This window comes from Dreissena polymorpha, chromosome 8 (genome assembly GCF_020536995.1).
Source record: "Dreissena polymorpha isolate Duluth1 chromosome 8, UMN_Dpol_1.0, whole genome shotgun sequence".
Lineage (NCBI taxonomy): Eukaryota > Metazoa > Mollusca > Bivalvia > Myida > Dreissenidae > Dreissena > Dreissena polymorpha.
This window is the reverse complement of record NC_068362.1, coordinates 19,385,674-19,510,178: the sequence shown is the minus strand read 5'-3', so window position 1 is coordinate 19,510,178 and position 124,505 is coordinate 19,385,674. Positions and strand designations below refer to the sequence as shown.

Sequence of the window (124,505 nt, the reverse complement as noted above, 5' to 3'; positions counted from 1 at the left end):
ATGGCTGCATCAGTACCAGGAGTTTTACTTTTTAATAAGTAAGGATTCAACCTCTGTCCAGAGAAAACAAAGAACGGCGGAACAGATGCTCCACTTGCACTTCCACAGCCTATAATAGTCAATGTCAGACCCTTGCCTGACGTTACTGCTTGTGGCTTACACTAGAGATGACCAGAGGAGGCTTGTGATCGATGGCTACACCTTTATCATCGGCATTGTAAATCAAGTGTGGTTTGTCCAGTATATCAAAATTTCGATGACACTGTTCAAGATTATCAAAATACACATTCACCGTGCTCTCCATTGCTATTTTTGCTCAAGGGCACAGGTCAGATTTAATTGTCGCAACCAATTGACGAGTGAGTTTAAATTAGATAGAATGCAATAGGATGCAAACCAATGTTTTATTGCGTCATACTCAGTCATGCAAAAAACGAGCTTCCCGGAGATTTCCTGAAAATCGCGCGAAAATGAAAGTGAATTTCTGTAAACAATTACCCCACGTTTGGATGGAACTAATCGTCAGGATTGCTTATTTCTTTTTACCTTTTACGTTTTCAATTGCATTATAGCAGACGTTTTTTTATAATTTATATTGTCTACAAATAACCATGATTTTAATACATGTATCGTAAAACTTGTGAAAGCAGTTAATGATTTAAAAGATGGATATCCCATACAAGCTATTGTCACACCTGTATTGTAGTCAAACGCAAACAGCCAAACACAAATCAATATGTTCTGTATTAATTTGTAAACAATGCAAAATGTATATAAGTCAGGTATTGATCACACTTCGTCATCTTTTAATTTTTGTTTATTGTCTTTGAGCCTAATCCTCTGCGCGGAGGCTGTATAATCTGCAATAACACTGTAAAACACAATACACACACTGGGTAATAAATTTGTTCACAATAAGCGCTTATAATTACTATACTACATAAACAAAGTCAACGCATTCGATACAGCTGTACTGCACACGCAATGTCAGGTGTCAGTTAAGTACACTGTCTAATCTACACCCCTTTGTGTCAAAACCGGATTTATCTTGATAACGAAACTGAAGTATGTATGCCTGGATACCGTTGGATTTTAATGTCTCATGCCTTCGGTAATTCAGTCTTAATTTTGTTCAAATATGAGACATAATTATTCGTTAGGATCTTATATTTGTTAAACGGTCGACTGACGAAATACACGAAAATTAATGCCTGACGATTAATAATGGTTTCACAGTATATACTTTAGCATTTGTTGATGTAAAGTTAGTATTCGAATTAGAATATATCGATTCTGTTTAAACAAGATTTAATATGCAAGCGCGAAGAAGAAAAATGAATATGTAACGTAATAAGAATTGTATGCATTATTTTTCTTAAAAACCCTGTATCAAACATGTAAAACTTGAATAAGGAATAAGGAACAGTTGCTTATACCTTCTTCGAAAAAGAAAAAGGAACTAGGAAAAAGGAACCAACTTACTCTCCATTGTAATCGTCCTTTATTTCGATCGCAAAACATAACTTATAACTTGATTTGAATATTATATATATTTCCGAAAACTATAATATCATTTACTGTTTTCACTTTTTCACTGTTGCGAGATGCGTTAACAAGTATCAAGACAAACACAATATTGATACGAACGAACGGACATTACATAAGATTTCACTTGCTTGTAGACCAATTCGTGCTGGTATTATTCTAACGGCAGATTATTTATTTCAGCTTTCAACACAGCTCTAATTGCAACAGGTGCGAGTCTTGGAAGCGTCGTCCTGATCTTAGCGATCGTCGTTATCGTGTTGTGCCGGTAAACCAATCTCATAATAAAAAAGCAACGTGTTCGCTCAATTCGCTTCTGTTACGGTTTGACCACATTGAATAAGGTGTTGCGTTCAGTTTACCTTTCCTTTAAATCGCTGGTGTCCGTAATCACCCAATCAAATATCTCGTTTTGTAAGTGTCGCCGGGTTGTGAAATGTGTGCCAGTCCGGGACTCGGACACGGGACACCTCGCTAACAGGGCGAATGTTCTACAAACTGAGCTAACCGGGCAGCCACACATCTTTCCGGCAACCTTGCTTAAGTTCGGTACCGTGACATTCTCCCCTGTCAAGCTGGAATTCGTCCTCGAATTCGAGACAGAGACAGTACATAACTGATCTCGTCGAACCCATGGGCAGGTTCTATGGAGAGCTGTTGGCCATTGTCGCCGGGTGGTGAAATGTGGGTTCTATCGTGGAAGAAAAACTCAAATAGGCGGAAATATATAATTATGTATTACTGATTTTATAAATCATTAATATATCAAAGATGTAGACTCTTTAAAAGTAAAGCATCAAATCAATTAACAATACTATTAATAATAGGCAAATACAAGTAAAGCATGACCAGACGGTGATCATTAAACTACAAGCAATACAAAATATAATTAAAACAACGAAACATAATAAAAATACTAAACACAGTTACCTGAAATTGATATGTATTAATGATATTATAAATCATTAATATAGCAAAGATGTAGACTCGTTGACAGTAAAACATCAAAAGACTATAGCAATCATTCGATGCACGAGATCGACCTTGAACCTATTAGTGCACGGAAAAAGGAGGAGTGATATGAGTATTAGTCAAATTATAAACTTGTAACTGTATGGGTTGGATGAACTGATCTTATTTTTACCTAGAGAAAAACGACCTTAACGACCTAGTTGAATAAACAACTGACTATACATTTGTACCCCCATAGACAAATTTTGATTTACATATTAAATTAACTAAATAAAAAGCAACTGGTTTAACAATAAAACAACACAACACAGTTAAGTTTAATATTGATTTAATAAACTTCATAAATTACTTTATAATAAAATGACCTATAACATTATAACAAAATGCGTTTGTTTTTCATCGTAGAAAAAAAATCATAGTATTTGAAGCTGACAGCATGGTTCAAATGCGTATGGAACGAATTAAATTACACAATTAACGTAAATATGGTATGCTTTTACCCGATTTCAATGTCATTTTAGGGTAAATATTGGTGAGTAAGTCAATGCTTGTTTGAAGTTTTAATAACAGAAATCGGTCTACTTGGCTGCGTGGAGTCGTATCAAAACAACATGGGCGCTTACTTTTCCCAATTGAAGAAACAAATCTTTCTACTTGTTTTAAAGAAACATAGAAAACGCTAGTACCGAACGCGGCAATATGAATTTGATTTTAGCTCGTAATTTGATAAGTACGGAGATGATTAAACTAAGTTCGATAAAGTAAAACCCGTCTTATGTGTAATTGATGTACAACATTTTTATTGTTTTCCCTTTGCTGCGCGGTATGAAGGCTTAGATATTGAAATGATAACACAGCTTTGATTCGCATAGGTATTTTCCTTTATATGTTTCCTGGATTTGGATTCAAATGTAAGCCTTTTTATTCATTCTAGGTTACGGAGTAAGGAGGCACAAGATACAGAGAGGGAGATAGAGACAGATCTCAGGAACGGTTCCGATTATTCAATTTTGGACAGAAACCACCCTCGCTCGGAATCGAAGCAGAATTCCTTTAACTTAAGGTATCATGCTTGATTGATTTTAAGTCCAACACATTTTAAAAGATTGTAATTATTAATTATTAAATTTTAAACTCCACAAAAGATTAAAATTAAATTTTCCATCAAAAAAATGAAGGAGGATTTAATAATCCAGTAATTTTATAATTTATTCAAATAACATACAAAAATTAACAACTTTTTCCTATCGGTCTAAACATATTTTCTTTTTGATTGTTTTGTGTTTTGTTTTGTTTATATATATTTTGGTAATGCTTCATAGTTTGGAAAAATACAAATGTTATTTTTGGAAACAAATGTCATATATTAAAAACATCTGCTTGGAATTAATTATTTCGAGCACATGGAAGTCAAACTTGATAATTAATGTTTTAATTGCTACTTTAATTATTTTAAATTATTCCAAAATATCATAGTCTAGTAACATCTTTGAACTAATTCCTTTGACAAAATATTTTGCGTTTAATTTGAATAACACGAATGAATCTCGTTTCTAAAATATGGATTGATTTCTCTAAGAAACGATAAACACTATATAAATAGTTCTATATTTTAGAGAGGCTGACCGTGACGATAGGAGAAATTCCTACTTTGGTGGCCAATTGTATCCAATAGAACCCAATTACACCAGCCTATTCAAACCGACTGATGGGCGTTTTCACGATCCGCTTTACACGTCTCTGAGAAGTTATATAGATTTATCACATAAAAAGTAACAGGCTAGTTTTTTTGTTTCGATTAAATTTGTTTTCCTGTTTTGCAAATTGTATAAAATATATATTTCACAGCGGTATGCTTTTTGTGTGCCCTTTTTAAGGGATGATAAATGTTTGCTGTTCATAAACCTTTTTTACCAGTCTTGCGTGATGCGAATGTATTAATTTTAATCTAGATATTCGCCCATTTACCCATGGTGGTCATCTAACGATGCATTCAAACATCTTTATAATTATATTCAGCAATACTTTTGAGTAACGAAAAAAATGTGTGTTGATTACCTGACAAAAATCCTTTTATAAACGAAAACAATATAAGCGTTTGATAAATCAATATACTGGAGCATTAAACAACGACCCAATTTATTCATTTTAACACATGAGTGGATATTACAATGACTAACTGGTCATTTTTACATTTTGTTGACATTTTGTTTCAATATTGTATACTTGAAACTGTGACATAAGTATTATTTTTATGATTCCTGTTGTGTGGGTAGTTTAATACATGTATACGTTTTGTGATTGTTGTATAGGTGTAATGTTTCGTTGGATTAAATCACATGCATAAGAACTGTAAAAAGCCACAAGCACAGGCTTGCGATTCATCAAAGTGGCTGAAACTGAATTTTAAGAAATTTCAATTTATTGGACTGAATCATTGTGCGTATTTACAAAATGCAATATATGGTTTTCATATACATTCTTTATAACGTTATGATTTCGCTTGATGATTATCCAAAACGAATCGATAGTATGATTATTTATGTGTGTGCTTCTTAAAGTATGATGCGCACACCCGTTTTGAAAAAATGACATGTCATATTGACAAACTCTCGACAATCCCATTCAATCGGATATTCGCATCATTAACACTATATATACCAATCGCAATTAGCATTATTGTTTTCTGAGCACGTGCAACACATATCTTTTATTCTTGTCATGCCAATGTGTGCATTAATGCTGTCCGCCGTTGCATATGACACAACCGTATCAATCTGTGTAACAATTGCAATTGTTCTATTTGAGTTGATAACACATAATTGTTTTCGGACCTTTTCTATTGATAAATGGCCAGTCATGATTTAAACGAATGCTGGACATTTAAAACATAATACACTAAGGCATTCGACTACTGTATAAGTGTGTGTATGTGTTTTTAGTGCCGTTCGCTTAATCGTGCTAATTATATTGTTATTGTTAAAATAGTTGCTTTTAACATTTCTTTCCGACGGTGGATATTGATCATCAGATATAACAGAAACTAACAAAATTTAAAGCAAGATTCGTTTGTAAACAACTATGCTCCCCCCCCCCTCCGACTTACTGCACTTTCGTGTGACTATGGCTTTGATCCATTGATTCGAAACAACAACAACAACATACGTTAAGGGTCATCGTTCTTCAAGACTTACCAGCTTACGGATACATATACACTATATAATACTCATTTTGCTGTTTACGATAAAAAAAAATTTCGATTTAATATTTAAGATTACTTTTGTGTATTTTGACATCACGTCCCATTAAAGGCAATCCACAGTACGATCCGTAACGTCGCTGTTACTTTCAGTGATATGAAAAGAACTAAGTATCTATTTTATATTACAGGCAAACATTGTCAACTTATATCTGTGGGTCTCAAATTATTTCCCATTTAATTGGTGTGTTGTGTTAAAAAGTATTTGGCAATCTTTTATGGTTTTGCCAAATTTAAGTTGTTTAAACAAATGTTATATATTAAAAGAACGTTAAATTACACTCACGACTAAGAATAATGTCAAAAATGTGTGTTTGATATATTTAATCATAGAGTGAAAATCGCTATAATCATAAATCGGATATGAAGCTTTTTACTGAGTTATACTAACGTAGAATTTAAAATACCCCTAACTAAGTCTGCAGTGTGCAGTGTTAGTCTGTTAGCTATTGCTGCTGAAGGTGCCGGCTTCGATCCCATGGAATTCCAACTTTAAAACCGTTATTAATGCTCTTCTAATTATTTAGACATATCCAAAATATCATAGTAAAATAACATCTGTGCACAAAGTCCCTTTAAAAAATATTGTGCTTTTAATTTGAATGACACGAAGGAATCTTGTTTCAAAAATATGCATTATTATCTCGTGCTGTAAGAAACGATTATCACTACATAAATATTTCTATATTTTAGAGAGACTGACCCTGACGATAGAAGAAATTCACTTTATGATGGTCCGTTGCAGCCAATAGAACCAAACTACACCAGCCTATCCAGACAGGCTGATCGGAGTTTTTCCGATCCGCTTTACACGTCCCTGAAAAAGGAAATAGATCCATCACCTTAAAAGTGACAGTTTCTTTTTTCGATTATTTTCGTGTTCCGATTTTGAAAATTGAACAGAATACCAATTATTAATGTAATGTGTTAATATGTCCTTCTAAGGGATTTGAATTTTATTCAGATTAGATCCATATTTACTGTTCATTAACCTTTTTATTAGGTTTCCGTGATGTTGATGTCATTATTTTGATCTACATTTTTCGCATTTAATCATGGTGGTCATCATGATAAGATTCATGCATACATCTATAAAACGGTATTATGTATTTCTTATTAGTACAAATAAAGTGTGTGTTGTTTACCGGGAAAAAAACTCCAATTATAAACGAACGCAATACAAGTGTTTGATACATTAATATATTGGAGCATACATTAAAAACAATTTACTCACAATCAACAATAGGCTTGTAATTCATCAAATTTGCTTAAACAGAATTTGCAATTAATGTTATATATCGGACTGAAACATTTTGCATATTAACAAAATGCATTCGATGATGATCAAATAATTATATGTACGAACGCATAGTACAAAAATGGAGATTTATGTGCAAGCATCATCAGTTATTGCATATTAACAATAAATGAAAAAATGATGTATACTAGTATTCAACATTAGAATGCAGTTCGAGGAGAGTGGGCGAGACAGATTCCACCAAGATGAAGTGTGCGAGATTTAATTTGAATTTTGGATTCAAGACTTTCCATTCAGTGATCTTTCCGTACAAATGCTGTAATTGCTTTTCGAACATATTTAGTCATTTCTCTAAAGCTCTGTCAAGTGTGTCGCCGCGTAACGGTAGAATAAAGTTTGGTACAAACAAGTCGTCATTAGACAAGATTGCATTTAACAATATTACAGTGAAAACTAGAACCATACGGTTGAACTTCGCGTTCAAGAGTTGAAACTGCTTGCCCAAGTCTTTAAATATTTATGTACATTATGGCTAATCCGTAAGAAGTAAATATCGTCAAGAAATTAATAACGGAGTCAGACATGTTTTGCTCTACACAGGTTGATTTCAACATCCCCATATCTGCAGATAAGCAAAACTGTTGATAAAGCGTATAAAAAGTAGGAAAATAAACAGATTCGATTTGCGCTTCCGTGCTGATGTTGGCTTGAACATTCGTCATCTAGAGAAGTACATACTATAAGGTAACAATCCATGAAGATTCGTGTTATACGCCATGAAGAAACAATAAAGACACATAGTGTGATACGAAACATAAACCGCATGGGACCGACTAAGAGGTGTGTGACGATGTTTATAAACATAAAGATACACAATCAGCAAAAGCAGACGGTTTGACGTAAAGGATAGGACATTATGGATGAACTTTATTAAATGCTTTACTTTTTGAGCATTCAGCTTAAAAAAGCGAAAAAAGCTGTTGTTTTTGGGCAACGTCGATTGTAAAATTTTTCCGAAAAAGAGAGAATAATAAATGAACGCATTTTGAAAACGATTATCTCATACACAGAATTGTATTATTGTAGATGACTCTATATGTTAGAGAGTTTGACAAATAGCAAGTAGTTTAGTTTTTTAATTAGAGAAAGCCAACTCACATACTCTAATAAACCGGATTTGAAATATGGCTTTGTACAATTGTGTTCCAGGCTGAAGAAGTACTTTGTATGAAAAGTATGTTATGTCGTGTGTGCACATGTCACATTTTGCGTTTGGCGTTTCTCCGACGCCGATGGCGATACAGAACTTGCATTCAGCACATTCCACAACGCAGTTCCAGTTGTAGGGTTGTAGGTCATGTTGCCCTTTCATGTTCATTCGGTCTCTTGGAACCAAGATATAGCTGACTAGATATTACTACGAAATAAAATGCATTTTGTAATAAGTTCATAACACAGCACAGTCTCTAATAAAATGAATAAAATTAAGCCATTTACAAAACAAATACTTTGAATTTAGAATTGGTAATTTTCAATGCATTATGTTATATTAACAATAAATCAAAGCATAGAAGTGTGTTATAATGTTTAGAAAACATGTGCTATATGGTATCACTCAAACAAAAATCCAACGAAAGTACTTTTCAAAAAGTAGAGGTTTTTTTCCGCGTCATTAAAGCTTGAATGAATAACAAAATCCAAGTAAAGTACTTGAACAATTTAATAGTTAGTTATGTCATTAAAACTTAAACGAATAATTAAATCCAATTAGATTCTAACGTTCTTGTGAATTTCAGATTTGTGTGTATGTCATTACAGCTTGAATACAAATATTCATTTAACAATTAAATGAACAACTACAAACAAAACATGTGTGCTTTTAAGGTCCAATCTTTTACCAATATAGCTAAATCTCTGCCTAAAACTTTTAATAAAACAATAATTCCTTAAGTTTTTCAGTCCTTTCATCATTTCTTAAAATGACCGGTAAAGACGGAATACAGAGATGAACTTCGTACGTTTCCATGCCCGGGTGAAAATTGCTTATGGAATTCAAAAATAAGGTGATGTTCAAGTTAAAAAACAACTGTCTTAGTTTCAATTATCACGAACAAATGTATATTCATTGTGCCGAAAAGAAAATTATTTTTTCGCAACGTTTTCCACCAGGTCAGTCGAGATAGAGATAATGTTGTTGCAAAATATTTGAACCCACTGTCCGAATACTTGACGGAGATTCGTTAATTTATTGATATACATGAAAACGAAATGAATCCTTTACTTTAAAATAAAAAAAAGACGAAATATACAGAAGTTATGAAATGAACACGAATACAAGAGATTGCTTAAAAGATATGTAATTGATTTATTTTCAACTGAAGCAATATTGATATTTTAAATATTTATAAAGAATTCTTGAAAAGCGTTCTTTTTCATATTCATATTAAGATTCAATCATATCTTACTTTATCATCGATTTTAATCGATCGCGACAGCGGGGCTGCATCGAAAGTTAGACTTGTCAGGCCGGAGACGCCGGTGTCAGACTTTCTGTTGGTTCCGTAACATAGTCGATGGCACTGTCTTACACTGCGGTTCATTACATGTATGTTGAGGCACGAACGACAACTCTGCTAGGAGAATGAGTCGATGGGACGACAATGCAAAAACAAATCCGATGATGTGGCAGTGCTAATTGATATTTTTATTCTGCTATATAACAATATAAAGAAGTGAAACTCCAGCTGCTGGAGCAGTATTGAATTCTCATTTAAAACAATTAGTTTGTCCTTTATTTAAGGCAAGTGACCGATTGCCCAAACAGTACAAAACAGCACAAGACAGCACAATACAAACCAACATAAACACAAAACATGAATAAAGCTGGGGTCACCGCATTGGAACGGTCAATGCAAAGCATTGGGGGTTTAAACCGGTTATAGAGCGCTCAACCTCACACTTGGCCAAGCAATATTAATAATACATTTAAGGGTAAATAAAATTTAACGTCATAGCATTGTAACTCAAATTAAACAATAATAAAAGGGAATTAAAACGCATTCAATTTAATTACAATTTAATTACTCAATGGTATTGAAGATACCAGAGCAACAGAGTTACAACTTTTTGACGAACGATAAAATGAAACTACAAACAAGTGTAAACTACATTCCTTCTTTATAGAAAAAGATGTAAGAATATAGCGTCATTAAGTTAATATTTCAGATAATCATCGCGCAAATACAGGAAGAAGCAGCAATAATGGGTGTAAAAATTCCATATGACATTGCTTGGTTGTTTATGTGACTGTTAAAAATTAAATTAATAATAATTAAATAAAAAAAGAAACGCCTAACAGAGAGAAAATATAAATAAAATTGAACGTTATAAACCCAATGACCTATGCATGTAGATTACAACTGGAAAGTTGATCGTATGACGTCAAAAAATCCATGTACCCAGGAACAGAGAAAGAGTTATGACGTAATTGACAAGCGAAGACACAATGACGTGAACAAAATCCAGGGGCAATACTGTAAAGTAATAATAAAACTGTTAATGGGGGGCTACTGCAAAATTGTACTACTAATAAAACAAGTTTAACAAGTCCAAAAATATTATAATTAATAAATATTCAGTAACTTTCGATATCCAAAAATATTAAAATCCAATAATTAAAAAAACGGCGGGGGGCAAGACTTACGGGCCTGCCCTGCGATTCACATTTGAAATGAATCCGATGTACCGTAATTACTTAGCATTCAGACGATCTAAGTTTTCGGACGCCCCCTTTTTAGCCAATTTTTTTTTTCGTGGCTCTTTATGCTCGGACATTCTGGTTTTCGTCCATAATTAATGACTCCAATTTTTCGGACAGTATTTTAACAACTGCTATTTTACTAGATTTCTGCCCTGTTTTCGCTTATCTGGGACCCTTCAATCATGTTTTACTACCGGATTAAGGTAATAAAACCTGGCATAGAATGCCCTAAGGGCAATGGATAATTACAATTGCGTTATTGGGAAGATTACCACGAATACCGGTAATAAACAATGGTTTCACCCAACAGAATTTGGAATGATATAGTTTTCAGGAAGCAGTATGGTTGTGTTTTTTTAACGTCTTTATATATCATTTGATGTAAGAAATTGCAAATCAATGAAGTGGTATTTTATTTACAGCAGATTAAGGACAGTACAACACAATAAAATTATTGCACATGTATTATTTGGTTTAATTTTCATATAATAATGGAATAACAAACATGTCTCTAAATTTTCGGACACTTGTACTTTTTTAATGATTTTCGTAACTTAATTTTCGGACACTATTGTTTTCAATTATTTTTAAGTGTCGGAAAACTTAGAGTAATTACGGTATATGCCAGCCGAATCTGCTCAATACAAAATCTGACTCTCTTTTTATACTAAATGGTTGCCTATGAATCTGGTTGCTACAACAAACAAGTTGATCATGGAAATGGCGTACAATATCGTAACATTTTATTATGAAATTGGTCAAATGTATTTGGTTTTTCGACTTCTTTGATTTTCTTTATTAGGTCTAGCAATCTGAACGCTGTTATGTATTATCTATGAGATTCCGACAATGGGGTTTAATTTCATTATGCAAAATTGTCTTAACATTTGAAGTCTGTTATTCAACAATGTTTTACATTTGAAATATTCGTCACAGATGGTGCCCCATATTAATCCATGTATTACGTTACATTTCCCTCTAACGCCAGCTTCCGGTTAGGGCAGTGGCTGAGGTGCAGAGCGTGTGCAACCTCAATGACGAAACCTGGTTATTGGATTTTGAATGGCGGATGAGAAAGCTTACTTGCATTTTGAATGGTGGCTGAGAGGGCTTGCTTGGATATTGTATGGCGAATGAGAAAGCTTGCTGCAGCATCGAGCAAAAATAGTTTCCGGTCAATAACTTGAGTTCGGGTGGAGATATTGTAATGACATTGTGTGTGTATTATGGTGTAGGCTTAGCTTTGGATTGCATTTGTTGCCAGTTTGATGATGGTCAAGATATTGTTAAAAAAATATGCTTCATTTAATTCATTTTGGCTGGAGATGTTAAAGTAAAAAAAAACATGTAGGAAGCTTACATGCAGACCAATGTTGGGGTTACATTTCGGGACATTTATGTCAATGTCACTTTAACAAAAAAAGAAAGAAAAAAAACGATTTATTATACATTACTTGATTTGGATCGAAGTGTTGAACTGAAGATTGTGTGTATGTTGCTTATGTGCAGACCTTGCATGAGCGTTCATTTTGTTTGATAATTTTTTCACTGTGTAGTGTGGACTGTATGTTAAATGTTTTGCAAATACATTATTGAGACTCATATTGACAGGTAAAATGATTAAACAATTACGAGGAAAGCTATCCCTTCAAAATACGCATTCGAATTATTCATGGTAGGTTCTTCACTTGAATTAATGGAACTTGTCTTCGTCTTTCTAATTATTTTTTTCTTCTTCTTATCCTGTTATTTCTAGTTCGTAGCCCATGTAAGTATAACACATTCAGCTCGGGACAGGAGATTATAGTCATCCAGCAATATATTTTGCTTCATGCGCGTCTTCATCGGGATTATCTTCTCTTTGTGGCCAATACTCTTGTGGTTGGTCCCATTCGTCAAAACGTTTTGTTAACTCGCCTTCACTGTGACCAACACTGTTGTGTGGCTAGTCCCACGGGGCTATAGGTTTAGTACACTCGCCATCATTATTAAAAACACCGTTTTGTTGCTGGCCCCAACGGAATTCAAGTTTTACGAACTTGTTTTCATTCCCATATCTTTCCAGGAGAGTCCTTGTCAATTGCAACCTATTTGTTGTAGGTTTCTTGGCGTTGTGCGCGGTTAGCAGGGCATCTGTAATACAGGCCACTTTTGGAAAGTTCTTTTGCGTCTTCGCAACAATTGTAATTGCCTGCAATATACCCTCCATTTTACGCAGTTCTTTTTCAGTTGGGCATTTACTATATTTGTTCCTGCACGTGTTTATATAGTTTATATGCCGGTAGGGCCACCTTGAACAGCACCTTTGCAAGCTTTTGGATATTCAAAATTTTGTTTCATGGTGTAATCTTAAATATGTTTTTGCTTGTATCAAGTTACGGGTATGTGACTTATGACTTCTTTCACGTCTTTGCGGGCATTGACATCATTGAACCTTTAATAATTCTCAGCTTGAATGCTAAGATTGTCAAGCACTTGTTGATTTGATTTTTTAGTTGCCATCTATGCTCAACTGCAGGGGACATACAGTCTATCATTCTGTTTTTCAAACGAAGTGCATTTTCACTTGTTTGTCATTAAATTTATATATATGTCAAGAATCTCATATTTTAATAAATTGTTCATAAATTATCCGATATTCTCATAGTATCGATCCTCCTCATAGTGTCGTGACTTAAACGAAAAACACCAAGAAGTGCTGGAATTTTGTTTTCAATTTTTAGAAGTTGAAATTGTAACGTAGTTCTATACTTAAACTTTATAAGTATGATATAACACAACTAAGTCAGATCACAATGCTAAGTTTATTTACTATAAAGTTCTTTTAATTTACAATCTCAAGTTATAAATATCAATAATTTAAAAACACTTATAAGATAACAAACAAAAGCCTATCCTACTTCCTTACACTAATGCTCTATCATGTCTTGGGGTAAGCATTATACAGACCGACAATAATGTTTCAACAATAATTTGGACAAATTTGCTTCACTCTCAATAGGGTTCTGGCACTTGATTATATAAAACATACGTTGAAGTTTCAAATTGATAGAACTTTTTATGTAAACAAACGAGAAATGTGTTTTTCCGAAACTATGTCCCCTTCTGCGCCGCTCTGATTTTTTTTTACCTTTGACCTTGACGGATGACCTTGACCTTGGCCTTTCACCACTCAAAATGTGCAGCTCCATGAGATACACATGCATGCCAAATATGAAGTTGCTATCTTCAATATTGCAAAAACTATGGCAAAATGTTAAAGATTTTTATTTTTTCTCAAATTCAAGGGGAGATAATTCTGGACTTATAACTCCGATATTGCTCATTTTCAATAGGGTTGGACTCATCATTCAGATAAAGACACTGTGCAAGTTGGGAAATGATTGGATGGAAACTGTGGACTTTATTGCGTAAACAAGCCTTATTTCACAATTTTCTCAAATTCAAGGGGAGATAATTCTGGACTTTTTACTCTGATGTAAATCATTTTCAATAGGGTTCGAGTCATCATTAATATAAAGACACTGAACAAGTTTGAAAAGAATCGGATGAAAACTGTGGACTTTATCGCGTAAACAAGAAAAAGTCTAACGCAAGCACGCACGCACGCACGGACGGACGACGGAAACCACGCCATGACATAAGCTTTTCAGGCCTTCGGCCAGTAGAGCTAAAATCGCTTAGGTTTGATAGGAAAACTTATACTGCATGGCCTGAACGATCAGGAGAAGAACAAACAAAAACAAAAAACATTTAAAAAAAATCCTTAATCCCCAAAACATGAAAAAATCATAATGAAATAAATACATAATATGTGAAGTGATCTACTAGTGTTCAAAGATAACAGTTATCCTTACAAAGTTCGCTTACACAATATGATAACTGACGTATACAGGATTTTTTTAAACACAATATACGATTATGCTGCATTTGAACAACCGGTAGATTACAACCAAATCCTATAGATAAGGATAAATCTTATAAACAATATTAAATTCTTGCAAAACACAACAACAACAAAAACACACACTGCATTCCGACTAGTAACGATAAAGTTCCGCAAACTATACTACAATCTTATTTTATAACAATGAAATCATAAAGTTCAGCAAACTTCACTACAATCTTATTTTATAACAATGAAATCGTAAAGTTCCGCTAACTTCACTACATTCTTATTTGATAACAATGAAATCGTAAATTTCTGCAAACTTTACTACAATCTTATTTTCTAACAATGAAATCGTCTAAACGGCAATATTGGATAACGGTAAAATCTAATACCCGAAAGAAATCTGATAGGCAACTCGAACATTTTGCAAATAACACTTCACTACGACTAACAACAACAAAACTCTACAAACTACACTGCAGTCTTACACTTCTATACGACTTATCAACAACAAAATTCTACAAACTACTCTGCAATCTTTGCTAATAACCACAAGTGGTTAGCGTGTGGCTATGATATTAATTAGTGAAAACATCATTTTGAATAATAATTAATCATATTATAACGAAAAATTAACTTTTCTGAAGAAGAAAAAAATCACTATCAAATACATATATATATAACAAGGTATCCAACTCGAAATCATCCGAAAACGGGATGCATCGTTTTGAACAGCCATTTCTTTATAAATTTTGCAGCGATATTCACGATCTCGGTCTCATTCAACGCAGAAATGAATTTCCTTTCTGGAAATGTAAATGTCTTGCAATATTTTTACAAATGCTGGGTCAACTTTTAAGAAACAACACGATACACAACTCGCATGTCCCAGTTGACACTGATCAGGCAGTATTTAAGAATGAAATCTTCACGGAGTAAAGGGCATTTTCCCTGCAAAGTTCACGAACCTCGATACCATAATTCAATAAAACGAATGAAAAAACATTATTACCGTGCGTGCCGTTACATTATGCATCAAAACTAACTGTCCAGCGCCGTCTGAAACCTTTGTTTACATACATTTCAACTAACTGACATTTTAAATACACGAGTGATTTCATGGGTCCAATGCGGAGGTGTGTCTTTACAACTGGAGATTTCATTCATATTAAATCAAAAGTTCGAATTGGTATCCTCCGGCTGTGTGGCCGCGACGTCTGGTGGGCGTTCACTGGGGTGCACTGGTGACGGAGCGTGCGGTTGAAGGCTGCTAATTCTAGTGGTGATTGCCGCTTGTGATAGTTGGATGGCCTGGGGAACCCCGGGGAATTCGTCTGCCTGAAAAAATGTTTTAAAGTACTGAATAATTACTGTGCTAATGTATAACGGAAGTATGCAATTTGTCACGGTTATCTGTCTTTATTTAATAGCCACTTCACCATCGTTCGAAATGCTGCGGAACGGCGATATATACAAGGAAAAAATATGCATCGAGAGTGTGCTATAAGATACAAATTAAAAAAAAAATGCATAAATCAATTAAGTCATTTATCAACATCGCATTCATGCAATAGCATATGAGATTTTACATCTGCTATATGTAAATTATCTGTGAAAATAAAAATAAAATTAACATAAGTAATATTTTAATTCTCTATTAAACTCTATCGACGATCTTTGTGAAATTCCTATCTGGCGCCAAATAGGTCAACAACTTGGATCTGCAATTAAGATATAGAAAACAAGTTAATCGTCGTCGCGTCGTCCCGCTGATGTCGTCTTCGTACGATCGTCAGCCACGAAGATATGCGTATAGGGACGACAGCGTTCGTGCCTGGTGTGGAGGTGCGGACGGCATTATTAAGACGTCCGATACGAGAGATTCGCACGCCGAGACGTGGGCCACGTCCACTGAACAAGGAGGATCAATCGCTCCTAATGCTGTATTGTCGTTAGCAGATCGATAATAAGTCGTTGTCGTACGAGTATTAAAACGGGTCTTGCGTTTCCATGTACAATAAAGGAGAAGTGTTGCGCCAGAACCCAAAGCGGTGATCGCACCTATCGCAATATATCCCCAAGTAGGAAAGGCATAAGGTTCAACATTTATGTCGTTCAATTGGTGTAATTGTTGTAGTTTGGATATAAGAACGTCCATGGGTATTTCCTTCATATGGGACAGTTCATGTGGGATTTGGATCTTAGAGAAGTTTTGTAGAGCATGATGGAATGGTTGCCAAATGTCTTTTCGTTTATAAGTGGGTAACCAAAGTTGCGCATTCGGAAGACGGGAATGGCTTGTGTTGACAAACCAGGTATCGAGTATGAAATGTTTATTATACGCACGGCAATTCAAAGGTATATTGACTCTGTCTGTAAGGGCAATCACACGAGCAGTTATGTTGTTTCGAGACTGATCTTGACAGATGGTAACAATGCGTAGATCTTGTTTAGATACGATCGCCCAATTCCCTGAACCTAAATATTTTGCCACAGGTAAGATGGTGAAGGGATGAATAATAACCTTTAAAATAGTCTTTGACGTGTTGTGCGTTGTTGATCATTATTGCGATGACACATAATTTAGACATGTCTACTTAATAGAACGGCGATTGGACATTACAGGTACGTTGTGATTTACATGTCTGTAACTCGCGGTCTGTCATTAGGCAGTAATGAGAACGCGTCTTATCAATGAGCAGGCCATTTGTTTCGGTTTCGTATCTAGCGGACATGTTGTAGTGCATTTTGTTATCATTAATGCTTTCATTGATAGGTGAATAAGGCATATCAAAGTTAAATATTTCGTAAACGTCAAAAGTACTGCCTATTTCGAGAAAAGGAATGTCGATCGTAACAACTATAGCGGATTGCGATATAAGGGTGGTCGTCGGAGATAATTGATAATAATACCATAAGTCGGTTTTGGGATCGGCTAGTAGTTGAAGGTTATTGGGAAATTTTGAAGACATGTCCATAAGTATGTCTTTAAGGTGGACGAGTAATATGAGGGAAGTAAAAAGTCTTCGATTGCTAAGCATATTTAACCGGTCCTTAAATGCCTCAAAATGGAGTGATGTATGTAAGATGCCCTGATTTAGTTCGTCTGTAATGAGTTTAAGATAGTTATAAGCAACGGCATAATCTTCAATAACGTGGGTCATAGCTTCTACTCGTGCGTATGTAGTGGTTATGCGTTCGTCAAGTTGTTTCATTGTGGAAATTACTGCATTTTTAGAGTTACGATTTTGTGTGATAGGTTGGCGGGTAATGTTCAAAATGGTTAGGCTGTTTGGCAGTACATGAATAACAGTTTTCTGGCTTTCTTGTAGTTGGTTAACGTGTACTTAAATATTGCGAATGTCTGAATTGTCAGCCGTACCAAAGAGAAATTTAAAGAAACCGCCCAATGGTAACAATGAACGGCGCTGGATATGGTTTATTGATTTGTAATCTAAATAGCTGTTAAGTACATCATCATGGTCAGAACGGATATTGGTTATTTCTGTACGAATCTGCTCTAAAGAGGGTACGAATGCGTCAGTCTGCATTAAATTATCATTTCTACGAAATTCAGCGGTCATGTATGTTGTAGTAATTGTGACATTTACAATTCTTTACTCTAATTGATCGAGATAAGTCGGTGGTGTCAAGTAGAGGGGCTATCTGCCAGTGAGATCTGGTGACCGACATTTCATTTAAATTTTGAAAAAATTACATTTTCATGAATCTCAATCCCCACGATCAAGCTAAACGATTATACAAAAATAAATGATGGTAACATCATCTGAACAATTAACAAAACAAAGAATGAATTAACAATAATAATAAACAGATAATCATCTATATACATAATGTTGAAGCCTCGTGCATGTGGTGTTAATCATCACCTGAAATATCAACAATATAACAACCATAATGTCATAATTAGTATATATAATATCAACTTGTTACATTCTTTTGAAGCCTCTTAAACGTGTTGACGTAAAACGTGCTAGGCAGGGCAATGCGTTACGTAACTATTTATAAGAGTCTAGCCATTGCCTCTAAGCATGTCATGATCGCTTTTTTCATCGAGTTATGAGATCGTTGAGATCTCTTTGTTAATCTGCATTTTCTGTGTTTTAAAGTCTTTGCGTCAATTTGCATTTGACTATCTGATGAATCTGATACAACTCTATGCGAATTATTGTTAACGGATCGCGTTGAATCTGATTCACTGGAACTTAATTAATCGGGTGTGAATTGTTTACTCCTAAAGTGTTTCTGTAATTCTGCGAACATCTGCGAGAGAAATATCTTCCTCATCGTCCGTATTATCCCGAATTTGGAGGGTTTGTCTAGTTATTTTTGGCAATTCGTGTATTGATTCGCTCGAGTTGCTATCTGAGGAGGAATCTTGAGCGTAGGCCAAAGTCGCGGTCCTTATATATGTATCCCGGAATAATTGATTTTTGGAGAAACCCACTAATCTGCTGGTACAAATAAAGCTGACCCATTTATAATCCTTTCAAAATCACACACCGTATAAACCGTTATGGTTTTAACTAAGCTATCATTGGTTGATATAACTGACCAGCGTTGTTTGTACCGGGATGGTTAGTGAGTTTTTCTAAACTCGTGCTTTTCCGGGATCAATCTATTGGGCGCCCTAGGGATGCATATACGTTAGGCCATTCAGTGATGTTGGCATGCCTAATTTGTTCCGCATGTACCTTTATTGTTGAATTGTCTTATTGATGTTTAATCACATATGTCAAAGGAGACTTTTGTTCAATAATTCTACAAGATAAGTATTGATGCAAAGCATCAAAGGGCGTCGGGAATTTCAGTGTAAAAAACACACAATGAAGTTACATGGAACGATTTTTTCTACTGTTAATATTAATATATTGGCCGATTATTTTTAACAAAATAGAAAAAGATACTGGTATAACCATTATCTATGATATTGTGTTATTATCTCCAAATAACCATTATCTATGATGTTGTGTTGTAACCCCCAAATAACCATTATCTATGATGTTGTGTTGTAACTCCCAAATATTTCATAGTTCATTTTTATTTATATTGCTTTCCTTTTTTTACTGGCATCCGTGTGCAGTTTTCATTAATGGAACATAACTGTGTAGGTTTTAAAAAATCTGCTTCATTTTGTAAGCGTAATTTCATATTTTCTCAACTTCAATGTGAGATGATTCTGAACTCATTCTTACGTTGCTCATTTACGATGGGGGTTCAGTACTCAATGATATGAAAACGCTGTAAAAGTTTGAAAAAAATGAATAAAAACTGAAAATTGCATAAAGAAGCTGCATTTCACAATACTTTCAAACTCAGTAAAAGATCATAATAGATTTATTGCTTCGATATTCATCATTTTCATTAGAGTTCGAGTAATACTGATATAAAAACATTGAACAAGTTTGGAAAGATACAGACGAAAGTTGTGTAATCTTTTAAACAAGTGGAAATTCTTTATTTTCTCAAATTTAATAGAAACAAGAAATATCTTTAAAAAAAGATACACGGCGTTGATTGTTGTCGATGTTTATGAACGATCAAAAGTTATCTCTATGAGATAAAAAGTAGCGGATGCCTTTTTTCTGCGCAGTTCTTAGCTACATCACAAGCAAATCAATTACGGGGTGTTTCGCCAGATTTCGTGGCTTATTTTGCTTTATGTGATATTATTACTCAGATATCTATATTTACAGAATAGAAAAACACAAGAAACATAAAAATAAACGAGTGCATATAGGTCAGCTGGCAATACTCGAATCTTATTTAATTGCATAATTATAGTATAGTGAATTATTGTGCTCATGCTTAATAAACTGGTCTAAATGGATAAATATTTCTTATTAATTTTATCGAAATTGGTCCGTATCATACAAATGTTGAAAACATATTAAAAATCGATGATTGACATACCACAATAATATCGCCGAATATCTTTATTTAGTATCTTTCTGATCAAAACAGACTTCAAGTGCACACAGTTTACGAGACGGCGTTTATATAAAGATTTCTGCAACTGACCGCAAACTGACCTTGATACCTTGCGGATTGGAATGCGATGCATTAAAGTTAGGTAACAATTCTGCTGCTGAAACGACGGCTTGTTTACGCCAACTGTACACGACCAAGGCAACAGCTGTGCCTAAAATATTGATATATCGACAAAACGACTAAACGAACTATTTACTCCATCAGACAGAAATAGCATAGATTCCAATTTTTTCCTTCAATGAAAAGATCGCAACCCCTTCTGCGAACTCCGGTGATGAACTGTATATAAACTCTGACTTTCACACACTGGCCGCGAATTGACCCGAAACCTCGCGGGTTGAAATACAATGCAAGTAAGTACTAAATATGAGAATATAGCCTTAAGTATAAACGCTTTTACGCTGGTAATTCTCTGAAAATAAAAGGTGAACGCACAAACTGTATTTATGTCGAAAATTGATTGTAAAACTGTTCTATCTATTGAGCCTTTTCATTAGAGATAAACGTGTTTTATGCAGTAAAACAGTGTTACAAAGACGCGGATATGTTTCCAATGATCTGGTGTTATACTCAAATCAGCCAATGGAATAAACGAAGTGTATTCATTCGTACCTAGCCGCGGGAAATTTTATTTGAATATTATTGGACACTTACAAAGGTCAAGTCAGGGTGAAAAGCTGGCTTAATACAGCTTACGCCGAAAAAATTGTGGACTTATTGTCCCGATGTTTCTCATTTTAAATGAGGTAAAAATGATCATTGATATGAATACACTGTAAGTTTGGAAATAATCTGATGAAAAATGTTGACATTATCACCTAACCAAGCAGTTTTTCACTTTTATTTTTAAATTCAAAGAGACATAATTCTGGACTTGTGGTCCGATATTGCTCATATATGGTTTGGGTTGGGTCCTCATTGAAAAAAAAAACCTGTGCAAGTTTGGGAAGAATCGGATGAAAATTTTGGACTTTGAACAAGGATTTCAAATTTTCTCAAATTCTTAGGAAGATATATAAGACGTAATGGTCGGATAATGCTAAAGGGTCCATACCACCTGGATAGTAATACGTGTCGCGGTTCGCGCTCTATATGTGGTTCTTAAAAAAGAAAACTCCGAGGAGTGCTTGAATCTAGGGACACGGGTTGCTGGGACACAGCTCCTCCTTGATAAGTGGCTGCTTCCTTTATCGCAACTCATTGTTACAATCAATAATACGTGTCGCGCTTCGCGCTCTATATGTGGTAGGGATAGTACTTAGGGCCTATGAAAGACAACCATAAAAATATATGGATAATAGATGTGTTGTTTGCATTTATTTGCTAATATAAAATCACATGTATTTTTATAAGATATATAAATGATGTAAGAAATTTTACTTAACGTTGTCACCACGCGACATCCATTAATTTTAATAAAAATGTCCAATTGTAGTAAAATGGATTTTAAAATGTCTACATCAAAACAAAAAGTTAACATAGAACTTGTAAAATTGGAGAAAATACGCGTTAGCCAAAACTCGCACAGCAAAAGTCTGCGCTATTGTTAGAAAAACCACATAATGAATATATTTTGATTATGTTTTGTTTTTATACAAAACCAGAAAGTTTCAATGGTTCGCGTATTTGCCCAGTCCCTGTGATCTTTTATTATTGCCCAGTCCCTGTGATCAATTATTAATTAAAAGAATTAGCTTAGCATTATTGGCAATAATTGTTGTAGTAAATGTAATATACACAAAAAATCACCACTATGCAAGATATTCTGACAACAAAAATATATACATTGCTCGTAAAATAACTTCTCCTCCCATAAGCAAAAAAAGCGCATTACATACTAGTCGCCGCACTTCAGTGCGACGCCAATAATTTGGCTTCCATTTGTTTTCCAATTTATTATTGCGATGGATTTTTTTTATAGTAAACTGGGTCGTTTATTTCAAATTAAATGTCTTAGGCGTTCTTATTGGCATATTGGGCTTGTTTACGTTAAGATTTTTGGATTTGTGCGCAAACCTTTTTGAATGATTTGTGTTGTTCTTCTAATATCATTTTGTGATAATCTTCACCGTGATATTCACGTCTAGGTTTTAATAAACTGCCATTTGGAAGAATAGGGTCCCTATTAAAAACTTAGAAAAAAGGCGTGTGTTCGGACGTTTCTGAAGAAGAGGATCGCATGGTCGCTAAAGACATATTTAAATGCAAGTCCCATTGTTGAACGTTTTCTTGAACTCGATTAGATAAGATGTTGTTAATAGTTGCATGTGATCGTTCATTCATACCATAAGCCGCGGGTGATATATAGTGTTTTTGACAAGGTCAATATTTATTGATTTGATCGTTTCCGTGAATGCCTTGCTAGTAAATTCTTTACCGTTATCTGTGATTATCCTAATTGGACAAGAATGTCGGCAATAGATTTCGTTCATTAACAGGTGTACAATGCTGTCGGACGATTTATCAGGCGAGGGGAATGCTTCTACATATCCTGAGTATTGATCTACGAAAAAGATTATGTATCTATTGCCGGACAGCGTTTTAGGATATGGGCCACAAACATCTATAGACTACTGAAAATGGAAACGGCGGTATTGATGTATCAGGCGAGGTTGGAGCCTCAATAGTTTTCAAATTTCTGCTCTGGCAGATAATGCATTTGGACAATCTTTGGCATCCAGCGTGTCCATTATCATCATGACATTGTGTGATAACCGCTTTCGTTAATTGTTGATGTACACAAAGCCTTAGGATAGGTTCGTCATCTGCATTTAAAACGTAGGACAATATCTCACCAACTATAAGAAATTTATGTTCTTCATGTTTATTTGGTTTGCCTGAGCGCAATCGTGACAAAATTTCGGAAGTTTGAGAGTATTTTTCTTGTTCTAGTTTCATGCTAAACCCATCAATGTTACTGTTTAATATTGTCCCATTTGTCTCATCATTAATGTTATTGTTTAATATCGTTTCATCGATTTGGGTTGCTTGCGGTGTTCTTTCGTTATCAAATATATGTTTGGGATTAATATGAGTAGAGTCAATCACATTTATTTCATAGGCCTGTTGTTGCGAATTGATTTCAGAGGTGATCATGTAATGTTTATCATTAATATCTAATTCTATTTCTTCTTGATCGCCTTGGATATTCTTGGTTTTAGTATTTGGGGGTCTGCGGAGAAAATCAGCAATAATGTTGCTATTTACCCAAATAATACTCAAGCTTACAGTTGTAACCTGCTATCCTTAGGGCCCATTGTTGAATTTTTTTATTTTGCATTGGAGCTTCTAGAAGGTATTTAAGTGGTTTGTGGTCTGTTATAATGACAAAATCAGCATTGTGTAAGTAATGGTGCAGTTTGTTTAAAACTGTAAAATATGCTGTAAGACTCTTTTTATTGTACTATATCGCCCCATTGGTGCAAAAAGGTACCATATGACATTTTGGTCAAAAATGACATTTTAGTATATTTCATTAGGATTTTGTATAATCTACATTTTGTAAAAATATCAAAGCTGTATCTTGTAAGGTTCCAAAGATATAGGATTATGTAAAAAGGTACCAAGTGAAAATTGCAACATTTGTTTGTGCAAAAAGGTACCATATGACACATGGTACCTTGTTGCACCAAAGGTGTGTGGACAATTTAAATAAATATCAGTGCAAAAAGGTACCCTATGACACATGGTACCTTGTTGCACCAAGGGTGTGTGGAAAATTTAAATAAATATCAGTGCAAAAAGGAACCATATGACGCATGGTATCTTTTTGCAGACATGAAATGAATGTGTCCACATTTTTTAAATTATATCAATATGTTAAGTTGGTACCTTTTAGCACAACTATGAATACACTATCCAGACCCAGGTAACAATCAATTGGTTTATGTTGTACCTTTTGCCTCAGCAATGAATACACTTTCCAGACACTGATAACACTATCAAACTATTATGTTACCCTAACTTGTCTTTAACTTGTTTTATAAGTAGTCCAATTTTGCAGTAGCCCCCCATTAATAGTTTTATTATTACTTTACAGTACCGCCCCTGGATTTTGTTCACGTCATTGTGTCTTCGCCTGTCAATTACGTCATAACTCTTTCTCTGTTCCTGGGTACATGTAAGCTACATGCATAGGTCATTGGGTTTATAACGTTCAATTTTATTTATATTTTCTCTCTGATAGGTGTTTCTTATTTTTTATTTAATTACTATTAATTTAATTTTTAGCAGTCACATAAACAACCAAGCAATGTTATATGGAATTTTTACACCCATTATTGCTGCTTCTTCCTGTATTTGCGCGATGATTATCTGAAATATTAACTAAATGACGCTATATTTTTAAATCTTTTTCTATAAAGAAGGAATGTAGTTGACACTTTTTTGTAGTTTCATTTTATCGTTCGTCAAAAAGTTATAACTCTGTTGCTCTGGTATCTTCAATACCATTGAGTAATTAAATTGTAATTAAATTGAATGCGTTTTAATTCCCTTTTATTATTGTTTGATTTGAGTTACAATGCTATGACGTTAAATTTTATTTACACTTAAATGAATTATAAATATTGTTGGGTCAAGTGTGAGGTTGAGCGCTCTATAACCGATTTAAACCCCCAATGCTTTGCATTGACCGTTCCAATGCGGTGACCCCAGCTTTATTCATATTTTGTGTTTATGTTGGTTTGTATTGTGCTGTTTTGTACTGTTTGGGCAATCGGTCACTTGCCTTAAATAAATGACCAACTAATTGTTTTTAATGAAAATTCAATACTGCTCCAGCAGCTGGAGTTTCACTTCTTTATATTGTAATTAGCAGATGATAATTACGAGGGTGAAGTGTTTGCACCTTCATTTGGTGATTATTAAAGTGAAGAGAGCAGACAAATACTGAGATTTTATACATATGACTTTGTACACGTTATTCATAGAAGGAGATGGAAAATAATAAATCTGTAAGTATATTTTTATTGCCAAATTAAATTCATATACCAGTTAGTTATGAAAACAATGAAAACATAATACTCAATATAATACTTGCATCCTTTTTAAAAGAGTTGATTTCTTTCCTATAAAACTATCATGGATGGTAGTAATTTATTTCTATGAGCAGTCACAAAAAGAACATACTTTATATGTACTAACGTTTCAAAGGGTAGCTTGTAATTTCACAGTTTTTACAGAAATAAGTTTTAATTTTATTTAAACAGTATAATCAATAGATTCACTTTATGTTGGTATTTGCTTAACAGATAGAAGACGAGGTTTGGTCCGATGAAGAAGTTTATCATACATTTACAAAAGAGGTACATTTTGGACCTGTGATAGCATCGCAAACAAAAGACAATGATTCCGACACTACAGATTCGGAAGATATTCCATTAGCTGATCTTGGTGGAAAAAAGAAACAACCAGTTAAAAGGAAGCGCCTCCAAAGTGATAGTGAATCAGATCATGATGATAGTGCTGATGATAAAAATTATGATCCTTACAAAGATGAGATCAATTCAACTGATTCAGAATTCAATGTTAAGAAGCTGACGATAAAAGAAAAGTGACGTGTGCTAATGAACAAGAAAAGAGAAACTGCATGGAAAAAGAAAACCAAGAAATTGAAAATTCGAAAGAAAAATAATAAAAGGAGAATAAGACAAAGTGTATTTGCCAAGAAATTGAGAGATAAAATAAATTGTTGCAAAACAGACGAAAGATAGCCAGTGTAGCGGTTAATAGAGCACATAAAATCAGTCAACATAATTGCACAATCCAGGCTATGATCAGAAAAGCCCATACAGGACGACCTGACACACTTCTTGCTTGTATTGAGCTGCGCAGGGTCAGTATTAAAGGGATCTTTTCACGGTTTGGTAAATTGACAAAATTGAAAAAAGTTGTTTCAGATTCGCAAATTTTCGTTTGAGTTATGATAATTGTGAGGAAACAGTATTACTGAACATTTACCATAGTCCTATATAGCCATTATATGTATCTTTTGACGATTTGCAAACCTAAAAATTATTTAGCGTTGCAACGCGAAACGATTGAATAATTTGGAGAGTTCTGTTGTTGTCGTTTAAATTTACAAAACTACGAAGATTGCTTACATAAGGTATAAAATACTTCACTTGTGCATGCCCGGCGGAATAGCCGAGAGGGCTAGTGCGTTTTTATTTCAGACTTACTCCAGGACTCAGGGGGTCACTGGTTCGAGCCCTGGTACCGGCTACTTATTTTCCTTTTTTATATTTTATTCTTGATTTTTTACTGGAGCTTTTAAGATCCAATGTATACATTAATCAATATAAAGCATTTAATGACAAACTTCAAAATATGCCAAAATCTGTGAAAAGGCCCCTTTAATGGAGATGGAAACTGTTTTTTCACGTCATTGAAAACAAGTGGAAAAATTGCTGAAAGTGCGTCTGAAATCAGATTAAATGCCTGTGACTTCAGGACAACAAACGCAGACAAATATATATCTTTCTGTACTAGAAAGGATATGTTTAGTAAGGTGGAAATTCTCAATGAACTTGAATTGTTGAAAACAAGAGGACAATGGAATTTATACATAGCAGACATTGTTCCTTTGGCCACAGCAAACTTTTACGGAAGTGTTGTTCGAATATATTCAAGTTCAATATCAACACCAGTGATTGACATAAAATCTGAACAAACAACAGAGAAATTAATCAATTTAGCTTACATAGCAGTTCGAGGACAGGAGCACTATGAAGCCATTGATATAATTTCAAATGACAGTGATGCTAAACGTGGCACAGATCCGGCCATCATTAAAAATTCTTTTGTTTGGCATAACCCGACCGACCCACTTAAATCGGCCCGACTGATTTTTTTTTGTTACTTTCCCAAAAAAAAATTTTTTGCTCGCCGAAACTTCTTTCTCTTTCCGCTTAATTTTTCCTTTCCACTTTTTATCCTTTCAGGTTATTTGCGTAATTTAATTGAATGCTTTTTCAATGATATCTAGAATAGCTATGAACAAAACGCGTACCGGTATTTATTTTAGTCGCCTATTTATTTGACATATACATATGAGATTAATTACACTTTAAATACAATTAAACCGCTCCTGTTTTTTCTCGTATCCCTTTAATTAATATTTTTATACGCTGCTTTCGTTCAGGATAGTTTGGGAGTAAAAAACAAATTAATTATCACCGTTCAATTCAATTCGGCAATCGGCAGAGATGTGTAATATTATCACCATATAACTTGTTTTGATAACTGCGTTAATGATTGATAAGCCAGGTTCATTATTGAAAAAAAAATGCTAACTCCTGTAAATTCATAATTTTGGTTAGGTTGAACACAGTTTCTTTTAGTTTTGCAAAAAGTCTATGCGCAGTTTGTGGTTTTAAAACAGTGTGCCTAGTTAATCTAGCAATTGTTGAGAGATGAACATCTTCTTCTAGTGGTACATAGCAATTATCAATTCTTAAACAACCTAAATAAAATATACAAATATATACAATATATAAACGGAAACCATTATCTTGTAAAAAGTCTCTTCCTAGGATAACATTCTTATTTGTGTTACTTACAACAACAAAAATCATGCTCCATATAAATGCTTCCAATTTTGAATTTTAATTTTACGCTACCGTGAACATGTTATGAATTGCCATTGACTGACTTTAGATTTGCTTTTTTAATTATCAATGCCGGTTTTTGTTTTAACATATCATATGCACGTTTGTTAATGATGCTGCATTCTGCTACCGAGTCAACGAGGCTCCTAAATTGAAATCCAACCGTTGAAATAACACAAGAATTTGGAGAACCACATAAATTTATGTTATACGTCAACACTTCTTTCTTATCGCGGGCTTCTTTGTGATAAAAATATCTTAGGTTTATTTTCATCATGGTTTGTCTACTTTGCGTATATTGTCTACTGAAATGTCAATATTTGCCACAATTCCAACAATCAATTTTATATTTCCAGTTTTTGTTATATTCCCCGTTATTTACCTTATCACGTTGTCCTACCGTAAAGGCATTTATTTCGCGTTTTCTGCGCCGACAATCTTGGATAACATGACCCATTTGCTTACAATGCGTGCAAATATTGGATGGCCTAAGGTGATCTATGTCCATAGGAATTTGTTCTAGATGGTTGGGATGATTAGAGGCTCGGGTTCCCTGCGATCTTAATTCAAATCTAGCTCTTATGTTTTGCTCATACATTGCACTGTTAACGGCTATCGTTAAAGTCGCGGATTTTCGCGCATTAATTAAGTCGTAAATAATATTGAGATAACCCGTCAATAAAATGCCCAACTGTCTTTCAATAATATCTAAATTTCCTTGAATATTTTCCTATGCTTCGTTTGCTAAAGAGAGAAGGCGTTCCGCGAAAAGTTGAACATTCCCATTAGGCTTTTGTTTAATTCATTTTAAGAGTGCTACAGCATAATGTGGATCCTGAATTTCCGCAAATCTAGATTTAAGTTCGGTTTTTAAATTTGCCCATGTCTCATCTGGATTTTCAGATAGATATCGTTGAATGTAATCGCTTACAAGTCTCTTACTTGATTGATATGCCACTAATTGTAATCTATCTACTGGTAAACTTGAAAGCGTTCCGAATTTCTCTTTGCTTTAATCCATTTTTAAATTCGTTCGGATGATTGAACTACTTGTGAAACACTCTGAGTACCTAGCGCGTTTGTATAATCCCTAATTTGATCACTTAAATTTTGGAGAAAAAAATCCGGCATTACTTCGATGTTGTTATATTTTCAGCGTTCAGAGGCTGGTGGCGGTATTGTGTTTTTATTATTTTTTAAGAAACCTTGTTTAAGACCTTTCTTATACTTAGATTCTTATACATTCTCTATACTTATAAAGTAAACGTGTATGTTCATCAATTGAGAGTTCTGCAGGTTATACTGAATTTTTACAGACCATTATCTGACAAGCTGCCTCTTACTCTTTTATGTATGTTGACTTGGCAATGTGTATTAATGTGATTATAAGATTGGTGGTTTCGCCAAATAAATAACCTAATTGTTTTTAATGAAAATTCAATACTGCTCCAGCAGCTGGAGTTTCACTTCTTTATATTGCATTGCACAACAGTTTGATGTGTGCTGCGTGGATGCAGTAGCGTGTATCCCCGTACATATCTTCGATGTTGTTATATTTTCAGCCTTCAGAGGCTGGTGGCGGTATTGTGTTTTTATTACTTTTTAAGAAACCTTGTTTAAGACCTTTCTTATACTTAGATTCTTATACATTCTCTGTACTTATAAAGTAAACGTGTATGTTCATCAATTGAGAGTTCTGCAGGTTATACTGAATTTTTACGGACCATTATCTGACAAGCTGCCTCTTACTCTTTTATGTATGTTGACTTGGCAATGTGTATTAATGTGATTATAAGATTGGTGGTTTCGCCAAATAAATAACCTAATTGTTTTTAATGAAAAATCAATACTGCTCCAGCAGCTGGAGTTTCACTTCTTTATATTGCATTGCACAACAGTTTGATGTGTGCTGCGTGGATGCAGTAGCGTGTATCCCCGTACATATCTTCGATGTCGTTATATTTTCAGCCTTCAGAGCCTGGTGGCGGTATTGTGTTTTTATTATTTTTTAAGAAACCTTGTTTAAGACCCTTCTTATACTTAGATTCTTATACATTCTCTGTACTTATAAAGTAAACGTGTATGTTCATCAATTGAGAGTTCTGCAGGTTATACTGAATTTTTACGGACGATTATCTGACAAGCTGCCTCTTACTCTTTTATGTATGTTGACTTGGCAATGTGTATTAATGTGATTATAAGATAGGTGGTTTCGCCAAATAAATAATCAAATTGTTTTTAATGAAAATTCAATACTGCTCCAGCAGCTGGAGTTTCACTTCTTTATATTGCATTGCAGAACAGTTTGATGTGTGCTGCGTGGATGCAGTAGCGTGTATCCCCGTACATATCTTCGATGTTGTTATATTTTCAGCCTTGAGAGGCTGGTGGCGGTATTGTGTTTTGATTATTTTTTAAGAAACCTTGTTTAAGACCTTTCTTATACTTAGATTCTTATACATTCTCTGTACTTATAAAGTAAACGTGTATGTTCATCAATTGAGAGTTCTGCAGGTTATACTGAATTTTTACAGACCATTATCTGACAAGCTGCCTCTTACTCTTTTATGTATGTTGACTTGGCAATGTGTATTAATGTGATTATAAGATTGGTGGTTTCGCCAAATAAATAACCTAATTGTTTTTAATGAAAATTCAATACTGCTCCAGCAGCTGGAGTTTCACTTCTTTATATTGCATTGCACAACAGTTTGATGTGTGCTGTGTGGATGCAGTAGCTTGTATTCCCGTACATATCTTCGATGTTGTTATATTTTCAGCCTTCATGGGCTTGTGGCGGTATTGTGTTTTTATTATTTTTTAAGAAACCTTGTTTAAGACTTTTCTTATACTTAGATTTTTATACATTCTCTGTACTTATAAAGTAAACGTGTATGTTCATCAATTGAGAGTTCTGCAGGTTATACTGAATTTTTACAGACCATTATTTGACAAGCTGCCTCTTACTCTTTTATGTATGTTGACTTGGCAATGTGTATTAATGTGATTATTAGATTGGTGGTTTCGCCAAATAAATAACCTAATTGTTTTTAATGAAAATTCAATACTGCTCCAGCAGCTGGAGTTTCACTTCTTTATATTGCATTGCACAGCAGTTTGATGTGTGCTGCGTGGATGCAGTAGCGTGTATCCCCGTACATATCTTCGATGTTGTTATATTTTCAGCCTTCAGAGGCTGGTGGCGGTATTGTGTTTTTATTATTTTTTAAGAAACCTTGTTTAAGACCTTTCTTATACTTAGATTCTTATACATTCTCTGTACTTATAAAGTAAACGTGTATGTTCATCAATTGAGAGTTCTGCAGGTTATACTGAATTTTTACAGACCATTTTCTGACAAGCTGCCTCTTACTCTTTTATGTATGTTGACTTGGCAATGTGTATTAATGTGATATAAGATTGGTGGTTTCGCCAAATAAATAACCTAATTGTTTTTAATGAAAATTCAATACTGCTCCAGCAGCTGGAGTTTCACTTCTTTATATTGCATTGCACAACAGTTTGATGTGTGCTGTGTGTATGCAGTAGCGTGTATCCCCGTACATATCTTCGATGTTGTTATATTTTCAGCCTTCAGAGGCTGGTGGCGGTATTGTGTTTTTATTATTTTTTAAGAAACCTTGTTTAAGACCTTTCTTATACTTAGATTCTTATACATTCTCTGTACTTATAAAGTAAACGTGTATGTTCATCAATTGAGAGTTCTGCAGGTTATACTGAATTTTTACAGACCATTATCTGACAAGCTGTTTCTTACTCTTTTATGTATGTTGACTTGGCAATGTGTAATAATGTGATTATAAGATTGGTGGTTTCGCAAAAAAAATAAATAACCTAATTGTTTTAAATGAAAATTCAATACTGCTCCAGCAGCTGGAGTTTCACTTCTTTATATTGCATTGCACAACAGTTTGATGTGTGCTGCGTGGATGCAGTAGCGTGTATCCCCGTACATATCTTCGATGTTGTTATATTTTCAGCCTTCAGAGGCTGGTGGCGGTATTGTGTTTTTATTATTTTTTAAGAAACCTTGTTTAAGACCTTTCTTATACTTAGATTCTTATACATGCTCTGTACTTATAAAGTAAACGTGTATGTTCATCAATTGAGAGTTCTGCAGGTTATACTGAATTTTTACAGACCATTATCTGACAAGCTGCCTCTTACTCTTTTATGTATGTTGACTTGGCAATGTGTATTAATGTTATTATAAGATTGGTGGTTTCGCCAAATAAATAACCTAATTGTTTTTAATGAAAATTCAATACTGCTCCAGCAGCTTGAGTTTCACTTCTTTATATTGCATTGCACAACAGTTTGATGTGTGCTGCGTGTATGCAGTAGCATGTATCCCCGTACATATCTTCGATGTTGTTATATTTTCAGCCTTCAGAGGCTGGTGGCGGTATTGTGTTTTTATTATTTTTTAAGAAACCTTGTTTAAGACCTTTCTTATACTTAGATTCTTATACATTCTCTGTACTTATAAAGTAAACGTGTATGTTCATCGATTGAGAGTTCTGCAGGTTATACTGAATTTTTACAGACCATTATCTGACAAGCTGCCTCTTACTCTTTTATGTATGTTGACTTGGCAATGTGTATTAATGTGATTATAAGATTGGTGGTTTCGCCAAATAAATAACCTAATTGTTTTTAATGAAAATTCAGTACTGCTCCAGCAGCTGGAGTTTCACTTCTTTATATTGCATTGCACAACAGTTTGATGTGTGCTGCGTGGATGCAGTAGCATGTATCCCCGTACATATCTTCGATGTTGTTATATTTTCAGCCTTCAGAGGCTGGTGGCGGTATTGTGTTTTTATTATTTTTTAAGAAACCTTGTTTTAGACCTTTCTTATACTTAGATTCTTATACATTCTCTGTACTTATAAAGTAAACGTGTATGTTCATCAATTGAGAGTTCTGCAGGTTATACTGAATTTTTACAGACCATTATCTGACAAGCTGCCTCTTACTCTTTTATGTATGTTGACTTGGCAATGTGTATTAATGTGATTATAAGATTGGTGGTTTCGCCAAATAAATAACCTAATTGTTTTTAATGAAAATTCAATACTGCTCCAGCAGCTGGAGTTTCACTTCTTTATATTGCATTGCACAACAGTTTGATGTGTGCTGCGTGGATGCAGTAGCGTGTATCCCCGTACATATCTTCGATGTTGTTATATTTTCAGCCTTCAGAGGCTGGTGGCGGTATTGTGTTTTTATTATTTTTTAAGAAACCTTGTTTAAGACCTTTCTTATACTTAGATTCTTATACATTCTCTGTACTTATAAAGTAAACGTGTATGTTCATCAATTGAGAGTTCTGCAGGTTATACTGAATTTTTACAGACCATTATCTGACAAGCTGCCTCTTACTCTTTTATGTATGTTGACTTGGCATTGTGTATTAATGTGATTATAAGATTGGTGGTTTCGCCAAATAAATAACCTAATTGTTTTTAATGAAAATGCAATACTGCTCCAGCAGCTGGAGTTTCACTTCTTTATATTGATCTTGATCTGCCATTATTTCGATACATAATTGTTAGGAAAAAGAAACATGTTACTTACCTGAGTTCGTTGATGGTCTTTGTTGTCGTCTGCGGTAGAATTTCGCGTTTGATCCTGGTCACGACACCAATTCGAACTGTGAAACGTAGTTCTATACTTTAACTTTATAAGTATGATAAAACATAACTTAGTCAGATCACAATGCTAAGTTTATTTACTATAAAGTTCTATTAATTTACAATCTCAAGTTATAATAATCAATAATTTCGAAAGACTTATAAGATAACAAACAAAAACCTATCCTACTTCCTTACACTAGTGCCCTATTATATCTTGGGGTAGGCATTATATAGGCCGAGATGCATGTACTGGACATCTGGCATCATACGGAAACATGTATCCTTTGATTAATTAATTGGGTATAATTATAAGATACACTGCCCTACCTATCTGATCTTTTAGGTCTTTCGTGTTCAATTATGATTCTCAGTATGCAGACACCGCTCCCAAACTATATTCGTCCGTATGTTACGTACGATTACAACTCGCGACGGGTTTTATCGTGCAGTTCCATCATGGCCTTCATATCTGAATGCCAATCTAAACAATAACCCGTTATTTGTGTATTGTCTTACGATCGGGTATCCTTCCATGCACCACATGCCAGATTTTATCTTTGTAAGTTCGATATTGGTTATAGAGAGAATTTGCAAACTGAGTTTCTTATTGTTTATATTTTCGATATTTATAGTATTTAGTCTATTAATATACATATATAATACACTATTTAACTAGCATTTATTATGATATTTATGATATTTAATTTAATAACTTGATAATCCATCTTCCTTTGCGACCGTAATTTATTTGATGGTTATCCATGACTATAACAAAAATAATTCTCATGATTTCCGGTGTAAATTGGAAAGTAGGTGATGTTTATTCCATGGTGATGCTATTATTTAAAAATTACGTAACACACAATTATTGAGTTTGTTTATGTATTAATAGTAGCTTTATTAAATGTTTAATATGCCGCTTATTTTTTAAATAATATGTAAACATATTTTTAGAACAACATGAGCAAGAGTTTCGTTATCCATCACGATACTATTTTTTAAAACAAGCAGTCTATATATGCTATAATATTTATAGCATATATATATATATATATATATATATATATATATATAATACTATGGGCTTCCCTCCTGTGTCCAAAATTCGTATGTATTCATTAAGATGGTCGATACTACGGATAGACATCTTGGGTGACCATGGACATACTTAGACAAATATGTAAACGGGACAAAATGCATGCTAGACTTAAAAAGAAAAATGAGCCCCACCCCCCCAGTCAAATCCCCACTTTAAGACCCTAAAGGCGATCATCCGACGAAAAAAACGTAACTCATACTGGTCGTACTTAGAGTCTGTTATCTTCTCAGGAGATTCCCAACCAGGTCAAAACAAAAAAATCAACAGCTTTGTAAAGCATAACAAATCTGAAAACTGGAGTAGCACCCCTTAAGTCTGAAGGTCAAACTTTTACAAATGCAAAGGACAAGGCAACATTCTCAACAAACAGTTTGAGTCTGTCTTCTCCCGACCACAATCATTGAGCCTAAAGCAAATGTGCAAAAGTGTACTTAACCCACCCTCTCACAGTATGCCTCCTATTACAATAACGGTTGACGGCGTTGACAAACTCCTGGCAGGCCTAAACCCCAATAAAGCTCAAGGTCCAGATCAAATTTCACCAAGGGCCCTCAAAGAACTCCACGGTGAAATAGCCCCCATCCTCACTCACATATTCAGGTTATCGTTAGAAACAGGTATTGTGCCCGATGATTGGAAGAACGCAACCATAGCTCCAGTATACAACAAGGGTCATAACTCTGACGCCAGCAACTACAGAACAATATCCCTCACTTGCATCTCTTCCAAACTTATGGAGCATATCATTGTCTCAAATATGATGACTTTCTTTGATAACCATGATATCCTCAGTCCCTTCCAACATGGTTTCCGGTCTAAACGTAGTTGCGAAACTCAGCTGCTGAGTTTTTCCCAAGAAGTCCTTGACAGCCTAGACAGTGGACAACAGACTGACGTCATTGTGATGGATTTTTCAAAGGCCTTCGACAAAGTCGACCATCACAAGTTAATACACAAGTTAAATAACATGGGGGTTGACTGCGATGTCTCCTCATGGATTAGGTCATTCCTGAGCAACCGTAGCCAAAGGGTTGCGGTTGAAGGTCAAATCTCTGACAATTTGCCCGTGTTATCCGGTGTCCCCCAGGGTTCTGTTGTCGGACCCTGTCTGTTTCTGGTATACATCAGAAACCGTCAAAAGTAAAACAAGGTAATTTGCGGATGACACAATAGTTTACCTAACAATTAAGGGACAGACAGACGCAAACCGACTACAAGATGACTTACTGAGACTTGAAGGCTGGGAGCGGGACTGGGCTATGGAGTTCAACCCAGATAAGTGTGAGGTACTAAGGATCACACGCAAAAAGAACCCCACTATCTTCAATTACACCCTACATGATATAATCCTAAAATCCGCCGATACTGCGAAGTACCTTGGAGTAACCATCTCAAAAGACCTAAACTGGACACATCACATAAAAAACACAACCTCCAAGGCAAAAAAAAATCCCTAAGATTTATTCAGAGAAACATCAAAACTCAAAATAAGAAAATCAAAACCACAGCCTACTTCACATATGTTAGACCCCAACTAGAATACTGCTCTGTAATTTGGCACCCTTGGCAAAAAAGTCTAACTTACAATATCGAAAGTGTCCAAAGAGCTGCGGCTAGATATGTTTGTAGCAACTATAGCTTCCAGAGTAGCGTTACTCATATGCTAAATGAGCTTGGGTGGCCCGCCCTAGAAAGCCGCAGTCTCCAAACTTCCCTCATCCTCCTCTATAAAATTCAGTACAACCTTGTTTACGTTGACCATGACCACCTCACCCCTACCCGTAACTTGAACTTCCTGATCCCCCACTCCCGTACACAGTACCACCTAAACTCCTTTTTCCCCGAGAACCATAAGACTTTGGAATAGTATCCCATACCAGGTCAAGTCCAGTCCCAGCCTAGATATCTTCAAAGATAGGTTGGTGACAGTTACAGTTTAGCCACCCTACTCTGTTTTTAATCTTGCACACTTTTATCTTTGAACTTTTATCTGTTAATCTGCACTAATATTTTATTCTTAACACAGTTTTCTTGACAGCGCCTCCCAATCATAGTCAGGATTGATTGTTCGGGAGTAACAAGTAGAAGTAGAAGACATGCATTATGGATTAAAATTAAAAGCGTTATTCTTGAATTTGTGTGAATATTTTATTTAGGCGCATGACGAAACCTGGCATTCAGCCTTTGCGCAGAGATTTGACTGGAACCAGCATAACTGGATCAAATGTTTGTGAGAGCATGGAACTGTAACTCTGCGTTGAGATTGATTCATTCTTACTCTCATTCGGTTGTCTGTAACCGTTGCCTACCAAAAAATAAATGTTTCATACATACCGCGCCACTTATTTTGCAATGATGGCGAATTCAAATTCTGCGCAAATATTTGGTACTAAAATATCTATAGATTCTTCTAGAATAAGGTAATTGCATAAACAATATCTTTATCCACTTATTTATTTGCTGTATTTGTATGACTTTTCGGTAATTGATTTATAATTTAAATTATCACGTGCTTACCCGAAACATTGTCAAGCTAGAGTCGATGCGGCTAATTCCGTACGCATTCGGACAAGAATCAATATGGATGGTTATCGGCTGTTTTCTACCGAGAAATGAAAACTGTAGTGGACGCGGGGACCATTAGGCTATATTTACTTGCTTTTTATATCGCGAGATTTGATTGGATACTTCAGAAAGTGTTGTCATGTACATTAACCTACACGAGTCTAATTTCGTACAGTGTGTGGGTAATTCCGTACACGCAAACGAAAGAATGCCAAGGTCTATCTCGACGGGTTTGTGATAGAAATATCGATAGGCCTTCCTTAATTGGGTATAATTACTAATTTAATTTTTAGACACACAATATGAAATGGAATTTCATTAAAATTAAAATATTTTCACGTTAAATCATGTTGAAATCATTTTTTGTAATTGAAATTTGATTCGGTTTTAGCTTTAATTCATAATGCACGCGTAAGCGACACATAAAGATTTTAACGAATTCATTTTTATATTTATAAGTTTTGTTTTATTTTTTGTTGTTGCTGTTTTAGTTAGTTTGTTTGTTGTGCTAGAGCGTGACACCGAAGACTCAATATCTGTTAATAACCGCAATGTTAATCAATGACAATGTATAAGATTGTAAAGAAACACTTAGTAAATTTAAGACACCTTGTATTACCATTAGTTAAATATGGTACAAATATGGTACAGTCTATACTGTTTGACACAAACATTGTATTGAACTAACCGTTATGTCAACAATTTTTGGAAATATACATAGATCTATTAAACTTGTTTCCAATGTCATACAATTGTTGTGTTTTTTTACACAATTTATTTTATTTTGTTTTGGTGTTCGCTTTTTTAGACGACCTAGCCAATTTGCGATTTTCTTTTTCTTGCTCGATCCTTTCTTTTTTTTCCTTGTCTTCTCGTTTCTTTTTAACTATTTCCTCGGAAGTTAAAATTCTATGGCTTGTCAACTTCCTGGAACTGGGTTTCTCCATACCGGTAGTTCTTTCAGATGTCGGCAGCGCGAATTCCTGGTCAACCACAACTGACCAATCATGCACGAAGGGTCTTCGCTCCACACTTTGCTGCATGGGCTGACCATTAAACAACTCGAGACTTATTTCCAGATTCCCTGATACGGGATCAACAGTACAGGGATACTGTCCTGATGTTGCGAATCCAATCAGTTCTGTTTCATTAAGGACAATTCCGTCGTGGGCAGTTTCCAACACTTCCGTGTGATGGTCCCGTGGATCTGGCTGCTGTGCAACAACATTATCGACACCGGATGGTGTTGTGATGTTAGTCGTGGTTAGTTGTACATCGAAGGGGACCGAGGGCGCAAGTGCTGTCTTTGGAATGGCATTTCGGTCCACAGGGTAGATACCGCATTTGCGAAACCCGCTGACGATGTTAGTGATGCTAAAAGATTTGTCATGAGCTTGCCTGAACAGCCGAGGCCACTCCCATTTGTTAACCATGTTGTTTGGGCTAAGTGCCATGAATTCGGTACAGAATCTTGAATACTCTCGAGAAAGTGGACCGAATACGGACTTGTCCAAAGGACACAACCACTGGGTTGTGTGTGGTGGAAACGCTAAAAGATGGACATCGTTAGCGATAGCTGCGTCTATGAGACCAAGTGTCTCGTGGGATGAGTGAGAGTCCAGAATTATAAGCTGGGGCCTTGCTGGACCACAGTGTTTAAGAAAATGGCCCCGAAACCAGATCTCGCCCAACGTATCCTCCATCCAAGCTCGTTCCTGGAATGTGTAAACGCTGCCGGGAACACCGGCCTCAGTATTGTAAGATAGCAAACTTTTGTAAGTTTTGCCCTTAACAATAACCAGAGGGGGGATCTCGCCACCAGCAGCGTTTACACAGGCCAGGACAGAAACATTTTCCCGGTTATTCCCAACCCTTCCTGGAATATTTTTCGCACCGGAAGGCCCAAGCACCCTAGCCGGCTTGTGCAGCAGTGGAACGCTGGTTTCATCTATGTTCCAGATGCGAACAGGCTTGTCCTGTAAACAAAGAGATTCGAGCAGCCTAGCAAGATCGTTAAAATAATTGTTTGTGACAGTTTCATTTAACATCCTTGCTCTGCACGTTGATAAACGCCTGTGGTGTCCTTAGGCTTACGTCTGGGTGCCTCTTCAAAAATCCCGCAATCCAATCCTTGCCAGGCACGCCATTTCTAAATGGGGACTTAATTCCTAGCTTGCGGACGATTCTGCCGATCTTCACTAGCAACATTCGTCTGGTTATTCCAAATCCCTGCAACAATAATAATATATGATGTATATGATGAATATCACAGCATTATATCAATAAATCGATCGTTTAATTTGTTAATTCATGTGGGTGCTTTTTGCTACTGTAATAGGCACAGTGCTTTAATGTCCGCTTCTAGGAATCGAGACCACATTTTGCGTTGCGTATGTTTGGTTTTAACAACGGCCAATAAGCGCAACAGGACGTTGGAAATGTTAATTTTAAAAGTCTTCATTATTATTTAAACTTACCAACATTTTAAAAACATAATGTGTATTGAACATAACGCATGAATGACAGAAACAGTTTCAAAAAGCTAGTGTACATAGAAACAGCTACACACCATGTTCGCTGCCCGTTTAATTTTTTCAACTAGCTCCACCTCAACTTCGGCTGGTATAACTGTTGGTCGCCCAGCGTGTGCCAATTCGTCGACCTTGCCGCTGATCCGGTTTTGGATGGTCATGACTGGGACACCGAATTTGCTACAAGCTTTCCGGTACGACATCCCTTATCTTACCGCACCCACAGCATCGAGGATATCCTTTTGAGAATACCTTTTGGGCATTGTGGACTGTAAATGACAAAAACATACAAAACTCATAATTGGAAATTTATTGATCATTTTACAGAAAATACGGAAGCTCTATTAAAGAGTGTTGGCTCTAATCTCGTCCACTTGGTCAAGCAAGTCACAGTCCTGCAAAACATTTTAAACACCTTTTTTCTTTCAAAAATTTTTAATAGATATATCGACCTTTTTATCAAGATAGTTTTCGTATAAAGGCGTACGAAATTACCCGCACATAACTTTTACTGGTAAAAATTAATGCGGGTAATCTCGTACACTTTTATTTTACATATTACTCAAACAATAATACGATTTTAACATATATATTGTGCTTAACAAGAAAGAACAAATATTTCATTAAATTATTTTTAACACACAACTTCGCACACAATTCATAACAAAAAAGATAATCTTATTACCGTTGGAGTTGTCGTTTCTGAGCGCTTGCTGATGATGCGGGAGAAAGCGGGAATTTTAAAATTTCGCGCCAAATACGTATGCAGCCAATCGGATTTAGACACTTACGTCATCGGCAATCTATTTCACGAAGCGCACATTTAAACAAGCGAAAATAGGACTATAATCGATATGGTGTAATTCAGTGTTGTGTAACCAAACTAAACAGATATAAACAATACATTCATAGTGTACGAAATTAGACGCCCGTACGGAATTAGCCGCATCGACTCTATTTAGTATTTTTCGTCACGGTTACGTCGGTATAGGTTAGATAGCAGTCAGTGTATTCCACATGCTTTTTTTCAGACGCCCTGGGGCCGTGAGGAGTGGGTTAGTTAGGGCAGCCCCCTCCACATGTTAAAGCTATTTACCGATAACAAAAGAGGCATTTTTTGCGCTGTTTTCAATGGATTTTTTTGCGGCAGCTTCTTGAGAACACTGGTTATTTGGTGAAGTATAAATTATTCAAGAAAGAACAACCTGGCAATATAGTCATTTATATCAACATTTTTATACGCCTGTTTTTCAAAGGGTGGGTGGTCGGCGTCCACAGCAATTTCCGCTCTCTATTTCAAACAGTTTTTATCCTATGTTAGCGTTACATGCGCCGAAATCGCCATTGGCTGGCAATTAAAAATAAGATTTTCATATAATTGGCAATTGAAAAAAATAGACCCTATGCTTTACAAATGCACACTCTAAGTGCATGATTTCAGGCCGTATCAATCGGTATTCATATACACAGATAACACCCTTACCAGAAAAGCCCCAGGGGATAATGGCGACCGCCTAGGTCGATAATCCACATGGCTAATGTCTTAATTGACAGACGTTGTTTTTACTAAGAAAGTGACGCTGATATTCGGCGTCTTCCCTTACCAGAATTTTTTCCCTAAAAATACCATTTCCCTTCCAAAAATATAATTTTTCACCAAAATATAATATTTTACCCTCAAACAAATGGTTTTTTTTGGTAAGTCTACACTTATCCAACTTGTACCATGTACAACGATCTTGCTCTCTCTCTCTCTCTCGACAAACACTCAAATCTGGGAATCCCAGTGATTCTATATATAGCTCTTTAATTACGTCTTGGAAACCGGGCAACTAATCGTATTAATCATGTGACTATTTTACTGGATTCCGGTCTTGCGCGACAAAGGTGTTTGTCAATTAATTAACGGAAACCAGTCAAATTTTCATCCAGGTTATGTGAAAGCCAAGATATAAACGTTAAAACAGAAAAAAGTCTCACAATTGGCGTTCATACACGAACAAAATAAAACATTCGGACTCGGAAAATATTAATTGCGTTGACGCATTTTTTAAGAATGAATCATCAACAGGGATTTTAATAGACACAGAATCCTGCGTTTTGACGCGAGCAAATTAAAAATGACTTGTTGTGACGCAACCCTTTTTTCTGCCGTGCGTCATTTTGACGCATCGGAAATTTGACCCGTGGGTCAGTCAGTTAACATCTCGAGTTCCATGGTAATAAATCCCACTGTGCTCCTAATTGAAATTAATGTTTCATTATTTGAAACTCGGTCTATAATCGAGGGAATACCCCAGGCGTTGTTTATCTGATCTCATCTCCTCCAATACACATGTCACCTTCTAAATAGTGCGTGCGCACTTACTTGGTAATTAGCAGCAGCGATTACGTGATAATTGATTGACCATCCGATAATTGCAGTTTTTTTTGCAAACTTGCAGACGGCATGGTTAAAGTAAGTCGGCAAAAGAAATTAAAGAAAAAACAAAATTGATCAAAGGTCTATTAATTACGTAGATCCACTACAGGGGTGGCGAAATCAAATGTCCGAGTTGCCCGAGTCGTACATTTGCTTGTCTTGGCAACTGATTTTTTTCAATTAAGTTGTCCGTGGACAATTAAGTTGTCCGTGGACAACAAGTTTTTTTAAAAGTCGCGTCCAGGTATACAAAATGACATTGTATTAAAGCCGTAATTAAGTTTTACAAAACCGGATGTTGACACGCGATTACATTGTCAGTGCTATTTGCGGAGCAATCAAGCTAAAATACGTGCACTTTCCTGATCTCCCTTATTCTATAAGAGACCGGGAGCATGCCGCATTTTCAACATTCGGCCCGACTGTTAGACAGTGTACAGATTGGTTTCTTTATTTTTACAATCAGACGAAAATAAAAAGTATCAATCTAAGATAATCAAAACACGGTCTACCTTGTTATTTAAGACGACTTTAATGGTAAAGATGAAACTTTTTTTTTAATCTTCAACAACGAAGCAGAAACCCGAAGCTTTGAGCAGCCCACCTCCCAAAAAACTAAGAAAGATTATGATAAAAAATATGATCTAAGTAAACGCACCAGAACTTTTCAAGAAACTTGGCTAACAGATTTTCAATGGTTACCAGTTTATATAATCAAATTGCTACCAGTAGCCGAGCCTCAGTCTGAAGAGGTCCACATATTGGACTAGTTTAATTTGTTAAGATTACAATGTACTTATGTTCAGCACATGTTTTAATAACACTAGCTTCGCAAGATTTAAAGTTTGAGAAAGTCTTTATATTGTTTATAATATACTGCTATAATGAATGTACCATTGAAATACAATTATAAACAAAACAAGCAAATCATACTCATTTTGATATATTCCACACTTTTTAACATTAATCAATAAATGCGTTTATAATTTATACAAACATTAACGGACAAGTGTAGTTCAGCAACGAACAAGTTAAATTTCCTAAATGGTTGTCCGTGGACAAGTATAGTTTTTTGAGATTTCGCCACCCCTGCACTAGTAAGTCCAGCGAGTTTTGTCGGTTTGTTAATCCACCTATAATTACGATTAACACCCATCTTATATAAACTGGAATCACAGTTCATTTTTTATACTAATATATTTCGGACATAGATATACTAGATGTGTCATGCATTTTGATTGTGTTTTGTTAGAAAAGCTATCATAGGGATGATGATAATATAATGACGATAAATATGTGATGAAAAGGTGCTACCGGTACATATCTTAAATTAGTTAAATGTGTTAAAAGACTTTAATGTTTTAAAATGAAGTAGATTTTAATGTACCAATTCATTAAAATATGTTGTGTTTTTCATCATGGTATTGTTATTAAATAAAGCAATATAACTTTTTAACCAGGTTTTCCGAAGGAAAAAACTGGTTATTAGATTGGCGAATGCGGGCGGGTTGGCGGGCGGGCGGAACAAGCTTGTCCGGGCCATAACTTTGTCCTTCATTGTGAGATTTTAAAATCATTTGGCACATTTGTTAACCATCATTAGACGGTGTGTCGAGCGAAAAAAATACGTCAATACCTCCAAGGTCAAGGTCACACTTTGAGTTCAAATGTAAAAAATAGCCATAAATGAGCTTGTCTGGGCTATAACTATGTCATTCATTATGAGATTTTAAAATCATTTGGCACATTTGTTCACCATCATGGGACGGTGTGTCGCACGAAAGAATCACGTCAATATCTCCAATGTCAAGGTCGCCACGACTAAAAATAGATTTATTTTAAAACAAACTTACAAAGGGGGTTAATTTTGTTTGTTCATTTCAAAAGTTCAGTTTGAGTTGTCTCCCTTTATCAGATTTTTTTTCACAATGAAAACCTGGTTTTGTGACAATTTTGTCCTTGTTAAGATATAAAGTAACTCTTAGAGCATATTTTTATCTAAAAAATTGAATAATACAGACAAAAACACAATAAACACGCTTCAAAATTGACCCCAGCATTTTTCAATTGACTCCTCAAAATTTCAGTCCAGGGGTCATTGACTCCTGGTTTTTAAAATCTATTGAAATCCCTGATCAAAAACCGTTGAAACCCAGCAGGATTCGGAGGTACATGTAATCAACATCGATTAATACTGTCGGATTATTGTGAAAGTGAAAGTAGACAATCGGCAGCTGCCGCACCTTTCCCTTCATATACTGTAGCAGATCTAGATCGTCAACCCATTCATCATGAAATTGAAATCATAATATTGACATCTTTCCCCGGCCCCAGTTGAAAACATTTCCCATTATTAGATCTACACCTGCAACTTTATTTAGGACTTTGACTATAATATCAAACTTGTTCATGTGTTTAAGAACAAAAAGGTCAGAGACATGCCTCTTTTTCTAAAAAAAAAAACCTGAAGTCTGTAGGTGAGTTATTTTTTTCCCCAAATATGTCTCTTTCGCGCTCGATTTTCCCCTTTTACACAGCGTCCAGCGTCTTCCCCTTTTTCTAAAAAAAAAAACCCTGATTGATGACGCTTAACACTGCGACCAGACTTTTCGAACATTTGGGTTACTTGGCGATTTACGTGATAACTTTACTGAATCACTGAAGCATGCCGTGTAATGACCTATGCTATAGATGTTACGATTTAACATTATCGAATCGACCAGTACGGAATTGTCATTTAATCAGATGGGCGGAGTTATGGCATTGACATAGCCACTATAAACTAATTTCCCAAGAAACAAAGATTTCGATTGGCTAAACAAGTAGATAAGAGTAACTTCCCTTTACGGTCGCTATGTGACTTGAAAGACCGATTTAGAAAGTGAGTTGCAGATTCCGGGAAAAATGGATACTGTGAATGAAAATGGAAAGTAGAATCCACAGAAATTAACCCAATTCTTTAGAAAAGAAAGCGAACAGAATAATGTAAACTCAGGAAATGACCTAATGTTAGGTTCGCGATCGGAGGACGTCTAAAATAGTGCAGACATGAATGCAGAATCGGAAACGTCTACCTGTCAAGCCTCACAGTTTCGCCATGAGTCTCACGGTTTTTGACATGCGATGACGGTCTAATGCTGACAAAGTAATTTCTCATGCATTTCTTCAAAAACAAAAAAAATGAAAAAAAGTAATGTTTGGATTTTATAAAGTGTCGTATAATTATTACCGAGACAGCGGGCTGTTTTAGTGGTTTCTAACCTATATACCACATGTACAGAAAACTGTTTAATGGTGTTAATGTATCATTATCACTACGCCACCGGTGTCTATGTAAACAAAAAAAATCAGCTGCAAAATGTCAGCAAGTGGCTTACCAGCGAAGATTTTTTTCAAGCAAACAAAAGGGCTAATTAAAGACAAAAATAGTCTTAATTTTGCTCAGGAAATAGCCCCAAAACCCACCACAGACGATCTAGGATCCAAAAATTTTAAGGGGGGCATGCCCCCGGACCCCCCTAGATTTTGCGACTAAGTTTTTTCCTTAGTGCCACCCTAGTCATCCAATCTTCACCAAACTTGGTCAGAAGTTGTATCTAGACAATATCTAGGTCAAGTTCGAATATGGGTCATGTCGGGTCATATTATGTCCCCCTTCGAAGAAAAGGGGGTATATTTTTTTGCACGTGTCTGTCGGTCGGTTGGTCAGTCAACCAGATGGTTTTCAGATGATAACTCAAGAATGCTGAGGCCTAGATCATTAAACTTCATAGGAACATTGATCGTGAATGGCAGATGACCCCTATTGATTTTCAGGTCACTCGGTCAAAGGTCAAGGTCACAGTGACTCGAAACAGTAAATTGGTTTCAGGATGATATGTCAAGAATGCTTATGCCTAGGATCATGAAACTTAGTAGGTACATTGATCATGACTGGCAGATGACCCCTATAAATTTTCAGGTCACTAGGTCAAAGGGCAAGGTCACAGTGACAAAAAACGTATTTCAACAATGGCTGCCACTACAACTGACAGCCCATATGGGAGCGCATGCATGTTTTACAAACAGCCCTTGTTTTATTTATATTTATCAGATAAATAATCAACATATGAAGTACTTCCAGATGGCATGCATATAACAACGAAATGATACAATTCAAGTCTTGTATTACTAGTCAGTAAATGTCACTTCACCCTGATCCGTCCTTACTTCTACCTAATTTCTTGACAAGAAAGAAGTGACTTCTCGCTAAATATTTAAATTTTACTCTAGGTCGAGCCCTGTAGGGACATGGTGCAATTTCCAAAATGTTAAAAAGAACACTGTTTTAAGTATAGGAACAGTAACAAAGTTATATTCTCACTGTCTCTAAGTGTCTTAATTATACTCCCACAAACGAAGTTTAGGGGTGTACATATAGGAATGAGCTTGTCTGTCAGTCTGTCTGTATTAAGTGTCCGCTCTCTATTTCAAGTTGTTTTCATACGATCTTCACCAAACTTGGTCATGAGTTGTATTTAGATGATGTCTAGGTCAAGTTCGAATATGGGTCATGCCGGGTCAAAAACTAGGTCACGGGGTCACTACGTGCGTTTTAAACATTCAGCATGTTGTCCCCTCTCTAATTCAAGTAGTTTTCATCCAATCTTCGCCAAACGTGGTCAGAAGTTGTATCTAGATGATGTGTAAGTAAAGTTCGAACATGGGCCATGCCAGGTCAAAAACTCCGTCACTGGGTCACTTAGTGCGTTTTTAAACATTGAGCATGGTGTCTGCTGTTTTATGTGAAGACAACATACAAAATATTCTGTGTCAATGCAGCATGTGGGGTATTCGTAACGTCTGTGACAAAGCTGCGTATCTGCGTCATTGGCCCTATTAAAATGTTTCAAAACACAAAAGAAATAAAATATCATGCTTATTGAAAACGCAACCAATTTGACTTTTACGCAAATTCGTCAAATTTGATATGTACGATACAATAGCTTTGATCATTTTCTGTATTTTCTCTTTGGAATTATTATCGTAACATGGTGACGCTTTCTGAAAGTTTCATTCAGCAAGCGCCTGGATGACGGAGCAGGAAAACAGTTTTCATTTATTCAAATGCTCTGCAGACTAGATTTCATAATTAAATAAAGTGTCTGACAAAATTATTTACAACGACAATCATGCATTTTCAATCTGACTTAATCTGTCGCTCATTGTGCATGTATTAAATGTAAAGCCTCTGTACTTTCAGTTTATATTACCATGCAAAATAAAATGATCTGCCTTGATTGAGTAAACAATTTCTATAACATGTTTATATGTTTGACTGTTACAAAGATGCCAGTTAACATCATTTTTGTTAAGTTTAAAGATGTAATGAAACATCAGTTTATTCAGGCCTTGAAGAATTTTTCCAGAGCCACTTGTCCTGCAGGGCGAGTAGGCCTGATAATCCACTCGCCCTTCACTTTAATTTACTCGCCCTGCATTTAACTTAAAAAAGAATATATATTTATAGTTATGGTTAACCAGAACCTTTTTGTAAACTTTCTGTTTATTAATAATTATTTTTTTCTGTTTATTTTTAATTAAATATAAGAAGTATTATAATTAACCAGTTATGTATCATTTTTTATTGATATTTACATTAAAATGAAATTTTATATCTCACAGAATTACCAATATATTTAACTGTTTTTTCACTTTTAATCGATAAGCTAAGAGCACTGACACCTACGAAAAGAGCGCAGCCGATTTCGAGTATTATTTTTACTGTGCCCGTGACATCATTTTTCATTGTCAAAACGAAAGTGCAGTTTCTTTGTGTACTAAACCAGTTTTTTGTTTGTTCAAAAAATGTTCGCAATTTGTATCGATGTGGCAGGAGTTCTGGAACTGAATTTATACTTCTCAACTTGAAAGACAGCACTCGCCTGGACGGTCGAGTATTTAACAAACTTTACTTGCCCGACCGTCAACTTCACTCGCATATGCGAGCAGTCAAGTGGATTCTTCGAGGCCTGGTTTATTAAAGCTAATTATGATAGTTTACAGTTTTATTGAATCAATACAAGTGTTCAGCTTCAACAGAAGTAAAGCAGCAATGATTTTAAGGTATTTATTTTTATGCCCGCGGTAGGGTGGCATATAGCAGTTGAACTGTCTGTCAGTCTGTGCGTCTGTCCGAAAACTTTAACAATGGCCATAACTTTTGCATTATTGAAGATAGCAACTCCATATTTGGCATGCATGTGAATCTCATAGAGCTGCACATTTTGAGTGGTGAAAGGTCAACTCAAGGTCATCCTTCAAGGTCAAAGGTAAACAAAATCAAAGTGGGGCAGTAGGGGGCATTGTGTTTCTGACAAACACATCTCTTGTTATAACTAATATCACCCTATTCAGGTTTTTATGCCCACTCTGAAGAAAAGGGGGTATATAGTTTTCGCACCGTCAGTCTGTATGTCAGTCTGTCACACTTTTCATGTCCGCTCTCTAATTCAAATAGTTTTCATCTGATCTTTACAAAACTTGGCCAGAAGTTGTTTCTAGACAATATCTAGGTCAAGTTCAAATATGGGTCATGTCGGGTCAAAAACTAGGTCATGGGGTCACTTAGGGCATTTCAAGGAATAAGCATGGTGTCCGCTCTCTAATCGAAGAAGTTTTCATCTGATCTTTACCAAACTTGGTCAGAAGTTGTATCAAGGCAATATTTAGGTCATGTTCGAATATGGGTCATGCCGGGTCAAAAACTAGGTCACGGGGTCACTTTATGCATTTCAAAAATTAAGCATGGTGTCCGCTGTCTGATTGAAGTAGTTTTCATCTGATCTTTACCAAACTTGGTTAGAAGTTGTATCAAGGCAATATCTAGGTCAAGTTGGAATATGGGTCATGCCGGGTCATAAACTAGGCAGGGCCCTCAATCAATCAAATCTGCGACCAAAAAGTATACTTTTTTCCCCTTTTGGGCGAAAAAATTCCTGATTTTTTTTTTTTAAAGCGAAACACCGCAAAAATTCCCCCTCATGAGGGCAGCGACCCTCCCATAAAATGGATTGAGGGCCCTGCTAGGACACCGGGTCACTTAGTGCATTTCAAGGATTTAGCATGGTGTCCGCTCTCTAGTTAATGTGGCTTTCTGATTTATTTTGCGTTTAGATTTCGAAAAATGCTCATAACTTCTATGTCGCTTCAGATAGCAGTTTCATATTTGGCATGCATGTGTATATGGACAAGGCCTTTCCATACGCACACAAATTTTAACCCCTGTGGCCTTGATCTTGAACTTAGGGTCCGCGTTTAGGTTTCGAAATCTGCGTTTAGGTTTCGAAAAAAGCTCATATCTTCTACCAAGCGTTTATAGGGGGAATGAGTCATCCTATGGTGACAGCTCTTGTTTTTACCTTCTTTGTTACCCGTCGAAAAATGGCCCTTTTCCCTCGAATTTTTTTTCCCCTCAGCAGGTAAATTTTTTCCCCAGATCTCATTACCCCCCCCCCCATTTTTTTAAAAACTTTAAATACATAAGTTAACCTGATCATCATCCAGTGTAGAAAATAGAACGTATTGCATAATTAAATTATCTGTTGCCTTGAATTTGTTTTAAAAACAGTAAAATATGTTAAATTGATTATACATGTATAAGACTCCTTATTTTCCCCAAAATCCGGTATTTCGCGTGATTTTTTCCCCCAAAATCTGGCACTTCTAGAGCTGCAACGATTTGATCCGATGCATCGAAAATCGGTTTGAAACGCGCTGATTCGATTATGATACCAAACCTACCAAATTTGATTCAATTCTTTAACATATAGACATATACATATTTAGACATAGATACGTAAAGCTCGCTGTATTCTGACTATTTGATACGGGAAGGTGTAGGTTTTATCTTTACCTGTTATTACGACGCGCGTGATTGGTTGCTTATTACTTTAGTCATCCAATCAATAAGCGCGTTACTGTCTACTTTCGGAAAAAGCGTCAAAATGGCTGAACAAGTTGTGGCCTACAAATTGAAATTATCAGATGCGCCTAAGAAGCTAAAATCAAAAGTGTGGCAGTATTTTGGGTTTCGGGATGGTAGCCCTCCCTATAAAGCAAAGTGTAAACTGTGCTTCACGGATGTGGCGTACCCTAAGTCCGGCTCAACCACTAATCTAATGCAACATGTCAAACGCAAACATAACGTTGATTTAGCAAGACTAAGACGTAGCACAAGTTCAACTACTCAAGTCGCCAGCCAGAAAAGTAGTTCTGTTTCTGTCAGGAATTTGTTAAGTTTATTAGAGAATGTGATTTGTCCTACAGGTAACAGGTGATGCTGTCACGGCACAATGGTAGACATGCTTGAAGCCGTTTTGGGTATAAGTATAATAGTGATAGTTCTATCACTCCACAGATTTTAGATGTTCTTATGATTATCTATTTATTTTTTTAGCTCATCTATTTTTTGAAAAACAATTATGAGCTATTGTCATCACCTTGGCGTCGGCGTTGGTGTCTGCGTCCGGTTAAGTTTTGCATTTAGGTCCACTTTTCTCAGAAAGTATCAATGCTATTGCATTCAAACTTGGTACACTTACTTACTATCATGAGGGCAGGCAAAGTTAGATAACTCTTGCGTGCATTTTGACAGAATTATGTGACCTTTTTATGCTTAAAAAATTGAAAATTTTGGTTAAGTTTTGTGTTTAGGTCCTAAACCTTGTTTATTCCTTAAGTATCAAAGCTATTGCTTTCATACTTGCAACACTTACTAACTATCATAAGGGGACTGTGCAGGCAAAGTTATGTAACTCTGACTGGCATTTTGACAGAATTATGTGCCCTTTTTATACTTAGAAAATTGAAAATTAGGTTAAGTTTTGTGTTTAGGTCCACTTTATTCCTACAGTATCAAAGCTATTGCTTTCATACATGTACTTTCAACACTTATAAACTATCATAAGGGGACTGTGCAGGCAAAGTTATGTGACTCTGACTGGCATTTTGACGGAATTATGGGCCCTTTATACTTAGAAAATTGAAAATTTGGTTAAGTTTTGTGTTTTGGTCCTCTTTACCCCTAAAGTATCATAGATATTGCTTTCATACTTGGAACACTCGCAAACTATCATAAGGGTACAGTTAAAGGACAAGTTGCATAACTCTGGTTGTCATTTTTACGGAATTATGGCCCTTTTTTGACTTAGTAACTTTGAATATATGGTTAAATTTTGTGTTTCGATCCACTTTACTTCTAAAGTATCAAGGCTATTGCTTTCCAACTTCAAATACTTCATCTTATCATGAGGTTACTGTACCTAGCAAGTTGAATTTTACCTTGACCTATGACTGACCTTGACTCTCAAGGTCAAATGATAAAAAATTTCTAAAATTGACATAACTTCTTTATTTATGATTAGATTTGATTGATACTTTGACAAAACTACTCATACCTGACATACCACAATAGACTCCACCCAAACCATCCCCCGTACCCTCCCCCCCCTCCCCCCCGAATCCTCCCCCCCCCCCCTAAATTTTTATGCCCCCCTTCGAAGAAGAGGGGGTATATTGCTTTGCTCATGTCGGTCTGTCTGTCGGTCTGTCCACCAGGTGGTTGTCAGATGATACTCAAGAACTCTTGGGCCTAGGATCATGAAACTTCATAGGAACATTGATCATGACTCGCAGATGACCCCTATTGATTTTGAGGTCACTAGGTCAAAGATCAAGGTCACGGTGACCTGAAATAGTAAAATGGTTTTTGGATGATAACTCAAGAATGCATGCGCGGCCAACAGGGCAAAACTCTGAACAATATAACTGAAGCAACTGGTCTGTAATCCTAAATCTATAATTATCAGTACAATGAAACATCATCCTTTGAGTAAAATAAAGTGGTTATAACTCTCTCACCCCCCGACCCCCCCCCTAAATATATTTTTTTTAAACATCTAATAAATTACCCCACCCCACATTATTACCCCCGCTCACCCCCCCCCCCCAACTCCCCCACCACCCCCAATTTTTTTTTAACATCTTATAATTACCATACCCCACATTATATCCCCCTCTCACCCCCCTACCCCCCACCCCCCCACCCCCCCTCAATTTTTTTAAACATCTTATAAATTACCCCACCCCACATTATACCCCCCTCTCACTCCCCCCACCCCCCACCCCCCTCCCCATGGGGCCCCCATTTTTTTTTTAAACATCTCATAAATTACCCCACCCCACATTATTACCCCCGCTCACCCCCCTACCCCCCCCCAACTCCCCCACCACCCCCAATTTTTTTTTTAAACATCTTATAAATTACCACACCCCAAATTATACCCCCCTCTCACCCCCCTAACCCCCACCCCCCCTACTCCCCCAACCCCACCCCCCCCCCCAATATTTTTTTTTTAAACATCTAATAAATTATACCTCCCTCTCATTCCTTCCTACCCCCCCCCCCCCCCCCACCCCCCACCCCCTCCATTTTTTTAAACATCTATGAAATTACCCCACCCCCACATTATTACTACTCCTCTCCCCCCCCCCCCCCCCCCATTTTTTTAAACATCTTATAAATTACCACACCCCACATTATACCCCCCTCTCACCCCCACCCCCCCACCCCCACCCCCCCCCAATTTTTTTTTTGAACATCTAATAAATTACCCCACCCCACATTATACCCCCCTCTCACTCCCCCCCACCCCCCCCCCACCCCCCACCCCCAATTTTTTTTTCTTCATCTAATAAATAACCACACCCCACATTATTACCCCCCTCTAACCCCCACCCCTCTACCCCCCCCCCCCACCCCCAAACAATTTTTTTTTATATTAAAACATCTTATAAATTACCACAACCCCACATTTAACCCCCCTCTCACTCCCCCTTGATCATGACTGGCATATGACCCCTTTTGATTTTCAGGTCACTAGGTCAAAGGTCAAGGTCACAGTGACTCGAAATAGTACAATGGTTTCCGGATGATAACTTACGTAAGGTCAAAGGTCAAGGTCACAGTGACAAAAAACGTATTCACACAATGGCTGCCACTACAACTGACAGCCCATATGGGGGGGCATGCATGTTTTACAAACAGCCCTTGTTTTTTTTGTTTTTTTTAAGATCATCTCACAAATGACCACCACACCCTCACACTTTACCCCCCCCCCCCCCCCACCCCCCCCACCCCCCCCTCCTAATTTATTTTGTTTGAAAAAGTTATTTTATTTTTAAAATACCGTCCAACTATCGCACCCAAGAATCCCCTCCCCCCCCACCCACCCACCCCCCCCCCACGCCCGATTTTTTTTTTTCTTCATTTTTTTTTCCGCATTTTTGGAAGATAATGTAATAAATGTCCACACCCCCACACTATACACCCCTCTTCACTCCACCCATCCCTCCTTTGTGATTGAAATTGAGAGTCCCTTCACCTTTAAAAAGAAAATAGATGAGCGGTCTGCACCCGCAAGGCGGTGCTCTTGTTATATTATTGTGTAGTCAAAACAATCTAATAGTCAGAAGTTTTTTTATATTAAAATTGAGTCCTAATTTGCTATTCTTTTTTATGTGTTTTATTGAAATATTGACATAGTTTGTAAGACAATTGGCATTTTCTTGCAAACTATTTCTTACAAAGGTTAATTTAACACAAAAGTTTTTAAAACACCGTTGAACCAACCAAACTATATCAAACAAACACACAATTTGACAAATGCCAAAGATTCCAAGGTATGCAACACATTTGAACAAAAATGTTTATTTTGAGACAGAAGAGTAAATATATGATTAAACTAGGTTTGAAGATGAATCGAATAAAAAAAATCGGTGTCCGATTGCTGAAATCGAAATCGAATCGAGCTGTTGGTGAATCGTTGCAGCTCTAGGCACTTCGCGTAATTTTTATGTCCCCCACTATAGTAGTGGGGGACATATTGTTTTTGCCCTGTCTGTTGGTCTGTTGGTCTGTCTGTTTGCGCCAACTTTAACATTTTGCAATAACTTTTGCTATTTTGAAGATAGCAACTTCATATTTGGCATGCATGTGTATCTCATGAAGCTGCACATTTTGAGTGGTGAAAGGTCAAGGTCAAGGTCATCCTTCAAGGTCAGAGGTCAAATATATGTGGCCAAAATCGCTCATTTTATGAATACTTTTGCAATATTGAAGATAGCAACTTGATATTTGGCATGCATGTGTATCTCATGGAGCTGCACATTTTGAGTGGTGAAAGGTCAAGGTCAAGGTCATCCTTCAAGGTCAGAGGTCAAATATATGTGGCCCAAATCGCTTATTTTATAAATACTTTTGCAATATTGAAGATAGCAACTTCATAGGTCAAGGTCAAGGTCATCCTTCACAAGGTCAAGGTCATCCTACAAGGTCAAACATCATATAGGGGGACATTGTGTTTCACAAACACATCTTGTTTTCCCCTTAAAAAAGGCCAGACCCTTTCCCCAAAATCAGGTAAAAAAACCCTGTTGTTTCAAGAATGAAATCATGCTATTTTTCAAGATCAAAGGGTAAAAACCCTATTTCCCAAATAATTACATGTATCTGGGGCACTGCCTTAAATAGGTTCCTTTTAGGTGTATTAATACTAAATTGTGTGCATCATTAACTATATAGTTATGTCTGTTTTAGGGTTAGTTCAGTGTTGAACAAGGATGTGAAGCAGTTTGGAAAGAAACACTTGGTAGATGAACTAGAGGAGACTTGTTGGAACTCGGATCAGGTTTGTTTAGAATTTACAAACTCCATATTCTAGTCTCAGACATGGTGAAAAACCTCACAATTAACAGTTCAAACTGTCTTACGGGGCTTGGCCTACGTTCAAATTTGAGGGAGAAGTGACATCTCTCTCAACTGAAATTAGGGAGAAGTAAGGAAACTTAATAGAAAAGTGTTTTTGTTCAGCAATTAATTTTCACTTTTTTAAACCACTTATTACACCAAGCCTATCATCATTATGATTAATAAAATACTACTCACATTTGACAGTTTGGGGAAAACATTAACACATAAAGACAAACACACTTTATTGTTAATGTTGTCTTATTATTATATATATTACTGAATTTAACAAATACATTATTGGTCAATGTCTGACTCAAAGTTAATGATTTAAAGCAGTAGAAGTCACTTCTTCATTTAATTAGACGGAGAAGTTAATATGTCCATGGAGAAGTTCCACATCTCCCTAAAAGCTAAGCCCTGATCCTACCAAGGTGGAAAATTTACAGTAGAGTGAAATCACCAGCCTCAGTTTTGCATAGAATTATACATAACCTGTAGTGTTCCAACTAGTATGAGTACAAAACAGTACAGAATCGGATGTCATATACGTAGCTGGGAATGGCAAAGGAGTCGATGTGTAGTTCACTACCCCAATCAAGTAAAAAACACAACAAAGCAACTACATCTACAATCCTTTAAACACAATTATTTCTAGAATGACAGTTTTCCAGACTTTTTAGCTCGACTATTATATATAAAATATATATAGTGGAGCTATCCTACTCACCCCGGCGTCGGCATTAGCGTCTGCGTTACCGTGCAAATGTTAAAGTTTTCGTATTACCCCAAATATTTTCATTGTGCCTTGACATATTGCTTCCATATTTTGCATACTTGTTAACCATCATGACCGCAACCTATAAACAAGAGCAGACAACTCTATCAAGCATTTTGTCATAATTATGGCCCCTTTTCCACTTACAATATGCAGCCAATGTTAAAGTTTGCGTACTACCCCAATTGATTCAATGTCCCTTGACATATTGCTTTCATATTTTGCATACTCGTTAACCATCATGACCCCAACCTATAAACAAGAGCAGAAAACTGTATCAAGCATTTTGACAGAATTATTGCCCCTTTTATACTTAGAATATGCAAATTATTGATAAATCTATGTTAAAGTTTGCGTACTACCCCAAATTATATTTCCTATATCCTTTGACATATTTCTTTTATATTTTGCATACTTGTTTAACAACATGACCCCAACTTATAAACAAGAGCATACCACTGTATCAAGCATTTTGACATACTTATGGCCCCTTTTACACTTATATAATTGAAAATTTTGCTTAAATTGCCATGACTTCTTTATTTGTGATAATTACCATGACTTCTTTATTTGTGATCACATTTTATTATTACTTTGACAAAACAACACTTACCTGAATACCACAATGGATTCCACCCAAACAATACCCCACGCCCCTACCCAGAATCCTTAAACATCTAAGTAATTACCACACCCCACATTATACCCCCAGTGTTTTTTTTTCACTTATAGGGGAATGGTGGCGGGGCTCGTCCAAAGGGGAAAAAATGCGTCGTTTTTTAGGAAAAGGGGAAAATTAAAAATTCACTCTTATAATGTAATGATATTTATTATATGAATACACATGTTTGTATGAATATAATATTCACAGCAGAATGTCTCTGTCCTTTTTCTGAAATATATATCAATGATTTTTTCAACATTAGTTTCAGACAGTTCAGCCTTCATGCACAGTCTCAGTTTTCTAAGCCATTTTGAGTCTAATTGAGTTTTTTAAATCGATAAAATGGCAAATTTGAGCATTTTTTATCAATAAAATGGACCAAATTGGAATGTTTTTATCAACAAGTATTGACACAATATAGATACATCAGGCCTTTTCCTGGCCATTTTAGGAGAAAAATGCAATTCGATCATGTGAAAAGTCCACTGATTTGGGAAAATCTAATCTAATTTAGTATAACACTTTATAATAATTAAAAGTCATATAAATTATAGTTATATACTTTGTAAGTTATCCCCCGCCAGAGGCGGAGGGATATTGTTTTGGCGTTATCCGTCCGTCTGGCACTTTTGTGTCCGGAGCCATATCTTGGAAGTGCTTTGGCGGATTTCATTGAAAGTTCGTATGAGTATATATATGCATAAGAGGATGATGCACGCCAAATGGCATTGTACACCATCTGTTAAAAACAGAGTTATAGCCCTTTATATCTTGAAAAAATGCTTTTTACTATAGGTACTTTTGTGTCTGGAGCCATATCTTGGAAGTGCTTTGGCGGATTTCATTGAAACTTGGCATGAGTATATATATCAGGCCTGATAATTTTCCGGCCTGGGCCGGATTTCCGGTTTTTAAATTTGCTCAGAACCGATTTTGAGATTCACGCAAATCCGTTGAGAAATTTTGGAGGAGGGGGGGGGTGAGCTACCTTTTTACGACAAGGGTTCTCGGAGATACCTTGGAGAATCTGGACCGGTAGCCGGTAAATACACCGCACCGATCAATGGCCTTTAAACGCTTATGTGACGTCATGTTAGTTTTTCAGGCTTTCAAGTAACTCGGATACATGAAGAAAATTTTACGGAAAATTTTGAATTTTGGCGAACTAAAACAAGCAGCAGCAAATTGTATCTTCAATCGCATTATTTCTTCAGGTAAGTTTGTTTAAATTAATATTATCTATGTAGCAGGAAGAATTTTGTTTCTGTCTTAGACAGAAACAAGCATCCATGACGAATATGCCTACATTATTCAAAAATGACATGTCACGATCATTTAAAGTTTCATGATTGACTCGTGAAAGTTTGAATTGATAATGATATTATGTTTTTGAGAGCGTTTAATATTTGAAGAAATATAATGTCACGGCATGAATGTCATGGCTGCAGTCCCATCCTCTTCCTTTTCTCTGCCTTTTCCCTGCTTTGCTGGCCATGCACTTTGATGCTGATTGGGACTGGTCCTATTAAAACCATTTGTCCAGAAATTATGAGCCCAACAGCATCAAGTGTCACTGATAAAAACACAAATTAGAAGGGAAAGTCATGCCCAATTTTTCAATTTAATGGAAATTTATTTTTTTAATCGAATGGATCAGTGAATATTTTTTTTGCATCTGCTTAGCTTAGTTGCCATCTGTGTATTCTTTGTAATATTTGTTTACACCTCTTATTTACTGACAAGAATTTTAGTGGATATTTTATTTTATAAATGTCTAGAAACAAAATCGTATTTATTTGAACCTTTATTTATTTAAAAGAAATTAGTGGATATTTTATTGCTTAAAAATATCTGTCTTTTATGCAGACAATTCTAAACTTTAAATTACCACATCTGATGTTCTAATATCATAAATAATATTTTATGTATATTTGCCTTATTTATTAATAACATATTGATCACAGTCTTTTTCAGCTTTTATACACTTGTAATCCTTATTCATCAGGTTTTTATAGTCGGTTGTACAAGTTGCCCAAGTTTTTGTTTGTTGTTATTTCACTCTTGCCGACTCCAATAAATCTTATCTTACCAAAACCAGTTGGGGGAATCTGTCCAATTGTTTGATAATTGAGTGAAAAAACTCGCATGTAGTTATTCGCATACAAGTACACAACTGAAACTGCTGTTAAAGCAACATTAATAAAACACTCAAAATGAGATACCTCTGTGCATGCACTACCCTGTCTATGACTGGTACATTAAATGTGATCTTTTAATGCATTGTGATTCTTAATCTGTGATAACTGCAATCAAATTCTTAAAGGTTGTGACTTTAAAATATATTGTATAAACTATTGTTGTATGACATATATATATATATATATTAGGGATGGCAACGAATACCGATTTCGGTATTCGAATATTCGGTCACCCTTCCGAACGAATATTCGGATATTCGGTCAACATCTGTTGGAAAAAAGTCAGCTTTGTTTACCGTACCATTACTCCATGAATTCTACTTTCGTTTTTACCGGAAGTTCACGGGAAGTGACTAAATATTGACACAGCGTTGCCGTCGCTAATTCGAAGCTGATTTTGTTGATTACTTTTTATTGTTAAAATTGAATGACAAAGACTGTTTTTAAACTATTAATATCGTACATCAACAATAGAACGAGAAACATTATATTACAAGACGACAAAATAATTACATGACAAAAAAGTTAGATCTACATATAATTAAAGCTGAACTTAAACGAATTATGTACATAGCCACAACACACTTTGAACATGTTTAACAGACTAAACAGTCAGTCTTTTAAAGTTGCCACGTTTAAAAGACACTTGGATCGGCGACTTCTTATCGGATGATGTCGTGAAATACTTCCAAGCAGCGGAAGGCGTTTGTGGCATTTTGCTTGGACAGATATTTACTTTATGCATGTAGCAATTATAATATTTTCAATTAAATGAGGGTGCAATTCCAAAAACATTTCTTTTAGTATAATATCTGATTGAATATTGAGTAATTACTTAATGTGTGGACCATACGATACGCAAATACTCATTAGAGGTTGAGTAAATTATTTTATAAAAGCTTTTTTGATTGGACAACGTGTTTATAACCATACGATCTGTTTTGTTTTTCACACCAAGTCGGCTCTTTCTTTACTCATTTAATCTTTGATCATTTTTAATGTAATTCGAGTTATTAGATCATGAGGGGTCGGTGTTTTAATTGCCATACGGTCTTATTTGTTTTTTTACACAAACTTGGCTTTTCCTTTACTCATTTAATCTTTGATAATTTTAAATGTAATTCTAGTCATTGGATCAAGTGCAGGTCGGTGTTTTGATTGCCGACGCAATTTGCACCTATCATAATTTTGACACAAAGTGTCTGGCTTTGTTAGCGGGATTTATGACCGGTATACTGTCATCACCATAGCGACGCATTATCGCGCCAACCGGAATAAACATTATGACACGAGGAACAACTTTTTTGACAATGTTTAAACGATTTTTACGAATACAAATTCTTTGAAATTACTCGATTTTTTCTTCTTCCGAATATTCGATTCGGAAAACAGTATCCGAATAATCGGTCCCGGACCGAATATTCGGATATTCGGATATTCGTTGACATCCCTAATATATATATATATATATATATATATATATATTCACCAATCAATCAATGAATTGAAATGTTTATTTTTCAGACCAAGATGGTATTGGAGTTGGTGACTCACGTCCAGGATGTCTCTGGGATCGATGTGGCAGCAAAAAACAAATGGAGATGGGATTGGATAACAAATACACCACTTGAAGAATGCATCTCCAAGGCAAAAGAAGATGGTACTGCCTGGTGTTCCATCTGCAGAAAAACCATCAAATATGGTTCAAGTGGGAAGAAGGCTCTTTTCAAACATGTCGACAGTCCTCCACATCAAGCATCCAAACGGAGCATCCAGACAAATTATAACATTGGTGGATATCTCAAGGGGGCAGAACAACCAGGAGACCATGTGCGACCAGTTGTTCCTGTTAACCAGCGTGCAACCCAGTTGGAGGCCATGGTACTTGGCTTTGTTGCCGAAAACGATTTGCCATTCACCATTACGTCTGGCTTGTTGGATTTGATGAAAGCAGGAGCAAAAGACAAAAAAGCGCTGGGGGAAGTTAAACTCACTAGACAGACAGCTTCATACAAGATGGTTCATGGGGTGTCAAAAACATTGACCGATTCCTTAGCAGAACGTTTTAATCAGACCTTGTTTTCATAGAATATAGATGAAAGCACAACAAAAAGTCAGAAAAAGGTTCTAGCGGTGCTGGTGAGCTACTTTGATAAGAACAAAAATGAAGTTGTTATTGAACACTTAGACTCCTTTGAAGTGGTTAGGGCCGATGCGAAGTCCATTTACAATGGTGTAGTGGACACATTTGACAAATATTCCCTTCCTTGGAAGAATCTAATTTCAATCTTGATGGATTCATGCAACACCATGCGTGGAGAAAAGGGAGGTGTTGAAACATTAATACAGTCTTTTAAAGCCCCTCACCTGCTGGACATTGATGGTGATTCTGTGCATCATGCCCACAATGCTGCAAAAGCCTTCTGCAAGCCTTTCAACAACTGGCTGGAACAACTTTTCAAGGACATTCACTCAGACTTTCATTGGTCCACTGATTTGCGTGAGAAGTTGGCAGAAATATGTGAAATGTGTGGCCTTAAGTTCACCATGCCAGAGCGTTTTCTGAACCACAGGTTTCTCTTCGTCTACAATCTTGCTGCTGACACACTTCGACTCCTGGATGCCTATACGGTCTTCTATGTTTCATTTGCAAAGGGTGAAGAGAGAGCAAAGTTTGATCGCTACAGACAAAACATTATAACCAAGCGGTCGTTGTCTGAAGCAGCAAAGAAGAGTCTGGATAACATAGACACTTACCTGAAGACAAAAATCATGACCGCTGATGGAAAGGAGAGAAAAGCAAAAATCATTGATCGCTTGTTCAGAGGACGGCTGCGAACTCGAATTCTCCTGTCTATCTATGTTGGAGTCCTCCATCAACTGAAAGAGTATGTCATGGTATTTCAGAGGAAAGAGCCTCACATTCACCTGTTGAATGACCAGCAAGTGGACCTTCTGAAATGCTACCTGGGCTTCTTTATCAAACCAGAGACAATGCCAAAGACGGTCCAAGAACTGAAAAACATCGATTTCAGTGATGTGAACCTTCACCTATCGCCTAAAATGATGTTTGTCGGAAATAGTGCCCTGCTGAAAAATGGCAGAGCGACTACATCGGAAGTTGTAAAGGATGTCTTGGGGCAGCTGAAAAGTGCATATGTAGCATCTTCACAGGTACTCATCAAAAAGATGCCTATCAATAATAATTTACTAAAGCATGCCAGTGCCTTGGATCCAAGGGCCCATGGACATTCCATCACCATGAGCTACTTGAAGGAGTTGCCGAACTTGATAAAGAATGTCCTTGTAAAGGATGAACGAGCAGTGTACGACAAAGAGGTTCATCGTTACATTTCGGATCCTACCCTGCTGGAGTATAAAGATGGCTCGCGAGTTGATAGCTGGTGGGGAGATGCTGCAAAGACATACCCGATGCTTGGAAAGGTAGCACTAGCCTGTCTTACATGCTTTCATGGACCTATGATAGAAGGAGTTTTCAATTCCATGGGGGATGTCTGTGATGTGAGAGCAGGCTCAATGGACACCAAGACTCTGTCTGCCATTCAGACCACAAAGTACCACCTAAAAGCCTCAGGCCAATCAGCAGTGAAGTATTTTGCCAGAGCAGATGTACTGTATAGTCCAGTCCAGGCTAAAATGGTGCAGAACATTAAAAACGCCAGTGGAGAATACAGAAGCATTATTCAGAGGAAGAAACAGGAGAAAGACCAAATCAGCAAAGAACTGACCATTAACCCACAAAAGCCACCCTCCAAAAGAACAGCCATGGATATGATCAGCCACCTAGCTAAAAGACAGTGGCAAGACCATGTTGACAAACTTGACAGTGTACAGACTGGTGGGAACAAGGAATAAACATCAGAAAAAGCCATTTGATATAAACAAATAGAAAGATTAAGTAATCAAACTCATTTTTCAAAGACATCATATGATTTCAAGATGCAATTAGTTTTGCCATTGGTTTGAGATTGATGCTATCAATGTATAAAGTGTACATCACCTTAGTTAGTTAGTTACAAGTTTATCAAGTGTTTGAACAATTGTTGTTAAATATTGAAATAATTAGATGTTCCTTTATTCTTTATCTAGTCATTTATTGATAACGCAAATGTTGGAAGTGTTCAGCCTCTGGACTAGTTATTCATTTAATTAGATCAATGTGCTGTTGATGTAGTTATCTTGTGTACATAACCTAAGGACAAAAATGTATGTTACAAGTTTATCAATTGTTTTAACTGTTGTTGTTTTGTATTGAAATATTCAAATGTTCCTTGTCTTCTTGTTAACAACTGAAAGTCATTTCTTGATATCTCAAGCGTTCAACTCTTTTGACTAGTGTTGCTTTGATTTACACCTATGTGCAGTCAATGAATGCAGTGAACATAACCCTTGTACATTTCAAAAAAAGTCAATAGGTTTAACTATTTTGTTTTGTTTTGAAAGAGCGTTCAATTTAGTTTGACTCTTTTTAACAAGACTTTTAATGAAACATAGCAAAGTAGCTCAGATATTAACAGTACAAGTATATGCACTTAAATATTGAAATTGCTTGCATATTTATTTTTTAAAGGATATGATGTACCTCAATTTTGTATTAGTCATATATTGAAATAATGAGCCTTCAGCTCTTTTAACTAGTCATGCATTGAATTGCACTCATTATGTAGCTCTGCTTCAACTCTTACCTAGGTACATGCAGTCAAATTATAAGTAAACATTGTGCAGCTATATTTCAACAAATGAAACTGTTTTAACTAGTCATATATTGAATTATATGTGTCATTGTGTATCGAAACTTTTTATGCTGTTGGTTTGAAATATACTTGAATAACTTGACAATGTGTTACTTGTATGACTTTATTATGATAGTTTAGTTTTTTGGGTGCAAGGAACATGAATGTTTATACAAATTTAGATGAAGTACATTGTCTTAAAACAAATCATTTTTTGATCAGAAGTAAATGATTTCTGTTTATTTTAATGAGAGAATGATACTGAATTTATTTTTATCAGAAACAGAGCCCCCAACACCCAAAAGCAGTTATGTGCCAGAGATGTAAGATATGTGTCAGACAGCATTGATTTTCAGTATAAAATAGATTAATCATTCAGAGTCTAAAGGCTTTCTGAGAGCCTGACAAATAGGTTTTAGAATGCTCAAAATCATTTTCGTCCGGGGGGCTTCGCCCCCCCCCTGCCCCCCTACCAGGGCGTTGCCCCTGAACCCCCTTGGAGACCTAGGCGGCCCCCAAACCCCCGGCCAAAGTTTTTCAGGCCTGGCCTTCAGACTTTAATATCAGGCCTGATATATGCATAAGAGGATGATGCACGCCAAATGGCATTGTACACCATCTGTTAAAAACAGAGTTATGGCCCTTTGTATCTTGAAAAAATGCTTTTTACTATGGGCACTTTTTGTGTGTCCGGAGCCATATCTTGGAAGTGCTTTGGCGGATTTCATTGAAACTTGGTATGAGTATATATATGCATAAGAGGATGATGCACGCCAAATGGCATTGTATACCATCTGTTAAAAACAGAGTTATGGCCCTTTGTATCTTGAAAAAATGCTTTTTACTATATGCACTTTTGTGTCCGGAGCCATATCTTGGAAGTGCTTTGGCGGATTTCATATAAACTTGGTATGAGTATATATCCCCCGCCAGAGGCGGAGGGATATTGTTTTGGCATGTCGGGCTGTTCGTCTGGCTGTCCGTCCGTCCGTCACTTTTGTGCCGGAGCCATATCTTGGAAGTGCTTTGGCGTATTTCATTGAAACTTGGTATGAGTATATATATGCATAAAAGGATGATTCACGCCAAATGGCATTGTACACCATCTGTTAAAACCAGAGTTATGGCCCTTTGTTTCTTAAAAAAATCTGTCAGTTTGTTCATCCGTCCGATTTGCATCCATCCTCAAACAAAGCATATGTTGCGGGGGATATCAATTCTACGAATTTGCTTGTTATTTATGAAATAAATTTGAGATATATTTATCATGATTATGGAACAGTTCTTTCTAAAAAAAAAAAAAAAAAAAATTTTTTGTAACATCTGGAGGGGATTTTTTTTTAAAAATGGGGGAAAAATATATACTCTTTTTTAAGGGGAATGGGGCCGAATATCGGCCCCGAAATTGCCATTAAAAAAACTGTACCACCCTCTTTTTCCTTTTTTTTATTTTTGAAAGATCGTCTAATAAATGACCACACCCCACATTATACCCCCTCTCAACCCCCCCCCCCCCAAAAAAAAAACAATTTTTTTTTGTTTTTTCCTTTTTTTATTTTTGAAAGATCGTCTAATAAATTATATAATATGAACGATTTCCCCATGATGGCTTACGTTATACTGTCAAGCACTCGAATAGTCGAGCACGCTGTCCTCTGACAGCTCTTGTTTTTCAAGCTTGCAGATACTGGCCTGATTTTTAGTGTGTGAGTCTGCCTTCATGACATACAGATTAACTTTCAGTTTCCTTCCGGTCCATTGATTTTTGATGAAGTACTTCCCCTTTTCTATAAAATAGCTTTTGTGTGGCATCAAAGTGCAGTTGGGGGCATTGTGGTTCCCAAACACAGCTCTTATTATTTTAATGCACCCGAAGGGGGGCATATAGATTGGACTGTCCGTCAGTCTGTCACACTTACGTTTAGGTTTCAAAAAATGCTTATAACTTCTATGTCGCTTCAGATAGCAATTTCATATTTGGCATGCATGTGTATATGGACAAGGCCTTTCCATACGCACACAAATTTTGACCCCTGTGACCTTGACCTTGAACTGAGGGTCCGCGTTTAGGTTTCGAAATCTGCGTTTAGGTTTCGAAAAAAGCTCATAACTTCTATCAATCGTTTATAGGGGGCATAAGTCATCCTATGGTGACAGCTCTTGTTGCTTTCACTTTCGAAAAGGACATTTCTGTGCTTTACTTTTGTTAAAATATTGCCTCAGCAAAAATATAAAACAAATATGATAAGCAAGATCAACTCTCAAACTATTGAGGACGCTAGATTAATAAAACTTTGGTCGACTGGGAGAAGTTTTGGAATAGCTCTTGAAGTTATCAATTGTGGAGTGTAATGAACTTATGGTTGTTGGGAATGTTTACGATATTTTGCCCTGTCTTTAAGTCTCAAGCTGGCCTTGTTCCTATGATCCATGTAATTAGAAAAAATCTGAAAATATAGGTGGCTTGTTTTGTTGAATGTTAAATAAAGTTGTTGTTGTTGTTGTTGTATAGAAAAGTCGTTGATATACGACAAACAAAACGTCGTCTTTTAACTGATACTTACCAATTTATATAATCAAAGTTTGCAATATTGTTTTTATTTTGAATATTTAATCCAAAGTTTTCATGTTAGCAGGTGTTTTTTCTATACTGAACATGTAAACAAATGACCGAGGACCCTATTAAAAGTCTCGCAAAAAAATCGCAATATGTGTGAATTGACAGTTTGACGTCATCAAAGGAAAGCCGCTTCCTGTCGGAAGGCATATAAAGCCACACCGTCCTTGGCGACAAAATTGGCTTCCTTTGTTTAGCAATCAACACGCTAAACCAATCGGGTGTTTATAATCAATTGCAACCGTTGAGATTTGTAATAGCACATGCCTAGCTCCGCCTTTTGAATATTTTGCAGGGAACGGAGGGGAGTTTAACGGTTTATTGAACACGTGTTTCACAGAAGTCAAGTCCTGAACAGCCGTAACTACTGGGTCTAAGCTTTGAAACAACAAATAAATCTATCTCGTATTTTCCAAGAAAGGCCGATTTCCCAACTTTGTGTACATTTACTAACAATGGCGTCCGCATGTTTACGAAATTCGAAACACATTCATCTTAAATAATGGTTTCTTGTTGGATTATTACTGGTTTTTTTTTTTTTTTGGCATGCACAGTAGCACACTGCTACCATGGTGTTGCGCAGCGGTATCCTGATAAGAAAGGAAATTGTTTGCATCTACTGACTAGGCTAAAGTAATACACACCGTGGGTATTAGCGAATTTGGCGGAACGTGAGCATTTAGCGATTTTACCTCGCCTTTCACCTCCGCGGAAGCACTCGCTAGCAGGAAAAAAAAACGCGGAGGGAGGGCATTTTTTTGGGAAAACGCTTGGACTGTACTATAAGAGATGTTCAACTTAATACTTTTTCTTGCCAAATCATTTTTTTCTGTAAATGATACTTATCAAGAGAATCGCAAAGGACATTGAATGTCTTTTTTTTTTGGACAAAACTTCCAAAATGTATTCTATGAATGTCAGGTAAAACAAATACATGTCATAAAGATAATGATGTTCTATATGAATACTTTATCTTTTAAACATGTATTCTATATAGTTGGATCCTTTTACCACAGGGCGTCTCAACATGTATTAATTTTTTCCTGCTAACCAATCGTATTGAGCATTGATTTAAGAAACCAGGAGTTATTCCTAAGCTGAATTTTCATTTAGAACAGACATCCCTTAAATGAAAAAAAGGCAGATAGTGTTGTCCCTGTTTATCCTGTGCGGACTGGACATGCTAGTCTTGGATGATGCTTTACACACATGCATTAAGTTTAGTTTTCACAGATCAAGCCTCAAATGGTATATTGCATGGGGTATCATTTCAGGGTTCACCCCAGTGGATCTCTGTGGAGTTGGAGTCCCCCACTGAGGTGTGCGAGATTGACATGCAGTTTCAGGGAGGGTTTGTAGGGCGAGACTGCAGCCTGGAGGGGCGACTGGAGCCCGGCACAGACTGGGTGAAACTCCAGGACTTCTACCCACAGGATAAGAATGGAGTTCAAGTATCCTTCCTTCCATCCATAGAGGGATTTATCTTGTTTTAAATAAGATGGAAGATTTCCAAAAGTAGCAGGCAAATTGAAGTTAATTTTTTCGTTGCATTGAAAAACAGCCTGGTTTTGTTAAATATTGTGATTTAATAGCGGATCATTTGTCCGCCTTTAGGGTTTAATTAAACCCCTGGTTACATTCGAGACTTTTGATGACTTTTCCACTTGCTCTGGTTTTTTTCAGACACTTTAATTAAAGCAGTAAATAGAAGTGAATGGGAATTAAAGGATGTAAGAAATCATCTTGTTTTTAGCTTGACTATTCATCTAGAAGTTCAAGCTATACACCAATTATTCGCGACTTTGTAATGCTCTGGTTGAGGTAAACATGCAATGTCTCTATATATCACTTTCTCTTCAATAGGTATTAATTTACAATTTCACAGAAAAAGTCATGTGTTTCTGGTCATTGGGTTTGGTCTCTGAGCCAGTTCCATAACTCTGACCTGCATTTAGCAGAATTATAACCCTTTCTGCACTGACTACAAATCCTCATCTCTATATCTGCCGGAGATGTTGAAATGAAACTTAAGGTAGCGCACCTCTAATGGGCACATATCCAAATATAATCTAATTATTTATTTTCTTAATCAGCATCATTTCACTGAACTACATGCAAATTTGTAGGTAGGCTTTCCATGCTTTTTAGCCGGATTTTTTTCGAAAAAATCTCGGCTTATAGATTGATGTTGTCGGGCGGGTGGGGGGGCGGGCGGGCGGGCGGGGTGGCGGCGTGCTCGAAAATGTTAAAGTTCTTATTTCATGGTATAACTTTGGTATGCTTGGACCTAGAGTCTTCAAACTTGACATGAAGGTTGGCCAGGATTAACAGATGACCACTGGTCATTTCAAGGTCATTCATTTGAAGGTCAAGGTCACTGTGACCTTCAATATAAAAAATGTTAAAGTTGTTATAACTTTGGTATGCTTGGACCTAGAGTCTTGAAACTTGACATGAAGGTTGGCCATAACTAGTTAGTAACCACTGGTCATTTCAGGGTCATTCATTTGAAGGTCAAGGTCACTGTGACCTTGAATGTAAAAATGTTAAAGTTCTTATTTCATGGTATAACTTTGGTATGCTTGGACCTAGAGTCTTCAAACTTGACATGAAGGTTGGCCAGGATTAACAGATGACCACTGGTCATTTCAAGGTCATTCATTTGAAGGTGAAGGTCACTGTGACCTTCAATATAAAAATGTTAAAGTTGTTATAACTTTGGTATGCTTGGACCTAGAGTCTTGAAACTTGACATGAAGGTTGGCCAGAACTAGTAAGTAACCACTGGACATTTCAAGTACATTCATTTGAAGGTCAAGGTCACTGTGACCTTGAATGTAAAAATGTTAAAGTTGTTATAACTTTGGTATGCTTGGACCTAGAGTCTTGAAACTTGACATGAAGGTTGGCCAGAACTAGTAAGTAACCACTGGACATTTCAAGGTCATTCATTTGAAGGTCAAGGTCACTGTGACCTTGAATGTAAAAATGTTAAAGTTGTTATAACTTTGGTATGCTTGGACCTAGAGTCTTGAAACTTGACATGAAGGTTGGCCAGAACTAGTAAGTAACCACTGGACATTTCAAGGTCATTCATTTGAAGGTCAAGGTCACTGTGACCTTGAATGTAAAAATGTTAAAGTTCTTATTTCATGTTATAACTTTGGTATGCTTGTACCTAGAGTCTTCAAACTTGAAATAAAGATTGGCCAGTACTAGAAGATGACCACTGGTCATTTCAATGTCATTCATTTGAAGGTCAAGGTCACTGTGACCTTAAATGTTAAAATGTTAAAATTGTTATTTAAATCAAAAATCCGGCTTCAATACGGTCATCTCCGACCGCGGAACTCTTGTTAAAAAAATATACCGATTTTTTCAAAACCACCCCCACGCTCGGCTTTTGTCCAGTTTATTTTCACCCCTGGGGTATATAAAAGTTCCATGATTCATTCAAATTTCCAAATATGGGCATGCAGTTGGTGTGTACAGATGCTGTAAAGGTGTTTAAATAAGATGAAATAAGTATTCTTTTACAGACATTTTTTTTACAAATTTTTATCTATGGAAGAGCGCCATGAAATGTAAGTGATTTCAGCCAAGTAAAAATTGGGTCGGTTAAAAACAAAGTGTCATAAAATTCAAAGTAGTATCATTTAAGTCATATTTTAAACGTAGTTTTTATAGAAACACTATATACAGCAAAAATACCAAGAACTAGACAGATTTACCGTTTACTTTTTGAAATAAAAATAAAAATGCAACATGCAAATCACCCAATTTCGCCATAACGTTGTTTTAATTTTAATAATTGAAGAATGTGCATAAAAATTGCAACATATTTAACAATAAATATAGCTTATATGCCATATTAAATCAAATTACGTTAGAAAATAAATAAAACGCGTCGCAAAAAAGTATACGTCGTCGGCAGGGTTCGAACCTGCGCGGGAATATCCCAAAAGATTTCTAGTCTAAGGCCTTAACCACTAGGCTACGGCACCTAATAGTAGGCTCTTCACCCTTCGAAGAAATCGCGGGAAATCATTAGAGGTGCGCTACCTTAACATAGTTTGTTAATGGTCTTAAGGAACATTCACTGACCAAAGCCTACAACTATGACCAGCTTTTTAGCAGGAATAAGCCTCCTTTTCTACTTTCAGTTAAGGTTTGAGCACAAGATAAAATTCAGAATTAGGTTTGCATGCAACAGCAGCTCATGTATCAGTGACTAGTACAGATATCAAAGTGAAATTCCACGTCTTCAGGTTCATCATACAGGGTCAGTAATGAAGGCTTATAATACTGACCTGCAATTTAGCAGAATTATTCTCCTGTTTGTGCCTCAATTAAGATGGCATATACATGTAGCAGTCCGTCTGTTTGTCCGTCCGGCATTCTGTTATTTTATGCAAGTAATCTCAAACAAATCATAAAAGGATTAATTATCCCCACGCTTTTTGAAAAGCGTGGGGATATTGTGGTTATCTGCTGTCCGTCTGTCTGTCGTTCTGGCCAATATCTCCTCCTACACTATAAGCACTAGAACTTTGAAACTTACACACATGGTAGCTATGAGCATATGTGCGACCCTGCACTATTTGGAATTTTGATCTGACCCCTGGGTCAAAAGTTATGGGGGTTGGGGCGGGGCCGGGTCAGAGATTTTTACTCATTTTTTATGTTATTTTACATTAACTTCTTCATTTCTGCACCAATTTTTTTCAAATTGATACTGAACCTCTCTTATGACAATACGGTCAATCTCATATATGCATGGCCCAATTACCAACCCTGGGGCGCCCCGCCCACATAGATCACACCCACCCAAAATTGCCTTTTACTATAATTTCTTCATTTCTACACCTATTCACTTCAAATTGATACTTAAATTCTCTTATGACAATACGGTAAATCTCAACTATGCATGACAATACGGTCAATCTCAACTATGCATGGCCCCATTACCAACCCTGAGGTGCCCCACCCACATAGGCCACACCCACCCAAAATTGCCTTTTACTATAACTTCTTCATTTCTACACCGATTCACTTCTTATTGATACTGAACTTCTCTTATGACAATACGGTCAATCTCAACTATGCATGACAATACGGTCAATCTCAACTATGCATGGCCCCATTACCAACCCTGAGGCGCCCCACCCACATAGGCCACACCCACCCAAAATTGCCTTTTACTATAACTTCTTCATTTCTACACCGATTCACTTCTTATTGATACTGAACTTCTCTTATGACAATACGGTCAATCTCAACTATGCATGGCCCAATTACCATCCCTGGGGCGCCCTGCCCAAATAGGCCACACCCACACAAAATTGCCTTTTACTATAATTTCTTCATTTCTACACCGATTCACTTCTAATTGATACTGAACTACAGTCAAAACTGACCTAACGGCCACCTGAATTTACCGGTCACCTGCAGACAACGGTCAGTCTGGAATCTTCCCGACGAAAAACACTCTAAACTACACTTGAATTCAACGGCCACCTGTCCATAACGGCCAACGGCCACTACATTCCACTCCGAAATTCATGTTTGACCAGTAGTGCGTTCAGTTACAGCGAACGTTCGCTATAGTTCGCGAACGGTCGCGAACGTTCGCTACTGAACGCTCGGTGCGCCGCGAACGTTCTCGAACCGAAGCGAACCGTCTTGGGAGGTAGTTCGCTATAGTTCGCTAGCGAAACCAAGATGGCGGACAAATAAATATGTTGTATTTGTTCAGTGTAACTTCGATATTGTTTCCTTTTTTTTGTAGTACAAAAATGAATTGAACAATAAACAAAGTGTATATGAGGTTTTGGGGATTCCGATAATGACGTCGCGTTTGCGCATCCTCAAATTTTGGCCGTCAACACTGCGGCCATTCTGCTTTTGTTTGCGTTTGATGATCCGCATCGTGATAAGATTTCAATCATATTCGCGACCCTTTTTAAGAACAACAAAATACTCAGAAATTGAAATTCTTTCAGATTAAATAGAATCCAATGAATGAACAAAAATAAGGACGAAAACAAACAACAAATTGATTGATTTTATGTAATCAACATAAAGAAACTATTTGAACCTATATGTCCGTAAAAACTTACCTTGTTGCAGATTAACTAAATCCTCTTGATACATGTAAATGTTTTTATTTAATTGTTCACACCAATTTGGACACTCCTTATTTCAGCATGTTTAACCACCCATTGTTTAATTGCCCCTTCATCACAAACCGATTATCTCGATATGATCGGATACTGTCCAGACAATTACTAAGAAAACAGGGTGTCATAAACCCAGGGACCTATATTTGTATGACTCAGTATGGGGTCATTAACCACATGTGTCTGGTCATTAAACACAATTTATGATACCTCCGTGTCATCTCTTGGCATATTAAGCCAAACACTTAACAGTTGCTTTAATAAAACATTTGTACATATTTAAAAAAATAGGCGTACATTTGTCCGAAATGGATTTACAGGAACTATTAAGTATGTATATTAACCAGTTTAAACATAACACTTAAGTGTTTTATAATTAAATACATTTAAAATATTGTAGAAATTTACTGCTACACAATTATCGTATTATCGGGCACCTGCAAATGTAAACTCCGATGTAATAACGTGTAAAGATCGTGCGTTTTTGCAGTGTTCGAAACATCATCGTGAAAACAAGCAATCGCGTTTGATCATAATACGGATATAAAATACTTGGGTAAAATAAATGTATGGATTATGGTATAATAAAATGCCAGATTTGTATCCCTCATTATCACTACAAAAGAGTTTTCAATATAGATGTGCATTCAAAGACAGTTCAATTCGCAAAATATGCAGGTTTTTTTTTTCCATTTGAATGCTAAAATTTATTAATATTTTCATTAAATGTAAACGAAACGAAAATTCATTCAATGTAAAAGAAAATTACAACTACATTTGAAGATTGTAATGTATTGCGCTATTTTAGGGTTTGTTTTATAACTGATTCAATGCACCTCTTACACTAAATTTCGATCGCTAATGAAAAATAACACTATCGCATCCACACCACTTATAATTATAATCAAATTATTATAGGTTTTATTATTTTTGAAATATCTGTTAGATAAGTACTTTCTGTGTTATTAGCGATTTCCGCCATCAACATCGCAATCAATTTTCTGGGAGCCGCCATCTTGAAACGTTCGCGCCGAACTTATCGTTCAATAAGACCGAATCGCAAACGAACCATCATTGGCGAACGTTCGCTGTAACTGAACGAACTACTGAAATCAACGGTCACGCGTCAGTCGTCTCGAGTCGACTCGAGTAGCGAAAATTAAAAACACAGCACATCATGTGTCCGTCTATTTTGCGGTAAAAGCGTCTGGTAGCGGTAATTGTCTTTGATACTATAAAAGCGGCCCGCTGCGAGTAAACAAACAATTTGTGCATCCATGACCGGTATGTAAAATTGTTTCACCATTATAATTGAATTTTCATTTTAATTGCATTAAAAGACCAATTGTCTGCAACTCATTTTGCTACCAGTTGTTTATTAAAAATATATTTTATATTCGTTATTTTACATGACTAACCCACTCCTCTAAGCCGAAATGATCCGTAAAACAAAATTGTGTCTATGTGTCGTATGAACGAATCTGCACTTAAACTAAATTTAGGTTCACATCGAACATGCATGATCAGTTGTTTAACGAAAAGACGGTTGATAATTCAAATGTATTTTTTTTCTCTCTCCGGGATATTGTTTTAGTATGTTGATGCTGAATTAACAAATATAAGTGTACATTGTATATGAATTGAAAATACCAAAAATTAACAACGGTTGCACTAGCCGGCTATAAACTGCTAGATGCCCATAATATCACTTTAAACAGGTGACATTAACAATAACAATTTTTATTAATAGCAATTATCGTCTGCATGCATAACGCATTAGCGCGTGACAAAGTCAATTGGTCTGTATCGCTGATTAAGTGTTAAAACAACATTAAGCTGGCGAGTGTTTTGATAAGAAGGCGATAAGAGGATTAGTGATTAGCTTTAATGGCAAAACATGGACTTTTTGATTTGCAACATTTAAAGCGTCTGAAAGCGGTAATTGTCTATGATATTATAAAAGCGGCCCGCTGCGAGTAAACAAATTATAAGGTGTTGAGAAGGTTTCTTTTCCGGGGATAATTGTGGGTGTATCTTCTAAAGAAAATTTATCAGAGATTATGACTTGTTGAAAGTAATTATCGCGAAATTAAATGACCGCTATTTCTTTGAATTAGAACGGTACAATTACACCGTACTATCGGTTTATGACACCGAATCCGCTTTTTAGACTTTTACGGACGTTATTTACTGAATGAATGAGATGCATGAGAAAACAATTATACCAGCGTTGATAAAGTCATTGTTCAATTTAACATTATGAAATAAAATCAATCTAAAAGATATTATTCTCTATTATTCAATATGCACGCGTAAGTTAATGCTGTTATTATGCTTTGTTAATGCAATGAGCATTTGTTTTACACTGTATGCAAACGACTGGGTGGGGTAACGACGTAGTAATACTACCAACTGGCCAACCTTCTTAAAATTGTGATCCGAATTCAACGGTCACCTGTGGACAACGGTCACTTTGATCATTTCCCTTGACTGACCGCTGAATTCAGGTTTGACTGTATTCTTATGACAATACGGTCAATCTCAACTATGCATAGCCCCATTACCAACCCTGGGGCGCCCCGCCTACATAGGCCACACCCACCCAAAATTGCCTTTTACTTAACTTCTTCATTTCTACACCGATTCACTTCTAATTGATACTGAACTTCTCTTATGACAATATTGTCAATCTCATATATGCATGGCCCTATTACCAACCCTGGAGCGCCCCTGGGTCAAACATGCGGCGTGGGGATACGCGTCGGCCTCTGGCGCGCCATTTCTAGTTATCCCCACGTTTTTCGGAGAAAAGTGGGGATATTGTGGTGATGTGCGTCTGTCCGTCCTGGCCACCTGCTCCTCTAGTATTAGCACTAAAACCTTGAACCTTACATACATGGTAGCTATGAGCATATGTGCGACGGTGACAGTGAGGGAATTTTGATCTGACCCCTGGGTCAAAAGTTATGGGGGTTGGGGCGGGTCCGGGTCAGAGATTTTCACTTATTTTTTAATGTTATTTTACATTAAATTCTTCATTTCTGCACCGATTTACCTTAAATTGATACTGAGCCTCTCTTGTGACAATACGGTCAATCTCAACTATGCATGGCCCCATTACCAACCCTGGGGCGCCCCGGCCACATAGGCCACGCCCACCCAAAATTGCCTTTTACTATAATTTCTTTATTTCTACACCAATTCACTTCAAATTGATACTGAACCTCTCTTATGACAATACGGTCAATCTCAGCTATGCATGGCCCCAACACCAGCCCTAGGGCACCACGCCCACATAGGCCACGCCCACATAGGCCACGCCCACATAGGACACACCCAAAATTGCCTTTTACTATAATTTCTTCATTTCTACACAGATTCACTTCAAATTGATACTAAACCTATCGTATGACAATACAGATAATCTCAACTATGCATGGCCCCATTACCAACCCTGGGGCACCCGCCGACATAGGCCACGCCCACCCAAAATTGCTTTTTATTATAATTTCTTCATTTCTACACAGATTCACTTCAAATTGATACTCTACCTCTTTTATGACAATACAGTCAATCTCAACTATGCATGGCGCCATTACCAACCCTGGGGCACCCCGCCCACATAGGCCACGCCCACTCAAAATTGCTTTTTACTATAATTTCTTCATTTCTACACCGATTTACTTCAAATTGATACTGAACATCTCTGATGACAATACGGTCAATCTCAACTATGCATGACAATACGGTCAATCTCAACTACGCATGGCCCCATTACCAACCCTGAGGCGCTCCACCCACATAGGCCACACGCACCCAAAATTGCCTTTTACTTGACTTCTTCATTTCTACACCGATTCACTTCTAATTGATACTGAACTTCTCTTATGACAATACAGTCAATCTCATATATGCATGGCCCCATTACCAACCCTGGGGCGCCCCTGGGTCAAACATGCGGCGTGGGGATACGCGTCGGCCTTTGGAGAAAAAGTGGGGATATTGTGGTGATGTGCGTCAGTCCGTCCTGGCCACCTCCTCTAGTATTAGCACTAAAACCTTGAACCTTACATGCATGGTAGCTATGAGCATATGTGCGACATTGACAGTGAGGGAATTTTGATCTGACCCCTGGGTCAAAAGTTATGGGGGTTGGGACGGGGCCAGGTCGGAGATTTTCACTCATTTTTTATGTTATTTTACATTAAATTCTTCATTTCTGCACCGATTTACTTCAAATTGATACTGAGCCTCTCTTATGACAATACGGTCAATCTCAACTATGCATGGCCCCATAACCAACCCTGGGGCGCCCCGGCCACATAGGCCACGCCCACCCAAAATTGCCTTTTACTATAATTTCTTCATTTCTACACCGATTCACTTCATATTGATACTGAACCTCTCTTATGACAATACGGTCAATCTCAGCTTTGCATGGCCCCATTACCAGCCCTAGGGCACCACGCCCACATAGGACACGCCCACATAGGACACACCCAAAATTGCCTTTTACAATAATTTCTTCATTTCTACACCGATTCACTTCAAATTGATACTAAACCTTTCTTATGACAATACGGTCAATCTCAGCTATGCATGGCCCCATTACCAACCCTGGGGCGCCCCGCCCACATAGGCCACGCCCTCCCAAAATTGCCTTTTACTATAATTTCTTCATTTCTACACCGATTCACTTCAAATTGATACTGAACCTCTCTTATGACAATACAGTTAATCTCAACTATGCATGGCCCCATTACCAACCCTGGGGCACCCCGCCCACATAGGCCACGCCCACCCAAAATTGCTTTTTACTATAATTTCTTCATTTCTACACCGATTCACTTCAAATTGATACTGAACCTCTTTTATGGCAATACAGTTAATCTCAACTATGCATGGCGCCATTACCAACCCTGGGGCGCCCCGCCCACATAGGCCACGCCCACTCAAAATTGCCTTTTACTATAATTTCTTCATTTCTACACTGATTTACTTCAAATTGCTACTGAACATCTCTTATGACAATACGGTCAATCTCAACTATGTATGGCCCCATTACCAACCCTGGGGTGCCCCGCCCATAATAGGCCACACCCACCCAAAATTGTCTCTTACTATAATTTCTTCATCTCTGCACCGATTCACTTCTAATTGATACTGAACTTCTCTTATGACAAAACGGTCAATCTCAACTATGCATGGCCCCATTACCAACCCTGGGGCGCCCCTGGGTCAAAAATGCGGCGTGGGGATACGCGTCGGCCTCTGCCGCGCCATTTCTAGTTTTATGTATGTTTTTATGCCCCCTTTCGAAGAAAAGGGGTTATATATAGTTTTCGCATTGTCTGTCTGTCAGTCTGTCTGTCTCACTTTTCGTGTCCGCTCTCTATTTCAAATTCTTATTATCTGATCTTTACCAAACTTGGTCAGAAGTTGTATCAAGACAATATCAAGGTCAAGTTTGAATATGGGTCATGCCAGGTCAAAAACTAGGTCACTTCAAGGATTTAGCATGGTAAAATGCTCATAACTTCTATCAAAGCGTTTATAGGGGGCATTTGTCATCCTATGGTGACAGCTCTTGTTTGTTAAGAAGTTATTTTCCTATTGAAAGCTACAAATACCAATGCCAAAGAACTGATGATGAACATTGTAGTGTGCATTTTTAGCTCATCTATTTTTTGAAAAAAAATTATGAGCTATTGTCATCACCTTGGCGTCGGCGTCCAGTTAAGTTTTGCGTTTAGGTCCACTTTTCTCAGAAAGTATCAATGCTATTGCATTCAAACTTGGTACACTTACTTACTATCATGAGGGGACTGGGCAGGCAAAGTTAGATAACTCTGGCGTGCATTTGACAGAATTATGTGCCCTTTTTATACTTAGAAAATTGAAAATTTTGGTTAAGTTTTGTGTTTAGGTCCATTTTATTCCTTAAGTATCAAAGCTATTGCTTTCATACTTGCAACACTTACTAACTATCATAAGGGGACTGTGCAGGCAAAGTAATGTAACTCTGACTGGCATTTTGACAGAATTATGTGCCCTTTTTATACTTAAAAAATTGAAAATTGAAAGTTTTGTGTTTAGGTCCACTTTATTCCTACAGTATCAAAGCTATTGCTTTCAAGCAACACTTATTAATTATCATAAGGGGACTGTGCAGGCAAAGTTATGTAACTCTGACTGGCATTTGGACGGAATTATGGGCCCTTTATACTTAGAAAATTGAAAATTTGGTTAAGTTTTGTGTTTGTTGTGTCCACTTTACCCCTAAAGTATCATAGATATTGCTTTCATACTTGGAACACTCGCAAGCTATCATAAGGGTACAGTAAAAGGACAAGTTGCATAACTCTGGTTGTCATTTTTACGGAATTATGGCCCTTTTTTGCCTTAGTAACTTTGAATATATGGTTAAATTTTGTGTTTCAATCCACTTTACTTCTTAAGTATCAAGGCTATTGCTTTCAAACTTCAAATACTTTCATGCTATTATGAGGTTACTGTACCTGGCAAGTTGAATTTTACCTTGACCTTTGAATGACCTTGACTCTCAAGGTCAAATTATTAAATTTTGCTAAAATTGCCATAACTTCTTTATTTATGATTAGATTTGATTGATACTTTCACAAAACTACTCTTACCTGACATACCACAATAGACTCCACCCAAACCATCCCCCGTGCCCTCCCCCCCCCTTAAGAGCATCTCACAAATGACTACCACACCCTCACACTATCCCCCCCCCCCCCCCCACCCCACCCCCCCCCCCCCCCCCCAATTTTTTTTGAAACAGTTAAAAAACACAAATATTTATTTATTATTATTTCATGTTTGAAATACCATCCAACCATCACACCCAAGAATCCCACCCCCACCACCCCCCACCCCACCCCCCGTTTTTGTTTTTTTTCGTGTTTTTTTTTCGCATTTTTGGAAGATAATGTAATAAATGTCCACACTTTACACCCCTCTTCACTCCACCCCTCCCTCCTTTGTTATTGAAAATGAGAGTCCCTTCGCCTTTAAGAAGAAAATAGATGAGCGGTCTGCACCCGCAAGGCGGTGCTCTTGTTTATTTTTCACACCAGTTGTTTTTTGATGATGGTTTATTTATGTAAAAGTTTGTGCTCCTTAATTCTGCCCAGACTTTTCAGCTGGAGGCCGTTAGGCAGAAACTTCATGCGCTGAAGATTGTGTTCAATACAAGCACAGACTTCTTTGGAAGAATAACCATCTATAAGCTATGTCTGAGGGGCCTGCACAGCTGATCATAAAAAGTATTTATGTAAAACCGGTGCAATTCTTTTGTGAAATCAGGCCTTGTTTTCACATAATAATGAATATTCTTTCATATACATTTATATGTTTATTTTGGAAGTTTGCCATGCGTTTTTCACATGGAGTTGTTGATATTTAGTGTGAACATGTTTAGTTTACTGAGAAATAATACTTTGTATATTGTATGATGCTCTTACGAGTAAGAATCAAGCTATACAATACTGATTGATGTGAAGTCATGATTAAGGGTGTTGAAATAACATGTTTTAAACATTATAATGTGATGTAGAGTAAAAGTCATCCAATAATCCTTAAATAGTTTAGTATTTCCTGAAAGGAGGAATATAGTAATCACAGTGTCCATCTTACCGACTGTTTGTCTGTTCATCATTCTGTCCAGCTTCTTGTGCGGAGCAGAAGTTGTGAATGAAACTAAAAATCATGATAGCTCTAGGCATTAGAGGAAGTGCAGAGTACAAGAACCGTAACTCTAATTAGGATTTGCAGAGTTATTGCCCTTAGTCAATTTTCCTTAACAGATGAGAACTCCCTTAGTTTTTAAGGTATTCAAATTAAATATATTTATTGATAGAGGACATTGAGAGGAAGTGCAGAAAACAATAACAGCAACTCATATCAGTTGTGTGGAATTATTTTACCTTGTCTAGTGTAGAGCATTACTGCAAGTATTGAATATATTCAATTGAATCTTCATATAGTGTTAAACGGCTTAAAGAAAAAAAGGGAAAATTTAGCTGTACAGGATAATAACTGACTCTGCAGTATATACAGAACTATTGCCCTTTGTTATTTGTTTGTGTGTGAAACAAATATTCATAAATATTGAAGAGCATTTAAGAGAATAATAGAGGACATTTATAGTAACCTAGTGCTCCTGAATTCTCACCGATTCCAAAGTGTTAAACTCGATTTCTTGACCACTTCATGGCCTTTAAACCAGTAGCTTAACAAGCAAAGCATTGATTTCATTAGTTTATTAAACTCTACTACCAAATTTCAAACCAATACTCTAGTTCCCAATACAAATTTTCATTCTCACTAAGCAAGTGCTTGAAATGATCCGAAGCTACAGTACAGCCAAAGCGGCACAAACAAAATCCGCGGCTACGCCACGGCCAAATTATTAGTCCGCGGCGGCCGAATCGTGTGTTCACGCGGCGTATCGCCGTGGCACTCGGCATCGATCCGCGCAACGACGCCGAGTCTGTATTAACCTCGCGTACTTTCGCGGAGTAAATCCGCCGCATACGTACGCGGCGGATCGAGTGAAAAGATATCCACCTACATGTACATACATGTATGTGTAGCGTAGAATTAATTACGCGCAACTGTTTATGTTTCGTTCGATTATCATTATTAAATTTGTAATCCGAAACACACTTCCGAATTTTAATGCTAACGCGTCCTTTGGCAAATTCTAGCGTCAAATAAACAGTGCTAAAATATCCTTTGTTTCATAAAAAGCGCGCGAAAATTATGCAGACATGTAGAACGTCGTTTGGAAAGTTTGGGTGTATTTTGTGTTGTATAAATACATGAACATCACGTCAGGCCTAAATCGCGTGTTCAGTGGGGAAAAAAACGCCCCGATTAGACGTTATTTCATCATCTCTATAAATAGTAACAAATGCCAAAATGTATTTGATACTTAAGGAAATATCGAGAATGTTTGTGTATCGTAAATATTTACCAGCATTTGCTTTAAAACTGGAATATACGGGATTATCGGGTAATTAGTAGCGATTTTAACTGTATAATATGAACAAAATAAAACGTGTTTATATACGCATATTCAAACAATAGTTATAATAAGCTGATAATTAACAAAACAACAAATACGTTGTCACCGTCTTGATTATTGATGTGGCTTCAAACTGCTAATTTTCTCAGCTAAAATATAATAGCAGAATCAACATGCAATTAATTTATAAATCCACCATATGCTGGAGCATTGACCACTTGTATGTGCGAAAACATAATTACGTGACCTTGTTTATGTGTGAAAAACATACACTACGGGCGGGAAACAAACTTAATTGGCCAGACACATTAACTATGCTTACATGTATATGATAATACTATCCGCGCACTATAAATTTATTACGATTTTAATTATTATTATAATTGTTCTTTCAAAATTTGTTAACTACATGTAACTAATAATTTTAAAAAGATTTTTTATTTCATGATGCACATCGCCTCGGCATCATGCCGCGGATCGCGGCATGCCTCGGCGGACAGATGCGAAGTTTCGCGGCGAAATGCGACTTGACGTCGCATACTGACGCGGCTTCAACGATTGACGCGGCATCAACTCGTTTCGCCTTGCCGCCGCGGATCGCGAAATACGTTTGTTCCGCTTTGGCTGTACTGTAGTTGTTTAAGCAGCTGAACACCTTGTGACTCATGGGCTAATGCTGGTACCAAGGCTTCAAGCCACTTAAATGTCCTATTTTTAAGACTTAGAGAGACAGTTTTCTGCATGAAGGCATCTATGACACCACTCAAGAACATCAATAGGTGGGTCATTCTTGGAACTGTTTTTCAGGATAAGTTCTGCTTGTGCACCTATGTGATAAGATTTTGGTTTAAACATCAGCTCTGGATCATCTCTCATAACCTTGGCCTTTTTTGGAGTAAGATTGACAACAGTTTCAGCTTTCATAAAGCAGGCCATGAATTCCTTGAATGTCCTGATTTTTTCTTAGTGCAGTTGATGAACCATGGTGTTCCTACTTTGGAACAGACAGACATACTGTTTTTTAGAATTTGAAAGACAAAATAGTAAAATGACAACTGGAGCTTTGTTGTTACATATTTTCAACGCCTTTTCATAGATTCTCTTCTTCCTTTCTTTTCCATCTTGATGAATTTTCCATGATGAAATTCTTTCCTCTTTGTTCAATTTTCTTTGACATTCTTATGTACTGTTCTGCCAGAAAGTATTTGTTCAACCACTTCTTTGTCTGTGTGTCTATCCTCATTCTTCATGAAGCTGTAGTAGAACAGGAATTATGTGTTGAGCAGCATTTTAGTCTGTTCAGACAAATCATACGCAGACAACTATCTGTGTGGAATAGACCTGGCTGGTTTGGATTAAGTCCAGCCTACATGTATAACTGCACTGATCTGGAATTACATTTCTGCATACTCAGCAGTACTGAAAGTCTATAAGTAGATCATTGAATAATGACTTCAGGTATCTCATGAGAGGCTCACACAGTTTTTTAGCATTAATCGCTATCCACATTCAGGAGATGTGGTGCCTTTTTCTGTCGAGCTCTGGTTTTCACACCATTTTTTGTTTCCACTCATATCTCTTCAAGAATCCATTAAAACTGACACAAAATTGTCCCAATGGATTTCATTTCCTTCTATCACTCTAGCAAACAACTTGTGTCTGGTTGGGGCTCGCCTACATATTGCTTGAGCATTGTATCAATCTTCAAAAATAAAAGTTGATACAATAGCAAAAGGCCTAAAAATTCACTCTAAAGTATAATAGTTTTCCATTTTTTAATTGCTAATATACACAATTCCAGTGATTATTCGATACCTTGTAACTTTGATGTGTTCTTTGATGTGCTTCTTGATGTGCCTCTTTAGAGCCATAATTTGTCGTGTTGTTACACACTTTACAATGAGCTTGACCAGCTTACAATGCTTTCTCGACACAGTAGCCGATTCAAATATTTCATTTATCTGTTTGTTGGGGTATAGGAACTTTAATGTCAAGCCATTCAATTTACGTGGAGATGATTGGTCCCGGCACCTGAAAAGCACTTAAATGGCTTAACAAACCTTTACAATTTCCAACCAATTTCAATTTTCTTTCAATACACTTAAAGGGATCTTTTCACGCTTTGGTAAATTGACAAAATTGAAAAAAGTTGTTTCAGATTCGTAAGTTTTCGTTTTAGTTATGATATTTGTGAGGAAACAGTAATACTGAACATTAACCATGCTCTAATATAGCCATTATATGCATCTTTTGACGATTTTAAAACCTAAAAATTATAAAGCGTTGCAACGCGAAACGATTAAATAATTTGGAGAGTTCTGTTTTTGTCGTTAAATTTTGTGAAACTACGAAGATTGCTTATATAAGGTATAAAATACGTCATGAATGTGTACTCGGCGGAATAGCTCAGTAGGCTAAAGCGTTTTTACTTCAGGACTCTGGCAGGACTCCAGGGGTCACTGGTTCGAAACCTGCTCGGGGCAATGTTCTTTTCCTTTTTTTAATTTTTTTCTTGATTTTTTACTGGAGCTTTTACGATCCAATGTTTACATTTATCAATATAAAGCATTTAATGAATAAGTTAAAAAAATACCAACATCTGTGAAAAGGCCCCTTTAAAGTGTGCAGCTTACAAGTTACAAGAAGGTTTTAGTCCACCTGATGGTAGGCATTCATTTGCCTGGCACTGTGTGCTTTTCTCATTTACACCGGTCATTCCCCTCAACTCTGTTGAGTGTGCATGGGGAAGTTAGGACGAGAATGAAAAACAAGTGCTCATTGTGCACTACTCTACCTCACACAGAGTAGTTAGTTGTAGCTTCAATTCAATAAATACACCAAACAGTAATATACATCAAGTAATGCATTAAATAAAAACAACGACAGCACAGATATTGATTTCCCCACATTGATTGTTATATTGTTATGTCAATATATTATATTGATTGCTTATATCTCTAACAAAAAACATACTTTACGTATTGCAAACACAATATGTACTATTCATTAAATAACTTCTAAAGTCAGAAAACATCTATGAACTGTATATTACAAAGTCTTTCATGAAATGAATAGTATATGCATCACTTTGAAAACACATGCAGAGTTTATAAAAAAAATTGTGACCCAGTTGATTACGCAAATAAGATTTAATCAAATTCCTGTCCAAAGTCAAAACAACTATGTTTAAAATGTCTTTCAGTTTGCATTCTTAAGAATATTTTGCAGAGATAGAAGCTCTACTAAATGAATTAAATCCCTGAAGTATCATTATCGCCATATATAAATAAGAACGTGGTCTATTTGTCTAGTTTATTGAACATCGACAAATAGACTACGTTCTTATTTATGAACACCGTGATTAATTAAGCTTACATCGCGTTGAATAACAACCGACTAGATTCTGATGCAATAATGAATTATCAATAATGTACATGTCATCAACAACACATAAAGCATCAAATGTAGCACTTTTAGACAAGTCAGTAGCTTTCTTAGGCCTGTTTTGACTGCGGCACTTGCTTTCAAAGTGGTACTCATGATTGCAATTCTTGCATGTGTGTCCATATGCTGTGCATTCTAGCCGAGGAATACGCGCTGGGGCACCCCGGCCGTGACCCTTCTTGCTGCAATAGCCACATAGTTCTAGAGGCTTGTTATGTGATTGGGTGTAGGAAGCTGATTTAGTCCTTTTATAGGAGCTGCTTGCTGCATCCACCGCGTGAGAGTCCACAAGTCTGGTGGTGGAACGTTTTCCAGCCTCCTTGGCCTCTACGAACTTAAACATTTCTCCAGGGTCATCTCCTTGTTGTTGTCACCCAGCAAGTCCAGTTGGATTTCAGGATCAGCAATATCGCAAAGGATTGCATCGGTATAATTGACATTGTTAGCGCATGACGGACATCGTATTGTGACTTTGCATACTCTTGCTTGTCCTCTTATACCGGCACCAAAACTGCGAACAGTTTCGTCACAATCTTGTCGCATGTTGTGCAAGGCTACTCTGGCCACCATGGTGTTTTCCTCCCGAACTGCCGGCGTTTTGATAGCTGCTAAGACCTCTGCCTCGATTGGTCATTTAGCGAGCTCCCTGATGAGCGTTGAAGGTCCTGGCGTAGGGGCTCAGCACAACATTCGAGGAGCTGGATTACTTTAGGGCGTCCTACTAATTTAGTTGCATGGACGTAGTCGTTCCACCTTGCCTGAAAGTATGCCCAGTCCTCACTTGTGCCCGCTGAGGTTATGGTAGGTCGTTTGACCCTTTTCACTTTGGCTTCAGCACTCGATGCGTGTATCATTGAATGTGCTGTTATAAGTGCTGACACTATGGAGGCCTCTGCGTGTTCTGCAGCAAAGTCGCATCCGGGGATCGGGCATTGTGCTTTGAGCATGATGGTTGATGCTGTAGATCACAGTGTTCATAAATAAGAACGTGGTCTATTTGTCGATGTTCAATAGACAAGACAAAAGACCACTTTCTTATTTAAAAACAACAAATTGGTGTACAAGGGACGTAACTCTTATAAGGTTACACACTAGCATAATCATTTAATATACACTGTCACTCCAATATAGCGCAGTCCGCTGTGTCAAATATAACGCGGGGGGCTCTTGGATCCCTATTTTCTCCAACCGTCCATTTCTGATTCAAATCCATGTTATGCAACTTCATGTATTTTCATAAATTCAAAGAAGCAGGCGATCACAGCTTGATTGCTTTATCCGTCCGTTTAATTGATTTTAATCGATTAGAGGTTAAAAGACACTCGACAGAAAGACACTCGACAGCTAATTGGTGTTAATCTGTTGTGTAATGTCAATAAAGGTGTGAAAACTCGCGAGTCGGTGTTTATTACATATATTCCCTATCAGAGCGGTTCAGTGCGCTAATTTCAAAGTGCAAGCGGAATAATTATCAAATTAAAGTTATTTATAACGATTACCTGTTTATGTTTTGTATTTATTGTCTATTGTATTTCATTGTATAAATTATGGCTGTGTAAGTGTGTTATCGTTTATTATATGCTACACATGCTTGATAAATAAAAATATCTTTGTGTGTGTTAAATGTTTCAGTACGTAAACGAAAAATATATTTAAAATCCTGACGATTTATTTACATGCTAACCCAGTGTAATAGTTAACAGTTAAATGTTTGCCCATTATCAGAAAGTCCACGGAAAGCACGTTTTTTACATGCTGCATATGACACAATAAAACATTTCTTTGTACATGTATCCTATTGCATTCAATCTTAATTTAAATTCGCTCGTCCAATGAAAGCTGTGTCCCATAATGCACTGTACTAATTTTTCTGGAAATGGCGTAGGCATATGAATTTGTTTATGAAATTCGTAAACATATTTCTTGTCGTAAATGTTTAACATTATTTTTTCATTAAGTGATGTTGTAATTATATTGGATTATCGGATAAATGTGCACATTAGAAAAGCGGTATGTATACTGTTATCGTTCGATTCGGTTTATATGCATTTATTTGCGGATGACAACACAGCATGACAATACACAGGACCTATGTTATAGGCTATACTGTACCTGTTTTTATTTTCCCCTTAAATTATTAAGCTCAAAACTTATAACGCTGTCCGTTTATAACGCTGTTGCGTGGCTTGGACCCCATCATCTGTGTTATATTGGAGTTACAGTGTATTGTAAGGACAATACATTGTGTGCTTGATTATTTATGTTAAAGTCAAATTTCTTGTGAAAATAATGTACATTTTACTTTGTCAAAGTTGAAGATAAGTTGACTTTGCTGTAAAGACCAGTTTCCCACTCAGTGTGTATTTGTACAGAGCTTCACCAGAGCACATGAACAGGGCACCTTGGTGGCACCTTCATACTGTTTGTTGAAATGCACATTTCTTTTTTTAGAGTTCTTTCAATTTAATAGTTTTCATGCCTGGAATTTAAATGTAGTTCACATATCAGTGATATTGTAGTCCATGGTCCATGGATTGAGGGTCATATTCAGAAAATGCTTGTGTTTTTTTCCAATAGAAGCACTCCTAAATAAATTAAATATTTGAAGTATCGTTATAGCTTCATATTGTTAGGACAATATATTGTGTGCTTTATTATTTATGTAAAAGACAATTTTCCTGTAAATTTAATGTACATTTTACTGTAAAAGTTAAAGATAAGTTGACTGTGCTGTCATATGGGACAAAGATGCCTTTTAACATTTAGTCTAAAGACCAGTTTCCCACTCAGTGTGTATTTGTACAGTGCATTACCAGAGCACCTTGGTGGCACCTTCATACTGTTTGTTGAAATGGACATTTCTTTTTTTAGAGTTCTTTCAATTTAATAGTTTCCATGCCTGGAATTTAAATGTAGTTCACATATCAGCGATATCGTAGTCCATGGTCTACCTGAAATTATCAACATAATTATTGTGTTTATATGTAGCATTTGTCTACAGGTGCAACTGGAGGGGACTATAGGTATACCCCCAGTCAGTCCGTCTGTCTGACATCTGTCGATCTGAATATTCTGCAATTTTTCAAACAGTACTGGAACTAAAAAAGTTAAAATCTTGTATGTGGATTGAGGGCCATATTCAGAAAATGCTTGTGTTTTTAGCTCATCTATTTTTTGAAAAAAAAAAATGAGCTATTGTCATCACCTTGACGTTGGCGTCGGCGTTGGTGTCTGGTTAAGTTTTGCGTTTAGGTCCACTTTTCTCAGAAAGTATCAATGCTATTGCATTCAAACTTGGTAGAAGTTAGATAACTCTGGCGTTCATTTTGACATAATTATGTGCCCTTTTTATACTTAGAAAATTGAAAATTTTGGTTAAGTTTTGTGTTTAGGTCCATTTTATTCCTTAAGTATCAAAGCTATTGCTTTCATACTTGTAACACTTACTAACTATCATAAGGGGACTGTGCAGGCAAAGTTATGTAACTCTGACTAGCATTTTGACAGAATTATGTGCCCTTTTTATACTTAGAAATTTGAAAATTTGGTTAAGTTTTGTGTTTAGGTCCACTTTATTCCTACAGTATCAAAGCTATTGCTTTCATACTTGCAACACTTATTAACTATCATAAGGGGACTGTGCAGGCAAAGTAATGTTACTCTGACTGGCATTTGGACGGAATTTTGGGCCCTTTATACTTAGAAAATTGAAAATTTGGTTAAGTTTTGTGTTTTGGTCCACTTTACCCCTAAAGTATCATAGATATTGCTTTCATACTTGGAACACTCGCAAACTATCATAAGGGTACAGTAAAAGGACAAGTTGCATAACTCTGGTTGTCATTTTTACGGAATTATGGCCCTTTTTGACTTAGTAACTTTGAATATATGGTTAAATTTTGTGTTTCAATCCACTTTACTTCTAAAGTATCAAGGCTATTGTTTTCAAACTTCAAATAAATACTTTCATGCTATTATGAGGTTACTGTACCTGGCAAGTTGAATTTTACCTTGACCTTTGAATGACCTTGACTCTCAAGGTCAAATGATTAAATTTTGCTAAAATTGCCATAACTTCTTTATTTATGATTAGATTTGATTGATACTTCCCCCCCCCCCCCCCGAATCCTCCCCCCCCCCCCCCTAATTTTTATGCCCCCCTTCGAAGAAGAGGGGGTATATTGCTTTGCTCATGTCGGTCGGTCCGTTCACCAGGTGGTTGTCAGACGATAACTCAAGAACGCTTGGGCCTAGGATCATGAAACTTCATAGGTACATTGATCATGACTCGCAGATGACCCCTATTGATTTTGAGGTCACTAGGTCAAAGGTCAAGGTCACGGTGACCTGAAATAGTAAAATGGTTTCCGGATGATAACTCAAGAACGCATACACCTAGGATCATGAAACTTCATGGGTAGATTGATCATGACTCGCAAATGACCCCTGTTGATTTTGAGGTCACTAGGTCAAAGGTCAAGGTCACGGTGACCCGAAATAGTAAAATGGTTTTCGGATGATAACTCAAGAACACATACGCCTAGGATCATGAAACTTCATGGGTAGATTGATCATGACTCGCAGATGACCCCTATTGATTTTGAGGTCACTAGGTCAAAGGTCAAGGTCACGGTGACCCGAAATAGTAAAATGGTTTTCGGATGATTACTCAAGAACGCATATGCCTAGGATCATGAAACTTCAGAGGTAGATTGATCATGACTTGCAGATAACCCCTATTGATATTGAGGTCACAAGGTCAAAGGTCAAGGTCACGGTGACCCGAAATAGTAAAATGATTTTTGGATGATAACTCAAGAACGCTTTTGCCTAGGATCGTGACACTTCATAGGTAGATTGATCATGACTCGCAGATGACCCCTATTGATTTTCAGGTCACTAGGTCAAAGGTTAAGGTCACAGTGACAAAAAACGTATTCACACAATGGCTGCCACTACAATGGACAGCCCTTATGGGGGGCATGCATGATTTACAAACAGCCCTTGTTTTTTTTTTAAGATCATCTCACAAATGACCACCACACCCTCACACTTTACCCCTCCCCCCCCCCTACCCCCCCCCCCCCCCAAATTATTTTTTTTGAAACGGTTAAAAAACACAAATATTTATTTTTATTATTTTATTTTTGAAATACCGTCCAACCATTGCACCCAAGAATCCCCTCCCCCACCACCCACCCCCCCCCCCACCCCCGATTTTGTTTGTTTGTTTTTTTTGCATTTTGTTTCGCATTTTTGGAAGATATTGTAATAAATGTCCACACCTCCCACACTATACACCCCTCTTCACTCCACCATTCCCTCCTTTGTGATTGAAATCGAGAGTCCCTTCACCTTTAAAAGAAAATAGATGAGCGGTCTGCACCTGCAAGGCGGTGCTCTTGTTTTCCAATAGAAGCACTCTTAAATAAATTAAATATTTGAAGTATCGTTATCGCTTCATATTGTTAGGACAATACATTGTGTGCTTTATTATTTATGTAAAAGACAAATGTCCTGTAAAAATAATGTACATTTTACTGTAAAAGTTAAAGATAAGTTGACTGTGCTGTCATATGGGACAAAGATGCCTTTTGACATTTAGTCTAAAAACCAGTTTCCCACTCAGTGAGTACTTGTACAGTGCAGTCCCAAAGCACATGAACAGGGCACCTTGGTGGTGGGAAACATACTGTTTGAAATGGACATAACCACCTTTATAGTTCTTTTTTTTTCAGTATTTTCCATGTCTTAAATTTAAATGTTGTTCACATATCAGTGGTATCATTAAAGTCCATGGCCCTCTATTGGTGCAACAGTTGTCGCTACATTGGGTCATTCACCTTTGAGGCTTGCACGTCAATAAAGTTCTCGGGCCTTTTATACTTATTTAGCAGGTCATTGGCTTTTTCTTTCTTTGGCTTTCCCTGTCATGCTGCATTGCACAGTGTTGCCAATTGCTCATTAATTGGCGGCCCTGGTAATTTTTCGCTGGTACAAAAATCAATCAGCTGAAACACATGATCATCCCAGTCTGGGCCCGTTCATCTGGTGTCAGGAAATTCGACACGCTTTCCTCGTCAGATTCATAGGTGCTGAGGCATATTTGTTTTTGCTGGCACCTCCCCCGCAGCTGAATTGGCCACGCCCATGGTGACGGAGGCTGCATTATCTTTCCCATTTGCAGCTTGTCATTTCAAGATCTTGGTCTCATTTTTAGCTCATCTATTTTTTGAAAAAAAATTATGAGCTATTGTCATCACCTTGGCGTCGGCGTCGGCGTTGGCGTTGGCGTTGGCGTCGGCGTCCGGTTAAGTTTTGCGTTTAGGTCCACTTTTCTCAGAAAGTATCAATGCTATTGCATTCAAACTTGGTACACTTACTTACTATCATGAGGGGACTAGGCAGGCAAAGTTAGATAACTCTGGCGTGCATTTTGACAGAATTATGTGCCCTTTTTATACTTAAAAAATTGAAAATTTTGGTTAAGTTTTGCGTTTAGTTCCACTTTTCTCAGTAAGTATCAATGCTATTGCATTCAAACTTAGTACACTTACTTACTATCATGAGGGGACTGGGCAGGCAAAGTTAGATAACTCTGGCATGCATTTTGACAGAATTATGTGCCCTTTTTATACTTAGAAAATTGACAATTTTGGTTAAGTTTTGTGTTTAGGTCCATTTTATTCCTTAAGCATCAAAGCTATTGCTTTCATACTTGCAACACTTACTAACTATCATAAGGGGACTGTGCAGGCAAAGTAATGTAACTCTGACTGGCATTTTGACAGAATTATGTGCCCTTTTTATACTTAGAAAATTGAAAATTTGATTAAGTTTTGTGTTTAGGTCCACTTTATTCCTACAGTATCAAAGCTATTGCTTTCATACTTGCAAGATTTATGAACTATCATAAGGGGACGGTGCAGGCAAAGTTATGTAACTCTGACTGGCATTTGGACGGAATTATGGGCCCTTTATACTTAGAAAATTGAAAATTTGGTTAAGATTTATGTTTTGGTCACTTTACCCCTAAAGTATCATAGATATTGCTTTCATACTTGGAACACTCACAAACTATCATAAGGGTACAGTAAAAGGACAAGTTGCATAACTCTGGTTGTCATTGTTACGGAATTATGGCCCTTTTTTGACTTAGTAACTTTTAATATATGGTTAAATTTTGTGTTTCGATCCACTCGAAGTATCAAGGCTATTGCTTTCAAACTTCAAATACTTACATGCTATCATGAGGTTACTGTACCTGGCAACTTGAATTTTACTTTGACCTTTGAATGACCTTGACTCTCAAGGTCAAATTATTAAATTTTGCTAAAATTGCCATAACTTCTTTATTTATGATTAGATTTGATTGATACTTTGATGAAACTACTCTTACCTGACATACCACAATAGACTTCACCCAAACCATCCCCCGTGCCCTCCCCCCCCCCCCCTCCCCCCCCTCCCCCCCCCCCCTAATTTTTTTTTTTTTTTTTTTTTTTTTTTATAAGATCATCTCACAAATGACCACCACACCCTCACACTATACCCCCACCCCACCCCCCCCACCCCTCCCCCAAATTTTTTTTTTGATTTTTTTTTTTTTTTTTTTTTTTTTTTTTAAGATCATCTCACAAATTATCACCACACCCTCACACTATACCCCCCCCCCCCCGATTTTTTTATTATTTTTTTTTTTTTCGCTTTTTTGGAAGATAATGTAATAAATGTCCACAACCCCACACTATACACCCCTCTTCACTCCACTCCTCCCTCCTTTGTGATTGAAAATGAGAGTCCCTTCACCTTTAAAAAGAAAATAGATGAGCGGTCTGCACCCGCAAGGCGGTGCTCTTGTTTAGTTCCGACACAGGCCGCCTGCTAAATTCATAATATAAACAAATGTACAAATATTAGATACTTAAATGTTCCTTTTTGCAGGGCATATCAATACCACCTCGTCTTTTTGGCAAAAATACTGTTGCCACGCTCAACCGGAATACAAATACTAAAATAGTTTACTGATAAATATCTTATTTAAAGACAAAACGTTATGGTTTAAGATAAACTATGAAAAACAAAACACACTTTGAACAGTAACACAACAATACATCCTTTTGGAAATGTTACATGGCTATGGTTGTTTAGATTGCCGCGTTGAATCTGAGTTGAATCGTAGTGATTTTATGTCATCACTCATCTGACCCAGTTTGTTATTGATTGAACGTATCTCCACCGTGTTCTCTCTAATGGCCTTTATAATCTCCCTATTATCCCTGCTTAATTGATTGACCAAGTCGGTGAAAGCTTGTCATACAGTGTTTTTTATGGCATATTCGGCCCCATTCCCCTCAAAAAAGAGTAAAGATTTTTCCCTCATTTGAAAAAAAAAAATCCCCTCCAGAAGTTTTCAAAAAAAAAAAATTTTTTTTTTTTTTTTAGAAAGAACTGTCTCATAATCATTATAAATATATCTCAAATTTATTTCATAAATAACTAACAAAGTATATAGCTATAATTTATATTATTTTGAATTATTATAAAGAGTTATATTAAAATAGTTTTTCCCAAATCTGTGGACTTTTCACATTAATTGCATTTTTCTCCCAAAATGGCCAGAAAAGGCCTGATGTATCTATATTGTGTCAATATTTGTTGATAAAATAATTCCAATTTGGTTCATTTTATTGATAAAAAATGCTCAAATTTGCCATTTTATGGATTTAAAAGATCCCAATTAGACTCAAAATGGCTAAGAGACTGTGCATGAAGGCTGAACTGTCTGAAACTAATGTTGAAAAAATCATTGATATATATTTTAGTTTTAAGAAAAAATACAAAGATATTCAGCTGTGAATATTATATTCATACAAACATGTGTATTCATATAATAAATATCATATAAACGAGTGAATTTTTAATTTTCCCCTTTTCCTAAAAAAGGACGCATTTTTTCCCCTTTGGACGGGCCCCGCCACCATTCCCCTATAAGTGAAAAAAAACACTGTCATAGCACCTCGTTCGACAGCGAACTAGCAACTGGAACATCGTTGTCGCACTCCTTGACTGTGCTAATGGGACGCTCGAGTTCCACGACCAAGCATATAAAAAATGTTGGAGCATGACCGCTCCATGCTTGGCTGCTTCACAGATGACAGCCCCTGTGCTATTTGCCCTACAAAACATGTACTTTTTTTGTATTTTATTTATGTTTTGAGGCTTTTAGCGATAATTTATTATCATAATGATTGAAGAAGATGAAGCGATTTTGACTTTAATGCGTTGCCTATTAGGTAAGCTTATTAGTTCAATGCATATTCTCCTACATTTGGGTGTCATTTAGACATATAAAGTGCTCAATCAGTAGAAATGCATTTTAGCCTTTTAGGCACATTTAGTTGCGAATAACATATGGACCTTATAGGCTGTTTTTCAAATAAGGCTGTATGCAATATTTTATTGCATATCGCTTGGTACTGTGCCGCATTTGCCTTTTTAGACTATTCCACCTTTTGGCAAGCTGTAACAGTAGTCTATTCCTTGAATGTCTTTGTCTTTGAGACGTTTCTTTATATCGATTGATGATATATAGTTTCTGGTTTCCGACATACTGCACATTCCACATCTTTGCTGTTTGTTATCTTCGACCTTTAAACAAGCATGTCAACTAAGCAAAAGGTTAACTACATTGAATATTTCTCTATTTTTAAGTAATACGAATTGTTAAACAAAAATCAATCCAAAATCTGAGGCCCACAACCGCAGAATTTGAGACCCTTAAACGCATTAATGTTGTGACGAAGAAGTGTTCTGAGGCCCACAACCCCAAAATTTCACATGATGCTGTAAGCCTTTTGATCCGCAGCTGAAAAACTGAGATCACAATTTAAGCGTTGGGATGCGTATATATTTCTTGAATGCATCAGAGCACCATCGACCAATCAGTTGAATGTGGGCTTCAGGAACTCCCAAAGAAGCCGCTGTAAGTGGCTGCAACGATATGGAAGCTGTGTGCCTTGTAGAGTTTGGTTTTGCAACTAGTATAAATCAGAGATCGTTGTAAGTTTTCTGAAGAAAAATGATCTGGAGATTGCTGACCCATCCATGAGTAGGAAAGTGGCCCTGTCCGTGAGCCACGTATGTCAAGAAATGCTTTGACGGGGGCAATGGGACACATCTGGGTTATCTGGTGTTGCGTAGATGGATAGCACCGCTGATTTGGCACTACTGTGTTTATAGTTGGAGAGTGACAACTCAATCAAGCTGGCAAATGCGCTGTTGGATGAATAAATTTTGCACAGGAATATGTCAAAACTGCTGGCTTAGATCTGCCAGTTATTTCTCCAACGCGCAGGAATGCATGAAATGCCAAAAGGTACATAGCTTTTACGAGAATCCTGTGAAACACAGAGTTGCTTGTGAAATGTAATGATTGCACTAGTCTGGCAAGGAGGTCAGGCGTTATAGGCAAGCGTTTGTCTGGTGATTTCAATCTGTAAGTGTAGCCGTGCATGCACTTCTTTACGGCAAAATTCTGTGTGGGCTCCACCATTTGCTAAATTTTATGGCTATAAGAAATGGTGGATATGTAGGTAGCCACCGTTGATGCTGATAGACCCTGATTGTAACAATTGGCGATAAAGAACATAACAGTTTGAAGAGACGCTGGTAGGTTCTGTTTCAGGCTTTGGTGAGCGAGCGTAAAAATTGGGGAAAAAACAGCGAACACTCTGGCATAAGTACACTGGGATGAGCATGATAAGCTGTCTGTGACTTCAAAGCCCTAAGTTGGCTGTCGGAATGGTTCCTGCATCGGGTGTGGAAAATTGCACTCCGCTAGGAACTTGTACACCTGATTCTGCGACAAATAGTCAACTAAAGTGTTTTGAACACCAGGGATTTGCACAGCTTTAACACAATATATTGTGCTTTAAAGTGGCAATCACAAGACATCTTACAAGTTTCATAAGCATACGCATCTGACACTGATTTATTAGCTTTACCTGTATCTTCATTTAAGTGCTTATTTATATCAATGATTTTGTCCAAAATTATCTCAAAAGTAGTGTCCTGCCTTCCGCTGTGATATCATTCAAACTATTTTCCCTTCCCAAAAGCTTATTTACATGGTCTATTTGTTCACAAATCTTAAGTACTGCATTATCAAATGTTGCTTGGTCCATAATTTCATCTGGAGTCTGCGTACTTTCAGAATTCATTTGCTTAATATCAGTTTGTATGTAATTATCTGTCAATTTCTTTTGTGAGTTAACAGCAACAAAAATTTTCTTCCATTCATCTGGACATTTAGCACAATGTTTTGGCAATAACAGAGTCAGTTGGCTTGTGGCACATGCATCACAGCTCCCCGAATGTTAGGAAAAAGTTTTGTCATCCCTGACTGGTTCAGATGTACACCATTCCTGAAGATAGGTGAATCTGGGTTTGTTAGATGCCGCATTTTCCAGAATGTCAAACTTTGATGTTGTTGACAGACCTCCCGTAATGGTGTATTGAAAACAGTTACACTTTTATTGTAATTGCTCACAGGAACAGTATGTGTATGTTTGTGGCATGAGTTAAGGTATGGTGATCCCTCGTAGATGGAACCTGGACAACCAGAGTGTAGCTAGAGACACAATATGGGCCAGTAACTGTTCAACAATGTCCTGGTCTTCACCGAAATGATCGAAGTCGTTACCTCCACACATGAAAATAACATGTTGTGGCTGGTGCAGAAAAAAAACGAACTGTGTATGAAGAATCCAAGCAAGCTCCACTAAGCCCAAATAACTGGACGATGTGATGACTATCGAGACGCAGTGATCGTTTAAAGGAATTAGCAATGGTTTGTAGATATGTGGAAAATCTCCTGACGTGGGAATCACCCACGATTAATGTTTTCATCGTGTCAGAATTTTAAGATTTAGTGACCCTCTATCTGAAAGTATTACGCAGGGAAAAAACAATAGTAATTCTTACAATCGGGTATTTCAGCAGTCTGTTCATATAAATCTACATACAGATGTATCCTAAAATTGTAAAAAAACTGATGGAAAGTGACGATAAATACTTTAGAAATGCAAATTAAAATTTGGTGTGGAAACAGATAATTTTTGTTAATTAGTCAACAATTTCTAACATGTTAAGAATCAGAAATGAATGATTAAGGTTACATAAAACTGTTTATCTCCGATGAAAGGAAATCTGCAATAAACATGAAAATATTTATTACCTACATCAATAAATAAAAATATTTTCCATGTCTTGAATTGAAATGTTGTTGCCATATCAGTGAAATCGTAGTCTGTCTGAAAATATCAACATCATAATTATTGTGTTTATATTCAAAACATGTCTACTGGTGGAACTGGAGGGGACTATAGGTTTACCCCCAGTCAGTCTGCCTGTCTGTCCTTCTATCTGTCAATCTGACTATTCTGCAAGTTTTCCAAAGATATTTAAAGTAGGAAGATGGAATCTGGGATGTGTATTGAAAACCATATACAAAAAAAGAGTGTTATTTAATTTTAATGCCCCCCTTCGAAGAAGGGGGGTATATTGTTTTGCTCATGTTGGTATGTCCGTCAGTCCGTCCACCAGATGGTTTCCGTATGATAACTCAAAAAGGCTTAGGCCTAGGATCATGAAACTTCATAGGTACATTGATCATGACTGGTAGATGACCCCTATTGATTTTCAGGTCACTAGGTCAAAGGTCAAGGTCACAGGGACTCAAAATAGTAAAATGGTTTCCGGATGATAACTCGAGAACGCTTAGGCCTAGGATCATGAAACTTCATAGGTACATTGATCATGATTGGCAGATGACCCCTATTGATTTTCAGGTCACTAAGTCGAAGGTCAAGGTCACAGTGACTCGAAACAGGAGAATGGTTTCCGGATGATAACTCAACAATGCTTACGCCTAGGATCATGAAACTTCATAGGAACATTAATCATGTCTGGCAGATGACCCCTATTGATTTTCAGGTCACTAGGTCAAAGGTCAAGGTCACGGTGACTCGACACCGGAAAATGGTTTCTGGATGATAACTCAAGAACGCTTACACCTAGGATCATGAAACTTCATAGGTACATTGATCATGACTGGCAGATGACCCATATTGATTTTGAGGTCACTAGGTCAAAGGTCAAGGTCACAGTGAAAAAAAAACGTATTCACACAATGGCTTCCACTACAACTGACGGCCCATATTTAATTTTTTTTTTTTCAGAAGATGACAAGTTTAAGATAATTGACTGTGCTGTCATGGGACAAACATCTCTTTTGACATTAAGTCTGAAGACCAGTTTCCCACTCAGTGAGTTCTTGAACAGTGCATTACCAGGGCACATGAACAGGGCACCTTTGTGGTGGGAAACATACTGTTTGATGAAATGGACATACCACCTTTATAGTTATTGTCTCCTACCGGTGAAACCGGAGGGAACTTATGGTTTAGCGCTCCGTCTGTCAGTCTGTCTGTCAGTCTGTCACACTTTTCTGGATCCTGCAATAACTTTAAAAGTACTTCACATTTTTTTATGAAACTTAAAACACGGATAGATGGCAATATGGAGATTATGCAGGTCATTTTGTTCCTACATCAAGAATTCTGGTTGCTATCGCAACAAATATAAATAAAAAAATACTGACAATGGTGGAGTTTCACCGGAAGGGGACAATATTGCTTGGCAATCTCTTGTTTTAATTCAATTTTTTCCATGTCTTGAATTTAAATGTTGTTGACATATCAGTGATATCGTAGTCCACAGTTTGCCTGAAAATATCAACATCTTGATTATTGTGTTTATATGTAATACATGACTGCAGGTGTAACTGAATGGGACTATCATTATATGTACTGCAGACAACTTCAAGGTTAAGGACATAAAGTACTTTGATATCCAAAGAAATGAACCTTTTTTTTATTTAAATGGTCAGTCAGTTGAAAGCTTTCTTCAACACCTATTTCAAGACTGTTCTTGTTCAAAAGCATTTTTACAAGTCTTATTAAGTTTTCAGATTGAAAACTTGCTTAAAAAAAGCACCAAGTCTCATTTATTGTGTTTTATTTTAATTTTTATCAAAATAATATGTTCAAGCAACAGTTCTAGTCAAGCAAAGATTCTTATTATCCCACGCCATAGGCGGAGGGATACTGTTTTGGCGTTGTCTGTCCATCTTTCCGTCCTTCCATCTTTCCATCCGTCCATATCATGGAAGTGTTTTGGTGGATTTCATTGAAACTTGGTATGATAATATATATATATATATATATATATATATATATATATATATATATATATATATATATGGATAAGAGGATGATGCATGCCAAATAGCATTGTACACCATCTGTTAATAATGGAGTTATGGCCCTTTGTATCTTGAAAAAATGCTTTTTTGAGTGTCAAATATAACACTTTAGTGTCCAGAAGCATATTGGTGGGGAATATCAATTCAATGAATTTGCTTGTTATAACTAATTGTACAGCTGTGATCCTTTATTTTGATACCAAAACTACCTGAAGCTGAGTGTGATATTGTAAATAAGTTTCTTATGTTAAAAGTCTTTCACCATTATAAGTTATCATTTATACAAAAATCAATGTATGAAAGATGTTGATAAAAGCCGTATGAATTAAACTTTATATACACTAGAATAGAAAACATTATTAACGAGTAATATTTGAGGCATTATTTTTATATAGCAATTAGCAATGTTTAGCTAAGAAATATTCTTTTAATATTTAAGCATGTTTTGGGATTATACATGTTTTGAAATTACACAACATAAAACATACAAATGTTATATGATATGATAACTTTGTTTCTGTGCCTGATAATGGACATGTTAATATTCTGTAAGTTTTCCCTAGTCCAATAATACGTTCAATACGAACCCTTTTGCTTGAAATGTTCTGGTCTTTTAACACAACTTTCCCAAACATTCTGTTTTTCTTTTGGAAAAAAGTCGGAATGTTCACCTGCACGTTTGCTGTCGCAAACAGATCTTGGACATTAAAGCCTTTATCGGCCATCACACTGTCTCCAAGGTTACAGGCACTTACAGTTTTACACCGCTCCACAATTTTTCTGTCAATGGTGGAACCTCCATACGCTTTGGATACATAGTTGGTCAATCCCCCTGGTGTTGATCCAACAAGAATTTTGATAGTGTTTATATTCTTGTCCGTTGAATATGTCGACTGTTGTGCTCTCGGTGCTTTTGGCTTTTTTATTGGGCATTCAGTTCCATCTGTTATTGTCCTTGTCTTGGGAAATTTTGTTTTAAACTCAGTCGGCATAAAGTACCCCAGAAGCTTGCGACTTGGCCTAATGTTTACTTCCCTCCACTGTTTCGACATGAATATAATCCAAGTATAAACAATATTGGATACACTTGACTGGGACACAGCGAACAAAGTTGATACCAAAACTACCTGAAGCTGAGTGTGATATTGTAAATAAGTTTCTTATGTTAAAAGTCTTTCACCATTATAAGTTATCATTTATACAAAAATCAATGTATGAAAGATATTGATAAAAGCCGTATGAATTAAACTTTATATACACTAGAATAGAAAACATTATTAACGAGTAATATTTGAGGCATTATTTTTATATAGCAATTAGCAATGTTTAGCTAAGAAATATTCTTTTAATATTTAAGCATGTTTTGGGATTATACATGTTTTGAAATTACACAACATAAAACATACAAATGTTATATGATATGATAACTTTGTTTCTGTGCCTGATAATGGACATGTTAATATTCTGTAAGTTTTCCCTAGTCCAATAATACGTTCAATACGAACCCTTTTGCTTGAAATGTTCTGGTCTTTTAACACAACTTTCCCAAACATTCTGTTTTTCTTTTGGAAAAAAGTCGGAATGTTCACCTGCACGTTTGCTGTCGCAAACAGATCTTGGACATTAAAGCCTTTATCGGCCATCACACTGTCTCCAAGGTTACAGGCACTTACAGTTTTACACCGCTCCACAATTTTTCTGTCAATGGTGGAACCTCCATACGCTTTGGATACATAGTTGGTCAATCCCCCTGGTGTTGATCCAACAAGAATTTTGATAGTGTTTATATTCTTGTCCGTTGAATATGTCGACTGTTGTGCTCTCGGTGCTTTTGGCTTTTTTATTGGGCATTCAGTTCCATCTGTTATTGTCCTTGTCTTGGGAAATTTTGTTTTAAACTCAGTCGGCATAAAGTACCCCAGAAGCTTGCGACTTGGCCTAATGTTTACTTCCCTCCACTGTTTCGACATGAATATAATCCAAGTATAAACAATATTGGATACACTTGACTGGGACACAGCGAACAAAGTTGATACAGTGGAACCCTTCTAGACTGGACACCCCAGGGACCGAGAGGAAATTCGGGTTTAGAGAGGATTCCGGTTTAGATGGGACATTGACTATTTTACTTTCAGAAGGTCAATTTCATTGCTTAATGTGGGAAAAACACGTTCAGCAAATTTTAATTGTTTATTTACATATAACATTAATTCATACTGCATTCAATTATATGTGGTTAATCTGTAAATTCAAAAGCACAACATAAATAAAACAATACACCCTGAAAAACAAACAATTGTATAAAGGCATGCATTTTTTAGGTTAATTTAGTTCCTTTGTACACTGAAAAACTTGTAAAGAACGACCTGTTTTTTCAAACATCTACCAAGCACGATAGTCTTCTCCACCTTGTATATCATTTCCTGAACACTAACATACATTTCAATGTCCTTTTCACTTAGTAGTTTGAAAGCTTGATAAGGAGCTGCAGAGCTTCTTCATGTGTCATGTCACTATCAGGGGTAGGGGGGATTCCTCGTCAGATTCAGCGCCGTTGGTCTCGAGTGAAGTGATGTTGTTTGTCTTGTAGCTTTCCACGAGATTTTCTTACCAATTTTCGTCATTGTCCTCGGTCTGAATTACGGTGTCAATTTCATCGAAGTCTGCCATCTGCTATGCCAGCTCACGTACCAAGACCGCCAGAGGCACATCGTCATCATCATCATTGTCATCATCACCATGATTCCCACTTCCATCGTTAACATCATCGCCATCACACTGGTTTGAAACCTTAAACTCAACTCCCTCAAAGCACTTAACAATTGTCTCTGGCTTTACTGCTTTCCACGCACCTATAATCCACTTGATGGCGTTCAGTAGCGAGATTTCCTTCATCAGTTCTTTGACACTGCTGGCAGTCTTTAACTTACTGATCAGCGATGTCAGTAGTCGCCGGCGGTAGAGTGCCTTGAAAGCACAAATGATGCCTTGATCGAGCGGCTGCAGGTGGCTGGTGGTGTTTGCAGGGAGAAACTTTACTTTGACATGAGACAGCTGGTGGTCTTCTTCTTTTCCATGTGAGGTAGCGTTGTCTAACATCAGCAGTATGTGACGACCCTGACGCCGCATGTCTGCATTTACGCCTGTAATCAAGTCACTGAACACCTTGCTGTTCATCCAGGCCTTTTGTTGTGCGTGAACTGGACACCTAGGGCACTCACTTTTACATTCTTGAAGCAACGCGGCTTGCCTACTTTCCCTATCACGAGTGGCGTCAACTTTTCGTCTGTGGCTGAGCACGCTAGCATAACAGTCACACGCTCTTTAGATGTCTTGTTTCCACTGGTTGAGGAACCCTTTGCAGAGAGTGTCTTGTCTGGTAAAGCACGGTAGTACAGTCCAGTCTCATCAGAATTTAACACGTTTTCATATGAATACATTCCGATAAAGTCACTTAAAAGTGTTCACATCAAGTAAGTCCACACTGGCACTCTCTCCGCACACTTTGAATGCCTTAATGTCATACCGTGTCTTCCAATGACACAGCCACCCATTTGACGCTTTGAAGTCACTAATTCCTTGTTCCTTGGCAAAGCTCAGTGCCTTTTCCTGTATGATGGGACCAGAGATCGGCAATGACTTGGCCCTTACAACACAGAACCAGTCCCATACAAGTTTGTTGATGTTGTCGAATTTCATTTCATTATTGAACCGACTATTGTTGGGTGAAGAGTTTTTTTCCGAATGAGACATGTACGTAGCCTTTTTTTTTCACGATATCCCAGATCGTCGACTTTCCTACCCCATATTTCTCCGACAGCAGTTTGAGTGTAGGTTTAGGGAACATCTCCGACTCTTTAACAATATTCCTCTGCCTATGGCAGGAGGATAATAATTTCAGATTTATAAGTAGTCATCTTATTTTTACATTGTTGTTTTGGCGTTGTCCGTCCTTCCGTCCGTCCGGCCGTCTGTCTTTCCGTCCGTCCGGAGCCATATCTTGGAAGCGCTTTGGCGGATTTCATTGAAACTTGGTATGAGTATATATATATGCATAAGAAGATGATGCACACCTAATCTGTTATGGCCCTTTGTATCTTGAACAAATGCTTTTTTTAATGTCAAATATAACACTTTTGTGTCCAGAAGCATATTTGCGGGGGATATCAATTCAACGAATTTGCTTGTTTATTATATTATTTTAATGTCTTCTCTACAAGTTAAAATATTCCATTTAGGTAGGGTGTTGCAGTTTACCTAGGAAAGACCCTTTGTTGTTTTTTATCGATTAGAAGAAGATTCAAGTCTGTATCTTTTTTTTTATTAGGCCAGAATTTTTTAATAAAATGATTCTCCGATGTTTTTTCTAAAATTGTCCAGTCGGAGTAGGGGAAAAAAAAGATGGTGACCAAAAATGCACTTATGCTAAAAATGTTATGGTATGAAGTTCTTTGTAGATTTCATGACAAAATAATAAATGTCAATGAAATTTGAAATGTTGCAAACATTCAAACATTCTCATACAAATGTTTATTAAATATTCCTCTATTAATTTTTTTTTAATGAGAAAGATCTTTCAGAAATCTTTATGTAAAATGAAACACATCAAGTATTATTTAAGTAAAGAAAATACAACCCAAAATCTATGAGTCTAGTTTCAAAATTAACAAGATTAACCTTGACGGTCATTTAAGATTGTAAAACACAAAGCTGTACATGTTTCCCACTACAATCTTATAGCAAAGAGAAATTATGTAGAGAAAGTATAACTCAACTTTTTGCAATATGAGCAGTAGGAAACTAAATTAAAATAAATAGTATCAACTTGTTACAATACTCAGAGAACATGACACATAGCATAGCATGGAATTATTAAATCATCTTAAAATGACATAACCAAACAATGGGTAACATGGTCATGATTAACTCTTTCAGTGCTGGAACTGAATTTCGAAGGCCTTTGCAAACAGTTTGGATCCAGATGAGACGCCACAGAACGTGGCGACCCAGATGAGACGCCACAGAACATGGCGTCTCATCAGGATCCAAACTGTTTGCTATTCTAATAGTATTCTTTGAAAAAAATCCAAGAAAATGCTTATAATATTTTAGAAATTCAGTAGACGACATTTTAGCCGACTACAAATTTCCGAGCATGCAAAGGGTTAATGACACAAGTACAAATCAATTAATAGGCCAATGAGGAAATTTGTACACATATGCAAAAAAAGCAATATATTGATAACACATCATAGAGTACACAGTATATGTCTCTGTAACAAGCTCTTAATCTGCAGTAATATTTACATAATAACTGAACAAGAATATCTGAATTTATTAAATCATCTTGCAATGATATTACCAAATAATGGTTAAAACGGTCATGCTTAATGACTCATGAATAAAACAAGTAATATTGATGCAAATGTGTAAAGTTGCACATATTTTAATAATTCGTTTAAACATAGCTTGCACTGATGTTTAGAAAAAAAAAAAAAATCAATGTAGTTGAAACTGAAAGCATGATTTAACATACTTAAATAAACAAACATTCACACTTGGATTTATGAAATCATCTTGCAATGACATTACCAAATACTGGTTAACATGGTCATTACTTATGACACATGATCAAATCAATTAATATGCAAATGTGTATATTTTCGCATTGGAATGCACCATGTGGGCCCTCGCAACCTCTGCATCTGTGAAATTATGTGCACTGTGGCCATTCACATGAAATCACTTATAGGTAGCCCCAACAGTAGCTTTTCCTGAAGAAGGGAGAGTTGTTTGGCCTGTTTGAGAAAGACTAGAAGCCTGAAGATGGTGGTGTGCTGGTCTCTTTGTGAACAGAACCCCATGGAATTGAGGGACACGGAGCCTTGAGATGTCAATACTTGTCATCGTATGTCTAAGCAGGCCTTGTTGGAAAGTTTTTGGACAATTGTCATGTACCTGAAAAGTTATGGGGCTTGTGTTGGGTACTGTGTGGTATAAAGTCAGCATAAATCTGAAAGGCTTCATGCCATTGGTTAATGTTGTGCAATTGTTTATGACTGGTTTTGTGAGTTGAGGTAATGGTAGACGAAAGTGTTTTGTGGATGGTCGTGGTTTCATGATTTGGGTCTTTGAAAGTGTGTGATGGGAAATTTACAAATTCACCATTAGAATCTTGTTCATTGTATTTTGATCCAGAGGTGGATTAACTGTTTAGAAAACACCTTAACTAATGTCGGCAGCAGTACTAGTTAAGAGACCTTTGCTAAAGTTGGACATTGACAGGATTGAAGTAACATCATCGGACTCCACACTGATTCTACCTGTCTCCGAAATGGTCGTGATTGAAAATGTACAATCAGGCTTTTGTGTAGGCTTAGCAGGAGCAGACAACAACGTCTGTATCTCCTCTAACACTTCCTGGTCTTGTGAAATGGCCTCAACGATGAGTGCAGCAAGGCGGTTCTGTTTGGGGGCTGGTTTGTTTGTCTACTTATTTTTTAGCTCACCTGATTGCTCAGGTGAGCTTTTGTGACCGGTCTTTGTCCGTCGTCTGCTCGTCCGTACACATTTATTCGTAAACACTCTAAGGGCCATATTTATTGTCCGATCTTCATGAAACTTGGTCAGAAACTTTGTCCCAATGAAATCCCGGTAGAGTTCGAAACTGGGTCATACTGGGTCAAAAACTAGGTCACTAGGTCAAAAAAAGGAAAAAAACTTGTAAACACTGTAGAAGGCACATTTCATGCCCAATCTTCATGTAACTTAGTCAAAATGTTTGTCTAAATGATATGTTTGTTGAGTTCAAAAGTGGTTCTGGTCCGTTGAAAAACACGGCCGCCAGTGGGCGGGGCAGTTTTCCTTATTTGGCTAAAGAGAAACCTTGTAAACACTCTAGAAGTCACAATTTTTGCCCAATCATCATGAAAATTGGTCAAAACATTGGTTTTATTGATATCTCGGACGAGTGCGAAAAAGGTTCAGATCGCTGAAAAAACATGGCGGCCAGTGGGCGGGGCATTTTTTTCTCTCTCTATATATAGTGAAAACGTGAACAATCTAGAAGTCACATTTTTGGCCTAATTTCATGAAATTTGGTCAGAACATTTGTTGCCTTGATATTTGAACAAACTAAGACTGAATTACCAAAGGCATGAGGCACTTAAATCCAACGTAATCCACGCATACATACTCCGTCTGTTACGTAATCAAGATAAATCGGGTTTTGACACAAAAACTTGAAAAAGGTGTAGATTACACAGTGTACCTAACTGACACGTGACACTGCTCTAAAACGCGAAAGCAATACAGCTGTATCAACTGCGTTTACTTCGTTTAGGTAGAATTGTAATGATAAGCACTAATTGTTAACAACTTTATTACCCATTGTGTGTAATGTGTTTTTCAGTGTTGTTGCAGAAGATTATACAGCCTCCACGCACCGGATTAGATTGGGATCAAAGACAATAAACAAATTTTAAAGATGATGATGTATATACATACTGTATATACATTCTCCTTATTGATTACAAATAAATACAGAACATTTTTATTTGTGTTTGGTTGTTTGTGTTTAACTACAATACAGGTGTAAAAATAGCTTGTGCTTCGTTTAATGGGCTATCAATCTTTTTAATCATTGATATCTTTTACATATTTTACGATACATGTTTCAAATAATTGTTACTTGTAGCAATTGAAAACGTAACAGGTAAAGAGAAATTAGCAATCATGACCATTTGTTCCATCCAAACGTAGGGAAATTGTACAGAAATTCACTTTTATTTTTGTGCGATTTTCAGGAAATCCCCGGAAAGCATGTGTTTTGAATGACTGATTATGATGCAATAAAACATTGCTTTGTATCGTATTGCATTCAATCTAATTTAAACTCACTCGTCCATTGGTTGTTACAATTAAATCTGAACTTTGCCCTATCAAACAGCTGTCCCAAGATGCACTGTTAATTTTACACTTCCGAAAATTATTGTACTTAAAGTGATCAAATATTTACGATGCAAAACTCTTGAAACTGACCAAATAGTTTGCTAACACTAATTTTAACCAATACTCTTTGCACCTTCTCTAATTTGCGCCGATAAAGATTAGATTGTTATTAGTTTAGCCATGACAATAAATAAGACCAATTAACACCTGGCTTCACTGTTTCAAACCCGTCACAGTGACTCGAAACAGTAAAATTGTTTCCTTATGATAACTCAAGAATAATTAGACCTTGGATCATGAAATATCATAGGTACATTAATCATGACTGGCAGATGACCCCATTTGATTTTCAGGTCACTAGGTAAATGGTCAAGGTCACAGTGACAAAAACATATTCACACAATGGCTGCCACTACAACTGACAGCCCATATGGGGGGCATGCATGTTTTACAAACAGCCCTTGTTTATGATTAGATTCGATCGATTCTTTGACAAAACAACTCTTACCTGACATACCACAATAGACTCCACCCAAACCATCCCCCACGCCCCCCCCCCCCCCTGAATCCCCCACGCCCCCGAATCCCCCCTCAATAATCCCCCCATAATTTTTTTTTAAATTAAAGATCATCCAATAAATGACCACCACACCCTCACACTATACCCCCCCCCCCCACCCAAAAAAAATAAATTGTTATGCCCCCAGTAGGGTGGCATATAGCAGTTGAACTGTCCGTCAGTATGTCAGTCAGTCTGTCTGTCTGACTGTCCGAAAAAAACTTTTACATTGGCCATAACTTTTTCACTTTTAAAGATAGCAACTTGATATTTGGCATGCATGTGTATCTCATGGAGCTGCACATTTTGAGTGGTGAAAGGTCAAGGTCATCCTTCAAGGTCAAATGTCAAATTTATGGTGTCTGTCCGAAAACTTTAACATTGGCCATAACTTTTTCAATATTGAAGATAGCAACTTGATATTTGGCATGCATGTGTATCTCATGTACCTGAACATTTTGAGTGGTGAAAGGTGAAGGTGAAGGTCATCCTGCAAGGTCAAATGTCAAATATATGGCGTCTGTCCGTCCGAAAACTTTAACATTGGCCATAACTTTTTTAATATTGATGATAGCAACTTGATATTTGGCATGCATGTGTATCTCATGAAGCTTTACATTTTGCATGGTGGAAGTTCAAGGTCAAGGTAATCCTTCAAGGTTAAATTATTATTTTTTAAATTTCAAAGCGGCGTTCTCATGAAGCTGCACATTTTGAGTGGTGGAAATTCAATGTCAAGGTCATCCTTCAAGGTCCAGGTCATCCTTCAAGGTCAAAGGTCAAAAAAATAATTCAAAGCGGTGTTCTAATGAAGCTGCACATTTTGAGTGGTGGCAGTTCAAGGTCAAGGTCATTTTTTAAGGTCAATGTAATACTTCAAGGTCAAAGATAAAAAATTAATTCAAAGCGGCGTTATCATGAAGCTGCACATTTTGATTGGTGGAAGGTCAAGGTCATCCTTCAAGGTCAAGGTCATCCTTCAAGGTCAAAGGTAAACAAAATAATTTCAAAGCAGCCTTATCATGAAGATGCACATTTTGAGTGGTGGAAGTTCAAGGTCAAGGTCATCCGTCATGGTCAAAGGTAAAAAAATATATTTCAAAGCGTTGTTTTCACAAAGCTGCACATTTTGAGTGGTGGAAGTTCAAGTTCAAGGTCATCCTTGAAGGTCAAAGGTAAAAAAAACAACATTTTTTATTTCAAAGCTGCACAATAGGGGGCATTGTGTTTCTGACAAACATATCTCTTGTTGTTTTTTTCAAACATGGTTAAAAAACACAAATATTTGTTTTTATTATTTTTTACACCTTTAAAAAGAAAAATAGATAGCGGTCTGCACCCGCAAGGCGGTGCTCTTGTTTTAAGGTGTTCTTTCACTTTCTGATAAATGGAAGAGTTATAGAGACTGGCATTTTTAGGATGTACACCAACGGCTGCTCTGAATCCAGCTTTATTAGGTTATGAATAGAAAAGTTAGCTGGATCACAAAACACAGTAACTCCTCCCACTACACTTACTGGAATACGAGGACTTACACCAAAATTATTTACCAACAGCATAGATATTGAAGCTGAATGTGTCCTAAATCTGATGTTGCACCTGTCCTAGTGAAAGTGGCTATCTATTGCGTTATTATCCGCATTGGAACAGCTAATCTGGATACTGTCTTGTGCCTGGGATATAGGTACTGTTTTAGAATCTGGATGAGACGACTTTTGAATATTTTCTTGAATACACTTCCGTCTGGAATCATTTTCCTGGGAATTTACTTCCTCCCATTTTTTGGCACACATATTCCGCATCCATCTTTGGTCCTCTTATTTAACCGAACTATCAGCAGGCCAATATGGTATGGTTGTGTCTGACATATTCCAAAAGGAAGGGAATGGACCCTCTTCAAACAAGTTTTTCCGCAAGTCATAACAAGGATTACTTCCGCTTTTCCTGTCAAGCCTAATGTTTTCCTGTCAAGCCTAATGGTGAAGACGAACTGACCGGAAATGCACCGGAAGATGTTTGGCCATAACGGGTTTTTTTTCCAGGGTTTTGGACCTTATCCTGCAGGCCTCTATGGGACAATGGGACAAAAAACAGGATTTTCAGGAGGGGATTGGTATCGTTCAATCTTTATTTTGGATGTGCCCTTCAAGTTTACTCGTCTCACAGGAGATCTGGAATAATTTGATGACTGAGTAAATGCGTGGGTTCCAATTTCCTGATCTCGTGATCCTTGACGACCATATGCTTGATTGGGTCCCTCGTCCTTATCGCTGATTTTGATGACCTCCCTGGATGGTGCCTGAGGAGACACTTTCTCGCACTCCATGCTCTCTGCCTCCTTTCTTGAGCAGACTTCCTGTTCCACTTCCTTTTGTGATGGAGTGCAACATGCTGGCTCATTTTCCAATAGTCTATTAGAACTCTCGAAACCTGAGTACACCGAACTGCTTCCACGAGGTTCCTGTCAAACAACCAACGGAGTAACTAGCAGGTGCCTTACACAAACCAAACCCCATGCGTACAAACTCAAACAGACCATATTTAATTTTAAAAGCAGTATTTTTTTGTGTCAGATTCCTTAATTCTAATTTGCCAATGTGCCGAATTTGCGTCCAGTTTTGAAAACCATTGTTGGCCAGAAAGTAAATCAGTGCAACCCTCTACTAATGGTAAAGGATATATATCTTTTACTGTAACTAAAACCTCTGTAATCAACACACCAACGTGTTCAGTTCTGGACATACTTTATCGACTGATTCCAAGTGTGTCAGCCAATTCAGAATAAAACGCCCCTTTAGCGAGGAATCTTAGGCTGACAAGATTTGCAGCAAATTTTTTTTATAAACATTCATAAATTGAATGTAGTGACATATACATGAAATATTATTTACAATCAAAAGACCAATTACAAACAAAACCGATCATGTTGGCCCTAGTCGCTTTACTCCACTGACTCCACTCTTAAATTGAAAAGATCAGTAGAAAGGAAAACAATTATGATGATGAATAATCCGTCAATAATAAATAAATAACTACATACTACTTAAATGCTGTTCCAACTTACGTGACCTAGATTGTATTTACTTCATATTGTAAGTTAACAAATTTGAAATTCCCATAATTTCGCCTCCAATTAATCCATAAATTGAATGAGTCGAATTACAACTCAATTGTTGTTGTTTGATTTGCCTATTCATGCCTGCTTATTCAACGATACTGTATCATAAAATTTCACTTTACTATCCGTGTTGACCTGTTGACAAAACAAATTCAGACCGGATGTAAGAAAACAGCACCTTACTGTACTTGATAACGATCGTAATCCCGTACTGTGTGTGTGAATTTCTCAGAGCCAATATACAGAAGCAAATTAGCAAATGCATGGTGATTACATTAATCTTACCTTGGTCTCTGGCTAAATGGTTTTTCTGCCCCGTTCGGATCTGGCAAGATCCTGCCCCAGAAGCTCTACTAGTTCTTGTACCAATGTTCGGTTCACCCGATACTGGTTGACAAAGTCAATATCATGAACCCGCCTATCTGGAGACATGGCCAGAACTTCCGCTCTGTCCTTCTCTGCTTATTTTCCATCATTAAAAAAAAAACATGTCGGCAATTTGGAAAAAAAACTGGGGTTTGTGTGATCGCATGTTTAAAAGCAAAATATATATAAAAAAAACAGGTGCTCTTGTGATGTGCGTTTTTTTATGACGCGCAAAATAGCGTCAATATTTGCAATGTGCGAATATCGCAACTCAAATTGGCAATGCGATATTTGATGAAACGCAAATTGCGATGCGATAAGCAATGTGCGATATGCGATAAGCGATGTACGATATTTTGGCATGAAAGTTGTGATGGGATTGTTGATGAAACAGGGCCCAGGTTTGCAGTTTGTTCCAGTGCTTGTTAACGATGGCATTGAAGGGTTATTTTAGGTGCTTTCTTGTGGTTGTTTATTTTCTACTGAATCTGGAGAGTTAATACCAGTAGAACTTGTACCAGCCTTTGGTAACATAAGCATTGCTTGGGCGGCTTCATTCCTTTCAATGCACTGTTGTTTAGATGACTTGTAGGGCAGTCATTCTGCAGGTTTCTTTCTGATGACCTGTTGACAAAAAGATCAATCAATTAATAAATTAATAAGAATTGGCCTTATCTTCACTCAAAAACTGCATTATGCAAAAACCAGTTACAACTATCTTAGGGTATAGCCTATTGATTTTCATTTTTTTTCCTAATAGTGTCCAGAAGGAGGAGGGGAAAAAAAAAGATGTTGACCAAAAATGTACTTATGTTAAAAATGTGGGTTGATATTTAACATGGATACATTTTAAGTTGCTGTCAATTAAAATATTAACAGGCATCGTTGGATCATATGAAACAAATTCAGTGTCATTGATAGACTGTGACGCCTTCAAATGAAGCAATTTATTTTTCATCGTCAATATTTTCCCGAACCAGTCATCGCCAATTGTTTGTCCACTGATGGCTTTAACAATTTTCTTTGTTTTATTGGCATTCTCATAAACCACAAGTCCAAGCCAAAAACACCATCATGGTGTCGCCACCATCATGTATGTTTTCATAAAAATTATCGATGTCACGAAAGCGCTTATGATACATTCACATGCAAAATCGTTAAACGCTTTAAATAAACTACTTGCCTTAAACCAGGCACTCGTTTGGTGTCTAAAAGCCAGCTTTTGGCACCCGAAAAAAAAACCGAAAAATGTTGTTGTTTTTTGGTTTCGTCAAAATTTAGAGTCGGCTGGTCGAAAATCATTTAAAAAATAATAATTCTGGATTGTAATTGTTCCATGTGTTTTTTTATTTCTTATTTCCAATGTCATTCCATCACATTTGGTCTTCCTTGCAATTTTTTGCAGTGAAACTGTTGCCTCTTGAATTTTCCTATTTTTTAGTTTATAGACATCTCGAAGCAGTTGCAATTCCATGTCATTGACATTGGCTATTACTTTTTCACTATCCATTGTGATTGTCTTAAAGTAGAAATAGAATGATAATGAAAGAAAAAAGCAAAATATGCAAGCATTACAACAAGTTATACTTGTACTTGTCACTATGGAGGCAAGAGGTGTGACTTATTTCTTTCAACCTGTAGAACATTTTCAGCTGATTCTCAAATAATGGGTATGATCAGTGGAAATTTGCTGTAAGTTATGTTTTCATTATCATCTATATCATTCTGTTGACCAAGAGCACCACCTGCAGGTGCCAATGCACGGCTGTCGTGCCTTGTCACTATGGAAAAGAGTGACGGGTTGACTGGTGACGACACCGGTCATAGCATGACCGGTGACCGGACCGGTCAACATGTTGACCGGTGACCGGTGAAGTCCCCGGACCGGTCAACTGGTCATTCCCGATGAACGGACCGGGCAAATTTTGTCTGGTGTCGTCACCAGGCAAGGACCGATGCATGGCATCTCCTGATGGCATATGGTCAAGATCGTGTGGTGAAAAGTCACGACAAACGGAACTTTCCCTACTTTGATCTGAGCTATGCATGTTGCGTCTACGACTCTTGAAAGGTCGACGCTTGATGGCCCAGGTATCTACAGACCAATGCTCACAGAAAGGGCAGCAGTTATCCTGGGTACATCCGGCACACGACAGGCAGCTATCATGGTTGTCCCATGCTGCTCTTATGTGTCCACATGAACCACGTGTTTGAGGCATATTTTGCCTTGAACAAACAAACAAAAACACAAAACAATACAAAAATAAACGGATATATATACGGAGAATGTTTTAACGCATCCGGAATAAGAGTGATTTCTGGGTAATATCCCGTTTTGGTTACACGGCTACACGGCACTATGTGACCGTTCTGACCTGACCGACGGGTTTATGAAAAGTGTGGGATTCTTTGGACAGAAAGTTTCCGGATAAATTACGATCCTTCGGAGTAAGTAAGCAATATGATAGCAGGTTACGTAATTAAGCTATTAAACTTTTAGTTAAAAAGGGGCATAACTTTGAAAATATTATTGACAGATTTATGTTACTTTTCTAATAAATATCTTTTGTCATAATAAATGATTCTTTCAAGTTTGAAATACATCTGATCAGTAATTGCTGAGATATATAAAAAAAAGTGTATTTTGAAGAGAGTTTTTAAGTTAAAAAGGGGCAAAACTGTGAAAATATTATTGACAGATGTATGAAATTTTTCCCACAAATGTGTCTTGTCATAATAAATAAGTATATAATTTTTGAAAAATATCTGCTGATGAGTAATGATTGAGATATTTGAAAATGTCAAAGTATTCAAATAACAACGCAGATGACCACAGGGCTATGAAAATCCTAGGTGTTTCTTCGAAACAGTTGAGCTAAAAATCATATTAATAGATTAAGTGCAGAAATATAAGGCGAAATACAAAAGATATGGCAAAATACAATTAATTACCTTTAAATTGACCATGAAAAATAAGCTTGTATAAAAGAGATAATTGAAACTTATTTATTAAATGTAAAGTTAAAATCACCTGTATAATGAAGCTTGAAAGCCCAGGAAATAATTATCTCACAATGTCAGTCATAGTTCTGTACTTAAGCCTGGGTACTTGTCTCTGATGGCCTAAACACAGCATGATGGTATCACTCTCCTGTTTCCTACTCCAAGCCTTCCATGTGCCCACAGGATGTATTGTCTGTAGGCAGCATATCTGTTTGCTTTGTGCGGGTCCTCTTCATCTGCATCATCCAGCAGAAGAATGTCCCTTCGCTGCAGTCTCGCGAGTGCCAGTACTGCAGGGTCCAGCACCAGAACTGTGAAGTACTAAATGAACAACTTGACAACAAATTTCAAAATCATTATTGATGTTTTAATAGTCATGATTTGTCAACATAAACACATAAAATAGTTATTGGTAATTCTTAGCCATTCTTAGCTCATCTATTTTTGGAAAAAAAATTATGAGCTATTGTCATCACCTGAGCGTCTGCATCAGCATCTGGTTAAGTTTTATGTTTAGGTCCACTTTTCTTATAAATAATCAAAGCTATTGCATTCAAACTTGGTACACTTACTTACTATCATGAGGGGACTGGGTAGGCAAAGTTAGATAACTCTGGCTTGCATTTTGACATAATTATGTGCCCTTTTTTACTTAGAAAATTGAACATTTGGTAAAGGTTTTTATTTAGGTCCACTTTTTTCCTAAAGTATAAAAGCTATTGTTTTCATACTTGCAACAATTACTAACAATCATAAGGGGACTGTGCAGGCAAAGTTATGTAACTCTGAATGGCCTTTGACAGAATTATTGCCCCTTTATACTTAGAGAATTGAAAATTTTGTTAAGTTTTGTGTTTTATTCCACTTTAATCCTGGGGTATCAACGCTATTGCTTTCTGACTTGGAACACTTGCTAACTATCATATGGGGACTGTTCAGGAAAAGTTGCATAACTCTGGTTGGCATTTTGACGGAATAATGGCCCTTTTTTGACTTAGTAAATTTGAATATTTGGTTAAATTTTGTGTTTATATTTTGAATATTTGGTTAAATTTTGTGTTTAGATACACATTACTTCTAAAGTATCAAGGCTATTGCTTTAAAATTCAAATACTTTCATACTATCATGACAGTACTGTACCAGGCAAGTTGAAATTGATCTTGACCTTTGAATGACCTTGTCTCTCAAGAATCCCCCCCTCAAAAAAAATTAATTATTTTTTTATGTCCCCCACCACTATAGTGGGGGACATATTGTTTTTGCCCCGTCTGTTGGTTTGTTTGTTTGTTTGTTTGCTTGCCACAACTTTAACATTTGCAATAACTTTTGCAATATTGAAGATAGCAACTTGATATTTGGCATGCATGTGTATCTCATGGAGCTGCACATTTTGAGTGGTGAAAGGTCAAGGTCATCCTTCAAGGTCAAAGGTCAAATATATAGCTTCAAAGGGGCGCAAAAGGGGACATAGTGTTTCTGACAAACACATATCTTGTTTTTTTTTATTTCCGGAAGATAATGTTATGAATGACCACACCCCCACACTATACACTCTTCTCCACCCCCACCCCTCCCTCCATTTTGATTCAAGTATTGAGAAAGGTCCCTTCACCTTTATAAAGAAAAATAGATTAGCGGTCTGCACCCGCCCGCTACGCGGTGCTCTTGTCACACATGACATATAGGTAATATTCTTTAATCATTTAAAAGCCTTTAGAAAACATTTGTCACTTACAGGCAGTAGAGAAATGCAGTGTCTAGGCTCCTTTTCCCAGCATATTTGCTCTGCCTGGGTTGGCATTTCTCTGCATTTCCGACACACACACACCAGTCTGGTGACTCGGCACCCTCAGGTGGATGGTATCCACCTTCACCCCTGGCTTCTGGCTTATGCAAGTCCAATATAAGCCCAGGGTTCTCATCACCATTATTATATCCTCCAGCTGCTCCCTTGACATGGTCTTCATATTTTCCTAGATAAAATAAAATAAAAGAAACTGTAAGAAAATAAACGAGAATGTAATAAATACGAAATAAATAGAAAATCATCTATAGAAGATCGGGGGCATATTGTTTTTGGCCTGTCTGTCTGTCTGTCTGTCTGTCTGTCTGTCATTCATTCATTCATTCATTCATTGTATGTGAGTGTCCCATTATATTTAACCTTCATTAAAGTTTGGTCTTAACTTTTTGAATATTGAAGATAGCAACTTGATATTTGCAGTGTTTTTTATCACCTATAATGGAAAGGTGGCAGTGCCTGTCCAAAGGGGAAAAACGGGTGTTTTTTATGAAAAGAGGAAAATTAAAATGTTACTCTTTTACATGTAATGATAATTATTATATGAATACACATGTATGTATGAATGTAATATTAACAGCTGAATGTCTCTGTCCTTTTTCTTAAATATATATCAATAATTTTTTCAACATTAGTTTCAGACAGCTCAGCCTTCATGCACTGTCTCAGTTTTTCTAGCCATTTTGAGTCTAATGGGGATTTTTTATATCATGAAAATGGCAAATTTGAGCATTTTTTATCAATAAAATGGACCAAATTGGAATGTTTTTATCAACAAATATTGACACAATATAGATACATCAGGCCTTTTCCAGGCCATTTTGGGAAAAAAAGCAATTCATGTGAAATGTCAACTAATTTGGGAAAAACTAATTTAATATTACTGTTACTAATAATTCAAAATCATATTAATTATAGTTATATACTTTATTTGTTGTTTATGAAATAAATTTGAGAAATATTTATCATTTGACAGTTCTTTAAAAAAAAAAAAATTCTTCTGGAGGAGATTTTTTCTACAAAATTGGGGAAAAATATATGATCCAGAATTCGTTGTCCAGGAATTTCTGTTACATCTCAAAATGTTTGGTGTCCAGGATTTTCACAACATGATACTTAAAATAAAATGATGTGAATATTTGTATTGAAATAAGACGGTTGTACTGTGAAATTGTCAAATTCATATTTAAGATGTGTACCCTTATATTATGATGTTTTGTTTTCCCTGATTTTGGAGATGTAACATGGACTCGATGGAATTTTATGCCTTTAATTTTGGAAATAGATGAACAGTTCTAATGAGATTCATTCCTTTCTTGAATTACCAACAACTTCATGTTCCTAGCATAGATTTTCCACTCCAAAGTGCCATGACATTAAAATATGTGCAATTTTAATCGAAGATGTAACTGGACACAAAAATTGAACATTTATTCAATAAAAAACATTAAAATAATCAAAAGTTTTTCCTTTCTTTGATTCCAAATGAAAGACTAGTTACTTAGAAACATTTAAAACGATAGCAGTTCATAATTCTTGATTATAAATGACAATTCTGACATGTTTTTAGAAATCAGAGACTAACATTGGACGACAAAATGACTCTCGTTATCTCGATGTCAAAGAAATCAGACAAATTGCGAAGAGATAACCGAAGTTTATCCTATTTTCACCTTTTCATGTATGTAGTTTAATGCTGATTGAAAGAAATGCTGAAAGCTCCTATATTTCAGCATTAATTCCAACCTGCATTAAACAATGTTAACTAATTGGTTAGCTAATTGGTTAGTTAATTGGTTCACTTTTCAAAATAAAAAACTAAGCACATTACAGAACTTAAAAGGGGCTAAACACCTTCAAAAATTAAACCACAAATCTGATTTTATATCAATATATGAATGACAAGGAATATTAAACTATATTCAGTGCATATTGACCAATCAGATAAACGGATTTTAACTTGCAGGGTAATAAAAAAATAATAGCTTTTAAGGAGACAGATAGTAATTAACATATTATTTATTCTGAGATTTTCACAGACTAAAACAACAGCAAACTCTAAACTGCAAACATGGTATTTCTCCCTCTCTCTCTGCTTCACTTGTCTTCCTTGTAACCTGGAAATATAGGATGAGTTACATATTTTTAAAATTCAAAACAAGAAGTCAAAATAAAGTCAAAGACGGGGGAAATGCTTCAAAATCTGAGAAAACAAATGTATGTAGGTAAAGGTTTTGTTTATTATAGTGTCACCCCTATTAAAAGGGTAAGTCAGTCTGGCTTATGAGACACTTCCAACTGATTATACCAAGTACCTCCCAACTTCTATCACTAGGCAAGATGCCAGACGGATTTCAGTCACTAACCATTAATTTAACTAGCTCGCGGCTCAGGAACTGGCCATTTTATAATAAGTCCCAAAAGAAACATTTCCTGGACAAACGCTCCCTCTTGGGCTCGAACCTTCAACCTCCCGGTCCCAAGGCGGACACCTTAACCATTAGGCCACAGTACATTTACAATGTACATGTCACAGTTGATGCATACTTAATGTAACATTAAATACTTCAACTTACTTTCAAATCTGTAAAGTAGCCGACGACCTAGCTTGGACACTTTAGGTGGTTCCAACTTTCTCTGGATATCTGATTCAAGGATGGTATGCCTTATTTCATTCATAACCCATGCATTATCTTTATATTTCTTGAAGAATATGACCCACGGCCATTCATCCACCTAAAATGTAATACATGTTTAGTTGTTAACTATTGAGTTAAAGTTGCTGCTTATATAGTAAAACAAAAGCTTCTATACTATTGTTACCTATAACAAGTAAGGTGTTTCTAGCTTTAAAACAAATGCTTGCTTGATTCAATGGCATGTTTAGCTGCTTCCTATTAAATGCTCACTTCAGTACTTAAGTGTTGTTTATGGTTTGGAACAAGAAATTGTCTCATTAAAAAAACACCTTTATTTGAAATTCTGAATTATCTCCAAAAATCAAATTATAAATTTATTAAATATATACATGTATACAAACATATTAAAAGTTTGCCAGACATTGATTTCAAATTTCAAAGACAGTTCAATATAGTTTCAAACTAGAAAGAAAATGAATTCTTAAAAATAACTGTGAATGACATTAACCCTTTGCAGCATATACCCATCTTTTATGTTACTACTCAATTTAAAAAAAACAGTTCCAATGGTACACATTTCATAGACATAACAAATTTTGTTTTGCATACCACTATATAGATTATACCAGTATAAAGATTAGTAGTGAATAGCATGAAACAAGATCAGCCGGCTGATTCATGCTATCCACACATGGCATTTTCAATTTCATTTTATACTGCAAAGGGTTGAAGTACTTGAAAACAATGGAACAGAAACAATAAACTGGACTAACGATTAACCCCAACAAAATGATTACTCACTACACCAGGAAGAAAACTTCTACCATGTTTGATCAATATGTAATCTCCAGCACAAATCCTATGGTAATGATTTAATACAATATTTATATCTATCACCTTAGTCTATTATTTTTATTAAGACAAGTACCTTTTCAAACACTCATTAGTTTCTACATGTATCACAGTGATCATTTATACATGAACATACATTTCCTGGGTAAGGGTATTCCAATATTGAGTGTATAGTAACTGCTTACTACAATGCTTAAATTAGGGGAAGAGAGAGAGAGAGACCTGCAAGTTGTCTTGAATTTAAAAACTGGGAAAAAATATATCAGATTAAAATAAACTTCTTAAAGCATAATAAATCTAGTATATAAATGTACCTGATTATCTGTTCAGTATTGGAGCTTGGTGGTTGTCTGGTCACATCATTGAACTTCTTTACAGTTTCATCACTGGGTAACATCTCGACATAGTTACTGGCTGACTGCTTGGTCTGCTTGCTCGCCAACTGCTCGAGTTGGTCACTATCAGAATGCTCTGTCTGGTTTCTGACTGACTGCTCTGACTGGTTGCTGGATGACTGCTCAGTCCAATTCCACAGAGACTGCTCAAGCTCCCTATGGTATAACACATACTTATAAATACATACCTAATACCTTTTTGAATGTTTATGTTTTAAACCAATGTGTATGTATGGTAGAACCACAAACACAGGTAAGTGGAAAGCATCCCACACAGAAGTTCTTACCCCGACTTGGACTCTAACCCACACTGTCAGAGCCCGAGATGATATCTACCATAACCTAAATAACATAACTATAAATATTGTAGCTTTGGTGAAACTAACTATTGAGTATCCGGTTCGAGATCCGGTCGGGTCGAACTTCTTTCCGGCAATGAAAATATGTCACTCACCTACAATTCTTAGATTATGTGAGTATGAAGTCAGCGATATGGAAAGAAGTGGTGTAAGTACTGGTGTGAGAAAGCCAGGAAAGCATGGTAGATGCACTGACCGCCATGATATGACCGAAGCTGTTAAAAAGCGACGTAAACCCCATCACTCGTCACAACACTATTCTATTTTCTTAATTAGAATAGTATTAAAATGATGTACCTGAATGAAGTCATCTGGTCACTGGCTATGTGCTCTGTCTGGTCACTGGCTGGCTGCTTGGTCGGGTCATTGGCTGTCTGGTCACTGGATGGCTGCTGGGTTTGGTCAATGGCCGACTTCTTGGTCTGCTTACACAGAGACTGTTCGAGCTCCCTGTCGTAAAACACATACTTATACATACATAAAACTTATGAACACTGAATATGTCTATGTTTATTTGTTTTGAACCAATGTGTATGTATGGTAGGACCACAAACGTACATCAGGTACGTTGAAGGCATCCCAAATCTTGCCCCGACCGAGACACAAACCTGCACTGTGAGGGCCCCGAGAGTTTAGCGACCATAACCTCTGACCAACCCCTATTGCACTTTTAAAAAATGTATCAAAATAATTTAAAACCTGTAGACTTGGTGATCCTAACCATTAAATATTTCGAAGACTATGAATTATGAGGACACTGTTACTTGTGCATCAGACGTAACATGAACATCAATTGCTAGTGTCCAGTTACATCTCTTGGCACAGACATCAGGAAAAACATGTGTTTGTTAAATTCAGATAAAAGAAAAAGCATTGCTGATCAATGTATGAACTTACCTGCACTGCAACCATTTAAAGTACTTATAACACTTTGATGCACATACAACTATTACTTGTGCACATTGAAGATGTAATTTTGACACCAAAACAAAAAAGTCCCTGTAACAAAGACACAACTCATTGCATCAATGTTACATCTTAGAAAGCAAACTCAATTAGAACAGTGTATAGTTAATTTATTGTATGAAATAAATAGGGAAACAACTCAGGATGGAATGGATTAAAAATGTCATGATGATTTTCTTCCCAACAATTAAATGATCAGAAATTGCCTTCTGATAAGACATGGCATGTAACTAGGACACGACGGGTTTCCCAATTAATTGTAGTCCATGTTACATCCTTTATGTCGAAAATGTAGTCCACGTTACATCTTTAGTTCAAACACTGTATTTGGTTAAACATAACAATTTAAAACATGGAACAGGGTAATCTCTAATTTGTTTCCATCCAGGCACAAGTATGTGGGAAAATATAAGTCGTAGGAGACAACAAAGACGACTAAATGCATTTTCATTCCTAAGATGTAACTTGGACACGACGTCTATTTTGAACATCGCCATTGAATCTTGCAGTTCTGTCGTCCTTTATTCATTTGCATTTTATTTTCGTACCAAAGTCAAATCATAATTCTATTCGAATTACTTTAAAACAATAAAACGATACCTAAGGCATGTCGTTTCACAAAAAAACTCGGATGTTTAAGGCTAGGTTAGGTTATTTCAGACGTAACTCTCTTCACTTACCGAACTCGTGTCGAAGATTCGGCCATGTTGTCAGCTTTTGTGTACACAAATTCGTTGAATGCGTTCTACGTCATCAAATAATGTGTGCAGTTATTTTCCGGCGCCTTTGCGCAACCGATATGTGAAAGTAAACAGCGTTATCGTAAAAAAAATGATTTTTCGAGACGTAACATTTTGGACACAAAAGGTCGCCCGATTTTATTTTTAGAAATAGCGGAAATGTAACGTTACCCCCCCAAATTGATTTATTCTGATGATGATTGTAGGTATTTTGAAGGCAACACCGTACCATTGTAAGCACTGATTAGACACAGACTTAAGTGTAAAACTTATATCTCTAAAGACGTAACAAATTGGACTCGAAAATTACGTCTCGAAGGACCAATTTAAAAATCTATTTTTCTTTTAAATGGTTTACAGAGGCTCTTCTATTTTGTAAGCATGCTTTAGGGGTTCCATCTGTTTATTGATTATTTACTTTGTTCAAGACGTAACTCGGCATAAAGATGCAACATTAAACGCGATTTATGCACTATCAAAAAAAATCTAAAAAAATGTCCACATTTTCACCACATTATGTGGATTTTCCCCTGATCGTGGAAAGCTGTAATTACATTTACCAGTGATGATATTCGCCAGTTTAATGCACTTATCCATGAAATAAGAAACTACATGCACAAACAGCAGGAAGTTAAGGTAAAATGTGATTCTTTGAGATGTAACAGAAATTCCTGGACAGTGAATTCTGGATCATATACTCTTTCTTTAGGGGAATGGGGCCGAATATCGGCCCCGAAATTGCCATAAAAAACACTGATTTGGCATGCATGTGTATCTCATGAAGCTGCACATTGTGAGTGGTGAAAGGTCAAGGTCATCCTTCAAGGTCAAAAGTAAAAAAAAACAATTCAAGGGAAGTAATAAGCTTTAGAAGGGAGATAATTTCTTAACCTGCCAAATGATATAGACAGGGATCATATTATTTTCGGTTTTGTCGGTCCTAGACTGATTGGGGTCATGACAGACCGATTGAAAATCCCAAACAGTCGGTCCGATTCTGTTTGCTATTAAAATTCCCATGTCATGAAATCGATTACACAGTGTACATGCTAACACACCCTAATGCCATTCTTATCTCGATTAGGTGTGATAAACCATTAGCTGCAGTCTCTAAACCGGTCAGGACCGGTTTATTGCACGTCAGACCAAGAATCAAAAACTTGTGAACAGCGGATGATAGACGCATCCGAAAAGACGCGTCTGAATGCACGTGCTGTAACTAAACAAAACATGCCGATACATTTTCCACCAGCGTAATAATCGGGTAATATAATTATGAATGAAAGTCGCGGATCTGATCGACAGAACAGCCGTAAGTTATTTTTATCGGCGGAACTTCACATAAAATAGTACACAAGAAAAATGATATACATTGAATAAATCTTTAGTAAAACCGTGTTAGAATCAAAATAATTCGTGAACTTTATACTTTGTTGTTGAATAACTCAAGACCGGAAAATTAGATGCGTGGTTTCAAACGCTTCGCTCTCGTGATTAAATCCCTACGCATCTAAACTATCGGCCGTGGGTTATTTGACAACAAATTATTTCTTAGTTATTTGGTTTGTTGTTGTCGGTAGCCTACGTACGCACAGACATTTGTTTGGTTCAGTGCATGTTTGTAAGCTATTATCGAGTCGACAACAATTTAAAACATCAGTATAGACTTACACAGATAAATAATATTGACAACGATGAAAAAAGTCTGATAAAACAGCACAAGAAACAACAATGAAATACCAAATGATAAAACCAGTTAAGAAATCTCGTTCCGTTTAAAATAAATGCCTAAGGGAATTTTACATGTATTTTACCACCTTCATGAATGGCAAAATCAATGGTATATATTTTAACGTATTTTGTCATGATTTCGGATATACATTTTCGGATACTTTTCCCCATTTATATCCGGACCGATTGATGTTGCGGGAAAATATGATCCCTGGATATAGATATATTGAAATTTTATTTCAAAGCAGCGCAATAGGGGGCATTGTGTTTCTGACAAACACATCTCTTGTTAAAACGAGAAATGCGTCTATAGGACACGGATGCCATGCTGACAGCCACTGGTCACAGAAATAGATTTTACACGTTCTAGATACCCTCCAGACAAAATCCAAGTGCCTGTATTAAAACTTGAAAAGGGAACTAACTCAAAGAATGCAATGTAGAGTTAACTAATGTTTCTTTTGCACTACACTTCTCTTCAATAAATTCTTACAGCATATGATGTGACAAGATAATATCAGTAATTTTTCAAGTTATGCTCCAGGCAAAATAAAAGTGCATGTGTATTAAAACTTGAAAAAGGTGATAGCCCAAAATCTATTATGAGGTAGGGTATGGTTTCTTTGAATTGCACTTCTCCT

At 36.6% G+C, this 124,505-nt stretch overlaps 2 protein-coding genes across 3 annotated transcripts; one reads left to right on the top strand and one right to left on the bottom strand.

Annotated features, from left to right (window-relative positions):
• The first annotated feature begins 37,372 nt into the window (after window positions 1-37,372).
• Window positions 37,373-80,569, top strand: LOC127842645 (nuclear receptor 2C2-associated protein-like). Of its 2 annotated transcripts, XM_052372274.1 has the most exons (5): window positions 37,420-37,487; window positions 41,195-41,218; window positions 55,223-55,313; window positions 67,658-67,834; window positions 79,720-80,569. In XM_052372274.1, the coding sequence occupies exons 1-5, from the start codon at window positions 37,420-37,422 to the stop codon at window positions 79,840-79,842; spliced, it is 483 nt and encodes a 160-aa protein (XP_052228234.1). In that variant the 3' UTR covers window positions 79,843-80,569. The 2 variants fall into 2 exon arrangements, with proteins under 2 accessions (XP_052228233.1, XP_052228234.1); XM_052372273.1 differs by lacking the exon at window positions 41,195-41,218 and having other exon boundaries at window positions 37,373-37,487; window positions 79,720-80,564.
• A 37,616-nt stretch (window positions 80,570-118,185) lies between these two features.
• On the bottom strand, window positions 118,186-120,996 carry LOC127842640 (uncharacterized). Its single transcript, XM_052372269.1, has 5 exons — window positions 120,725-120,996; window positions 119,988-120,224; window positions 119,623-119,680; window positions 118,759-118,918; window positions 118,186-118,299 (listed from the first exon to the last, which is right to left on the bottom strand). The coding sequence occupies exons 1-5, from the start codon at window positions 120,901-120,903 to the stop codon at window positions 118,280-118,282; spliced, it is 654 nt and encodes a 217-aa protein (XP_052228229.1). The 5' UTR covers window positions 120,904-120,996; the 3' UTR covers window positions 118,186-118,279.
• Between the last annotated feature and the right edge of the window lie 3,509 nt (window positions 120,997-124,505).

Coding starts and splice junctions, on each gene's coding strand:
- LOC127842645 (XM_052372273.1), top strand. CDS start 37,387: ATGTTTCATACATACCGCGCCACTTATTTTGCAATGATGGCGAATTCA. Junction 37,488..55,222: donor ATAGATTCTTCTAGAATAAG/GTAATTGCATAA, acceptor TGTCTGTTTTAG/GGTTAGTTCAGTGTTGAACA. Junction 67,835..79,719: donor AGGATAAGAATGGAGTTCAA/GTATCCTTCCTT, acceptor AATTCTGCCCAG/ACTTTTCAGCTGGAGGCCGT.
- LOC127842640 (XM_052372269.1), bottom strand. CDS start 120,903: ATGTATAAGTATGTGTTTTACGACAGGGAGCTCGAACAGTCTCTGTGT. Junction 119,681..119,987: donor AATACTGAACAGATAATCAG/GTACATTTATAT, acceptor TCATTACCATAG/GATTTGTGCTGGAGATTACA. Junction 118,300..118,758: donor GCTACTTTACAGATTTGAAA/GTAAGTTGAAGT, acceptor CTATATTTCCAG/GTTACAAGGAAGACAAGTGA.